This window comes from Felis catus, chromosome B2 (assembly GCF_018350175.1).
Source record: "Felis catus isolate Fca126 chromosome B2, F.catus_Fca126_mat1.0, whole genome shotgun sequence".
Taxonomy (NCBI): Eukaryota; Metazoa; Chordata; class Mammalia; order Carnivora; family Felidae; genus Felis; species Felis catus.
This window is the reverse complement of record NC_058372.1, coordinates 113,452,620-113,596,798: the sequence shown is the minus strand read 5'-3', so window position 1 is coordinate 113,596,798 and position 144,179 is coordinate 113,452,620. Positions and strand designations below refer to the sequence as shown.

The 144,179-nt window shown below is 35.1% G+C and overlaps 1 protein-coding gene, 2 long non-coding RNA genes and 2 other non-coding genes across 7 annotated transcripts; 1 reads left to right on the top strand and 4 right to left on the bottom strand.

Moving 5' to 3' along the window:
• Positions 1-23,826: 23,826 nt before the first annotated feature.
• LOC111560520 lies at positions 23,827-104,866 on the top strand. 3 transcript variants are annotated; one of them, XR_006598267.1, is made up of 8 exons: positions 23,827-24,066; positions 67,178-67,288; positions 71,779-71,894; positions 96,963-97,121; positions 98,504-98,602; positions 99,428-99,504; positions 102,849-102,942; positions 104,652-104,866. It is a non-coding gene; the product is annotated as an uncharacterized LOC111560520 (long non-coding RNA). The 3 variants fall into 3 exon arrangements; XR_002742439.2 differs by lacking the exon at positions 71,779-71,894; XR_006598268.1 differs by lacking the exon at positions 99,428-99,504.
• Positions 61,880-93,425, bottom strand: LOC109499885. The gene is made up of 4 exons (XR_006598269.1): positions 91,582-93,425; positions 88,990-91,170; positions 66,916-67,064; positions 61,880-65,927 (listed from the first exon to the last, which is right to left on the bottom strand). It is a non-coding gene; the product is annotated as an uncharacterized LOC109499885 (long non-coding RNA).
• An 11,376-nt stretch (positions 104,867-116,242) lies between the features above and the next one.
• On the bottom strand, positions 116,243-116,348 carry LOC111560633. Its single transcript, XR_002742636.2, has one exon. It is a non-coding gene; the product is annotated as a U6 spliceosomal RNA (small nuclear RNA).
• A 3,243-nt stretch (positions 116,349-119,591) lies between these two features.
• On the bottom strand, positions 119,592-119,698 carry LOC111560625. Its single transcript, XR_002742628.1, has one exon. It is a non-coding gene; the product is annotated as a U6 spliceosomal RNA (small nuclear RNA).
• Positions 119,699-122,259: 2,561 nt separating this feature from the next.
• Positions 122,260-130,543, bottom strand: CENPW (centromere protein W). The gene is made up of 3 exons (XM_003986533.5): positions 130,249-130,543; positions 124,412-124,525; positions 122,260-122,403 (listed from the first exon to the last, which is right to left on the bottom strand). The coding sequence occupies exons 1-3, from the start codon at positions 130,372-130,374 to the stop codon at positions 122,377-122,379; spliced, it is 267 nt and encodes an 88-aa protein (XP_003986582.1). The 5' UTR covers positions 130,375-130,543; the 3' UTR covers positions 122,260-122,376.
• Between the last annotated feature and the right edge of the window lie 13,636 nt (positions 130,544-144,179).

The following is a 144,179-nucleotide window of genomic DNA, read 5'->3' as shown; positions in this document are numbered from 1 at the left end:
TTATTATTTTATTGTTTATTATATTTTATTTTTTTATTTTATTATTTAAATGTTTTTATTTTTTATTTTTTTAACTTTTTTTCTTTCTCTTTTTTTTTCCTTTTCTATCTAGCTTCCCTCAACAAGCAGACTGAGCACACTTAGGATCTAGCTTGGTTTATTTGTTTTGTTTTGTTTTTAATTTTTTAATTTTAGTTTTTTATTTTATTAATTTTTTTCTTACTTTAAAAAAACAAGATGGAGGAATTCACCCCAAAAGAAAGAACAAGAAGTGTTGGCCAGGTTTTAATCCACACAGATATAAGTAAGGTGTCTGAACTTAAAAACCACAATTATAAGAACACTAGCTAGGGTTCAAATAAAGCACAAAGACACCAGAGAATCCCTTTCTTCAGAGATAGAAGAAATAAAATCTAGTCAGGCTGAAATTAAAAATGTTATAATCAAGATGCAATTGTGAATGGATGCCATGATGGCAAGGATAGATAAAGCAGAGCAGTGAATCAATGAGATAGAAGATAAAATAATAAAAAATAACGAAGCAGAAAAAGAGAGGGAAACAAAGGTAAAAGACCATAATATGAGACTTATAGAGCTCAGGTACTTATTAAAGAGGAATAACATTCATATCATAGGAGTCCCAGAAGATGGAGAGAAGAAGGGACAGAGGGTTTATATGAGCAAATTATAGTTGAAAAATTTCCCAATCTGGGGAAGGACATGGGCATAAGCACAGAAAACTCCCATTAGACTCAACAAAATCAACCATCACCAAGGCATATCATAGTCAAATTCACATAATACACAGGAGGAAAGAATCATGAAAGCAACAAGGGAAAAAACTCCTTAACCTACAAGGGGAGACAGATCAAATTCACAGCATATTTGTCCACAGAAACTTGGCAGGTCAGAAAGGAATGGCAGGATATATTCAATGTACTGAATTGGAAAAATATGCAGCCAAAATTTTTTTTTCCAGCAAGGCTGTCACTCAGAATAGAAGGTGAGATAAAGGGTTTCCCAGACAAACAAAAAATAAAGGAGTTCATGACCACTAAATAAGCCCTGAAAGACATTTTAAGGGAGATTCCTTGAGTGTTGAAAAAACAAAACAAAAAAGGCCAAAAGCAATGAAGTCTAGAAAGGACCAGAAAACATTACCAGAAACACCAACTCTACAGACAACACAATGGCATTAATTCATATCTTTAATTAATCATTTTAAATATAAATGGACTAAATGCTCCAATCAAAAGACATAGGGTATCAGAATGAATAAAAAAACAACACCCATCTATATGTTGCCTGCAAGAGGCTAAATTCTAGACTTAAAGAGACCTGCAAATTGAAAGTGAGGGGATGGAGAACCATCTGCCATGCTATGAACCTATATCAGAAAAACTAGATTTTAAAACAAATACTGTAACAACAGATGAAGAAGAGGTATATCCACCAAGAAGATCTAACAATTATATTTATGCCCCCAACATGAGAGCACCCAAATATATAAATCAATCACAAACATAAAGAAACTCATTGATAATAATACGTAACAGTAGGGAACTTTAACACCCTAATTACATTAATGGACAGATCGTCTAAGAAAAAAATCAACAAGGATACAATGGCTTTGAATGACACACAGGACCACATGGATGGACTTAACAGATATATTCAGAACATTTCATCCTAAAGGAGCAGAATACACATTCTTCTTGAATGCACATGGAACGTTTTCCAGAAAAGATCATTTACTGGGTCACAGATCAGCCTTCAACAAGTACAAAAAGATCAATATCATACTGTGCATATTTTCAGACCACAACGCTATGAAACTTGAAATCAACCACAAGAAAAAAGTTGGCAAGACCAAAAATACTTGGAAATTAAAGAACATCTTACTAAAGAATGAATGGGTAAACTAAGAAATTAAAAAGGCAATTAAAAAGTACATGGAAGCCAATGTAAATGAAAACAAGACAGTCCAAAACCTTTGGGATGTAGCAAAGTAAGTCATAATAGGGAAGTATATAGAAATCCAGGCCTTGCTAAAGAAGGAGAAAATGTCTCAAATACACAACCTAACATTACACCTAAAGGAACTGGGAAAAAAAGAGCAAATAAAGCCAAAAACAAGCAGATGAAGGGAACTAATAAAGATTAGAGCAGATACCAGTGATATTGAAATCAAAATACAGCAAAACAGATCAATGAAACCAGCAGCTGGTTATTTGAAAGAATTAACAAAATTGATAAACTCCTAGCCAGATTTATCAAAAAGAAAAAGGAAAGGGCACAAATAAATAAAATTACAAGTGAAGGAGGAAGGATCACAACCAACACCACAGAAATACAAACAATAATAAGAGAATCTTATGAGCAATTACATGCCAACAAATTGGGCAATCTGGAAGAAATGGACAAAATTCTTAGAAACATATAAACCACCAATACTGACACGGGAAGAAATAGAATATTTGAAGACAATCATAATCAGTAAAGAAATGGAATTAGTAATAAAAAAATTTCTGAACAAATAACAGTTAGGGCCAGATGACTTCCCAGCCAATGAATCCTATCAAACATTTAAAAAAGAGTTAACACCTATTCTTTTGAAGCTGTTCCAAAAAATATAAATGGAAGGAAAACTTCCAAACTCATTCCATGAGTCCAGCATTACCTTGATTCCAAAACCAAAGACCCCACGAAAATGGAGAATTACAGACCAATTTTCCTGATGGACATGGATGCAAATTTCTCAACAGGATACTAGCAAATCATATCCAACAATACATTAAAAGAATTATTCACCATAATCAAGTGGGACTTATTCCTGGGCTGTAGGGTGGTTCAATATTCAAAAATCAATCAACATGATACATTGCATTAACAAAAGAAAGGAAAAGAACCACATAATCATCTCAATAGATGCAGAAAAAGCATTTGACAAAATACAGCATCCTTTCTTGATAAAAACCCTCAAGAAAGTAGGGAGAGACAGAACATACCTCAATATCAGAAAGGCCATATATGAAAGACCCACAGTTAATATCATCCTCAATGGGGAAAAACTGAGTGAGAGCTTTCCCCTAAGGTCAGGAACATTATAGGGATGTCCACTCTCACCACTGTTGTTCAAACTAGTGTTGGAGGTTCTAGCCTCAGCAATCAGACAACAAAACAAAATAAAAGGTATCTAAATCAGCAAAGAAGAAGTCAAGCTTTCGCTCTTCACAGATGACATTGATACCCTACAGGGAAAACCCAAAAGACTCCAACAAAAAACTTCTAGAACTGATACATGAATTCAGCAAAGTTGCAAGATATAAAATCAATGTACAGAAATCAGTTTCATTTCTATACACCAATAATGAAACAGCAGAAAGAGAAATTAAGGAATCAATCCCATTTAAAATTGCACCAAAATACCTAGGAATAAATTTAACCAAAGTAAAAAAGATCTGTATGCTGAAAACTATAGGAAGCTTATGAAAGAAATTGAAGAAGACACAAAGAAATTAAAAGCATTCCATGCTCATAGATTAGAAGAACAAATATTGTTAAAATTTCGGTATCACCCAAAGCAGTCTACACATTCAATGCCATCCCTATCAAAATAACACCAGCATTCTTCATAGAGCTAGAACAAGCAATTCTAAAATTTGTATGGAACCAGAGAACACCTGAATAACCAAAGTAACTTTGAAATAAGAAAAACAAGCCTGGAGACATCACAATTCCAGATTTCAAGCTGCAAAGCTGTAACCATCAAGACAGTATGGTACTAGCACAAAAACAGACACATAGATCAATGGACCATAATAGAGAACCCAGAAATGGACACACAAATGTATGGCCAACTAATCTTTGACAAAGCAAGAAAGAATATCCAATGGAATAAAGACAGACTCTTCAGCAAATTGTGTTGGGAAAATTGGACAGTGACATGCAGAAGAATGAACCTGGACCATTTTCTTATGCCATACACAAAAATAAACTCAGAATGGATGAAAGGCCTAAATATAAAACAGGAAACCATCAACATACTAGTGGAGAAAGCAGACAGCAACTTCTTTAACCTCTGCCAGAGCAATTTCTTACTAGACATGTCTCCAGAGGCAAGAGAAACAAAAGCAAAAATGAACTATTGGGACCTCGTCAAGATAAAAAGCTGGTGCACAGTAAAGGAATATCAACAAAAAGGCAACCGATGGAATGGGAGAAGATATTTATAAATGACATATCACATAAAGGGTTAGTATCCAAAATCTATAAAGAACTTACCAAACTCAACACCCAAAAACAAATAATCCAATGAGGAAATGGGCAGAAGACATGAACGGACACTTTTCCAAAGAAGACATCCAGATGGCTAACAGACATATGAAAAGATGCTTAACATCACTCATGATCAGGGAAATAAAAATCAAAACCACAATGAAATACCACCTAACACCTGTCAGAATGGCTAAAGGTAACAACTGAGGACACAACAGGTGTTGGCAAGGATGTTGAGAAAGGGGAACTCTTTGGCACTGTTGGTGGGAATGGAAACTTGTGTAGGCACTCTGGAAAACAGTATGGAGTTTCCTCAAAAAATTAAAATAGAGCAACCCTATGACCCAGCAATTGTACTGCCAGGTATTTATCCAAAGGATACCAAAATGCTGATTCGAAGGGGTACATTCTCCCCAATGTTTATAGCAGCATTATCAACAATAGCCAAAGTATGGAAAGAGCCCAAATGTCCATCGACTGATGAATGGATAAAGAAGATGTGGTATATATTTACAATGGAATATTACTCAATGATCAAAAAGAATGAAATCTTGCCATTTTCAACAACGTGGATGGAGCTAGTGTATTATGCTAAATGATATAAGTCGGTCAGAGAAAGATAAATATCATATTATCTCACTCATATGTGGAATTTAAGAAACAAAACAAATGAACATAGGGTAAGGAAAGGAAAAATAAGATAAAAACAGAAAGGGAGGCAAACCATAAGAGACTCTTAAATACAGAAAACAAACTAAGAGTTGTTGGAGGGGTGTTGGGTGTGAAGATGGGCTGAATGGGTGATGGGTATTAAGGAGGGCACTTGCTGGGATGAACACTGGGTGTTATATGTAAGTGATGAATCACTAAATTTTACTCCTGAACCCATTATTACACTATATGTTAACTAAGTGGAATTTAAATTTAAAAAAAGAATAAAAAATGTTGACAAATTGTCTTTGGATGAAAATAGCATCACCCATAAACTACACAGTCTTGTATAATGATGTATGGTCCTCAATCAAAAACAAACCAGCATATAGGAAACAAGGCTGAGATTGATGAGTGGGAATAAGAGGACAGGATAGAATAAGAAATAAATGTGATTCAAATATTGGCTTTATCAACCATGGTTTTAAAAACAGTTGTGATGGGGATGTGTTCAAGAAAAATGTATAACTAGATGGAGTATCTCTCCAGAGAACTAGAATTTAAGAAGATTAGCAGGAAATAGCAGATTTAAAAAATACACTCACTGGGGTGCCTGGGTGACTCAGTTGGTTAAGCATCTGACTTAAGGTCAGGTCATGCATGATCTCACAGTTTGTGGGTTGGAGCCCCATATCAGGCTCTGTGCTGACATCTCAGAGCCTGGAGCCTGCTTCGGATTCTGTGTCTCCCTCTCTCTGTAAGATTAACCACAGGTAGGACACAGCTGAAGAGAAGGTGATAACTAAATTTAAATTATATAGACTGAATCACAAAGAAATAAAAAGATAGAAAAATACATATAAGAGCCTGAGAGACATATGTGACACAGGAAAAGATCTGATACATCCTTTTAGGACAGAGCATCCATCCCTCAGCTGCTGTGTTAGCTGCTAGTATATCACAACTGCTCTCTTCTGAGAATTGCCTTGGCTGATAAGAGCTTGTCTAGAATGGTAAGAGGATATATTCCCTGTGGAGGGGTGGACAAAAACCATAACCAGCTGAAAAATGGATACAAAAGACTGGGTCCATTGCTGTAAAATGAGATATCTCTCTTTTGGCATTAGATGTGCCATATACCCCATGGGGTCAGGAGGAAGTTAGCTTTCAGCAGAATCCACATCTTTGACTAACTTTCTTTCACTTCCCAGTTTTGTGTTCCTCACTCCCTTACAACTAACACTTGGAAGCACTTCCTCACTAAATCAAGCGGCTAAGAATGTCTGTCAGACTCCATTTATTGGAAAACAACCTAGACACAGATATGCTTTAAAAATATAGGAAAAGGTATACAATATACATAAAAATAAAACATTATAGCTGAATGTTGTTCTATAAGAAATCAATGGAAAATGGGGGACAGTGGAATGAAATTGTTAAAGCATTAAAAGAAATTAAAACTTCCCAAAGAAGTCCATGTTCAACAAAAATATCCTTTAAAAATGAAGGTGAATACAATTCAAAACAATAAAATTCCTGAAATAAAAGACAGGGAAAATGTATGTGACCCTCAAGTTTGGTTATGAGATTTTAGATATGATACCAGAAGTATAATCCATAGAAAAAACCCAAAAAGTTGGACTATTTTTAAAATTTAAAATTTCTCTGTGAAAGACACTGTTAAAATAATTTAAACAAATAAATTACAGATTGGGAGAAAATATTTATTGCATGACTTGCATGCAAAATAAACAAAGAACCTAACAATATAAAAATAAGCAAAGTAATTAAAAATGTGCAAAAGATTTGAATCCTTCACCAGAGAAGAAATACAGAAAGCAAATAAGTATATGAAAAAATGGACATTATTTGCCACTAGAGAATTGCAAATTCAAACAATAAGATGCGAGTATACATGTACTAGAATAAAGTCCAAAACACTGACAATACCAATTGTTGGAATTACTGACAAATACTACCTCATATAATCAAGGTTAACAACATCAGTAAGAAGTCATGTTAACAGCATGTTAATGAGTCATGTTACTAGCACATTAATAGTCATGTTACTGAAATGATGTGATGAGAATGGCATTTTACCTCTATGGGTCTTCTTACCTAAAGCTCATAGTCTCTAACCGTGAGGGAAATATCAGACAAACCCCAATTTAAAGGACATTTTACAAAATAACTGATTAGCACTCCTTAAAACTATCAAGGTCATCAAAAATATGGAAAGACTGGGGCACCTGGGTGGTTCAGTAGGTTGAGCATCTGACTTCGGCTCAGGTCATGATCTTATGGTTTGTGAGCTCAAGCCCAGCATTGGGCTTGCTGCAATCAGCACAGAGCCTGTTTTAGATTCTCAGTCCCCCTCTCTCTGCCCCTCCCCTGCTCACGCTCTCTCTCTCTCAAAAATAAATAAACATTAAAAAAATGTGGAAAGTCTAGGGGTAGCTGGGTGGCCCAATTGGTTAAGTGTCTGACTTCGGCTCAGGTCATGATCTCACAGTTCATGGGTTCAAGCCCCACATCGGGCTCTGTGCTGACAGCTCAGAGCCTGGAGCCTGCTTCAGATTCTGTGCTCCTCTCTCTCTGCCCCTCTCCTATTTGCTCTCTCTCTCTCTCTCTCTCTCTCTCTCTCTCAAAAATAAGTAAACGTTAAAAAAAATTATACAAAAATTTTCAAAGAATGTGGAAAGTCTGAAAAACTTTCACAGTCTAGAGAAATCGAAGGAGAAATAACAACTAAATGTAATTTGATATCCTGGATGGGACCCTAGGACAGAAAAGGGACATTAGATAAAAACTAAGGAAAATGAATAAAATACAGACATCAGTAAACAAACAAAAATTAATATGAATAGAAACAAAGGCTGGCTGAAAAATTCTTTACTGCAGACCTAGGCTAAAGAAATAAAAACTAGGTCTTTCTTGTAAAAGGAAATTATTCCACATAAAAAAAAAAACCAAGAAACTACAGGAAGAATTGAAGTAAATAGTTTAATCGGGAAAAAATATTAAAAATTACTGATCTAATCTTCTGTCTTAAGAAGCTAAAGAACAGCTAATTAAACTCAAAAAAAGAAAGGGAAAAGAAATAACTATATAGTAGAAGTCAATTAACTAGAAAATAAGCATACGACAGAAAATAAATCAAAAAAACTGAAACCTTTAAAATATTAATATAATATTGACATTATATGTAGTTATATATTTTATATATAATAAAATAATATAAACCAATAAAATAATATAATTGATTAAAAACCTAGAATGGCTGATAAAGAGTAAATAAAAAACAGAAATCATCAATGTTAACAGTAAGAAGGGAGTCTTCACTGCAGATTTTATACACATTAAAAAGAAAATAAAAGATGTTATGAATAATTTTATGCTGATAATTTGAAAAAATCAACAAATTCCTTAAAAAACATAAGCAATTAAAACCTATATATAGAATATATGAATAATCCAATATCTACTATAGAAGTCTTCCATTTTATAATTTTCCCACAGAATAATCTTCAGGCCTTGATGGCAATGCTAGCAAATACTTTCAAATATTTAAGAAAAGATAAAACCATTCTAATATAAAATTTTCAGGAAATAGAAAACAAAGAGAAAACTTTCCAATTGATTTTATGGGGCCATAATAACCCTGATATGTAAACATAACAAGAACTTTACAGGACAATAAAAGTATAGCCCAATATATTTCATGAATATATATGGAAAAATCCTATCCAAAATATTATCAAATTTTACCTAGTATTATATAAAAAGAAAACATAAAATGACCAATGGGAATTTGTGCCGGGACTGACTGCAAGATTGGTTTAATACTTTAAAAATCAATCCTACTCATTGTTGCCCAAACTTGGAACCAAGATGTTCTTTAGTAGGTGAATATATAAATAAGCTGTGATACATCCAGATAATAGAATATTATTCAGTGCTAAACAGAGATGAATTATCAAATCATGAAAGGACATGAAAAAACCTTAAATGCATATTTACTAAGTGAAAGAAGTGAATCTGAAAAGGCTACATGCTACATACGATCCCAACTCTATGACATCCTAGAAAAGGCAAAATTATAAAGACAAGATAAAACATCAGTGGTTACCAGGGGTGAAGGGGAGGCTGGTGGGGGGGGGGGGGCAGGGCAGGGAGTAGGATAAATAGGAAAAGCATAGAGGATTTTTACGGCACTGAAAATATTCTATGTAGTATTATAGTAATGGATATATGTCATCATATATTTATCTAAACCCACAGAATGTACAACACCAAGAGCAAATGCTAAGGTAAACTGAAATTTCGGTGACTATGATGTGTCAGTGTAGATATGTCCTTGATAAAATATGTGCCACTGTGGTAAGTAATGTTGGTTATGGGGAAGGCTCTGCAAATGTTGGGGCAGGAAATATAAAGAAATCTCTGGGGGTGCCTATGTGGCTGTCCTACTTTGGCTCAGGTTATGATCTCATGCTTCCTGAGTTTGAGCCTCACATCAGTCTCTGTGCTGACAGTGCAGAGCCTGCTTTGGATCCCGTCTCCCTCTTTCTCTGCCCCTTCCCTGCTCACAGGCACATGTTTGCATTTTCTCTCTCTCTCTCTCTCTCTCAAAAATAAACATTAAAAAAAAAGAAATCTCTGTATCTCCCTCTTAATTTTGTTGTAAACCTAAAACTGCTGTAAGAAAATAAAGTCATAATAAACAATCAGTGTTATTCATCAAAAAATAAATAAAACAGAAAAACCTTGTAACAATCTCATAGATGTAGAAAAGAGCATTTGATAAAATTCTACACCTATTAATAAAAGAAGAAATACATGATCACCTCAATAGATTTAGTAAAAAGCATTCAATAAAATTCTATACCTATTTATGATTTTAAAACTCAGCAATTAAAAATAAAAGAGTAGTTTTTTAATCTGATAAAGGGATCCATTTATCCAGTTTGGGGCACCTGGGTGGCTTAACTGGTTGAGCACCTGACACTTGATTTTGGTTCAGGTCATGATCCCAGGATCGTAGGATTGAGCCCCACGTCAGGACCCACGCTGAGCATGGAGCCTACTTAACATTCTCTCTCTCTCTCTCTCTCTCTCTCTCTCTCTCTCTCTCTCCTTCTGCCCCTCCCCCTTGCTCAAAAAAAAAAAAAACAAAACAAATACAGTTACTAGTAAATTTTGAAGACAACAAGAATAAGAAAACAATATCAATTACCAGTACTTCTATTCAACATTTTACTAGAGGTTCTCACTAGTTCAGTAAGGTAGGAAAAAAATACAAAAATGGAAACATAGATATGGAAGCTGCTACTCAGAGATGACTTGATTGTTTCTGTAGAAAATCTAAAAGAATCTACAAACTATTAAAAATAAGTGAATTTAATAAGGTCACTAGAAACAAGGCCAAAATATGGCAAAATGACATTTTATATGGGAAATAATTGGAAAATGAAATTTAATTTAAAAATACCACTAAAATAACATCAAATAAAACATCCACTACTTAGGAATACATAAAAACAGTGCAAACCTTCCTCCTTGAGAAAAACAAACCATTGATGAGAGAAAATAAAGAAGACAACAATAACTGGAGAGATATACCATTTGCATTGACTAGACAACTCAATACTGACTAAATGTCATTCCTCCCCCAAATCAATGCATTCCCTATCATAATTCCAAGCATGCTACTTTGTGCAAATTAACAACTTTATTCTAAAATGGAAATGGAAACTCAAGAACTTAATGTAGCCAAGATAATATTGAGGGAAAAAAGCTAAACTGGAAGATTTATATTACCAAATATCAAAAGTTATTGTGGGGGCACCAGAGTGCTCAGCTGGTTATGCGTCTGACTCTTGATTTCAGCTTACGTCATGATCTCACAGTTTGTGGGTTTGAGCCCCATGTGAGGCTGTGCACTGATAGTGTAGATCCTGCTTAGAATTTTCTCTTTCCCTCTCTCTCTCTGCCCCTCCCGTCCTTGCATTCTCTCTCAAAATAAATAAATAAACTTAAAAACATATATTACAAAAATTATTGAGAAGCTAAAAATAATTAAGATAGTGAGGAATTATCATGACAATAGATAAGTACACCAGTGGAACAAATTAGAGTCCAGAAATAGACCCACTCAAAATACTAACCTAGTATTGAAAAAAAAAGCTACTGTAATTCAAAGTATAAAGGATGATCTTTCCAATAAGTGATTCTAGGTCCACATGAAAAGAAAATAATCTTAATCCCTATATATTGTCATGTATAAAAATCTATTCAAGAGCCATCAAAATTAGGGGCACCCGGGTAGCTCAATCGGTTACTTTGGCTCAAGTCATGAAATGTACAGCACGGAGCCTGCATGGGAGTCTCTGTCTCCCTCTCTCTCCCATTCCCCTGCTTGCTCTCTCTCTCAAAAATAAATAAACACTTTTTATTTTTTATTTTTTTATTTTTTAAAAATTTTTTTTAACATTCATTTATTTTGAGACAGAGAGAGAGAGAGCATGAACAGGGGAGGGTCAGAGAGAGAGGGAGACACAGAATCCGAAGCAGGCTCCAGGCTCTGAGCTGTCAGCACATAGCCTGATGCGGGGCTCGAACCCACGGACTGCGAGATCATGACCTGAGCCGAAGTCGGACGCTCAACCGTCTGAGCCACCCAGGCACCCCAAATAAACATTTTTTAAAAGAAAAGAACTATCACAATTAAATGTGAAAAATAAAAAAAAAAATAAAGTTTCTAGGAGAAAACATAGAAGACTATTATCACAACCTTAGAGTGGGCAACAATTTCTTAAACAGGTTATAAATAAGCACTCCTCATAAGAGAAAAGATTGAGGTATTAAGCCTACCTTAATAAAATCTTCTATTCTTTAAAAGTCACCAATGATACGGTAGAACCACAAGACACACTAGAAAAAAATGTTTGCGATATATGTCTGACAAAATAATCATAATGGTGTACATATAGAATGTCTACAAATCAGTAAGTAAAAGACTAACAAGACAATAGAAAAGTAGGTGAGAGGTTTCAACAAGAACTTCACAAAGTAGTATATCTAAATAATCAATAAGGGTATGAAAATGTGTTCAATGTCAATATCATTAGTCATTTAGGAAATCAACATTAATAACAAAAATTAATATCACAGTACTAAAATTAAAATAATTAACTATACTTATTGTAACGATGATATGAAGCAATTGAAAGTCTCAAATGCTGCTGGTGGGAGTTTAAAATTGGTTCGTCTACCTGAAAAACTGTTTAGCAGTCTTACAGCAAACATATGCTTAACATAAGAAACAGCAATTCCATTTCTATATATTCATCCAATAAAAACAAATGCTTATTTTTATCAACTACAAAACCCTAAACACTAAAAGTACAGAATTCCACATTTGAGGTCAGATCGTCTGAAACAAGACACTTGGATAAAATATATCTCTCCAAATATTAGAAAAGTATAAGAAGAGGTAGAGGGAAAATAAATGCAATACTGAAGTGATAAAGTAAATAAGTTAGGCATAATCATAAAGGGAGAAGTCCACTAGACATACCCTTTACATGTGTATATGCAGTAGTGCAAACTGAGGCTGGCTCCATTGGACCCCATGATCTTAGTGCCAAGCTATGTGTGGTGGTTGATATTTTTAGCATTCTCTTGTCCCTGGGGCAAAAGATTTTATAGTATAAATATTTCACCTCTGGTAAAATATAACACATTAAATGTTAATATACTTGCTGGAAGGAATTCATCTGGCTTTATAAGATATACTTACTTTATTGAGTAGATCATATTTTGCCCTCAGAAATGTTGGACTGAGAAAATCAAGCTTGATCAAATAGCCCAAGAGAACTATGTAATCCAATAAAATGCAAGTTTATGTCTATTCTCTGAAATAAAAGGTTTCTGCCACAAAAAAGAAGCCATTTAACACTAGAGAGTTTCCTCTAGAATTCTGGGATGTTTTTAACACAATGTTCATCTTCCCATTCATTTTGTGGTATTTGAAGTGACCTATCAATAACAAATTAAATATATTATATGATTCTAAAGAAATCAGCATTTCTTAAGATTCCCAACTAAACCTTAAGGCATTATTTATTTAGTTGAATTGTCACTCAAATTAACAATCTCCTTGTTGACTAGAAATCATGAGAAGTGAAATGGAGGCATCAGGCAATTTGTCTATGGCCACCCACAGAGTTCGTTTTCAGAGCAGTATTAGTTAGAATTCTGATTCCCTGCCCTATGTTCATAGACCACAAGACTATGCCTCATAACCCAAATGATTACATTAAGTGTCCTAAACTAAGAGAATATTTTTATTTCCTCTAACCTTTTCCTTGCCATTCTGAAATGTCTTATATTATTCTTATTTTGGTTTTTTGTCTGTCTCTGTATTTAAAGACTTTTAAAATAATAAAGCAAAGTTAAATAACCTGAGTCTTCTCTGCTGTATCTTTTTATCCTGTAAAAATGAAGGTGGAGGAGGAAGTGGGAGCATAGAAAAGAAGTATAACCATCACTGACTCTTCGTTGCTGGGATGGGCCTCTGGTTCACACCCATGTCCTCCATGCATGGTGGGAGGTCAGTTTGGTCAGAAGAGTACTTATTTTTAAGACATTGAAAGCCATATATTAAGTGGTTGTGTAAGCAGTTAGGAAATGCATTGGGAAAATTTTCCCAGGATGTTAAGAAAAAAAAGGGTAAAAATAAAATAAAATGATGGAATCTGGAAGACATGTCTTAAAATTATAGTGTTCTCATGTAACAAGTGGAAGATTATGTATTATAGAAAAAACCTGAAAGGAATTAAAGATCCAAATATAAACCCATGCTTGCTAAAAAGAAAACCAATCCAGAAAATGGGAATTAAAAATGTAAGGGAAAGAGGTCTGTGTTCCCTTCCTCCACACCACCCGCCTTTCTTAATATGCTAAAGAATATCTAGGATATACAGGGACACATTTTATATACTGAGAAACTATGAATCTGGAAAGAAAAAGGAAATATAGGATGTATCCCCTAATGTTTTGGGGAGGGGCCACCAGAGGAATGGTAATGTTTATGGGTGGGAGAGGAACTTAAAGGAAAGAAGATAAAGGTGATGAAATGTGTAGATGGGATGTGTGTTTAATGGTGTGTAGAAGATACAAGACATTCATGGAATATCTAGGAGTTGATGTGTATGTAGCAGGCAGGTAAACGTGAGGGTCTAGTGCTCAGGACAGATAGCTGGGTTGTAGATAAAAAACTAAAAGTTACTTGTTTAGTATCTGATGACATGGTGGTTTCTTGGATAAGAGGCCAAGTAGAAATAGAAATGATTAAAGACACGGAGCCCTGGAACAACAACCTTTATAAGAAAAGCAGAGGAAGATTGGCCTAAGGTGAAGACTGAGGAGAACCAGAAGAGCTGAGATAAAACCAAGTATGTGTGACACATAAACCAAGGGATGACTGTTCAAGAAGGAGGAAAGAGCAAACCGTGTTAGCAGGCCTAGGACTCAGATGTGTATAGGATTTTCTGAGGAACTGGTAGTGAGGCTCATGAGAAGGTTTATCCAAGGGCTTTTGGTTAAAGAAGAGAGGCCTTTCTTTGCCTATGCACCCTATAAAGACAGAGGCAGCTGCAGAAGCCAAAGAAGTTTTTTTATAAGGAGCTCTGAAACATGGAGGCCCAGCTGTGTTGCTTTTCACATCCGGACAACAAAGTGAGAAAGAGCCAAGAAGATTCTCCTACTTCTTCACATGTCAGAGTATGTCTGTGGGACACCATTTTTAGCGGCTGTAGTGTGCTCTGGGACATTTGGGGGATATCATCTTCACACAGGTCTCAAGGGTCTAAGGAGGACACCAGTGGCAATGAGCAGTTAAGTAGATCAGTCAAGCCTCTTTAAAAATGGAAATGACAGAAACCCAACTGTAGCAGGCGTAAGCAAATGTGGGCATTGTGGCTCACAAACATGGAATGGACAGAAAAGGATTCAGGGACTCAAAAACCGCCTTTAGGGCACCTCTTTCTCTCCAGCTGTAGGTTGAGCTTTCTCTGTATTTTGGCTCCACTCTCTTTATTCTCAATGGCTTCCTCCACACACAGAGTATGCACATGTGTTTAGGTGCATGTGTGTGTGTGTGTGTGTGTGTGTGTGTGTGTGTGTGTTCTATTTGGGAGGGAGTGGGGAACAATGGCTTCTAGCAGACCAAAGCTTCCAGCTTAGTGATGTGGAAGAAAAATGAGGTATATCTCTTCCTACTTCATTATTTAACAATCCGAAGAAAATCACCAATTTACTCATGCTGGCCACTTATACTAAACACTGTGATTGTTTAACTGGGTAAAGTCCCCTTTCCAAATCCATAGAGTCATGGAGAAGCTGTTTTTCCAAAGGAATATGTTTGCTGTTATCAGAATAAGAGGGAAGGATGCATAAGTATGAAATATAGGTTATTCCTATGAATGTGACCAATTGGCATCCACAGCCTGATGGAAGCTTGAAGCCAGAGGAAGTTTGGATGATAAGGGTTAAGTGCAGCCTAGGTCAAGTAAGGTAAGAATTGAAAAGAGCCTGTACAATAAAGCAATTAACAACAATGGCTCAACTGTTGGCAAAATAGTTTCAAGCAATGGTGAAAGCAAAAGCCAGAGGCCAGTGAGCTGAGAATCCAGAAGTTTAGCTATGAAAGAAAAGAAAGAAAAAGGCATACAGGATCAAAAGATGATTTGGGAGAATTAATCTTTAAGCATCTTGTAAATGTTATCATTTAAAATTTTCTTAAAATACTTAAAATTCCTCCTACTATCACAATTATTTTCTTCATGCATACAAATTCAGACCTTCACACTTCAGGTTATCAACACAAAATTGAGCACATCATTTAACTTTTTTGAGTCTCTCTTTCTTTGGAAAATGGAATAATAGTACTTACCACAGAGTAGTATGTAAGAATTTAATGTAATTAATATATTATTTCTCAGCAGAGAGTTCTTAATAATAGTTTAATAATCTATCACAAATTTGCACATATTAATGGAATGTCACCACTTCAGGGACTAAAAATCGAGCACAAAAAAATTAATGAGTTTCTTCATTTAATCAGGCTCCTTTTGGATTGGTTCTCATGGAAACCTATTTTGGTTGTAATGATTTGCAGTTTTGCCATTTATTCATGTTCTTAATAGTTACCAGTAAGCTAGTTTTAAATTATATCAATGATTTATTAGGGAAGTAAGAAAATTTTATATTAACATTGTGCCCTCAAGGGACAACTTGTGTTTGTTCAATAATACTTCAGAGACATAGGATGTTAGCAAAAGCAAGTTGGTAAAATGTGATCGAGACTTTTGAAGGTAGGTTTGAAATTTCTCTAAGTATTAGTTATCCTCATTGAATCTGGTAATACTATTTCTTTAGCTTTTATTTCCCTAAAAACTTGCTTGTTTTTTAATTTAGAATAGTTCCTTTTCTCATTTACTGTATATAGAGAATTGAGTTAGAAGAGCCACCCATTTAAACTGGAAGGCTTAGTTTAAGTTCTTTCACTTATCTGGTTTTAGACACTTCCAGAATTCTGGCTCTAATTAATAATCACACAAATAGATATATAAAGACAGCTACAATCCATCAAAGCATCTGTCTCTCTGAATGAGAAAAGACTGTCTAACTGATAAAACATCTCTTTCAGAAGAGATTCACATGCACTGACCATTTCTCAAACTTAGATAATAGATATGCTGCAAAATGTTAGAAAACACAGATTGGAAGTCTTACACATAATCCCAAATCAGAATTGCAAGGTCTTTAGGAATCAGAAATGGGGTTTTAGTAAAAGCCATTTTGCAATCTTCAAAGTAACATAATGTGATTCTCCTAATACAAAGATGTTCAAACTCTATTTTCAATGCAGGATTAACTTGATGAAACCAAATACACAGTGATAAAAAATGTTACCTCCAGATGAGCCACACTAAATGTTTTGAACAAAAGCCCTGATACTCTCAAGATTTTGAGTCAAATGAAGTTTAAAAAAAAATTAGTTATCACTGATGTTAATAGAAAAACCTTTAGAATCTTTCAGTAGAAAACTGAAGGATATGTTGATCAGTTTAAATTCATCAAAAGTAATATTTTTAAAAAAAGTAACACTATAATCATAAAATGCAACTGCTCACTGCAACTGACCATAATGCACAAGACATTTGAAAAAACCAACCTGACTCTGTCCTTCAGTTAATACCCAACTCGCCTTCTGGGCTTCTACCTAAGAAGAGGATAGGACCTGATAGGAAAAAGTTAATGACATGACTTTTTTTTTTTTTGCTTTTATATGTAAAGGATAAAAATGTATTGTCAGCAAGGTAGGAAAAAATGTAGAAATTAAAGCCAGGAATTTAAGTTCTAATACTAGCGGGGCTATTAATTCACTGTGTGACCTTGGATAACTCTTAACATGATGGTGACAGTTTTCTTAGCTGTAAAATAAAAAAGTTTAGTGACAACTTAGATAATCTCCATGGTCTTTTTTAGCTCTGGCATTCCATGTATAAAGATGCCAAATGTATTGGAGGTATGAAGAATACATAAGCAACCTCAGATACTGTAGACACATATAAACAATATGTTTATTCTTATTATTACCAAAAAGGCATGTTTCAGTGCCTTAAAAGGCCCTATGTCAATGGCATTATATATATTATTATAATTTTTTAAAACTTTCTTGCTGGGTAAATATTATCATCAACATTTACAAAGGAGGGAGCTTAAGCATGAGAAAGATTAAGTGATATACCAGAAATTGCTGGTAAAAAAGAAGAAGAAGAAGAAGAAGAAGAAGAAGAAGAAGAAGAAGAAGAAGAAAGAGAGAAAAAAGGAAAGAAAGAAAGAAAGAAAGAAAGAAAGAAAGAAAGAAAGAAAGAAGAGAAAAAAGGAAAGAAAGAAAGAAAGAAAGAAAGAAAGAAAGAAAGAAAGAAAGAAAGAAAGAAAGGAGAAAGAAGGAAAGAGGAGAAAGAAAGAAAGAAAGAAAGAAAGAAAGAAAGAAAGAAAGAGGAGAAAGAAAGAGGAGAAAGAAAGAAAGAAAGAGGAGAAAGAAAAGAAAGAAAGAAAGAAAGAAAGAAAGAAAGAAAGAAAGAAAGAAAGAAAGAAAGAAAGAAAGAAAGAAAGAAAGAAAGAGGAGAAAGAAAGAAAGAAAGTTGAAAACCAGGCTTTAAATTCCAAACCGCAAGATATAAAGCCATTGTTCTTTCCAACACACCACGTATTTTGGCCAGGTTATGGAGATTGCTGACAAGGTCTGAATAAAAATGACTCTTTGCATTCCAGCCGTTATATTTGAGAAAATGAAATTGAACTGCAACTCATAATTCATGAAGCCTTTCATTTCTTGATGTAAAATCTCCTGGTAATTATGACTAATACAGAGGTGGGTGTCACTCATCACTTGTATTACTGAGGGGACACTCTCAAGTTTAAAATTTTTGAAACAAATATTATTAAAATAAAATCCAGTTACAAATAAAAATAAGGAATTTTAGACATCTTTAATTTCAAATTTTAAAGTTACTGTGTTTTCAGCTTTCAGAAACAGATGTTCAAAAGCACTGGTTGCTGCTGCAAAGTATTTCCCTTCCACATGCCACATATAATGTGATTATGAGCCTTGTAAGATAGACAGGCTGGAGTAATACAACCTCTCCCTTAATAACATGCACCTAAAATTTGCTTTTGTGTGTAGGAAAGTAAAATTTATGAAACCGGATAATGTAGCTGTTTTATTTAAAACCACTTTATTTTTACTAGCTAGAACTAATAAAATCTTCAATGGATTCCACGTTTACTTTTAGAAATCTTACATGCCACCCTAGTTAGAGATCACAGGTGAATAGAGAACAAAACAAGTGAGTCAGAGAAAATAGATGCCTGGGGTGCTGAAAAGTAATGACACTTTTTGCATATGATTTAAATTATAAAGTATTTGTTTCAGAGCGTGATAAAATATTCTGGCCAACTTTAAAATGATAGTGATTTCCTAGTTGGGAAAGTAGAATCTTGGAGAGATGACTATCATAGGAGATAAAAGATGAGAACTCTTTCTATTGGCTGTAATAGTGTTTGGGGGAACCACATGTTATGAAATTCATCTAATTTTTTTGTTTGCTCTGGGCCAAATACAAGAAGCCTCTACGCTCTTAGTGAGAAATATGAAGGCTAGGTTGCAGTGTGGGATCTTAGTAATTGGTTCAAGCCCTCTTCAGAATTTCAGAGCTTCTAAATGCACAAGACTTTCATGTGGAAAATTATGTTATTCTGGATCCTTAGCAAGGAGTGTGAAAACATTTAAGAATCTAATTGCTCTCACTAGGACTTGCAATACTATGTTGAAAAGAAGTGGCTAGAGGGAGTACCCTTGCCTTGTTTTCCATTTCAAAGGAAAAGTTTTTAATTTCTCACTAAAATGTTAGCTGTGGGCTTTATATATTTAGCCTTTATTATACTGAGATAATTTCCTTCTACTCCTAGTTTATTGAGACGGGTTTTTGGGGGGGATGGTTGGTTTGTTTTGTTTAGTAATAAAAGGGTGTTAAATTTTGTCAAATGCTTTTCTGCATCTATTGAGATGATCATGTGTTTTTTATCCTTCATTCTGTTAATGTGGTATATCACATTAATTGATTTGTATATGTGGAACCAGACTTTTATCCCAGGGATAAACCCCATTTGATCATGATGTATTACCCTTTTTATGTGGGGCTGAATTCAGTATTTTATTGAAGATTTTTGCATCTATGACCATCAGGGATATAGGAATGTAGTGTGGGTTTTTTTTTTTTGTTTTTGTTGTTGTTGTTGTTGTTGTTTTCTTATAATGTCTGTCTGGCTTTGCTATCAGAGTAGTGTTGGTGGCCTCATAAAATGAGTTTAGAAATATTCCTTCCTCCTCAGTTTCTTAAGAAGAGTTTGAGAAGGTTTGACATTAATTATTCTTTAAATGTTTAATAGGATTCATCATCTGTTCCTGGATGCATAAAGAAAATGTGGAATATACACACAATGGGATATTATTCAGCCTTTAAAAAGAAGGAAATTCTGCAATATGTGACAACATGGACAAATCTGGAGGGTATTATACAAAGTGAAATAAGTCAGGCACAGAAGGACAAATGCTGTATTCTTCTACTCAGATAAGGTGTTTAAAAGAGTCAAATTTGGCCATAAAAAAGAATAAAATCTTGCCATTTGCAACAACATGGATGGACCTAGAGGGTATGTGCTAAGTGAAATAAGTCCTACAGAGGAAGACAAATATCATATTATTTCACTCATGTGTAGAATTAAGAACTAAAACAAATAAAAAAGAGACCAACAAAAACAGATTCTTAAATACACAGAATAAGCTGGTGGTTGCCAGAGGTGAGGGTGGAGGGATAGGTGAAAAAGATGGTGAAAGATAGGTGAAAAAAGGGACTTATGAGTATACTTACCCAGATGAGCACTGAGTAATGTATAGAATTGTTGAATCATTAAACTGTACACCTGAAACTAATATAATACTGTGTGTTAATTATACAATCAACCAATCAATATTTTTAAAGGAAATTTGACCATTTGGGCTCCTGAATGGCTCAGTCAGTTAAGCATCTAACTCTTGATTTCAGTTTAGGTCATGATCTCATGGTTCATGGGATAGAGACCTGTATCTGGCTCTGCACTGGACATGGAAACTGCTTCAGGTTCCAGATTCTCTCTCTTTCTCTCTCTCCCTTTGCCCCTACCCAACTTGCTCACTTTTTCTCCCCCCCCAAAAAAATAAATAAATAAACCTTAAAAATTTTTTTGACCATAGATGTATGAGTTTATTTCCAGATGCTTAATTAAAACAAAATTGTCAAACTCATAGAAGCAAAGAGTGCAAGGTGAGTTACTTCTAGAGACTGCATAATACTATGTCTACAGATGACAGTATTGTATTGTACACTTAATATTTTATTAAAAGGGTAGATCATGCTAAATGTCCTTACCACAATAGTAAATGAATGAATGAATGTTATAAAAAAATAGCCAAGGTTCATAGGAATAGATGTCAAGAATAGATCTTTGGCTTACAAACTAATAAATATTTTACACAGGTATATAATTTCTAACCAAAAACCAATACTATGTTTATCAGTGATAATCCTAGAAGCAGTTTTGTTAGAATCATGAACAAGTCAAAGATGTTCATGATCACTGTAATTATGTAACATTGTTTTGGGAATATTAACCCATATAAATACACAAGAGAATATGAATTTACATTATGAACTTTAACAGTAAAAAATTCAAGGAGTTTGGTAGCTAAGTTCTCTTCCCTCAAGAATGTTTATCCTGAATTGACTGAAAGAGGCAATAAAACTATATACCAATTGCTTACACCTCTGGTAGCATGTGGTGGCTTGCCCGAGAACCAGTCCCTAATAAAACTACCTGTAGCAGATGAACATTACAGAATGCACAACTATGTCTTTTTTCTAAGCTAAGCTGGTTAATTTTTCATTTGTGTCAGAGTAAATGTTTTTCTTAATGGTGTCAAATATTTAAGGAGAATTGGTAAGATCCTACATTCACTTTCATAAGATATTTCCACACAATTTAAAAAAAGAAACCTATGCATATTATGTGGCATTACTAGAAAATGCAAGCTCTCTACAGTGATACAAAACAGATCAGTTGTAGCTAGGGTGGCTGGGCAGGAACATGAGGAAAATTTGGGGGTGGGGAATATGTACATATTTCTTGATTATGGGTGTTGGTTTCCATGGATGTATACCTATGTCAAAATTTATCAAATTTTATACTATAAATATGTGCAGTTTCTATTGTATACCAGCTATAATACAATAAAGCTATTAAAAGTACACCAGAAAAAAAAAAGGTAAGGTAAAGGAGACGGGTTAAATAAGATTGCCAAAGTTTGTAGTTGTTGAAGCTGGATGGTAGGTTCACAGGGTTCATGAACATTTGCTCTTTTCCTTTGTGCATGTTTGAAAATTTTCTATTACTAAAAGTTATTTTTAAATGAACTTCTGTTAAAAAAAAATAACATGAAGAAACTGAAAACACAGTCAACAAACCTAGAAGAGATTTGTAATCTACATAATAGATAATGGATTATTATGCAAAATTTATTTATATCCCAATTCATATAGGTAATAATTTTCTCAAACTGAATACATCCATGTGATGAGCACCCAGATCAAGCAATAGAACCTTATCAAGTTTTCATAAGTCCTCCCTTGCTTTCTTCTAGCCACTCTACCCTTTCCCCAAGGTAAACCCTCTTGTGCCCCATCACCATACATTACTCTTGGCTGTTGTATAATATATAAATAAGTCACAAAATTATATATACTTTGTACACCGAATACTTTACATCAATTTTGTGAGGTTCTTGGTATTTTTGTGAGTAGTTTCAGGCTGTCTATTCTCATTTCCCTGTAATATTTTGTTGTGAAAATATATAGTTATTTCAGTGTTGCTGAAGATTTGGGTTATTTTCTATTTGGGGACTTTTCAAGCAGTATTGCTAGGTGAATTCTGGTGCATGTCTTTTGATGAATATATGTATGTATTTGAGTATATGCAGGAGTGGAACTGGTAGGTCACAAGATATGCAAATCCTTTTCATTGTAGATTAACTGCTTGTTTATCTCCAGAAACAATTTTTCAAAGTATTTGGATGAATTTACACTTCATCAACAGTGTATGAGTGTTTCAGTTGTTCTAAATCTTCGCCAACAGTTTGTACATTCTGTCTCTACATTACAGTTGTTTTGATAGATATTTGATGGTATCTCACTGTATTTTCATAAATAAATATTATTTTTAGAACAGTTTTAGATTTAGAACAGTTTTAAATTTACAGAAAAATTGCAAATAGTACAGAGAGTTCCCATATACCCTGCATCCAGTTCCCCTCTTATTAATATCTTATATTAGCATGGAACATTTGTTAAGATTTATAAACCAATATTGACACATTATTATTAACTAAAATCCACCATCCTGTCCCAAATCCCTGACAGTTACTTAAATCTTTTTGCTGTCACTATTGTTTTGCATCTTAGGTTTGTAATTCACTTTGAGGTAATTTTTGTATAAGGTATGAAGTACAAAACCTTATTGTCATACAATATAGATAATCATGCTGTCTGTGAACAAAAATTTTACTTCTTTTTTCTAATCTGGAATCAATTGACACATTAATATGCAATATTTCCAGCATTATTTGTTGAAAGAGCTACTCTCTCTTCACTGCATTGCCTTTATACAATCAAAATCAATTTTCCATGTATGTGTGGGTTTATTTCTGTTGATTTATATATTTTTTGCCAGTAACATGCTGTTTTGATTTCTGTAGCTTTGTAATAATTCTTAAGATCAGGTAGCTTTAGCCCTCCAATATCCAAAGTTGTTTTGGCCATTCTAGATATTTTGAATATCCATATAAATTTAAGAATCAGCTTGTCAATTTCTACACACGGGTAAACTGGCCACAAGACAGAGTTGACAAGTTGGAGAGGAGCAAATGACTCATTTTATATAACATATATATTTGATTTGGGTTCACATGTTTTATGAGGTTAACCTGTGGAGTGCCAGTCGTGATTCTGGCCTCTGGGATTGTTCTACAGGCTATTATATTCATTCCATGAAGCAGGGTATGGGCCTGTCTATTGTTTCCCTGTTATTATGAATTGAATCATAACCCCCCAACACACTATTCATATACTGAGGTTCTAACCCTCAGTACCTTAAAATGTGATCTTATTCAGAAATAGGGTTGCTGCAGATGTAATTAGTTAAGATGATGTCATATTGGAGAAGAGTTAGACCTTTATTACAGCATGACTAGAGTCCTTATGAAAACAGGAAATTTGGCCTCAGACATGCATATAGACAACACCATCTGAAGATAAAGGCAGAGATCAGGGCAATTCTCTATAAGCTAAGGAACACCAAAGATGTCAGCAAATCACCAGAAGATATTTAAAGGCATGGAACTGATTCCTTCTCACAGTCCTCAGAAGGAAGCAACTCTGCAGACACCTTGGTTTTTGTCTAGTCTCCAGAATGGTGAGACAATAAATTTCTGTTTTGTTTTTTTTTTAATTTCTACACACACAGAAAAGCCTATTTTGTTTTTGACTGATATTATACTGACTCTATAGATCAATTGGCAGATTATTGTCATTTTAACATTGTTTCTGTCTCATGCAAAAGGAATATTAATCCATTTATTAAGATATTTTAATATCTCTGAACAATCTTTTGTTGTTTTAAAGATATAAATAATTCATATCTTTTTTAGGCTTATCCCTAGGCATACCTTTTGATTCTATTATAAGTTGTATTAATTTTAATTTCAGTTTTTAATGAAATTAAATTTTAGTTAAATTTTAAAATAATTTTGATAGTATATAATCGTATATTTTTGTATATTGATTTTATATCTTATGACTTGATAAATTTACTTATTAGTTCTTATAGTTTTTTAAATATAGATAAATAATTTTCTACATAGATAATCATATTGTCTATGAATAAAATAGTTTACATCTTTTCTTTCCAATCTGGATATCTTTTTTTTTTTCCTTGCCTAATTCCATGCACTAAAACTTCCAGTACAATATTGAATAAAAGCAGTGAGTATGGACATGTCTTGTTCATGATCTTAGAAAGAAAGCATTCACTAGAAGTCCTTCACTATTAAGTACAGGATTTCCATTGGTATCCTTTATCAATTATTGCATTGATTGTTTTCAAATGTTAAACTAGCCATGTATTCTTGGGGTAAACCCCACCTGATCATAATGGATTATCTTTTAGCATAGTATTCTATTTGATTTGCTCAAATTTTTGTTCAGAATTTTTGCATCTATGTACATAGATTTATTGATCCATGCTTTTCCTCTTTTGTAATATCTTTGTCTGATTTAGGTATCATGGTAATTCTGGCCTCATGGAAAGAGGTCAAAAGTAATCCCTCCTCTTAAGTTTTTGTAGGTATTTGTGAGTGATTGGTATTATTTCTTCCTTAAATGTTCAGTAGAATATAGTAGTGAAACAATCTGGACCTGAAGTTTCTTCATGAAAAAGTTTTTAACTAAAATTTCAATTTGTATAATTGACATAGGGCTATTCAGGTTATCTATTTTATCTTCAGTGATCTTTCATAATTTGTACCTTTTACAAAAGTCCATTTTACTGAAGTTGCCTAATTTATTAGTACAAAGTTGTTCATCTATTATCCTATTCATATGTGTAGAATCACAATGATATCTCTCTTTTCACTAATATTGGTAGTTTTTTTTTTACCTCCTCAATGAACAAACTTTTGGTTTCAATGATTTTCTCTATTATTTTCATGTTTTCTATTTCATTGATTTCTAGTTTGATTATTATTTTTTTTTCCTTTCTTCTACTTAATTTGATCTTATCTTTTCATTTTCTTACTTCATAAGCTGGAAACTAATGTCTTTTAAAGGAGATAATACATATTTTTCTTATTTTCTAAACCATAATCTAAAAGTTATATTTTTGTGTGTGCTAATGAGAAGATTTTTTTATGTTTTTTAATTTTTTTAATGTTTATTTATATTTGAGAGACAAAGAGAGACCGAGTGTGAGTGGGGGAGGGGCAGAGAGAGAGGAAAACACAGAATCTGAAGCAGGCTCCAGCCTCTGAGCTGTCAGCACAAAGCCCGATTGGGGGCTTGAACCCATGAACCGTGAGATCATGACCTGAGCCAAAGTCAGACCCTCAACCAGTTGAGCCACTCAGGTGCCCCAATGAAAAGATATTTATATTTAAGTCACACTTCATAGATAACCTACCTAACTCTAGGAACAGCCCAAACTCTCAGAACATCCAGGACTTTGGTCTTCTTATTAATGTGCTCTGGTCAGATGTCTATACAGGAGGGAACTTAAAATCATGTAATTTAACATAAACAAGGAATGTCTGTATAATGTCACACAGTAAATTGGAAACAGAGCCACAGCTAAAACTCACAGCTCCAGGCTTTATATCTAATCTTCTTATCATTTATTGTACTATCTCCTAACCTTGTCCCATTAAACTGTCATAGTATTAACTAGATTTAGTATCCTACTATAAAATGACACCTTTTAGATAAAATAAAATCCTAATTCATGATATAACAAAAATTTATCATATTTAAAAAGTTGGACTTTGTACCTTTAGTGTGTATGCCCTCTACTTAAAAACATGCCAGTAGATTAATCCAGCAGTTGATTTTATAAGCCTTGTCCTTTCCAGTCGGTCACATCACTGAGCTCATTACAACAGTTACAGGCAAAGCTACCAAAACTTTAATATATCGCAGTGGAAAAGTAGATACTTTTTTGTTTTGGGTTTTTTTAGTAATTTTGAAGGAGTAGAATATTTTGTATATCAATCTCAATCTGGTACAGTTTTATTTTGTGACTAGTAGTGCTCAAGGGAACCTACTAGTTATTTAAGTTAAAGGAACAGAAAGATAAAGAGCAAGAATGGGGGAGTGGGGGGGTGGAGGGAGAAAAAGGAGAGGGAAAGAAAGAGGGAAAGATTGAGAAACAGTTTTCTTGTTTCTTCAACTTTCAACTAAACATGAACATATTGAACAACGTTCTGGAATGTCCTAAAGGATATAAACCAGATCAAGAAATGCTTCTTCAGAGAACCTAAAAAGCCTTAGGTGGTATTTTTTTTTTTTTTCAGTTTAATGTCTAACAAGTTATAGAGGTAAAATGGTATGATAGGAACACTAGAAAGATGTCCTTACTGTTCAGAATTGGTTCCCTTACTGGTATCTGAAACTCTATTAACAATCCACTCGTTAGCAAGCTTTTCAACATCCCATCTCTCTTCTTTTTTAAATGGAAAATTCTCTCAGAAGAAATAGTATACAAAGTTCCTAATATTTTAGTAAGAAAGAAACTAATGGTCAGTTTATCCACCTAACAGCATTGTTAGAAAGGAACTTGCTTCTGGTTCCTAAGGTGTATAACTCAAAAATCTTACCAATAGATGGGCACCTGTGGCTCAGTCTGTTAAGTTTCCAACTTCAGCTCAGGTCATGATCTCATTGTTCGTGGGTTCAAGCCCCTCATCGGGCTCTTGCTGACAGCTCACAGCTTGGAGCTTGCTGTGGATTCTCTCTCTCTTGCTGTTTCCCTCTCTCTCTGCCCCTCCCCTACTTGTGCTCTGACTCTCTCACTCAAAAAAATAAATAAATAAACATTAAAAAAATTTTTAATGTTACCAATAGAAATCTTAGAGATCATCTAGTTGAGTCTTCTTATTTTATAACTGAGAAAAGTACATATTAAGTATATATTAATATTATATATTAAAGATTATATATTAAGTATATATTAATATTATATATTAAAGTATATATTAAGAGACTGGTTTAAAGCTACATAGTTAGTGAAAACTTTTCATTTCATTACAGTTCTCTATTATTATGTAAAATATGAGTTAAAACTATATAACCCCCATAATTCTATGTGGGAAGAAGCCCGACATAGTGCAAAGTATGCTAAGAGATAACGTAGCAAAGTGGTTACCACATAGCTGCTTGACAATATTATTTACATTTAATTCTCATATGAAAAATTTAGCTAAGTATATTAACCCATCAAAGATGAGGAAACTAAACCTCAGAAACTACATAAATTGCACATAGTCATACAGCTAGTGTTAAATTCAGTATTTAAACCCATGTTTGTCTGACTCGAAAGCCAGCACTGTTTCTTGGAAAACTCAGTATCTGTAGCACTCTTAGCACTCAGCAAATGCCAATACCCTATTCCTAATTTATTCCTTCAAGACAATGAACATCCACTGTGTGCCACGTACTCTGTTTAGAACTAGAAATACAGACAACTGATTTACTCAGAGCCTTTAAGGGATCCCCTAATGACAAAGATTCTCTCTTCGACAAAACTTTAGTCACTCTCCAGTAAGCCCTCTAGGTCTTGACCTTGGAGTCTGTCCTTGTTGTCCTTGGCAAGTCTATATCCCCTAACTGTAGCAAGAATCTTGCTAAGTCAGGTCAGAGAGAATCCCCCACCCTTGAAATCTGATCACCTTTGTTCTGATCAAACTCCTTACCCTCCACCCCTGCTATGTGATCACCCTGGCCTGCTTTCAGCATGAATCCTGTCAAGTTGGTTGGACCAGAACCCCCCTTTACCCTTGATATTTCCTCTTCGCAATTTTCCATCCACTGACCCCATCCTGCTCCTTGGCCATAAATCCCCACCTGCCCCTGCTCAATTAGGAATTGAGACCAGTTCTCTATTGAGGTCTCTTTTCCCTTAAGGCAATACTTCAGGAATAAAATCTGCTTTTACTGCTTTAACTACTATCCACCTCTGGTTTTCTTTAACACTAGTAAGGAGATAAACATAGAAACAAGACATAACAATATAATAATTTATGTGCTGAGAGGGAAAAATGGCATTTTTAAGGATAATGTAATAGTGAGGGGGGTAAGATGTTAGGGCAGAGTATTAACACTCTAGACTGCAAATGTAGAGAAGTCTCCCCTTGCATTGCACAGGAAAACAATTGAAGAAATATGGATAATAAAGTCAAATTCCCATAATTTCAAGCCAAATCATTATGACTATTAAAATGCGTTAGAAAATAATGTTGGTTACACTGGTACTAACCAGGAAAGACTTTAAAGTCTTAAATTAAGGGTCTCAAGTGTAATTCAGAATTCCTTTTTTAAGTAAATTTAAAACAAATCCCCCACCCTCTGATCCAAATTGTCTCCCCATTAACACATGTGGATGCCAGTTTAGATACTCTCATGATAACTTACCAAAAGTAAACCAAGTTACCAAAATTTGGTTTAAGTTTTAAGCTCAGAATTGTCATCACTTGAATATAATTTTTATCCAGATTATTTTTTAATGTTTATTTATTTTTGAGAGAGAGACAGACAGACAGACAGAGCACAAGTAGGGGAGGGGTAGAGAGAGGGAGATACAGAATCTGAAGCAGTCTCCAGACTCTGAGCTGTCAGCACAGAACCTGACACAGGACTCAAATCCACGAACTGCGAGATCGTGACCTGAGCCAAAGTCGGACACTTAACCGAATAAGCCACCCAGGTGTCCCAATTTTTATCCAGCTTAAATATGAACAGCAATTTTGCATCTTGGTTATTGAAAACACAACAATTATCTACAAGGATAATTACTTGTTCAAAAACAAATAATTAAAATTCAACTACCAAAGAATAAAGCTTTCCTTAAAAAAGAAAAAATGGTAGGAAAAAAAGGACATGTCAATGTTGACAGGAAATTATTTCGAGGCATCTAACAGTTGTTAATGCTTATAGTTTTTCAGTATGAAGAGGTAACCAAACTAAATCCCAATATTTTAAGGGAGTAAGTGAGCATAAAATTAGGGAGAAGCAGAAACTGTTTCATGACCTACTGAGCAATCTCATCTAATACTATGGTTGTTATATGACTTGAATTTGCTTATAATGCAGCTAATTCACTGACTTGCTCTTGAATTCCTCATCCACAAACATATCTACATTAGATACCTCTAACATGAAATGTTGCAAGGTAGTTGAAAATATATAAAATGTTTACAGCATACCTTATTTTATCCAATTGGTATGTTCTTTGGAAATAATTTTCATTTTTGCTTAGTTTTCTTCTTGATAATTCAATTCACAAATTGCTATGTGAATTCTATATTCAGAATTCTTTTGTAAGGTAATAATTGCTTAGCCTGCCTTAAACAGAGTAACTTAATGATTAAATACATTAACTTAAATACATTAAATATATTAACTATAAGTATTTTCTGATTCTTATTTGTAGATCACCTTATAAGGTAAATTATACCTTCATGCCAAATTACTGCCAACTTTTAATCTTTACTTCCGACCATCCTGGAGTTTATTGGTTATTTATCATTTCACTTTACATTGCTATTGGTTAATTTTATTGTTAGTTGGTTCTTTATCACTTCACTTTACATTGCTAATTAATAGACTCGATAGCAAAGTTTCTTCATGTAAAGGTTAGAAATCATAGCAGGTCACAGAGAAGTTAAGAAATCCATTGGTTTAGATCAGTATAAATCAGAACAGATATCAGAGTCTGGGGGAAGATATGAAATAATTAAATGTCCATCAAAGATATTTTAGGAATAAATGACCAAAAACATGTAGTACACATAATAAATGTTATAAAAATTTAGACATAATGGACATCACTATGTACAGAGAAAACATCCTAGAGCAGGTAGTTTCAGTAGTCAGTGAAGGAATCCTAGATAGATCTTCATCAAATATGGAAAATAGATTATTCATCACCTGCTACCTAGACCAAGAGGGAATTTGGAAATGTAAAATTAAGTAAGTTGCATAATGTATATTTAATTATTCCAATTCCTGGGATAAACTCCTAGTAATTTGTATCTTATTTAAGTGTGGAATCATGGCATTGGTAGACATAGGAAGAGTTCATAAATCTTGCCTTTACCACTTTTGAGAACATGATCTTTCTAGACTGCAGTGTCTTTTTCTTAAAACTCATCAAACATTACATTATTACATGTAAATATCTTTAGTTATATTTCCAAACTGATTACTACTCCTCTCTGTAGGTGAACTTTGTTTCTATCAAGATTCAGGAAATAACATTAATGAACTATTCATTTTATGCAACTTTATGCTCTCATTCAAACTTAGCTGTCCTCATTAGGCTAATTCAACTAGGATTCTCATTGTCACCATGAAAATTCTTTACTTCAGCGAAATGGATCCAGTGCACAAATACAGAGATGACACTTAGATAGAAGCATGGAAAACTCATCAATACTAATAGGCTGGTAGACAGAGTAGGTACAAATGCTGGTAAATGGCAGATATGGTGACAGGAACCTGGAGAAGTTCTCTTGTGGTTGCTTCCATTTTCTCAGTGAATTTGGAAGTTGAGTGAAGACTGGAGGAAGAGGAGTTGTACTTTAAGCAGAAAGGAGAAGATAGGAAATATTTTTGAGAAGAGTGAGAGTGAAATTGAACTAGGGACATCACCATAACTTGCTTTCACTTGGCAACTTCTAACATATCCCATGCTTTGCTTATTTATTCTCTTTATTTTTATCTCTACCCAATCATAAGGGCAGGATTGTTCTGTTTTATTCATTGCTTTTTCTCAGTGCCCTAGATTAGTCAGGTGCCAAATGTTGGATGCTTAATTAATTTAATTTGTTGAATAATGAATGAATGAATTCTACATAAACTGTATCTATTCAGTGAGAAATAAGCATATATCCCCAACTCAGAAAACAAAAGAGACAGTACCTACCTCTGCCTGCACACATACAGCAATACACATATATACCCTATCACCTTTCCCTCAGTTTCTTGCCCAGATTTTGGTTATCAATTGTCTTTTCCCAGCAATCATGGTTATTTGGTGACTAAGTTATTAGCTCTCAAATTTGACTATGCATCAGTATCACCTGGAAATCATTTTCAGGATATAGTTTCCTAAGCACCAAACACAAATTTTCTGAATCAAAGTCTCCAGGTGTGAAACCTCAAATGTATATTTTTAAAACTTCATGCAGAGCTGATACCCAACCAGATTTGAGAACCCCTGGATTAAATTATTCACATTGTGATGTTAGCTACTCAGATACAGAGGCAACATATGAAAGACACCAATTACAGTTCTACTTGCCTTAGTGTAATGTACACAATGCTGAGAATGGTATCCATTCTTTGACTATCACCTCCTGGAAGCATAAAGTCTAATGTGCTGTTTACAGTGCTTACTCAATAGTATTAATTTAACACAGTTACCTAGACCTTCTAGGAAATGAAAATGGTTGAGGTTCAGATGAAAGTGTAACCCGGATGCCTGGGTAGCTCAGTCAGGCCATCCAGCTTTGGCTCAGGTCATGATCTTGCAATTCAGTTTGTGAGTGGTTGAGTTCCAAAGGGCTATCAGCACAGTCTGCTTCGGCTCCTGTCTCCATCTCTCTCTGCCCCTCACCACCTCTGTCCCTCTCTCTCTTTCTCAAAAGTAAAAAAAAAAAAGTGTCAAAGTGTAACACACATTGAATGAATAAGAATGAGATGAGAAAAAAAGGAACAGTATAAGAAAAAGAAAAAAGTAACGCTAATATTGGCTGTAGACATATTTTTCTATTCTATAAATTCAGAGTAGTACCCTCAGAGAATAGTTTAAAAGGGTGGTTAATTCTATCTAGTCTGATATGCCTATGGGAATCATAATAATAAATAATAATAGTAATAATAATAATAATAAAACCTTGACAAAATCATTTTAAATTCCCCTTTCAAGCTCTATCAAGTTTTTAACTTAAATATTTTCTAGTTTTACTTTCCTAATATTTTTATATCATTGATTCTAAAATATCTAAAGTCAAGTCAACAGTCTTTTTCACCTGAAATTAATCTTAATCTTCCCATGTGCATGTACAAATATAGAGAATTTCTTTTTACTTTTATTTTCTCAAAAAAAAGATTATACTATATATATTTTGTACCTTATTGTTCCTGTTGCCACATTAAAAACCATCCCAAACTACAGTAGCCCCAAACAAAAACAGTTATTTAGTTTGCTCACAAGTCTCACAAAGCTGCACCTTAGATGAGGTTCAGGGTCAGTCTCTGGCACACACAATGTCAGAGTGACTCAGCAAGGAGTGGAGGATCCTCTTTCATTTTTGTTTTGTTTTGTTTTGTTGTTTTTTAAGTAGACTCCATGCCCAGTGTGGGGCTTAAACTCACAACCCCAAGATCAAGAGTCCTGTACTCCACCTACTGAGCCAGCAAGGCACCCCTGGAGGATCCACTTTCAGTGACTCACATTCATGGCTGGCAACTTGGTTTTGGCTGATCACGGGGAACTAAGCTCAAGTTGTGGCCCTAAAGTCCCCATTCCTCTTCAACTGCACTCCCCAAGCTGGCCTCTCCCCAAGCTGCTTGCACTTTTTCATGGCATAGTGGTTGAGTTCCAAAGGTTAGCATCTCAAAGAACAAGAAATGGCAGTTGTTCAATTCTTAAAGACTGGTAACAAAAAAATGGCACCTTCCACTTGTTCCATATTCTATTGGCCAAGTAGTCACAGAACCCGGATTCAAGGGAAGAATATAGATTCCACTTCTTAGTGGGAAGAGTGTCAAAGAATTTGGGGGCCATGTTTTTGAAACCACCATATTTGCTATATTACTTAACAAAATAACATGAACATCATTCCAATATATATATACACATTCCAAATAGATATAGATATAGATATAGATAGATATAGATATAGATATAGATATAGATATAGATAGATAAGATATATATATATATATATATATAGACACATATAGACATTCCTTGGTGGTAGAATATTCTACAGCATATGCAGTAATTTATTCAGTTATTCCGCTAAGCATTTAAGTAGATTCCTGTTTTTTTATATTTGCAAACACGGATATAGTAAATATTTTTGTATATGTATATTTATGCTCTTATTTTTATGCCACAAATGGGATAGCTGAGTCAAAACTGCACATTCAAAATATTAATATTAGCAAGTTATTTTCCAAAAAAAACACTGTAATAATTTATAGTCCTAACAGTGTAGAGTATGCTTTTACCAACAGCCTTCTCAGTACTAAATATCACATTAAAAAAAAAAAATTACAATCTGATGAGAAAGCAAAATTGTATCTCATTTTACTTCCTGTTTTCCAGGATATAAATGAGACATTTATTTTTATATGTTTGTTGGTAATATATCTTCCCTCTTTTATTCTTTTTCAGCCTTGCTGGAAGTTTGTTAATTTTTTGATCTTTTCAAAATGTAGTTTTTGGTTTCTTTGATTTTTCTCTATTTTTCTGTTTTATTATTTCTTTGATTTCTACTCATCTTTTTTTTTAATTTCTGCTTGTTTTGGGCTTAGTTTGCTCTTCTTATTCTAGCTTCTAATAAAGAAGTTTGATACTGATTTGAGACCTTAACTTCTTTTCTAATGAACACAGTAATGCTGTAAACTTTTCCTCTAAGTATTAATTAGCTACATTCCAAACTTTTTCATATGTTGCATTTTCATTTTTATTCCATTAAGAATATTTTTAATATACCTTTAGATTTACTCTTTGACCAATGATGACCTTGAAGGGTGTTGTTTAATTTACAAGTGTTTGGGGACTTTCTTATAAACTTTCTGTTACTGATTTCTACTTTTAAATTCTGCTATGGTCTGGGAACACAGTCTCATATGTTGTTGTTGCTGCTGCTGTTGTTTTTACTTGGTTAAGGTTTTATGACCAAAGATATGATCTTGGTAAATGTCTTATGTGTACTTGAAAAGAATGTGCATTCTGCTGGTTTTGGAAGGAGTGTCCTAAAATATCAATTAGATCCATTAGGGTGGTGGTATTATTCATTCTCTTTATTTTCTGATTTTCTGTATATTTCTATTAATTATAGAGAAAGGAAGATTGTAGGCTCCAACCATTATTGTGAATTTGTCTTTTTCTTCTTTTAGTACTATCCAATTTGGCTGTTTAGGGGTACATACACATTTAGAATCATTATGCCTTCTTGGTATATTGACCTTTTTATCATTATGTAATGTCTCTTTTAATTCCTTGTAATTTTCTTTTCTCTGAAGTCTACTTTTGTAATATTAAAACAAAAAAAAACCCTCTTCAGCTTTCATTTATGAGTGTGTCATTGTGTGAAAGTCCACTTCTAAAGTGGCACCGAATGACCCTGTCATGTGATATATGTCCTGTGTACTTCCCTCCATTTGTGGGTGGGTGAGACATAGTAATTTTGATTAAGGAATAGAATATGACAACAGACTTTGTCACTTATGAGATTAGATTACAAAAGACTGACTTTTATGTTTGTTGCTTTTTCTTCATTTCTACAGTTCCAAGTTCCATTCTGTGTGATTTCCCCTCTGTCCGAAGAATTGACTTTCACTGTCTTTTTAAAGCAGGTTTGCTGGCTGCTGTTAGTTATATCATCTACCTGAGAATGTCTTCATTTCTGAAAAAAAGTTTTTGCTGAATGTATAAGGCTAGGTTGACACTAACTTTCTTTCAGCATTTTTTAAATGTCTGTTTCCTTCTGGCCTCCCAGGCTTCTGATGAGAAATTCACAGCTATTAAAATCATTCTTCCTCTATAGGTAATGCATCATTTTTCTCTGGCTGCTTTCAGTAATTTTTTGTCTTTGGCTTTCATCAGTTTGATGTAAGGTGTCTGGGCATAATTTTTTTGTTTGATTTTTGTTTATCATGCTTGAAGTTTGCTGGCCTTCTTAAATCTCTAGGTTTACATCATTCGACAAATTTGACAATCTTTCAGTCATTTTTCTTCAAACTGTTTTTACAACATTTCACTCTTTCTCTTTTTGGGACTCCAATGGCTTGGATGTTTGACATTTTATCATTGTTCTACAGGTCCCTGCAGCTCTTTTCATTATTTAAAAACTTTTTTTTTCTGTTCTGATTATATAATTTCTATTGATCTGTCTCCAAGTTCACTGACTCTTCCATATGTCATTTCCATCCCTATTCTGCTTTTGAGCCCATTCAAAGAGAATGGGGGGGGGGGGCTACTCTATTTTTCAGTTCTCAGATTCCAATTATTTCTTCTATATATCTTCTATTTCCTTGCTAAGCTTTCTATTTCTTTCCATTGCAAAAATGTTTACAGTTGCTTGCTATAACATTTCTATAATAAGATGTTTAAAGTCTTAAAGATTCCAACACCAGTGTTATCTCAGTTTTTATATCTGTTGATTATCATCAGAGAGTATTAAATCTTATTTTAAATCTGTTTAAATCTTATTGGGAATGTTGGTATTCTTGTTCTAGCAGGCAACTGATCTGGTTAAATTCAGGCTATCAGTTCTATCCCATCTTCTGTGCTCAGTAGTTCCAAAGTCAATTCAGTTTTCAAAGCCTTAGCAGTTCTGTTTATATCTATCCCACCTGTGCACCAGCCAGTGGTCACTCTGTGACATGGATTGTAGTCTGTTGGTTACTTCTCATCTCAAAGTCTTTAATGTAGTAATTAGGCTCAAATCTATGCATGCACTCATTTTCTAGACCCTTTCTCTCTCCATGGTCCACCCATACTTACCAATTCTCTTGGACTCCTCTTTTCATACTTGTCAGCAGAAAGCGGAGATTTTTAGTTACTCCACCCTGTCACACCCTGTCACACACTTCTATGACTTCTATGTTATTCAAGTAGCAAAAAGACAGGAGGAAAAACAATCTGACAGGGGAGAGCCACAGTAGAGAGGAAGTTTATCCCATCTTCTTGGATTAGAGAACCAACTATACTACTTACTAGTTGTATGACATTAAGAAACATCACTTCATGTCTTTAGACTTCAGTTATCTCACCCACAGAAAGGAGTGTATTACCAGATCTGGTATAAGATGCATCTTGAATTAGTGGTAAATATGCTGACCTCAGAGACTTCACCCTAAGATTCTAAGTCAGTCATTCGGGCCTACAAAATTACATCTTAACAAATACCCAAAGTGATCTAGTGAATGTTGTTTAGCAACTACAATTTAGAAAATATAATCAAATGTTCCAATTTCCTTCTATCTTGAGACTTATTAGGAAACAAATAAAAGCAAAGTTCAAATTAAAAAAAAAATAGAAGCACAGAGCTTCTAACCATAAGTGTTATTGGAACCTTGATTTACAAAATTTATGACTCTCCTGAACTCAACTTTTGGAAGTAATAGAAATTATTATATTGTTTAAAGGCTTTTACTTGAAAGACAACACTAAGCATTGTGGAGATTTCAGATATAATAGCTTGGGAATTGCAAGAAGACATTAGTTTGAACAATGGGAAACTGTTAATATTCAATTATTTTTCACCTACAAAAAGAGAAATATCCTATTATTCAATTTAGGTCATTTTCTCTTAGCTGGTCATTTCCCATAATTTAGTATGCACAATTTCTTTTAATATTTCCGTCTTTTTTCCCTACATTACTGAGCAAGGCTATTTATAAGATGGCTTCATGGATAGGATACTATTCTGAGAGTTTTAGGTCATTACTTTTAAGAGTTGAGAAGGGTATGTTTGTACTGAGGGTAAGATTAACTTTAGTTATTTTCTTTGTGAAGTTATTTACTAGTTTTATCTAATCTACAGTCCCTTCTGATAGAGCAGAGAAAAATGGATAAATATGCAGGAATTAATTGGTCCCTCCAATATCACTCAGGTAGCTTCTTAAGGGTTTGAGCTATTTTTTTTAAATTTTTTATGTTTATTGATTTTTGAGAGACAGAGTGTGAGCAAGGGAGGGGCGGATAGAGAGGGAGAACAGAATCTGAAGCAGCTGTGCTGACAGATCAGAGCCTAATGCAAGGCTCGAACTCACAAACCATGAGATCATGACCTGAGCCAAAGTCGGATGCCCAACTGACTGAACCACTCATGGGCCCTATGGTTTGAGATTTAAGTTATCTTATTGGTTATCCAGAAGTTTGGTTAACAATACACTAAAGAGAATGAACAAAGTTCCAATATTTGAAAGGAACAAAAAGATCATCCATTTTTTCATTCTATAAATATTTACTGAGGTTTTGCAAGGCACCACTAGACACTTGGGGAATTCGAATATAAATAAGATCCAGTCTTTTTTCTCTAAAGACTAACAACTTAGTAGGAAGACAGACACATGTACAAGTAATTACATTACAAGGTAGATTGTGCGACAAAGGGTTATAGTTTTAGTAGTATCTCTAATGAAATAAGTATGTATTCAAATGGCACCCAGTGGGGTTGGTGAATGTTTGTTCTCATTTCTCTTTTTAAGAAAACTCAACAAATCTTTAAATATTTTTTAATGTTTATTTATTTTTTTTTTTTGAGAGAGAGAGAGAGAGCACAAGTGGGGAGAGGCAGAGAGAGAGGAGGACACAGAATATGAACCAGGCTCCAGGCTCTGAGCTGTCAGCACAGAGCCTGAAGTGGGGCTCAAACTCATGAACCGTGAGATCATGACCTGAGCCAAAGTCGGATGCTTAACCAACTGAGCCACCCAGGCACCCCAGAGTCATGATATCTTTAAAAGAGATCAAAACAGGCTTATTTTTTATACATATGGTGAAGTAAATATTTGCAACTTACCTCTAAAGATGGCACTGCATCAGTTTGACTCATTCAGAAACTGTAGTACATCCTTTGGAACTTACAACAAAATAAGACATCACAAACTTTCTCAGCAGAGCTTCTGGTTACCAGCAAGATAGTTTTGACAGAATATTGTTTCAACATTCAATAAATGAACAATGAAAGATTGTATATGGATACTCTGTTGCCTCTTAACCATCTTACTTTTGGGGCAGAGGGGTAGATTTGTGTGTGTGGGGGGGTGGTTATTCTATTGTTTGGTTTATTTCTTTTTGCCATAGCACCTGGTTTGAGGATACAGCCATCATTTGCAGAGAGTTATATGAATGTCATGTTAAAATCTATTATAGTCACAGTGACAGCAAAGCCCAAATATATGGCTGCTTTTTTGATCCTGGGATTCACCAGAGGATCTCAGCAGATTTTATAGGTGTTGAGTAGTAAAGCCTCAAATCAGCTCTGAAAACATGGATATTACACTGGGTTGGTGTTATGAACCATATAGGCACTAGCAGAAGCATATTTAAACAGAAAATCTTTGAGGAAGCGTCAAGCTGAGACTGAACAGTACTGTCCCTCTCCTGAATACAGGGCATGTATTAAAGTAGATGTTCTCTAACATTGTTATACCTAAAAACCACTGTGGCAATTTGTTAAAAGAAAAGTTATCAGATCAGGACTTCTAAAACCTGAATGTTTTTTGTTTTGTTTTGTTTTGTTTTTTAATACAGATTCTGCTTCAGCAGATCTGGAATCAGATCATACTTTTAAGTACCAAAAGCCAGCACTAACATTACCCTAAGTCAGTAAATCAGGGTGGAACCTTCCTTGTTAAAACACAGATTGTTAGGCTCCACCCACAGAAAGCCTGATTCAGAAGGTTTAGTGGTGGAACCCAAGAATTTACATTCCTAACAAGCTCCCAGGTGATTGCTGGTGCAATCTGTCTGAGGATCACAATTTGGGTAACATTGACCTGTATTGCTCCTCAGAGCTACTAGGCCCTGAGCACTTTTATTTTTAACATACCTCCCTGTTAATTATAGTGAACATAACAATTTGAGAAGCATAAAGCAATGCAGCCTAACCTGTGTATAGGATGCTGACCCCATTATGGCAGCAAATGGTACATATCCCCAAAAGCCAAGTGTCACTTCAGTCAAAGCCAGAAGGAACAATACAAGAAGTGGAACGGTGAGTGGGGATAACAGGTGGGTGTGAACACAAAGGAGCCACGGCAAACTTGACTCAGGTTCTTGAGTCCTCACACTTCAAGACAAAAGCTGGCTCAGTAAGTAGTAGTGGGTAGAGGAAGCAGGATCTGACCAAGGCAGTGGGTGGTAATGTAGCCAGAGCAGTCTAAATACACAGTGGTTAAAGAAGGGAAGCCAAAGGTCAAAGCCCGTTCTGAGGACATATGAGCAGAAAAATGAGTCGTGGGGTGACACGCTAGGAAATCAGGAACAGGTCAGGACATATTAAGCATAAAGTGGTTCAGAGTAAGCTGCTCAAGAGAGGCTCAATATTAACTCGTGTTGGCTGGCCTGACACCTCATCTGAAAGAGCTGAGAGATTTGACATGGACATTCAAAACATCATATCTATTTATTTGGACATTAATACCTGCCCAGCACTCATCCTGCCTTCACTTCAAAGTAGTTTCTTATAGTTTACAAAACATACTTCCATTCTCCATTTAATGAGTCTTGTTTTTCTTCATCTATCAAGCTACCTGTCATTTTGATAATTTTTAATCCTATTTGTCCCATTTGTTTTCTCTGTTGCTATTTAAAGCACAATTGCTAAATATCTTTTTCAAAAAACAATTCTGTCCTGGACACCAAAGTTCCCAAATTGTTCTCAGATTTTTTACCTGGATAAAGTTCTAACAAAGTTATTTCTCTAACTAAGGTCTAAAGAGAACCTGCAGCTTCATGTTTCAAATGCATATTCTTGGGCATCACCTACTCAATTTGAATCTCTGGAGCTGAGCCCCTTGAACATGCATCTTTAAGGAGTTTCCCTAGAATTTTTTATGCACACAAAAGATTGAGAATTACTGCAATTATTACTCTTTCTACTCTTTCTCCACTCTGGGTAGGCCTCAGCTGTTATAAATTTAGTAACTTGTGTTCCTCCTTCCAGGTGAATGATTCAAAATAGCTTTTTAAAGACACAAGATCCATATCATTCCTGAATATCCAAAAAGTAGCAAAACAAAACAAAACAAAACAAAAAACATTAGAAAACATTTAAATAGTTTTTTTTTTTCCATGTTAAAGGTATGCAATGTAAAGATTAGTGAAGACCAGATCCCCATAATATCAAACCAAATAAATATACACTCGGGTGCATGAAGTGAAAAACTACCTCCAGTGTTAATTTTAGGTAACCTTATCAACACTGATATCTAAGAACATAGAAAAGAAATGAAATCAGATACAGGCTGAGTAACACTGTTCTCTACTTCATAGACCACAACATCATGTTCATTTATTTGTTTATTTATTTTTGGTTAGGTTGGAAGGATAAACCATCACAGTAGCCTCTGGGCACATTTACAAGCATTTTAGAAGAGACATTCTACAGTTTCTGTGTAAATTCTGAGCAGCTTAAAGAGAATACTAGCTCTGCTATTTAGAACGATTTCTGGTTTGTTTCAACTTGAAAGTGATTTAATAGGAGGCCCACAGAGAAAATCTGTGTTAGTAATCAAATTATAACAAGTAAGGATTAAAAGTATTAAGAAGTTTAAGCAAACTTTTCAGCTGCCCTGTTTTTTTTTACTAGTTGAGGGGATAGAGGGTCATTTGAAGTTGGCGGTGAGAATAAGTACAACAAAATTATAAGAATGAAAAACAAAAACTACAAAAAAATTTGGTTCATTATACATCTCCAGCAACAGTGTTTTTCAAACACTTGGGTTTGGCCAAACCCTAGCCTTTTTCCCAAGGACATTCTGTCTCAGCCTACCATTCCCTTTCGGAATTATAGAGCCAACTGTATTTTACAGGTAAATTTAATTTACATTTTAAGATTCATTTGTACTTAATTCATCAAAGTGTTTTGTCATGTGAGCCACTGGGTCTTGCAGAAGGCTTGTGATCTTTTTAATAGACTTTTATAGCCTATTTTTTTTCCTTTCTTAGAAACAGGAAGTCACTTTAGCCAAAAGCAAACAAGGTTAAACTCCAGAGTGTTCAGTTTGGGCCTGACATTTAGAAACCACAGATCCAATGGGTCTTGAGCTTGGCAAAACATTCCTTCCCTTCTTTATTAGGTGAAAAGAAAACATTTAGGGTAAAAACAAAAATGATTAAAGTGGGAATGCATTGTTTTTGTCTTTTATAAGCAAAAATAAAACCACATATTCTATTTCTAAAAAAAATCTCTAAAATATGTATAAGCCAAATTTATTTCTGATAGTTTTTTTCTTTATACACTGCATAAATGCATATTACATATAGTAAACTTACATATAAACACATATGTTTATAAAATTATAAATACATAAAGCTATATGCATATATATATAATTATAAATACATTTACAAAGTTTCTACTAGTTAAGAATTTATTTAGCTACTGCTTTTCTAAAGTGACTAAATTGTATTATGTAGGATATAATAATGGCAAAAAATCTCAAAAGATTTTTTGAAGATCACTGCCCCAAATGTCCCAAATGATTGTTAATTAACCTTCAAGGAAAAAGAGGTCAAATTCTTATGTAGTTATAAGAAAAGATTAAGGACAAACTGATTACTGGCTTCCAGCAGGAGTATAGGCAATACTGGCCTACTTTTTTTCAACTTTCCAAACCTCCAGTAAAAAGACAGAGATCCTAGAATAACAAAACAAAATTTCATGACAACATCTACAGCAAAATTCAGGAAAAAGGCATTCCTACACACCCCACACTTGGACCTGCCATCAGGCCCACGTGATATCAGCAACTGTATAGGAAAACAGGGAGAGAAGACAAAAGCACTTTGAATGATGTTGAGATCCAGAAAACAAATTCCTAACAGGCATTTCCCTCAAAATGAGATGTTCCTACTAGTGTGAAAAGCTCAGTGAGCCTGTCTGAAAACTGCAGACACATGTGGGAGGGACCTTCGGAGGCTATAATTCATGAGTGAGTTCAAGGGACTGCACAACAGACTGTGCAGGAGAGTCTCGACACCAAGAACTCAACAATTGACCAGCCGAAGGCCCCTTTCAAAACACATGCTCAACCCAAGGGGAATGGCTGGGAGAAGAAGCTAAACACAGCAGAGTAGAAACACCAGGACAAAGTATGGAGAAGTTCCAGAATAAAATTACTGGTGAGAAGGCTAGAGGCAGGAAGCTAAGGAAAGCTTGCTTGGTCCTTCCTTTCTTTGAATACAGGAAAACCCTTCTCATTTAAAATAAGCAAGAGGAATGCAATGAAGACACATCCTATGTAAGGTTTTTATAAGGAAAAAGAATAGTGAGCAAAATAATATTCATGTAGGGGATAAGGGCATGCCAGAAAACATCCCACAAAATGAGATTAAAAATATCTAAAATACTAGAAAAATAGCTAAAACAATTTAAGAAAATAGTAGAAACAGTGAAAGAATGCCGAAAGAATTACAAACATTCAGAAATGAGCTGATGGGGAAAATAAGGACTTTTTGAAAAGGAAGAGGACAGAACTCAGGAAAGACTTGGAAATAAAAATATAAACCCTTTCAGAGATGATATCTAAACTAGAAGGAACACAGGAACAAATAAATGGTTTTGGAGAAAGGATAATGCCTTTGGATACACAATTAATGCCTTACAGAAAACAGAATATGGCAAAGAAGAAATTTAAAAATATATATGAAAGAGTAAAAAAAGAAATGAAACAATTTAAAAGAAAGTGAGAAAAGGCAAATAAAATCCACCACCTATGCCATGGAAGTCTCCATAAAAGATACGTAAAGTAATAGAATAGACTCAATATAAAATGTGTAATCCAGGAAAATTTTCCTGAAATAAATAAAAACGTTAAACTGTATACATATTGAAAGAGCAAACCATAGACCTAAAATTTTTTAACCAAAAGAGAACACACATTGTTATAGTAAAACTAACTTTTAAGGGGGGAAAAAAGTCCTTTGACTTTCTAGAGTATCTAGTCAAAAGGCAAAATGACTTGTAAGGAAAGGAAACCTCATTTTCATCATGCTTCTTAACAGGAACACTTTATGACAGAAGATTGAACTATCTCAACTTAGTTGAGATACTCAAGGAAATAAAGCATAAGCCAAGGCTTTTATACGCAAAGTGACCTTCAAGTAAAAATGTTGAACTTTTTATGAACATAAAAGAATTCAGGTAATATTGCCCCATGGAGTCATTCTTGGGTAATCTCCTAGAGAACAGACTTTGGACAACCAAAATGATTAGAGTCAATGACACAAGGGCCGGGGGGTTGAATTTAATACATATTTATTTGTAGAACTAAGATTAAATAATGGATACAAAGAAAACATAATACACAATGGCTATGCTATATATTCTGATGACATAGACACAGCACAATTACTGAGTGCAGGAAGAAGGAAGAGAGAATATAGAAAATATAATAAACCTGCTAATTACCTTAAAGATGTTCCTAGATAATAAATGAAGGTATCGTAAAGTTAGAATATCATTAACCCTTAATTAAATAACACACCTACACAATTTTTAATGGTAGTTAATACCATAAAAACAATAACAGCAGCAACAACAACAACAACAATCAAGGACGCCTGGGTAGCTCAGTGGGTTAAACATTGGACTCTTGATTTCAGCTCAGGTCATGATCTGATGGTTCATGAGTTCAAGTCCTCCATTGGGTTCTGCACTAATAGTTCAGAGCCTGCTTGGGATTCCTTCTCTCTCCTCCTCCCATGCTCACTATCTCTCTCAAAATAAATAAATAAACTTAGAAAAATGTAAAAAAAAAACCCAAAAAACAGCCAGACAACATGTGCACCCTGATAAAAGTACACATCACCATCTATGAAGTAATTTTGTTATTAAAAAAAAAATCAAACCTGAGTTTGAAAGTCTCTAAATACCAGTAACTCACAGAAAACACAGGGGAAAGAAGAACATGTTAAATAAGCCCACAGGTATACATCCCAGACTGGGAAATTTTCCTGGACTAAGTATAGTCTTTTCTACAAACTAATTGCAGGGATAAAGGAGTGAAGTGGGCTAATAAGTCCAAATAGACGTAAGATACCTGTCACACAATTGCAATGTATAAACATTATTTCAATCCTGATTAGAACAATTAAAAAAAAATAATTATAAAGCAATTGGGGAAATTTGAATACTTTTTTTGATATATGATGATATTAAGGAAATAATGGGGGATTTTAAGTAGACACTAATTCCGTTTCTTAGAAGAATAAGCTGACTATACAAATCTTACATTAAAAAAATTTTTATCTTTTAGGCACCTAGGTGGCTCAGTCAGTTGAGCATCCAACTCTTGGTTTTGGCTCAGGTCAGGATCTCAGAGTTTGTAGGTTTGAGCCCCACATTGGGCTCCATGCTGACAGCACAGAGCCTCTCTTTCTCTCCCTCTCTCTCCACTCCTTTCTCTGTCTGTCTGTCTCTCTCTCAAAATAAATAAACTTTAAAAAATATCTAATCTTTAGTACTATGTAGTCACATTATTTAACTTATGAATATGGTAGCATGAAATTATAGTATAGAATCATGGTAACATTATATTACATTGATCAAAAAGAAATTTAGAAGCTCTATGGATGAAAATAAACAATTGAAATGCTAGAAAGTGTATCAAATGAGTTCTAGTCTAATAAATGATTGTTTGGCCCAAAACCTGTCATTTTGGGAATGTTCAGTCATGAAACTTTGAGTTCACTAATTAATCTATTCCATAAACATAACTAATCTTCTATTAAACTATTTTTATGTTTAAAGTAAGCTCTCTTTAGCTTGCATTTGAACCCATTTCCTTTATTTGGCCTTCTTAGAAATGGCCATTTCAAGACAGACTTGCTCTTTTTTATCATTGACCACCTGGTGGTTTTGAGAAATAGCTTCAGGGAACAGATATAAAGATTAAATGAGATAGTATTTAAAATGCTGGCAAGTGAAAAGTATGCACTAGTTATTATTTTCACATAAGAATTTTCATTGATAGCTGTATCATGCAGGACCCTTACTCATATGAAAAGTAATCCACTATAGCTAGCTTTAGAAGAAGGGTATTATTGAAAATAATAAAAGAGGTAGTTTATAGAATTTCTGAAAGAACAAAAATTGAGTTTAAATACTACAGAGCATCAAAGAGAAATGCTCAAAACTCTATCCTTGTGTACTCGTGACTGAAGGCCAAATTTCATCTTGCTATATAACAACTAAGACATGGGGACAGGTTGCCAGAAACTCCAGAAACTTGGATTCCAGTTTGCCTAAAATGAATCAAGTGCCTCCACTATCCGGATTGCCAACTGATCTAAACTCTTCAGCATAATCACCACCACTCACTTCTGCTTCCAGTTTTCAATGGCTGTATCTGCTTGGTGGAACCTAGGTCACAAGAACGCTTGCTGCAAAGGGATCTGAGAAATACTTAGCTTTAGCCTAGACTCTACCGCACAAAAGTTATGCTACATGGGAGTTATGCTGACTAGGTGAACCAAAATAAGTGTCTTCCATCACGTTCTAAAATACTTAAATTCAATCTATGTTTTCCCTCTTTAATAAAAGTCCTGCTGACTCCTCAAAGGGACATTTTTTTTTCCTGAATATCTTTATCTTTCCTGGGCTTCTCCAGTATTTCCAAATCCTCTCTTAAAATGTTATTAAGCTTGTCCTTTTCTACTATGTATAGTTAATGTCAAGTAGAGCAGAAGGATGACTTTTTTTTTTTTTTTCCAACGTTTATTTATTTTTGGGACAGAGAGAGACAGAGCATGAACGGGGGAGGGGCAGAGAGAGAGGGAGACACAGAATCGGAAACAGTCTCCAGGCTCTGAGCCATCAGCCCAGAGCCCGACGCGGGGCTCGAACTCCCGGACCACGAGATCGTGACCTGGCTGAAGTCGGACGCTCAACCGACTGCGCCACCCAGGCGCCCCAAGGATGACTTTTTAAAAAGGCATACATCTGCTACCTTTATGAAAATAAATTGATTTTGCAGATACATGTTTTAATTGTTTGATTTGATCTATTTTTTGTGTAGCCATCTATAGCATATTATATAAATATAAGTATGTATTTATTTAATTCATTTGGCTTTAGATTATCTTTTAAGCTCATTAAGAATGATAATTATCAGGGCGCCTGGGTGGCTCAGTCGGTTAAGCGGCCGACTTCGCTCAGGTCATGATATCGCGGTCCGTGAGTTTGAGCCCCGTGTCGGGCTTTGTGCTGACAGCTCAGAGCCTGGAGCCTGTTTCAGATTCTGTGGCTCCCTCTCTCTGACCCTCCCCCGTTCATGCTCTGTTTCTCTCTGTCTCAAAAATAAATAAACATTTAAAATAATTTTTTTTTTAAAGAAAGATAATTATCTTTTGAAAAGTATTTAGCATATGTTAGAAGCTACTTTTAAAAAGCGTAAAATAGCATATATATTACCAAATCATGTTTGGTAATAATAACCCCCAGGGGTGCCTGCATGGCTCAGTGGGTTAAGCATCTGACTCTTGATTTCAGCTCAGGTCACAATCTCACGGTTCATGAGTTCAAGCTCTGCATTGGGCTTTGCTCTTACAGTGCAGAGACTGCTTCTGTCTAAGATTCTCTGTCTCCCTCTCTCTGCCCCTCTCCCACTCTCTCTCAAAACAAACAAACATTAAAAAAATAATAGTAATAACCCCCCAATGACACTTTTGCTACAAAACAGGACAAGTTCCAAAATTCATAGTCTTTAAAATGGAAGGGTCACCATCTCTTCTCTTCTCAACACAGCGTTCATTGTTTATGGCTACTTCTGGAACTTAATGATTTATAACAAACTATATTTATTCATGTTCTCACCTCTAGATAGCATCCCTTTACTGAAGACCTTTTTCCTTTTTTCCAATAGCCATACATACACATGAAATCATTTAAATATAAGTAAACTCAATGAAGGGTGAAGGACTTTTGTCTTCTAGGGGAAGTGGGTTAAAAGTACATCAGCTCATCTAAGCTTGCCTACCAGATGTGACTTGACTTAAATATTTCATAATTCTGTTTGCAATCAAAATGGAAAAGGAAACAAATGGGCAAATATAATTTGTTGAGGCCTGTGAATTGAATAGAGAAGTGTGGAGAGATGAAGGTAGGGGTAAAGGAATTACTTGAAGGCAAAGATGAATCATTAGAATATGATTCAGAAGGTAATAAAGAGCAAATGGTTTAATGAAGCCAGAGGACCACCATGATCTTGGCTGTTGAATAAGAGGGAAGAAACAGAATGGTTAGAAATCTTTGGTTCATTGACCTAAAATGGATATATTTCAAAGTCCTTGTTTTTGATAAACTATAGGCTATCTTCAAATAGCTAAAATAACCAATCAATCTAGTACAAATATTCATGCACAGATCTTAGAGGTCAGATGTTACAAAAATAGTAATTGGTTGATGGGCTGAAATTTTTTTAACTAACATAATAAAGAAATAATAATTAAAACCAAGGGAGAGGGGGTGCCTGGGTGGCTCAGTCGGTTAAGTTTCTGACTTCAGCTCAGGTCATGATCTCACCCATTCATGGGTACAAGCCCCACGTTGGGCTCTGTGCTGACAGCTCAGAGCCTGGAGCCTGCTTCAGATTCTGTGTCTCCCTCTCTCTCTGCTCCTTCCCTGCTCGTGCTGTCTCTGTCTCTCAAAAATAAAATAAATGTTAAAAAAAAAAAATTTAAACCAAGGGAGAGAAGAAAACTACAAAACTATGAAGGTAGTCTTTGCCCCTAAGACCTCGCAGAGCCACCTAACAGATGATAACCAAGTTTGACAGACAGAGAGAGATTGGCAGTTTTCACGCTTACTTCTTGCTCAAGATTATTGGACCAATGTCAGAGACAATGACCAATCTCTTTCAAGTTGGCCCAGAGGGATCTGGCAAACAAAGTTCAAATCTCTGGAGACTATTTCCATCCTTACAATGAACTACAGGCCCTGCTTGTGTTTACCATATGGGTTTATTCTTAAGTCAATTAAAAGATAAGCAGTCTCAGAAAACATATGGTACATATTCCACAATACTTTAGAGAAACTATATGATGTATCTTCCATAGAATCTATAACTTAACAGAGAATTAAAATGTGCCTTAGAATCACACAAAACTTGCTAGTATCAGATTGTCCTTAAGCACAAATAGATATATTTATTTTGCCATTATTAACAGGAGAAAAATTGCAGACCATCCACTACAGTTGGAATTCTGCAATTTTTGTCCTTTTAAGACTAGCAAAGGGGCACCTGGGTGGCTCAGTCGGTTGAGCGTCTGACTTCGGCTCAGGTCATGATCTCACGGCTCATGAGTTCGAGCCCCGCATCGGGCTCTGTGCTGACAGCTCAGAGCCTAGAGCCTGCTTCTGCTTCTGTGTCTCCCTCTCTCTCTCTGCCCCTAACCCACTCGCATTCTGTCTCTGTCTCTCTCAAAAATAAATAAACATTAAAAAAAAAGACTAGCAAAAATATATTCTTTTGCTAGCCATAATATACTAAACGATGCACACTATTTTATACATAGTGTATAAGCCATATTCTCAATAGCATGCAATGCACTTTAACTACTTTTTGTCTATTATGCCCTAAAGAAACATATGAGATAATGATTCTATCAGTTTATATTGATACATTCTGTTTATTTGAAAGTATATCAGCATGAAAATCCTTTAATAATATTTCAATCATTCTTTAAATCCTAAATCACTTAAGCATGATTTAAAATTGTAATGTTTTCTTCTGAATATAATAAAACATCAGTTTATAACGTATATCTAGGTAGTATCTGGGGTATATCTATTGGAGAAAGTGTGTTTTGGCATCCAAAGAGGGTGACAAGATCCCTTTAATTTACATTGTAGAGCAACCATGCTATTTTACAGCAGGCAATTTTTTACTTTTCTCCTTGTCTTTATTTTTAGTCCCTGTGATGTTTTGTTCCCAGATGTAGGAATGTAACTGAACAGGGGCTGCTGCTAATTATTGAGCAAATATCCACATGACGTCCAGATGTTAATCTGTGATCATTTTTTTCTATCAGTAAATACATTTCTTTTTAGTCATGTTGAGATCAGATAAGACTCTTCCTACACTTTACCTTATTCATTTGGAGCCCTTACTTTATTTAGTCTTCAATCAGTTACATATCATTTACCTACACTCTTATGTGAATTTTATATCCAAATGAATTAACTTCATTTGTATTTCTTATTTTGTTAAAATAGCACAATCTGACTTAGATTTCCATAAGAGGAAACCTCTTAAGAAAGACATTTTATTTTCAGTTTATAAAATATATTGTTGAAGCTAAGCACAAAGAAAATGTCTGTAAAGAAAAAAATAAAGACTATATTTTGCTAGATGCTAACATCACATGTTTTCTTCCAGAGAAATGGTTATTAATAATAGAAGAACAATATAAAACCCTAAGTTAATTTTGGGAATTTTGAAAGTTTCTCTGGGTTGGAAGAAGGAAAAAAAAAACAGTCAATCTCTCAAAATGGATCAATATATATTCATTATATTTAAAAAATTTGCATATTTTAATTGAAAGTTATTTACTGAGTCTGTACTTCAGAGCAAGATAGCTGCCTAGGTAGATAAAATTACCACAATGTTTTCTAACACTAACTTTATATGGTAAAGTAACTTCACATGGTTCTGAATCCTCTAGAAATATTAGCATTACAAACTGAACACTCAGAACTAGAAAAATTGCATTTCAGTCTGTAACTCTCATATAGGAATAAAATGAGATTACAACAAAACCAAAATTGACAATTTTTAAAAGTCAATAAGCTTAAAACTGTTATTGTAACCACTATACAATTCCTTTTTTGATTTTTGGAAACACTGAAAACACTTTATTAAAGTATATTTCAGTTACTCAGTAAATACATAGTTCTTTTGTAGACAAAACTGGGTGAAAAAATCCAAGAGATACTGTAATTTCAAACCGTATGTTTGCTCAAACTGAGGTTATAATATTACAAAGTCTTCTCACCAACTAAGGAGCCAAAGAGGCTGCTCATTGTCTGATTTGGCTCAAGGGATGGGAGCCATGGCATTGGCCTTCAGCAGAGTTGGTGGGAAACCAATTTCAACTGGGTCATACTCAAAGTTTGAGCGTGATACTGATACATCTGATTGTTTTGTGTAAGACTTAATGGTATGGTAAGATTTATTTTGAGAGATATTTAAATTTAAACTAGCTTTACATTATTTAATTCTTTAACAACTTCTCTTGATTTTTCCATGCCAGGCAATTTTCAACATATTTGTACATGAAATTTTGATTAAAGGAAATGATCCATTCAGTGACCCAGAGAAAACTTTGGACATTAAAGAAAAAAGTCACTATCTACAGGTTTACCTATGGTGTCCCTAACGAATTAAAACCTTTCAATAACTCATATACAGGTTAACTGAATGTAGTTTACTAATTAGCAAGCCAAACACTATGAGCAAAAAAAGTTCAATATCCATTATAGACTTTTACATCATGTAACATTAGAACACACTAAATCTCCAATTATAAACTGTCATTTCATACATCTTAATGAATAACAATTATATGAATTAATCCATTAACCTGGGACTAGAAAGAAAGCAGGCCATGTGCCTAAAAGAAACTGGATGATATATCTACAAGTTCTATTTCTCTTTTTTTTCCTATTAATAAACTGGTATGTTTAATGGCAAGAAAAATCAATGGCAGCACATATCTAAGATGGCTTTTTTTTTTCATTTAGCCTAAAGGCATATGGAGAAAAGAGAAGTTATGATAAGATTTGACTAACCATGATGAGGTTTTAAACATTTTAAAGGAAAGTGAATTTTTATGAGGTCATAGATCTTTTGAAATATTTTCCAAAGTTGTCATCTTTGGTTCTGTGCTTCGTGTATCAGGAGCTCAAGTACCAATTTGCATCCCAATGTTATGGAAGTATTTGAAACATTCGATTTCCTTACAATGCCAAACAATGTCTAAATTTAGGGGGAAGCAGCATATCTGGGAGATGCTAGTAAGTAAAGCTGTGTTCACAGTCCTCACTGAAGATGGACCTCTAAAAGACACTATAATGTAGATTTCAATTATGTTTCAGTTAACAGAATCATAATCATTTGTTATTTTTTCTAGCTAGCACTAACAATCTGGAAACAAATTAACTTTGAGGGACTGAAACAAATCTTAGTAAAATTACCATTTCCCTGATTACTCAGTTTCACAGAACCATTGACTAAAAAGTCTTTTAAAAGTGATTAGTACACTTACCTGATTCCAGGCAGGATTATACCTAGATTACCTAGTAAATGTAGCTGGTAGGGGGGAAAAATACATAAAATACATCACATCAGTTATGATCATTTCTAGTTCCAAAGATTTTATTGTGGGGAAATACTTTGTATATAACATTATAGGCCTCCTTACCCATACTAACCCCAGAGCACTAAACTTTGGACAATAAGATTGGTTCTAAGATGAATCACTTGGTATACAGTCAATTACAGACCAAGCTTTTAATGACAGCACAATAACACTGAAACATTATTTTTATGGCAGAAAAAAAATGTAGTATTTATTTCCCCAAATTTTCTAGTATATTTGTTAGTACACTTTTTCAAGAACAGAAAACGAAGCACTTAAAGTATAAAGATTTATCTACACAAAGTGAAATATGAGCAACGTGGCCTTGTAGGAAGAGCACTGGTCCAAAGGTTTCCAGATGACTCTGACTAATGAGCCACAACACTTTAGGCAAGTGACTTGGCCTCTCGCTTACTATTTTTAAACAGAAACTTGGAATAATAATGTTCATCTGAGAAAATTAATTACATAAGTAATATGGATTGCAGGATTCATAAAAATGTCAAATCCACCTTTATATTTAATAGCAAAACATGGGCCTTAAATTAACTATCCAATTTCAACAACAGATATGGTATACTGAGAACTCACCAAGTCCTACTAATGCATCTAGAATTTTTCTCTCCAAATAAACAGATAAAAGATGGATGAACCCTAATGGAGCACCAGAAGGCAGGAAAACAAAAGGTATAAAAATCACAATGGCTGAGAGGTTAAACATTCTATTAGTAAAAAATGTTAGCTTAATATGAAAATATATAGATTTACGTTAAGAAGGTAAGAAAAATAACATACTTGTCACCTTTTACACTTTCATTAAAAAGTTTTATCAAATTTTTCCCTCTTCTGAAAGAGGTATTAAAAATAACATTTCCTGAGGTCAAATGAAAACCATTCAAAGGAGAGAAACTGATTCTTACTACACAGAAGTAAAGAAGTTAGGATGGCTTAAGACAAAAATGAAAGGACATTATGAAGAGGATGTTAACCAGTCATTCCACACCATGACAAGATGAAAGAATTTTAAAACATTAGCAGAAATACTTGTAAAACTTAGCAGGATAGGCCACAATTGGGATTATTGAGAATGTTTTATTATGTGGGCAGGCACTGAAACAGACTGAGAAGAGAGGGCATGCAATAAAGATCTTTAATAATGGAAAAGATAATTCATTCTGAATGGCTGGCCTCACCTTGCTTAAAGTCTAAGTACTTGACAATTGACCTTTGAGATCACTCCCAGCCCTTGTATTTTATAGTTTATTCTCAGGAAAAGAAAAGGACACTCTTAGATTGACTGTGATTTATGATTTCTTAATTTTAACATATCACATTTTGCCAACTTAATGGCAATATTTTAGAGGAAGATGAGAATTCTGTACTCAATAATGAGTTTAATGGCAGTCTACTCACTTTAGCCAGGGCCGTTTTGATACAGATTAGCTATAAAATGACTGAGTTTCTAAGTTAGTTTAATGTACACAATGAATACTAGTGGGTTTTCATTTCTAAAGGTAAGCATACTTGCAAATGTCTGGCCAGATATAATTAAGTCTGAAAAGCTGAAACATTTTAGCCAGTATTCAGAAGAAAAAATGTAATAGTATATTTCATTATTAAATGTTACATGCCCTATAAAATGCCACAAAAGAGACATTTCATTTTTGAAAGATTATTGGTTATATTTAAAATGACCTTCTAGACCATTAGGTAAATTTGTTTCCTTGGAGCACTGAAAGGGATACAGCCCTCATCATTTAACTGCTGATCTCTTGGTTCCCACATATTCCAGAACTAGAATTTGGCCTGCTGAGTTCTGGCAAGCCTTGTGTTGGTATCAAGCAAACTCCTTTCCAAAAAAGCGTTGGATAGCACTACCATAACTCCAGTTGTACTGAAATCCAAATGTGAATTTCCTGGAACACATATGGGAACACGCAGTCAACAGATTTCTGAAACTGCATTCCAGCACTTCGCTTTGCCTCTACAAGTGCTTGCCTATCTTGGAAGAGAATCTATTAAAATCTTTTTCAATGGGTTCAGAGAGAAAATATTGAAACTAAAATGGCCACTTCGCTAGTCAGCGTCAAAGTTTCATATCCTAAATTCCGTTTGAGGCTGGATGAATACACTATGATTATTCTGTGTATATGAGAGCGTACTCCCCAAATAACAAAAGATTAGAGTGGAATTGATAGAATTACAATCATCATCATTATCTTCTATGAAATTTTTTTTTAGTTCAGCCTTTTTGTCTTTCATAATCAGGACAAAGTTGAGTCTTAACACCCAAATTTGCTGTTTTGTGCTTTTGCTCAATAAGAGGTTTTGGTAAAGGCTGTTTTACATTGCATTTTCTTAAACTAACTGGTTAAAACATTGTTTTCCATATGTCTTAAACATTATTTTTACTTATTCATTTCCACCACCTTCTACCCCTTATTTCCAAAGCAATTCTCTTGTTCCCCATCTGAACAGGTTCTATACTCTTCAGATTTCAGGTGCTTAAAAAGAAATGATAAAGTTGAGGGAAAAATTCAGCTTCTTTCGGATGCATCATACCAATAGTCTGAGAAAGACTAACTTGTGAAATGCTTAGTCTGTTCTCCATAATTAACCACTGTGTTTCTGATGGGTGCAGAGAGTTTTCTAATCTGGATTTACTCAGCCCCTCGGGTAATCCTGGGCTTTTAAATTATAACAAATTGATTCTAGCACATATAGTAGGAAGAACAGAAGACAAGGGGAGTTAAATATGGAAATACCTTCTCTAAAATCTGAGGAACTACTTAATTTAGTAGAAATATTACCTTTTCCCAGAATATAACTTATATTAAAAGTAGGATCACATATTTTCCTAAATGGAAATTTTCATACATAATCTAAAAAATATAAATGAATTTTTAAAGACAATAGACTAGTATATAGGGTTGGTATTGATAGGGATGAGTTTCAAAGCAAAATTCAGAACTGATAGGCCTCTTCTGAGCAAGCTAGCCACATTTACACTAATCCAGGTCAGTGGGGACAAAGTCACCGTTTTCTCTCACCACTCCTAATCTCAAAGTTTTGTTTTGTTTTCTTTTGTTTAAAGTGTTTTACTCACAAGATGACCATCTGATAAAATGCCTCCTGGTCTGAAGTTGTAGGGAAAACTGTTCTTTTGATAGGAGGTTTGAACCATGTTTATGGCTGTGTAATGGAGAAAGAACCTGTCCCAGGTAGAGGCTTGCGGTGTGCACAGCTCGGATTCAGACAGCCCTGTGTCTAGATATGGAAGACATCAGGCAAGATGTTTATGTGAGAGGTAAAGGACCTCCTTGAACAGAGTCCATCCTAATGGATAAGAGCCAATTTTACAGACATGGCCCAATTAAAACAACTGAGTTAATCGGTGAGGTTGGTAGTTAAGTGTGATAGTGAATACAATAAGGAGTTAACTACTAGTCAAATTTATCTAACGTATGAGTTTTAGGGAACTAGAGACTACGAGACTATAAACTAGAAAATAAAACAAAACTAAAAAAGCTGTTTCTTAAAAAAAAGAAAACACTTCATAAAATGTTGAGGTTCAAGCCAATCCTTGAAGACATACTCATTGGAAACAAAATACTAAGACAACAGAAAGGCATACTCCCCAGTGACCTGGTAGCACTGTGGGGTACAGGATATCAGCTATCCCCCAGAAGTGTGGGAAATGGGATACATTGCATAGCTAACAGTGCCTGCAGTGGCAGCATACTCCAAGAACAATGGTGCTGGGGATGCAGGGGCTAGAGGCCACGGCTACCTGTGTGTAGGTTGAGAATGTGTTAAAGAACACACATATATTACCTAGCATAATTCCTAGCTTTCTAAGTAAGAAAGACGTTTAGTAGAGTCAGGTCTCAAAATAGCAGATGAAAGTGAAAGCCAAGGAAATATTGCTTCTTTCTAATAATCTATCTCCATACACCCTCCTCCAAGTTGCCTTGGGACAACATGGGTTATGTATTTATCATATATGTCAATTAGGATTAGAAAAAGTTCAGATTACAAGAACTCAGGAAAAATCTGATTCTTCGGCATTTCCAAGCAGAGCAAACATTTTTCTTAGACTCATAAAGATACGTTGATAAACTCACTAGCTTCATTTTGAAGCAAGGGATAAATCAGAAAATCGACTAAAATGCTATTAGCAGTAATCACTACTTTCTTCTTATTAAAATTCTTCCCAGGGGCGCCTGGGTGGCTCAGTCGGTTAAGCGTCCGACTTCAGCTCAGGTCACAATCTCGCGGTCCGTGAGTTCGAGCCCCGCATCCGGCTCTGGGCAGATGGCTCAGAGCCTGGAGCCTGTTTCCGATTCTGTGTCTCCCTCTCTCTCTGCCCCTCGCCCGTTCATGCTCTGTCTCTCTCTGTCTCAAAAATAAATAAACGTTAAAAAATAAATAAAATAAAATAACATTCTTCCCTTATTTCTATAAACCTGATTTTAGTCCTAAGTCTCCAGCCACCCCACGTTTTTCAACTTTTCCTGTTTCTGTTCACCTCTTAAGTGTCCATGTGCTCCAAAGCTTCATCTTTTATTCTCAGATCTTTCTCTATACTTTTTTGCTGGAAGATCTCACTCCAAGCAGTTTCACTTACAACTTGTATGATAGCAATTTTCTTACATAGTTGACACAGTTAAGAAACAAATCACTAAAAGTTTTCAAATCTCAGAGAAAAGGTGAGAATCGGAGATCTGGTGAGTAGAAGTAAAAGCAAAAGAAAGTTTATGTAGGGGAAAAAAGTATGTTTATAGCATAGCATCTACAATACCATTCAGATAACTGGGCTACTCAGAAGACACTTTACTTGAAAGTGTTAACAATCTTAACCCAGGAGAAGCATTTGTAGTCTTTTCACCAATATCATCCAGCCCAGGGTGTGTTTGGAGAAACGATCCCCAAATCTCATACATTTTGTTTAGCCAGGAAAAATCCTTGAAGGATGAGGGAATCTCAGCCATTGCTCTGTTTTATTTCACTGCTTCAATTGCACATCTTTTAAAAATGTGATCCAACATTAGCAGATTCATGAAAAAACAAAACAAAACACTGGGGTCAGAATATGTGGGAAATAAAAGAGAAAGTTAGTGTTCAATATGCCAAACCCAGGCCTCAGAGGAAGGTCCTCCTTCTAATCATCTGATGGGTTAGAAGATTATGTACTTTTAAGTTAACAGGTGTTTGTCTCATAAAATCCAAATATTATACTATTTAACAACCTCCTTGGCTATACTAAGGGTTCTTAGGATAAAATAGCAGAAAAACTCTCCTGTCCCTGAGGCAATGATTTCAGCTGGCTTGACTATGTCTGTGTGCATGTGTGTAGTCGGATAGTGGTAAGGGAGATACAGTGATGGCCTTTCTTGTTTTGTAAAACATTCACTAGATGAATGGAAAACATCAACTACACAGATCGCAGTACCTGGCCTCTCTCAGTACTCACTGTTCTGAAGATAGTTCAAACCCTTCCTAAAGCAGTAAGTATCACTGCCTCACCAGGACCTACAGTAAAGGAATCATAGACCAGTGTGCAAAACAACCTTCTGCCTACTCCATGTATTGTCTAGTAAAGATACTTGCAATAAACAGTGTAAATGTGTAAATTACACTGACATATGTCTTTTATATTTTATTTGACTGGGTCATTTTTTTTTGACTGGGTCATTTTTTAAGTAGTATTGTACTAAATTAACAGTTGAAATATATTCTAGACAAATCATCCTTTTCTATATTGAGCACAGGCTCTTCTCACTTAAGAGAGTTATAAAATGCCAAATTAATTTTTATTTATATCTCCCTCCATCATTTATTATAAATATAACTTTTTTTAAGATTTTTTAAAAATAATCTCTACACTCAACATGGGGCTTGAACTCACAAGCCCAAGATCAAGAGTCGCATGTTCTACTGGCTGAGCCACCCAGGTGCCCCTATAAATATAAATTTGATATGCACTGCACACTCGATATATTCAAGATATTGGGCTAACAAATCAACGATGGGAGGGGCACAGAGAGGAATAAGATGTGGCTTCTGCATGAAACAGCTCACAATCTATTCCAGATACAGACAGAAGATCACTAACCCTAAAACCAGGCATTCCATGACAACAGAAGCCACAGCATATGGTGAGAGAACAGACAATTGAGCTGATCTTAGAGTGCAAGAGTAAGTTTCTCTCATGGAAGGAAGGATATCGTAGGCAGAAGGGTAGGCATAGACAAAGTCATGCAGGTGTGAAGAAAACGTATCGAAATTAAAATGCTTCTGGTTTTCTTTCGCAGGACAAGCTGGGGGAATCAGTAGAGTGGCATTTTCAGGATTATTTGTTCTCCATGTACTCTTGGGGATTCTTAGGTCCTTATAGAAATTGTCTGACATGCAATAAACCCACAAAAGAAGAAATATAAATGATGACTAAATATATTTTAAATTCAACTTAATTGGATGATAAAGAAACACAAAATATTTATTTTTCACTTACCAAATTAAAAAAATAAATAATAATAATACTCTACCTGAATGGGTCAGTCAGTTGAACGTCTGACTCTTGGCTTCAGCTCAGGTCATGATCTCACTCACAGTTTGTGGAATCAAGCCCAGCAGCAGGGCAAGCTCATGCTTGCTCTCTCTCTCTCTCTCTCTCTCTCTCTCTCTCAAAATAAATAAACTTAAAAAAATAATAATAATACTTTGATTTGACAAGGATGTGCAGAAAGGACATTTTTATATATTTCTTGAGATATATGCTAAGGAAATCATCATTAACCTGCAAGAAATTATATTAACAAAGAGAGTCATCAGGATATTATTTAGTAAAGAAAAGTTTAGGGAAAAATTAAATGTCCAATAATGAGAAAAAGGTTAAATAAATTAGGACACAAAAAATAAAATATTGCGTAGTCATTAAATTTATTGAAGAATAGTTAACGAGAAGGATTTACTTGCATGCTTTATGTTAACTGAAAAAAATTATGTCTATGCATATAGAGACATAAATCTATGAGAATGCATACAAAAATAGTGCCATGCTATATCAGCGGTAGAAGATATAATAATGGTTTTTGTTTTCTTTTTCTGTCCATCTGCATTTTCAAAAATTTCTAAGATGAATATGCAATGATTTAATATAAAGAAAAATTATTTACCCAACTTTACAAAAAAACAGAAGCATAGTTGTTGGCTCTCTGAATGGAGAAAGAGCAAATTACCTTATGGTAGTGAGCATAATTGTCCTTCTGCCACTGAAATGAAACATTGGAAGAAGAGGGTTTTAGACTCTATTTTCATGAATAATAATCATTTCTTATAGTGTGAAGTTATTTCCCTCCCTCATGTTCCTAATTGCTCCGCTCAGCCATACATAACATACAGAATCTGCCCTTGGTCCTCCCTCAGAATTGAATAGACAACAAAGGAGTACTCCTTTCCAGTATTGCCTTCAACTAGACCATTCTGTTAGTGATATAAGGAAACATATTAACTCCTTAAAGTTGCTAGATGTGTATACTTAATACCATGAAAAAATACAGAATTATGTGTAACCAAATTAGGAAAAAATACTCAGTTCTATGACATTATTTATAAAATAGATTCAAACTCTTTGCATTTTTCCTCAGCATTTAACAAGCCTTGTAGTTTACTGATTACACAGGAGGTGTGGTCTCTTCCAGTGGGTTTAGCACTTAATTAGGAAATAAATGTCATGACATGTATGTGTCATTATGTAGGTATGTGAGAAAGCAAGTTTAACTCTGATAATCAAGGCCTTGTGGCCTTGATTATATTATTATAGAAATTATGCCTGGTTTTATAGTTTTGGTAAAACTTGATTTTCCTGAAGAATCTGAGGTTGACAAAAGATAAGCTTTTCTTTTGAGGTAAAACATTCATTTTGCTAGTTCAAAGCATTTGGTAAGTTTGTTAGGACAAAGGTGAGATATTGCTCATATGGTTATTTAAAAATTTCTATGCCCTTCCTTTCCTTAACATGATAGGGAATACAATAAAAAAAAAGTTTTCTTTTTGACTTTCAACAGTAAAAATATAAAGATAGTTTCATGGAAAATGAGCTTATAGATTAAAAAAAATCCATATATCATATGTACAGTCAGTTCTGCTGTAACACATACATATTCCTAAACATCCTCACTATGCAAAATTGTTGAACAAAAACACCGGGTTTATGGGGAAAATGGGCACATTAGTGGCACATTACTGAAAACTTTGTTAGTTACATACTTTAAAAAAGATGGAAGACACTTATATAGATTCTATGACAATGACAAGCAAAATCCCAGCAAGATTTTTTTGGATATCTACAAACTGATTCTAAAGTTTACATGGAGACACAAAAGTCTCAGTAGAGCCAACACAATATCAAAAGGGAGAAGAACAAAATTGGAGGATGGATACTACCCAATTTCCAAATTTATTATAAAGCTACAGTAACTAAGACTGTGGTGTTGGTGAAAGAATAGACAGATCAATGGGACAGAAAAGGCAAACCAGAAACAAACCTCCATATATAGAGTCAATTGATTAAAAAAATAAATAAATAACAACAACAACAACAACAACAACAATAATAATAATAATAATAATAAATAAAGGCAACAAAATGGAGCAAAAATAGCCTCTTCAACAAATGATATTGTTACCACTGGGCAACCACATGCAAAAAATGAATCTAGACACAGAGTTTAGACCCTTCACAAAAATTAGCCCAAAATGGATCATAGGCCTAAATATAAAATACAAAACTATAAAATTTCTAGAAGATAACATCGAAGAAAATCTAGATGACCTTGGGTTTAGTGATGCCTTTTAGATTTAGATACAAAATCAAAAACACAATACATAAAAGAAATAGTTGACAAACTGGGCCTCATTAAAATTAAAAACCTCTGTTCTGTGAAAGACAGTATCGAGAGAATTAGAAGATAAGCCACAGACTAGGAGAAAATACTTGCAAAAGACACATCTGATAAAGGACTTAGCCAAAATATAAAAAGAATTTTTTAAATTCAGCAATAAGAAAACAAACAACTGGATTTAAAAATGGGCCAAAATTTTAACAGTCACCTCTCCAAAGAAGATATATAGATAACAAATAAGAATTTAAAAAGATGCTCCCACGTGGTATTTCACAGGGAAATGAAAATTAAAACAGCAATGAGATACCATTATAAATCTATTAAAATGTCCTGAATCCGGGACACTGGCAATACCAAATGCCATCGAGGATGTGCAACAGCAGGAACTCTCATTCATTGCTAGTGGGAACACAAAATGGTACAGTCACTTTAGAAGACTAAAGAGTTTTGGTTTCTTGCAAAATTAAATACATTTATCATATGATCCAGCAATCACACTCCTTGGTATCTACCCAAAGGAGTAGAAAACTTGTGCCCACACAAAAACCTGCACACAGATGTTTAGAGGAGCTTTATTCATATTGCCAAAACATGGAAACAACCAAGATATCTTTCAGGAGGTGAGAGGATAGATACATACATACATACATACATACATACATACATACATACATTTTGTCTTGTACACCCAGACAATGGAATAATTATCTAGCTCTGAAAAGAAATAAGCTATCAAGCCATGAAAAGGCATGGAGGAAGTTGCATAATACAAATTGAAAGAGCCCAATCTGGGAAGGATAAATACTGTATGATTCCAACTATATCGCATTCTGGAAAAGACAAAACTATGGATACAATAAAAATATCAGTTTTGTTGGAGGGAGAGGAGGGAAAGATGAATAGGAAAAGTACAGAGGATTTTTAAGGCAGTAAAAATAGTAAAATATTATAATGATGGATATATGTCATTATACATTTGTCCAAACCCATTGAATGTGCAACACTAACAGCAAACCTTTAGGTAAGCTACAGACTTTTGGTGATTGTAATGTGTCAACATAGGTGCATGCTTGGTCAAAAAATGTACCATTTTGGGGGCACCTGGGTGGCTCAGACAGTTAAGCACCCAACTTTAGCTCAGGTCATGATCTCATGGTTTGTGAATTTGAGACTTGTTTCCCGTGAGCTTGAGCCCTGCTCTGGTGAGCTCGAGCCCAGCTCCAGGCTCTTTATTCTCTCTCCCTCTCTGTCTACCCCTCACTCACTTGTGCTCTTTCTCTTTCTCATAGAAAATCTTTGTACTGTCCTTTCAATTTTATTGTAAATAAAATTATTCTTAAAAATGAAGTAATTAAAAAAATAGAAACTTAATAAAAATAATAGCACTTGTTAAATGGTTAAAAATACACAATAATACAATTAATATGGAACTTTACTTTGAAAAAAATGAAGATTTCTTGTGGATGTGGACATATGAAAGATTGCACCTTGTGAGTTACTGTGGGGGAATGGTATGAAAATTATCCTGAATTGGACTTAAAATTATAAAAATAGATGTGGATGAATGTGGCTTATAACACACAGTAAACTGAGGTAGTTGGTAGATGTTTGAAATATCCACACGTGTACATTTTGTGTATTCCTATGTAGTTTTATTTGGTACCGTGCAATTTTCTGCATTCAAATAGTGTTTTTTGTAGACAAAATTGTGCATTAGCCAATGTCAAATTTACATTATGTTCAAATTGTCCCCTAATACATCAATCATTTTACAATAAATTCACACTCTCAAAACATTTGTGTATGGTTAATAAGATTGTGTGACAGATACTAGGTTGATTAAACTACCATGTAATTCCAACCTCCTATTTTTGCTTAACTATATTATAGAGGGTAAAAAATTAAAATGCAATTGAAGCTATAGGTGGCCATGTGACACAGTTCTTATTAATTACATACAAGCAAGAAGACAGTCTGATCACTGAGGCATAAACACTTGGGAGGTGGGCATAATGCCCCAGTTGATGATTACTCAGACAGAAGCCCTTACTAAAATCTTCCTCTCCTATGAAATCCCAACAGACCAAACCATTGGAAATGTGCACAGACGATAGATAGTACAGAATGCTGATGAATGGCTTTATCATCAGAAAAAGATATATTGAAATAAATCTGGTTGCAAATTATGTGACTTGTATATGAATGCTCAAAGAAGCTTTATCCACAATAATCAAACATGGAAACAATCCAAACATCCATCAATAGCTGAGTAGATAAACAAATTATGGTTTATCCAAACAATGGAAGACCACTCAGCAATTAAAAGGAATGGAAAATGATATCTGGAACAGCACAGACAAATCCCAGAAGCATGATTCTGAGTGAAAGGAATCAGACACGATATTTTGTTCTATATTAGTTCACTTATATGAAATTCTAGGAAACACAATCTCCTCTATAGAGATAAACTAGATCAGTGCCTACCTAGGGCTTGGGGAGAAGATGAATATGAGCTGAAAGGGGCAAAGGAGAACTTTTTTTGGTTAATGGAAATCTTCTAATTATTTGATTGTATCTTTTAAAAAAGCTCATCAAACTATACAATTAAAATATATGCTGTTAATTGCAAGTACATTTACTTCATTAAAGTTGATTTTTAAAAATATCAAACTATAGCCAAACTAACTGATATTCTTGGAACTCTTTGGCCAATGAGTCAAGCTCTGATTCTCATGATCCTATGTTCACAGTCTCCAGTGTTGCCAAAAAGGCAAAAAGTATGGATTATGTTCATATAAAGTTATTACAGCTCACCTTATGAATGTTTCTCCCCTAATTTTAGACACTATCTCACTTCAGTTCAACATGTCAAAGCACTACAAAGAACTCATAAATATACTCAGTCTTACTTCCCACAGGTTTAAGCTGTCTTTCTTTGACATTCTCCCAAGAAATTCCTAAGTGACCCCAAACTGGAGACTTCATTTTTTTGGAAAAGAAAAATGCTTTAAAGTTATATTTGAAAGGGCCTTGTCAGATATTTTTTACCTCATGCAAATCTGGTGTATAGGTTTTTGATTCATGTCTGCCTGCTAAAAAAAGACAACATACAGAATTATATGATGTACTCTCCCATTGTGAGATTTCAAACTGAGAATTTTTAGGAATCTTACAAAAACAAATAACTTTCAGGAGGGTGTAGTACCCACCAAAGGCCTAGGACCAAGTAGACATCTGCAGGAAAGAACAGCTTCCGTCCAAGACCCACCAATTAAGATTCAAGTGATCACAACCACAGATCATCATATTTAATTTGTTTGTTTTTTCCCACCACCATTTTTCTTGTTTGTTGTTTATTCTTCCCTTTTTGCCAGTTTAAAGTTCTGAAATGTTAACGGAACTAACATCTAATCATGATATCTGTAATAGATTAACATGTAACTATGATATTTATGAAGTCCCTATCTTTAATGTTGATTTTTGCATCCTTAGCCACTCCTTGGTTTCATTATATGTTTTACCCATATCAGTAGCAAATTGTAGACAGGTTATGAACTTATACTAAGGAGTGATTAAGGATACAAATTTATTCATGTATTATAATAAACTAATATTGAAGCTGGATGGCACTCCTTTATTACCAATTCCTTGTAATACATAAGATAATTTCTTGGGAATTTGTACTAAGTTACACTGTAGAGAAAAAAACCCACATCAGTAAAATAATATTAATAATAATAATAATAATAAATATTAAAAATAATTATTAAAAATAATAATGAGGAGGAGAAGGGGAAGAAGGGGAAGGAGTAGGGGTAGGAGAAGGGGAAGAAGAAAAGAAAAAATATAAATCTAAAGCCTTCTTTCATATTAGACCTTTATATAGGGGGGCTTTGTCACCAACAAAATTTGATAATTTTTTTGAGAACTGCTTTGGTAACCAAACTCTCACAGAAACAAGACTGGGAAATAACTAAGGAAGATTGGGTACATATGTGGTGGCTATCTCACTTTTACAGACTTTACAAATAAGGTCATTATTTAGACTCAACATCAAGCTCTTTTGCTTTACATCTACTTGATAATCTCACTAATGAAAAAGGGATGGTCTGGTGCAGTACTACTGTTATTATATGGTAATAAAACATTACAATATTCTGAAAATTTCACAAAGGTATTTTGGCTAAAAGGAGATCATGGCCCTTAATGACTAATGATAAAAAAATATCCAGTCAAAAGCCTATTGGCTACTGCTCTTAAATCAGGTAAGGATTTGTTGTATCAGTAAACTGATGCTTGACTTCAGGATAAAGCCCAGTTTGGCTCCTGGGTCTTCTCAAGAGAGAGTAAAAGGGGAAAAAAGAGAAGGGAGAGAGAGAACATTAAAAAATTTAACTATGGATGGAAAAGGTGTGCCTCAATTGTAATCCAAAATGTTAGGACTGCTCTCTTCCATCCCACATCTCTTATTTTCATTCTGTGTGGAAAACTCCAAGAGCGAGGAGAATTCTACATGCTACGAGAACTGCAGAAGAACTATACAATGTTTATAAGTCATAAAACGCTTTGCCCAAGATGTTCATGAAGTTGAACAAGCAGTAGTTCAAAATACAGCTAATTTAGTTATAATACTGACCATTCAAGGGTGGACATCTATTGTCATATCCCAAAAGTCTCTCTGCAATCTTTAATATTACTAAGCAGACCCAGGAAGTAAACAAGAAATTTATGAAATTAAGTAATTTGGCCATTCTTTTATATCAGGTGTTGCTGGCACTAGGAATTAGGAATGAGATCTACTCTCTTGATGTAATTAGGGTTCTAGGGTCCAGGCTTAAAACAGGTCTACACACTTGATCATGATCTTTCTTTAAGTATTTGCTCTTTTTACAGACCTCAAATAAACTTTAGAGTCATAAATATTGTTGTACCGCCACCATCTAGTCAAATGATCCAATAAATGATCACCCAACAAAAGAATAAGAAAACAACTCCCCTGAAAATTCAATACATAAACCAACGCCTCAAACAGTATTCTAAATTTGGATCAGTCATGTCTTCAGATGGCAGTGGTCTATCTTCCAGCTCAAGCTGAAGAATTACCACAACGTGAGGAACTAAGAATCGAGCCTACCTGTGTGGTCTTAGTTCCCTTCCCACAAATTATTTTATGTTCTCATAGGTACATATACTCACGTGTCCTAGTCAATCCTTCAAACATGTTTGAGAATTGTGGGAAAGGATCCCATACTTGTTCTATGAAGCTCTGAATGCCTAGGTCAAGTGGAGAAAAAATGAGAAGTAATCTAGTATATTCTACTAGCTGAATAAAAAGTCTAACTGGTCCAAAATATCACACAGACTTTTACAGCCACATATTCAAATATATCATGATTGACTCAGTCCCCTTGCCCTTCTAAAATTATTAATTAAATGAAACTCAGTTTATTTCTGTGGAGTCATCAGCATCAATTTCACAAAACAGCGTATTTATTTTGAAAGGGTATCAAAATTTGTACAATATTTTTCATAGCCTTTTGGTGAAAGTTTTTGAGACTGAACAGATGTTGTAGGCTAAGAACGTAGGTTCTATATATTATTCACCATACTGTAAAAAGTTTGAAAAAAAAAACACAAAGAACCCAAAGGAATTTTCTTACGATACAATTTCTTCCAAAAGTTAGGCAAAAACTTTAATGTAATATTATTTTATAGAACCTAATTTATCATTTAAGATAAACAACTTAAAATACATACTTCTTCAAGGTTATAAAAAATACACTTGCCTTTTACTCATAGCAATGTTTTATCAATATCTACCATGTTTCCTTACTTGGAAAATGCTACATTCCTAACAGATAGTATTTCATGTTCCACATCATCACCACCCACCACCCACCCCATCCTTTACCATTGCAGACATTTTCCTATTGTTAATTTTTATGTAAAGCACAGATTTATGTAAATAAAAGATGACTTTGATATGGTTCTCTCATTAAAATTATCTAGAACAGGGGCGCCTGGGTGGCTCAGTCGGTTAAGCGTCCGACTTCGGCTCAGGTCATGATCTCGCAGTCTGTGAGTTCGAGCCCCACGTTGGGCTCTGTGCTGACAGCTCAGAGCCTGGAGCCTGCTTCGGATTCTGTGTCTTCCTCTCTCTCTGACCCTCCCCTGTTCATGCTCTGTCTCTCTCTGTCTCAAAAATAAATAAACGTTTAAAAAAATTATCTAGAACATTTGTCTGTGGATCTTAGGGTCTTACCTGAAAGTCTTTCTATAGGATATTTATTAACACATTTGTATCAAGCTGCTCATTCCTGCACACCCAAGAAGGATTCCACGAAGGGTCACACTGGACATTAATATGGCACTTTTTATCAGGTATCAAATTTTCCCATATCCTTTCCGTTTCTGTATAGAATGGAATAAATGTAGAAGAGGTGGGAAAAAGGTCATTTTCAAAAACAAAACAGATTGGAAAGATAATGATTATATTATAATGACTCATTTTCCTTTATTTCCAGCTTAGAGAGATCTTCCTATACTTAAAGATGTACTCAGAGATGAAAGAAATTTCTACAGCCACTAGATGTCATTATGATGTCTCTCAAATATTGGTGGACAACATATATCTGGTAAAGTTAAAAAGAAAGTTTCATACATTTTTTTCTGAAGGAGAAAACATATGAAATGTTGTCATTATCTTGGAAATAATGATAAAATACTACCTTCATCAGGGAAAGGCTAAAGGTCCTACTATCTGCTGAGAAGGATTCTCCAAACCTTGGAGAAACAATAGTGGTTATTTGACATCATTCTAGTTTTGCTACTTGAGAAGATGCTGTTCATTCTACATATATGTTTTAATTCTGAAATATTCAGCTGCTACTATTGTTACTTACCCAACTTTAATTGGGAGGAAACAACAGGTGTGTAAAAGCTGAGGATAAATTCAGGTGAGGAGGAAAAGGGAGAAAGATAAAGAGGTTCTTATCTCATAGTCCCTAGTTTCTCTGTGAGTTACAGAGAAGGCAAGGTATATTTTTTAGAGTGATGGAAGAAATGGCGTGTAGTTGATTGCTGAAGAGAGATGAAGTTCTGACATATCTTTTGTAGGTAATAGAAGAGTATTATGGACTATATTACATGTAAGGAGATGCCTAAAATTCATACATTGAAGCCCTAACCTCCAGTGTGACTGTATTTGGAGATGGGGCCCTTGAAGAGGTAAATGAAAATAAATGAGGTCATATGGGTGGGGCCCTAATCCAATAGGACTAGTGTCCTTAAAAGAAGAGGGAGAAACACCAGGGACATGTGTGCATAGGGAAAAGGGCATATAAGGACCCCATGAGAAAGTGGCCCTCAGCAAGCCAAGGAGAGAGGCCTCAGAAGAAAACAAATCAGCCTTCAGATTGTGAGAAAACAAATTTCTGTTGTTTAAGCCACCCAGTCTGGTATTTTATCACCACAGCCCCAGAAGACTAATACAAAGAGGTATATAGCTAGATAAAAATAGTAGGATTACTTGTGGAGTTAACATTAGAAAACATAATTTGTAATAATGCTATGGCAGTGACCTTCTCAATATTTATTCTCCTCTTCCTTACTAGCAAAATATGAGTTCATTGAGAGCAACAGTGTGCTGGATAATACATATGCTGGATACATACATATATATATGCTGGATACATATTGCTTTCCTAATATAGGCACGGCTACTTTTCTCTTTGGTACTTCCTTTCTTTTGTCCTGCCTGATTTTTGAATGTGAGGCTGAAGAAGACAAAATGCTTTTGGACTTGAAGCAATAATGAGATAATGATGGGAAGTAAAGCCAAATTATAAGGATAGCAGAGCAGAAAGATAGAAGGAGCTCAGAATACTAATGACATAGCAGAACTACTCTACCAGCCCTGGACTGTCAACCTCTGAATTTATTGCTCTTATTAAAACAATAAATACCTTATTCAATTAGCTGCTGTACTTAAGTATCTGTTAAATGCATTCAAGTGCTATCTTAGACAGACAGAGATGCCAATTTTGTAAACAGATTTACCCAAGACTAAAGTTTTGCTAGGTGTTATAATGCAGTAAATCTAAGGAATAAATAAGTTGAATCAATCGACCAGACTGATAGAAGTTCAATCTAGATTATATGGCATAGAGACATAGAGAAGAAAGTGTATAAGAAAGGCCTAGTTTAATTGGGAAAATTAGAAAGAAAAAGGCGGTCTTTAAAAAGTTGGGGAATGGATGTGGAGAGAATAAGTAAATGAAATGACCAGAAAAATAAAAGTGGTGATCAGAGTGATATTGGTGGTTGCCAGAGGAGAAGTGGGTGGGGACTGGGTGAAAATGGGTGAAATAGATAAAGGGGATTAAGAGTCCACTTATCTTGATGAGCACTGAGAAATGTATAGAATTATTAAATCATTATATTGTATATCTGAAACTAATATAACACTGTACATTAATTATACTTGAGAAAGATTTCATAATAGAATAGTTGCAGAAAGCAAAAATTTTCACAATCTAGCCGTTGGTACTAGTGGCTGAAATAGAAGAAAGTAAAGCTCTCTAGTAGTGAAATCAAGGATGTTGTCATCCACACAATGATGACAGGCAGGAAAAATAGCTGGATATGAATTAAAAAGGAAGATTACAAGCTTCTGAAATCCGTAATGTTATCTGTAATGAAATCTGTAAATGTTATCAATAGATGACAATGTAGAAGCATAGAAGTCAGTATACCTGTATCACATGAATTTTAAGAAGATGAACTTTTATAGGATAAAAGAGCAACAAGTAGCTAAGAATATATATTTTCTTCCCAATCTCTTGGTATTTGGAAGTAGCTTCCACTTATCTTCACAATTCTCTTTTAAGCAGATACTTGTTAAGTGTTTGTTAAATGAATAAAGAACCATTACCTTCTCAATCCTAACCTCTTCCAGTCCCCCACACAGAAGTCCTCTGGATAATAGGAAGTAGCTAATGATACATTCCTAAATTCCTATTTTCTTAAGAAAGAGAGGAGCCTACCATTTTAGAAGGACTTAAGACTGAAAAAAATGAATCTGGGCTTCAGCCATGGTGATGTGACCCTATTTTAATGCATTTTTCACTGATTAAGCATCTTTACCTTTGAAGGACCTATTTGACTGGGGTGTTCTTTCCTTCAATAGAAATAATTGTACTTCCCAGTTAGGCCTTGAAATGGAATTTCCTTCAAAGCTCCTTCCTGATGAGGACCTAGGTTTCCAGGGTGACCATTTCTCTCTCTCTCCCTCCCTCTCTCTCTCTCTCTCTCTCTCTCTCTCTCTTTAAAGAGAGAGAGTGAGTGGGGTGCTTGAGTGGCTCAGTAGGTTGAGTGTCCAACTTCGGCTCAGGTCATGATCTCAGGGTCTGTGAGTTCAAGCCCCGCGTCGGGCTCTGTGCCGACAGCTCAGAGCCTGGAGCCTGTTTCGGATTCTGTGTCTCCCTCTCTCTCTGCCCCTCCCCGCTCATTCTCTCTCTCTCTCTCTCTCTCTCTCTCTCTCTCTCTGTCAAAAATAAATAAACATTTTTAAAAATTTAAAAAAGAGAGAGAGAGAGAGAGAGAGTGAGTATGAGACGGGGGATGGGGCAGAGGGAGAGAGAGAATGTCAAGCAGGCTCCATGCTCAGGGGCTCAATCCCACAACCCTGGGGTCATGACCTGAGCTGAAATCAAGAGTCAGACATTCAACCAACTGAGCCACTCAAGCACCTCCAGGGTGACCATTTCTAAAGTCAATTTCCTCTTTTTTAACTGACCCTTCAGTGAATCTTTGCAGATGATTTGGTCTACATTTTGCAACCCTACCACCAACCAACAGTTTTAATTTTCAGTCGCTATGCTACATGGGGCTACCTAACACATCCTTTTAACCCTATATATAAAGTTTATCTTTAGTAACTACTATTTCTCCCTTGAAATGTTGCTAAAGTACCAGATGCAAAGATCTGTACTATTTGCTTACTGTTTGCTTATCTGTCTGCTTATCCTACTTTACTGAATCCTACATAATCAAGTTTCAACCTACCTCTCCCATCTCTATTCATACCACTTTCCTAGTAGGTAACTAAGGCCCAGCACACTGGCCTTCTTTATTTTCTTTGACAGCCAAACTTGCTTCTAGCTCTTTTACCTAGTCTAGGCTAGTGTTCTATGACTTGATCTTCCCAGGTTTGATTCCTTTTTATCACGAGGATCTCAGCTCAACTAACCCTGTTCAGAGACTTTCCTGATCACCTAAAGGAGCAAGTCAGCCACTTTTTAATAGCACCATGAGGTTTAGATCTCTGTATCTCATTTATCACTACCTGTGGTGGGCTATGATTACCCTTCAAAAATGTTACCATCCTCATCCCCAAACCTGTGAATATGTTACCTTACAAGGCAAAAGAGACTCTACCTATGATTAAGAATAAGATGAGATTAAATTAAGAGATAGGGAGATTACCCTGGACTAAACAGGTGGGCCCAACACAATCACAAGAATCCTACAAGAGAGAAGCAGGAAGTTTAGGGTAAGAGATAGGAGATATTATGATGGGAGCAGAAGTTAAAGTGTTACATTTTTGAAGATGGAGAAGGAGTCACAAGCCAAAGAATACAGGAGATATAGAGAAGCAGGAAAGGCTAAGGTATAGATTCTTTCCTAGATACCCCAGAGGAAACACAACATAGCTGGTACCTTGATTTCAGCTCAAGGAAATCCATTTCAGACTTCTGACTTCTATAACTACAAGACAGTAAGTTTGTGTTGTTCTAAGTCACTAAGTTTGTGGTCATTTGATATACTGGCAATTGAAAACTAATACCCTGGGTTTTTTCTTGTTTTATTCCTTTGTTATTTGTTTATCATCTGTCTCCACTTTTTAGAATGTAAACCCTATAAGGACAAGAGCCCCATTATATATATATATATATATATATATATATATATATATATATATATATATATATATATATATTCCTGATCTGAGAGCAGTGTCTGGAATACAGGAAGAATTCATTAAAATTGAATTGAGTGAATAGTTGCTTTTTTGGTATACAAAAACTTGCAATTTGTGTACAAAAAAAATTTTTTCTTTCTCTAGATGTAAAAACTATGCTTTCTAACTGTGAAAGGAAAAAAAAATCTTTAGCAGAGGTAAAAGTGCATTGGCCATTCTAATCTCAATACCAGAGGACTCATACTTAAGAGCTTCCTATGGTAAGAATATGTTCCTTCTCATCCTGATTCAGCTTTCTTATAAAAAGGATGTCATCTACCTTGATATTTGTAATCCTTTGAAGGCACATGCTGTTGGATTTTGATTCAAGTCTTCAGATCTCCATGTAATTTATTAACTAAAGAGTTGACATATTTATCTTTAGAGCTATGAAGAGTGGTGGAACTACCATCATCTTAACTGGAATTGAAAACATTTTTCCCCATACGTGATTTTTCTAAGGATATATCTATATGTGAAAATTTCCTGGAAATACTGATTTTAAAATATGTTTCAACATTTCTGTTTCAGCATATATGTATAGGGACAATTTTGCTTCTATATTTGGGCTAATAGATTTATAGACTAACACACCACTTATGAACACCATTTATGGATTCATGAAATGAATCCTATTTATGAGATGGATTCATTAGACCATGTCAAAAACAATATTTCCAAGTATTCTTAACCACTGACATAATTTCCTCTAGGCCATATGTATCCAGAGCTTGGGCTGGTGGGTTACAGTGTTGAGAAGGCAGATATGACGTGAAGGACTCTAAGTTTAAAGGCTATCTTTTTTCATCTAGAAGATTTTCACTAGTTCTGTTCTCGTAGATTCCTCTTATTTCTCACCAAAATCTTATTGTCATCAACTGATCTCAGTCTTGCCTATATGCAATGTTTATAACCTTCCCAATCCTGGTCAAGTAAGGATTATTGAGAAACAAAAACCTAATCTTAATTAGACTCTCAATGAGATATTCAAAATAGAACATAAAAAGGGCTATTTGGAAACTTATCAAACTTAAATATTATTAGAAACTGCATTCTGTTCCAAAAGCCTAAGTATAAGCAATACCTTTGGTAGACTTTGGGCTTAACTATAAAGAATCAATAACAAAGACATATTTGGGGGATACAATCATAATGTTATAGCTGTATTTTAAAAAAATGATTGTGAAACAGGGACACCCGACTCTTGATTTCAGCTTAGGTCATGATCCTATGGTAGGGGGATTGAGCCCCCTGTCGGGTCTGGGCTGAGTGTGGACCCTGTTTGGGATTCTCTCTCTCTGTCTCTGTCTCTCTCTTTCTGTTTCTCTTTCTCTCTCTCTCGCTCTCTCTCTCTCTCTCTCTCTCTCTCTCTCTCTCTCTCTCTCTCTCTCTCCTGCTGCCCCTCTCCCATGCTTGCATGCTCTCTCTCTTCAAAATAAAATTAATTTAAAAAAAGATTGTGAAACACAAATTTCAATCAATGACTATAAATACTAATTCTCTCTGATTTATCATTTCAGTCTATTATTTCATATTTGGTTAACTCGTCTATGGTCAAGATCTAGTTATTTACCCTTTTTTTTTCTACTTCTTACAGTTTAACTGAATAAAATCATAAGTAAAAAGAGAAGATATTTTGCACCACATTTGCTCAAAATCTATTCTAATTCATTAACTCCAATTTATCCTGGGGTAACACCTTTAATTTATCCCCTTAAGCCCAGGCCCATAAGCATCCTAACCTTTTACTCTCACAATCTCTGATCTTTATTGCTTTGGCTTCATACTAGGACTTTTTCCCTCTTTCTAGCCACTTCCCTTATGAACTCTGCCTGGCTCCCCCTCCTGCCTCTACTTCTCTCTCTTTCTCCTTTTATTAATACCAGCTAAATCTCAATAAAGCAGTTACCAAAACAAACAAACAAAAACACAGTACTAGACAATTGTTTTCTTTCTTCTCAGGATCCAAATCTCAATAATTCAGCAGGCAAAAACTACAGTTGAATTCTCAGGATGATCCCAAAAGATGCTCCTCTTCAAGTCTCCCCATCTATTTTCACTGTGATGCTGGCTCTTTCCTTTCAAAGAATGGTCAATTTATGACTTAAACTATCATAGTCACTCTCTTATGATTCAGAAACTTCTTGGCACATTATTTGATAACGTTTAATTCAAAATGCTTTCAGAGCACCTAAAAGGATTATTCACTTGCAAGTGGATGTATTAATTGGATTGTTTTAAAAAGAAAGTAAAGGGAAAAAGAGTGGAGCATGCACAGGCTTTGCTGGAATTTATGCTGGATTTTCAGGTAGTGTAAGGACTAAAAATGCCTGACAGAAATCTTTAGCTTTGTTGCATTCATACAGACAAAAGAATTATTGCAGACAGTTAACTAATTAATTACTGTTACACTTTTTAATGGATTTATTAAGATAGAATTCATATACCATAAAACTTAACATTTTAAAGTGTATCAATGTTTTTTAGTATATACAGAATTGTGCAATCATCACCACAATCAAATTTAGAACATTTTTGTCACTCCAAAAAGAAACCCCATGCCCATTAACAATCATTCCCTATTTCCTCCCAACCACCCACCTCTCCTCCAAGTCTTGGCAACAACCAATTTAGTTCCTAGGCCTCTAGATTTGCCTATTCTAGACATTTCATACAAATGAACATATAATATGTGGTAGCCTTTATGACTGGCTCTTTTAACGGAGAATAATGTTTTCAAGGCTCATTCATATTATAGCATGTATCATTTCTTCATTCCTTTTCTTACAATTTATATTCTCATACTAATTTTAGTTTCATAGAAAAATTGAATGGAAAGTACAGTGAGTTACCATACACTGCCTCTCTCACTCTCCACAGTTTTCTCTATTACTAACAACTTGCATTAGTGTGGTACATTTGTTAAAATTCATACATCATTATTGATACTTTTTTATTAACTAAAGTCCATAATTTACATTAGAGTTCACTCTTTGTAGTGTACATTCTATAAGTCTTGACAGATGTATAATGACATATATCCACCATTACATTATAATTCAGAAGTTTCATTGCCCTAAAAATTCACTGTGCTATACTTGTTCATACTTCCTTTGTTGTCACAAACCTTTGCCAACCTCTGATCTTTTTGTTCCCATAGTTTTGTCTCTTCCAGCAAAATATAAAAGTATTTGGCTGAAAATATTCCATGGGGTGATGGATATTTTCCATTGGTATGATATACTGCATTTCATTAATTAATTCATCAGTTGATTTATGTTTCCACTTTTTGGCTATTACAAATAATACCACTGTGAATAGTCATGTACAAGTATTTGTTTGAATGTATGCTTCTATTTGTCTTGACTGGAATGTTGGTTACATGGCAACTCTTTAATATTTTCAAAAACTGATAGATAATTTTTCAAAGCAAATGTACCATTTTACAGTCCCACCAACAGTATACAAGAATCTTACTTTCTTCACATTCTCTCCAACACTTGATATTATTTTTTTTATTTAGCTATCTTAGTGGGTATGAAGTGATATTTCATTGTAGTTTTCATTTGCATTTTTCTAGTGGATAATAATGTTGAGCATCTTTTCATGAGCTTCTAGGTCACTGTATATCTTCTTTAGAGAAATGTCAATTTGGATCCTTTGTTCATTGTTTACTTGGGTTATCCAACTTTATGTCATTGAACTGTAAGTATTATTTATGTATTCTTGATAAAAGCCTTATCAGATATATGATTTGCAAATATTTTTTCCCATTCTGTAGGTTGTCACTTCACTTTCTTGATGGCGTCCCTTGAGGCATAAATGTTTTTATTTTAATGATATCCGATTCATCTACTTATTATTATTATTATTATTATTATTATTATTATTATTGGTTGTGCTTTGGTAGTTAAAAGCCCAAAATTTGGAGTTAGACAAGTGTATTTCTCAATGTCAGGAACTTCACTTATTAGCTCTGTGAATTTGGGCATTTTACTTAACTTCCATAAGCCCCAATGTAATCCCCATCAAAATCCTGCCTAGTTTGTTGGGAAATAATCTGTCAGTGTAAGAGACAATATCTATGGTTAATATGTGTGCTTAATGCTTCATGTTTTTGCTATTTGAAATGAGAAGCAATTTTTTCTTTTTTCATTGTTACATTGTAGAACACTTTGTTGATCTACATTTGGCACTAATAGAAGAATGTAGAGGTCATACTGATAGAACAAGATGGAAGGAGGAAAGAGGATAAGGAGATAAATGAAGCAAAGGCCCTCAGATATAAATACTGTCGTCCTTTTTTTTTTTTTTACCCTATAAAGTACTGGACAATATATTTTTAGGTTAATTTATGGCAATCTCCTTAAGCATGGCAAACTGGAGATGATTATATAGTTGTAGAGGAAGCGGGAAGTTTATTATATGACAGACTAGAATATTTTGTTTAGTTAGGGACAAGGAGGATTAGTAAAGACCTTATTAGTCACTTTTAGACATCTCTGACTATTGACTGCCTTCATATATTAAACAAAAGATAATAACCAGTGTGTTTCATTTCCACTGAGGAAAAAAGCGGCAACAAGAATAGTATATTTCAAGAAAAAAAATTATTTTACATATTAAAAATATTGATTATAAAATGATTAGAAATTAGAATAAATAATATAAAAGTTTTAAAATATTCTCTAGTGAGGACTAAGATACCACAGTACGTAGAATCAGCTGCCTTTGTGGGTGGCTTAGGTACGGTGATAAGGCTGTGGCACCTTTTTCCATTGCTAAGGTTCCCCAACTCATTCACATTATAGTCAATGAAACTTCCGATAGTGGTTATATCTTTGAAGTGCAATAGTAACCCCAATTCAGTGACCAGAGCTGTTATCGCTAAATAAAAACAAAAGCAACTATACACACAAAAGCCTATATGCATGTCATCTTATTTTCCATATTCTGTAATCCATTTACTTATAAAATATTCCTCATTGGAAAGCAGGTAAGAATAATTTTTTCATAATATATTTGTTAGGATCCCAAAAATATTTTTAATATAGAAATTCCTCCTGTGTCTAATGTATTTTGTTACAGTAGCCATGGAAAAACCTCCAAAAAGCATTAGATTTTGTAGATTCAGCACATTTTAATTTTAGAATAAAAAAGACAGCCAAGAACTTAATTTTTATCCATAGAACTTGGAGCTGAACATAGCATTTGGAGTTAAACAGCAGAAAAATCACTTCTCTAGAGTATGACTTCATAGCATTACTGTTTTTTTTTTTTTTTTAAATTTTTTTTTTTTTTTCAACGTTTATTTATTTTTGGGACAGAGAGAGACAGAGCATGAACGGGGGAGGGGCAGAGAGAGAGGGAGACACAGAATCGGAAACAGGCTCCAGGCTCCGAGCCATCAGCCCAGAGCCCGACGCGGGGCTCGAACTCCCGGACCGCGAGATCGTGACCTGGCTGAAGTCGGACGCTTAACCGACTGCGCCACCCAGGCGCCCCCATAGCATTACTGTTTTATCCAGAAGAAGATAAATCATCTGTGTTATCTGATATTAACTGAATAGATGATTATTTTCGCTGCATAATTATACAAAGTAAAAGCACAAGTTTATAGCCACTGAATCTTTGTTGAGCTATTAGCCATTTTAGTGTATATGACTATTTAAGATGGCCATTATTGGGCAAAGCCATAATCTGTCTTCATTGCATAATAATCAGAATAATTAATTAAGTTAAAATTTCAAACATAAAATATTTGACCTGAAACATTTAGGTGATTGATGAATGACATTTTTTTTCTCTTTAGATGAATTATCAGAATGTTCTTATATGTTTCTCATCTCATTAGCATTAATTTCATTTCTCACTGGCTTTCAGCATTCTTTTAAAAAAATGATGACACCTTTCATTTACAGTTACTTTTTTCCAGTAAAACTAGCATACTCAGGACCTGTGGATTATAAATAATAGAAATAGGAACTTGTAGAACACTGTCTTCCCTTTCAATCTACATTATCTCCCTGGGAAAGGCAGGCCACCTGTATTTCTCAATCTCCTGCCTCCATGTTGCAGAGGCTAACTGCCAAGCAAATGCAGCTGAAAGGACAAGGACTCCCTTCTACACAACCCCAATTCATAGAGTGAAGATTCCACTCCAGGCATGGCAGACTAATAATAGTTTTCAATAGCTTTCATCCAGATCACTCACTGGGTAAAGGTTCCATGCCAGCAGATGCAAGTCCAAAAAACCAGAAGGTATCACTCTTTTCCAGAAAAGTGCTCTTAAATCTGGGGTGTTACTATGAAGATCTCCACTCCTACCTCCCCCACCTAACTTTCAGTGGTGCAGAAATTTTGCCTAGAGATATAGGCAATCCACAAGAACAGAGAATTCTAAAGATCTGACCAAAGAACTAATTTTATTTGAAACATAGTATAAGGAAGTTCAAGCTTAATGGCACTCTCAAAAATAATGGTGATTCTGGTGATAAGCAATTAAACAGAAGCTGAAAACTTCATGAAAACAAGATAAACTATGATCCAGATACTTTTCTCACACTAACATATCATATTCAAACTGTCAAAAATGAAAAAAACAGAGTATTTTGAAAATGTCAACAGAGAAGCAATAGATCATATACAAGGGATCTTTAATGAAATTATCAACCTATGTCTCATCAAAAACCTTAGATGAGCAGGCAATGGGTTGATATATTCAAAGAGTTGAAAGAAAATCAACTCAGAATAAAATCTGTCCTTACAAATAAGGGAGAAATTAAGATATCCTCAGATAAACAAAAGTTGAGGGAGTTTGCTACCACTACACATGTTAAAGAACATGAAGATTAAAATGAAAGGAAAGTAATCAATTACTCAGAGCTATATAAAGAAATAAAATTTTTCAGTTAGGATAAATACATGCCTAATTATAAAAGCTAATATTATTGTACTTTATTTTGTAACTCTACTTTTAATTTTCTACATGAGTTAAAAGGTAAATTCACTAAAAAAATATGAATCTATGTTTTAAGGCCTACAGATATAACCTGTGGCATCAGTAATAAAAAGGGAAAACATGGAGCTATATAGAAACAGAGTATTTATATGCCCTTGAAGTTAAGTTGGTATAAATTCAAATTACAGTGTTATAACTAGGATGTTACATGTAATCTTCATGATAATGACAAAGAAAATATTTGTAGAATATACACAAAATGAAATAAAGGACTAGAAATATTTCAGCACCCAAAAAATGAAGTAAACACAAAAGAAGTCAGTAATAGAGGAAATGACAGACCAAAAAAAAGCAATATGGCATATAGAACACAAATCGTAAAATGGCAGAAGTCCCTTCTTAGAACTGAGACCGCTATACTAATATCAGACAAATTAGACCTTTAAAAAAAGTTAAATAACAAAAAGAACATTATATACTAGCCTTTTAATAAAAGTTTTAATACAACAAGATATAACATAACTAATTAACATAACTCAAAATACACAAAGCAAAATTAACAGAATCAAAGGCAGAAATACTTCTACAATAATAGTTGAATACCTTAATACTCCACTTTCAATAATGAATAGATCAACCAGACAGAAAATAAGTAAGGGAATAGAGAGTTTGAAAAACACAATAAGCCACATAGACCAAACATACATATAGAGAACACCCCATCCACCTCCCACAAAATACACATACTTCTCAAGTGTACATGTGTATATTCTCCTGGATAGACTATATATTAGGCAAAAACAAAAACAAAACCCAAGTTTCAATAGATTTTAAAAGGTAAATATTATACAAAGTATTTTCTCTGCCCAAAAAAAGGATAAAGTTAGAAATAATAACAGAAGGAAAACTGAAAAAGTCACAAAAATTAAGGAATACACACTTAAACAACTGGTCAAAGAAGAAATCACAAGGGAATCAGAAAATACTTATAGATGAATAAAAACAAAAATACAATATACTAAAACTTATGAGATATAGTAAAAGCAGTACCAGAGTAAAATTCCTAGCTGTAAATGCCTATGTTATAAAATAAGAAAGAAAGATGTCAAATTAGAAACCTAACTTTGCAACTTAAGGAACTAGGGAGGAAAAAAAAAAGAGAGAGAGCAAACTGAGCCCAAAGATATCACAAGAAAGGAAATAAAGAATAGAAAAACTATAAAGAAAAATAATTAAAATAAAAAATTTGGTTCTTAAAAAAGATTAACAAAACTGACAAACCTTTAACTAGATAGACTAAAAGAAGAAGAGTCAAATTACAAAAATCAGAAATAAAATTCAGGACATTGTTATGAATTCTATAAACATAAAAATGTTTATAAGAGAGTACTATGAATAACTGAAACAAAAAAAAAAACTTGGCTAACCCAGATGAAATGAAGAAATTCCTACACACACAAAACATGCCAAGACTAAATCACAAAAAGTTAGAAAACCTAAATGGACCTATAACTAGTAAGAGGGTCGAATAAGTAATCAAAATTTTCCAAAAAATCCAATCCCTGGACTTGATGGCTTCACTGGTGAGTTCTACCTAACATTTAAAGAAGTACTAACACCAATAATCCTCAAACTTTTTCAAAATATTAAAGAAGACAGAATACTTCCTAACTCATTCTATGAGATCAACATCACCCTGATACCAAAACCAGACAAAGACACCACAAGAAAACTGCAGATCAGTACCCCCAAAATCCTCAACATCATATTAGAAAACCAAATTCAGCAATATTAAAAGCATTATTCACTAGGGGCACCTGGGTGGCTCAGTTGGGTAATCATCCCACTCTTGATTTTGGCTCAGGTCACGATCTCATCGTTTGTAGGATCAAGCCCTGCATCGGGCTCTGCACTCACAGTGCGAATGACAGAAAGAAAGGAAAAAAAAAAGGGATGATCTTAATTGATGATGAAAAAGTATGTGATACAATTCAACAACTTTTCATGATAAAACATTCAACAAACTAGGAATAGAAGGGAAATACCTTAACATAATAAAAGCCATAAATGAACATTATACTCAGTGGTGAAAGATCAGGAATAAGACAAGGATGGAAAAAAAAGACAAGATGCCTGCACCTGCTTTTGCTACTTCTTTTCAACATAGTACTAGATGTTCTAGCCAAAGAAATTAGGCAAGAAATAGAATTAAAAGGCACACAAATTGAAAAAGAAAAAATAAAATTATCTTTACAGATATGATCTTATATCTAAAAAATCCCTAAAGATGCCACCTCAAACCTGTTAGAACTAATAAATGAATTCAGAAAAATAGCAGGATACAAAGTCACATACAAAAATCAGTTACAATTCTATACGCTATCAATGAATAATCTGAAAAAGAAATTACAAAAACAATCATATTTATAATTGTATCAAAAAGAAAACAATTGAACTTGACAAAGGAGGTGAAAAACTTGTGCACTGAAAACTGCAAAGCATTGCTGAAGGAAATTAAAGAAAACATAAATAAATGGAAACACACCCCATGTTCATGGATTAAAATATTTAACATTGTTACGATGTCAATACTACCCAAAGCAATCTACAGATTCAGTGCAATCTCTATCAAAATCCCAATGATGTTTTTTGCAGGAATAGAAAAACCCATCCTTAAATTCATATAGACTCTCAAGTGGCCCCAAGTAGCCAAAATAATATTGAAAAAGAACAAAGCTGGAAAACTCACAGTAATTCAAAACTTAACACAAAACTGCAGTAAATAAAACAGTGTGGTACTAGCCTAAAGATAGACATATATATTAATAAAATAGAATACAGCCCAGGAATAAACTCATATATGGTCAAATGATTTTCTTTTATGTTTAGTATTTTCACTAGTATTTTTCTTCTTTCAATTCCAGTCTAGTTAACGTACAGTGTTATATTAGTTTCAATTTTACAGTATAGAGATTTAACAATTTTGTACATTATTCAGTGCTTATTATGATAAGTATACTCTTAATCCCCTTCACCTATTTCACCATCCCTCCACCCACCTCCTGTCTGGTAATCATCAGTTTGTTCTCTATAGTTAAGAATCTGTTCTTTGGTGTATCTTACTAACTTACTTAGTGTTATACCCTCTAGATCCATCCATGTTGTTGCAAACGGCAAGATTTCATTCTCTTTTATAGGCTGAATATAATAATATTCCATTATTATATATATATATATTCCATTAAATATATAATCACTTCATCTTCCTTATCAGTTCATCTATCAATAAATCTTTGGGCTGCTTCCAAAATTTGGCTATTGTAAATAATGCTGCAATAAACATACGGGTGCATATAACTTTTAGAATTAGTGTTTTCGTATTCGTAAATACACAGTAGTGGAATTACTGGATCATATGGTAACTTTATTTTTTAATTTTTTGAGGAATCTCCATGCTGTTTTTCCATAGTGGCTGCATCAGTTTTCATTCCCACCAACAGCACACAAGTGTTCTTTTTGCTCCATATCCTCATCAACACTTATTTTTTGTTTTTGATTTTAGCCATTCTGATAGATGTGAGACGATATCTCATTGTGTTTTTTTTTTTTTTTTCATTTCCCTGATGATTAGTGATGTTGAACATCTTTTTACATATCTGTTAGTCATCTGCCTGTCTTCTTTGGACAAATGCCTGTTCATGTTTTCTGCCCATTTTTAATTGGATTATTTGGATTTATTTATTTAATTTATTTTTTGTGTTGTGTTCTTTATATATTTTGGATGCTAACCTTTTATTGGATATGTTATTTCCAAATAACTTCTCCCATATAGTTGGTTGTCTTTTAGTTTTGTTGTTTCCTTTGCTATGCAGAAGCTTTTTATTTTGATGTAGTCCCAATAGCTTATTTTTGCTTTTGTTTCCCTTGCCTCAGGAGACATCTAGACACATGTTTCCATGGCCAATGACAGAGATATTACTTCCTGTGCTTTCATCTAGGATTTTTATGGTTTTAGGTCTCACACTTAGGTCTTTAATCCATTTCACGTTCATTTTTGTGTACATTGTAAGAAAGTGGCCCAGTTTCATTCTTTTGCATGTACCTGTCTAGTTTTCCCAACACTACTTGTTGAAGAGACTGTCTTTTTCTATTGCATATTCTTGCCTCCTTTGTCACAGATTGACCATATTATTGTGGGTTCATTTCTGGGTTCTCTATTCTGTTCCATCGATCTATGTATTCATTTTTGGACCAGTACCATACTATTTTGACACTATACTTTGCAGTATATCTTGCATTTGGAATTGTGATACCTCCAGTTTTGTTCTTTCTCAAGATTTCTTTGGCTATTAGGTGTCTTTTGTGATTCCATACAGATTTTAGGATTATTTGTTCTAGTTCTGTGAAAAAAGGTGTTGGCATTTTGATAGGGATTGCATTAAATCTGTAGCTAGCTATGGTTAGTACAAACATCTTAACAATATTTATTCTCCCAATCCAGGAACATGGAGTATATTTCCATTTGTGTCATCTTCAATTTCTTTCATCTGTGTTTTATAGTTTTCAGATTATAGATCTTTCACTTCTATGGTTAAGTTTATTCCCAGGCATTTTATTCTTTTTTGGTACAATTATAAATGGGACTGTTTTCTTACCTTTGCTTTCTGCTATGTCTTGATTTATAGAAATGCAATGGATTTCTGTATATTGATTTTGTATCCTGTAATGTGATTGAATTCATTTATAAATTCTAGTCGTTTTTTGAGGTCGTCTTCAGGGTTTTCTGTATATAGTATCATGTCACCTACAAATAGTGAAAATTTTACTTCTTCAATACTTATTTAAATAGTTTTTTATCTCTTTTTGTCTGAATGCTATGGCTTGGATTTTCAGTACTGTTTATGTTGAATAAAAATGATGAGAGTGGACATCCTTGTCTTGCTCCTGATTTTACGAGAAAAGTTCTCAGTTTCTCATAATTGAGTATGATGTTAGCTGTGGGTTTTTCATTTATGGTCTTTATTATGTTGAGATATGCTCCCTCTAAATCTAGTTTGTTGAGGGTTATTATCATAAGTGATGTTACACTTTGTCAAATGCTTTTTCTGCATCTATTGAGGTGATCATATGGCTTTTATCATTGTCTTGATGTGAATGTATCATGTTAATTGATTTGTGAATCTTGAACCACACTTGCATCCCATGAATAAATTCCACTTGATCCTGGTGAATGATTTTTTAAAAATATTTTTGGATTCAATTTGTTAATATTTTCTTGAGAACTTTAGCATCTACCTTTATCAGAGAGATTGGCCTGTAGTTATTTTTTTGTTTTGTCTTTATCTGGTTTTGGTATTATGGTAATGCTGGTCTCATAAATGAATTTGGAAGCATTCCTTCCTCTTTTATTTTTTGAATAGTTTGAGAAGAATAGGTATTAACTCTTCTTAAACTGTTTGGTAAAATTCACCTGTGAAGTCGTCAGGTCCTGGACTTTTGTTGTTTAGAGTTTTTTTGGTTATGGATTCAATTTTATTGCTGGTAAGTGATCTGTTCATAATTTCAATTTATTCCCATTGCAGTTTTGAGAGATTATATATTTCTAGAAATTTATCCATTTCTTCTAGGTTGTCCAATTTGTTGAAATATAGTTTTTCATAACATTCTTTTATAATCCTTTGTTATCTCTGTGGTATCAGTTTTTATTTATCTTTTCATTTTAGATTTTGAGTTCTCCTTCTCTCTCTCCCCAACCCTCTCTTTTGATGAGTTTGTCTAAAGGTCTATCAAATTTGTTGATCTTTACAAAAAGACAGCTTCTGAGGTGCCTGGGTAGCTGAGTTGGTTAAGTGTCTGACTCTTCGTTTCAGCTCAGGTCATGATCTCATGGTTTGTGATTTTGAGCCCCATGTTAGGTTCTGCACTGATAGTGCAGAGCCTGCTTGGGATTCTCTCTCTCCCCGCCCTCTCTGCTCCTCCTGCTGTCTCTCTCTCTCTCAAAATAAGTAAATGAACTTAAAAAAAAAAAAAAAAAAAAACCTCCTGATTTCATTGATCTGTTCTATTGTGGGGTTTTTACTGTTGTTGTTTAGTTTCTATTTCATTTCTTTCTGTTCTAATTGTTATTATTTCCTTCCTTAACTGGTTTTGGGTTTTGTTTGTTTTTCTTTTTCTAGCTTCTGTAGGTGTAAGGTTAGGTTGTTTATTTGAGATTTTTCTTGCTTCTTGAGGCAGGACTGTAAACTTCCTTTAGTGTAAACTTGCCTCTCAGAACAGTTTTTATTGCATACCTAAGATTTTGGACTATTGTGTTTTCATTTTCATTTGTCTCCATGTATTTTTTTTTCATTTCTTCTTTGGTTTCTTTGTTGACCCATTCACTCATTGTTTAGTAGCATGTTATTTAACCTCCATGTATTTGTTTTTTTTCCAGATTTTTTTCTTTTGGTTGATTTCTAGTTTATAGCACTGTGGTTGGAAAAGATGCATGGTATGACTTCAATCTTTTTAAATTCATTCATATTTGTTTTGTGGCATAACATATGATCTATTCTGGAAAATGTTCCATGTGCACTTGAAAAGAATGTATATTTTGCTGTTTGGGGATGGAATGTTCTGAATATATCTGCTAGATCCATCTGGTCCAATGTGTCACTCAAAGCCACTGTTTCCTTGTTGATTTTCTATTTGGATGATCTATCTATTGATGTAAGTGGAGAGTTAAAGTCCCCTACTATTATTGTATTACTATTAATTACTTCTTTAATGTTTGTTATTAGCTGCTTTACATATTTGGGTGCTTTCATGTTGGGTTCATAAATATTTATAATTGTTGCATTATCTCGTTGGTTTATTCTTCTTTGTCTCTTGTTACTCTTTGCTTTACAGTCTATTTTGCCCAATATAAATATTGACCCCCTAGCTTTCTTTCCACTGCCATTTGCATGATAAATTATTTTCCATCCTTTCAATCTGCATGTGTCTTTAGGTGTGAAATGAGTTTCTTGTAGGCAACATACAGATGGATCCTGCTTTTCTAATGGTTGTTTTCATAGTTCTCTTTCTTTTCTTGCTCTCTTCTCTCATGGCTTTCTGGCTTTCTTTACTGATATACTTGGGTTTCTTTCTCTTTATTTTTTGATATTACTTGTTTTTGACTTGTGGTTACTATTAGATTTATGTATAACATCTTGTGCATAACCAATCTATACTAAATTGATGGGCATTAAGTTTGAACTGATTCTTTTCTCCTCTTCCCCAACCCCCACGTTTTAGGTTTATGGTGTCATAATTTACATCCTTTTATTTTGTAAATACCTTGACTCATCTTTATAGATATGCTTCATTTTACTGTTTTTGTGCTTCCAACTTTTCTTACTCCTACTTACAGTCTTTCCATTCCATTGAAAGAATCCCTTTTAACATTTCTTGTAGAGCTGGTTTAGTGGTCATGAATTCCTTTACCTTTTGTTTTTTCTGGGCAATTCTTTATCTCTCCTTCTATTCTGAAAAATAGCCTTGCTGAATAGAGTATTCCTGACTGAGCGTTTTTTTTTTTTTTTTCCTTCAGCACTTTGAATACATCATATGACTCCTTTCTGGCATGAAAAATTTCTGCTGAAAAATCAGCTGATAGCCTTATGGGGTTTCCCTTGTATGTAACTGCTTTATTTTCTCTTGATGCTTTAAAAATTCTCTTTCTCACTACTTTTTCCCATTTGAATTACTATGTGTCTTGGTGTGGACCCCCTTGTTGGGGGCTCTCTTTGCCTGCTGGATCTGGATTTCTGTTTCATCCCCAGATTCAGAAAGTTTTTAGGTATTATTTCTTCAAATAAAATTTTTGCCCCCCTTTCTCTTTTTTCCTTTTGGGATCCCTATAATGTAAATGCTATAACTCTTTACGATGTCACTGTGTTTCCTATGTTCGTTACTTATTATTTTTCCTATTGAGCTTGATTGCTTTCCATTACTCTGTCCTCTAGGTCGTTAAGCCATTCTTCTTCCTCTAGTCTACTATTTATTACCTCCAGTGTATATTTATTACACTAGTTATTGAGTTCTTCAAGTCTGATTGGTTCTTTTTCACGTTTTCTCGTTATTGAGGGTCTTACTGAGGTCCTGCACTCTTTTCTCAAGTTAAGTATCTTTATGACCATTACTTAAAATTCTCCATGAGGCATAGTATTTATCTTTCTTTTATTTAGCTCTCTTCTATGAGTTTGTCCTGTTCTTTCATTTGGGACATACTCCTCTGTCTCATTTTGTGTAATTTTCTGTGTCTGTTACTATGTTTCCACATTTCTTTCTTAGGAAAGTCAGGTCTCTTGCTCTCGAAAGTAGTGGCTCTATGAACAAGAGATCCTGTGCTACCCTGAAGTGCAATGTCCCCTGTTCACCAGAAACTGGCACTTCAAGAGTGTCTCCTATGTGTCACCCTACTGTTGTGGCTGAAGCACATATGTCTTTAGTCCGGCTGTGTGCAATGATTCTCTTTGCCTCTTTTGTCCCTGTGTTGTTAATGGGCCAGTCCGGGGTCACTTTGGGCTTGAGGTGAGATCAGGCATTTGCCAGAGATGCAGTAGCACTGAACTACATGGCACTTTCTCTGTGTTGTCTCCTCAGAAGTTTTCACTGCTGGGTGGGGCTGCAGTCAGAACAGATGACTGCCCCCAGCTCACTGCTGGGGCCACAGTTGGTCTGGTGTGTGTGGTTATTTTCCCTTCTTCCTGGGGCAGGGGTCACTTTGGAGTGGTGCTGGCTCTTTTTAGGGTGCTGGCACACTGCCAGGCTTGTGGGACTTTGGATGAGCTCTAGCCAGGGGAGTATTAGAAGGAGCAGGTCTGTAGGGGAATGTGGAAGTAGGATGTGCATTGCTAGCAAGGTCAGAGCTGATCCTCTGTGTGAGGGAGCCTGTAGCTGCCTGGTAAAACTGTAGAGGTGGCTGGGTTGGAGGGGGTGGATCTGCAGAAGCACATGGGGGCAGAGCATGTTGTTAGCAAGCTAGGTGGAGAGTGTTCAAGTCATCCTGGGTCTCACAGGTGTCTGTGTATGTAGGTGAGAGGTGGCAGAGGGAAATGTCTCCTGCCAGCTCTTTTGTTCTTGAAGAAGTCTCCCAAGACTTTCTGCCCCTCCAGCACAAGCTCTGAGGTTAGTAAATAAATGTCCTTCCTATATACTCCAGGTGTTTTCCAAATTGCTGACTCTATGCTGTATCCTAGCAGGGCTGTTGTTGTGCCATCTCTTTGTGCCTTGGTGCCTGGTGTGGGGGTCTGGTCCTTTCCCTTCTCCAACACCTTTCACGTACCTCCCTCTCATGGACTACCCCGTGGGTTCATTTGGCTCCCGACTGCAACTCTGCCCTTCCTATCCTCTTCAGTGTGGACTTTTCTCTACATCTACCTGTGAAGAATATGCTCTGCCAGTCTTCAGGTAATTTTCTGCATTATTTAACTGATGTGGGTGTTAACTAGTTGTATGCATGGGACAGGGGAGCTTGGGATCCTCCTACTCTGTTATCTTCTCTTGGTCAAATGATTTTTTACAGTGGTGCAAAAAGCATTCATTAGATAAAGGACAGTCTTTTCAACAAATGGTGTTTAGAAAACTGGATATCTACAGATAAAAGAATGAAGTTGAACCCTTAGCTAACACTATATACAAAAATTATTTTAAAATGATCAAGAACCTAAATGTAAGACCTAAACTATAAAACTCTTAGAAGAAAACATAGGGTATGGAGTTTTAGTTTTACAAGATGAAATTGTTATGAAGATGGATGGTGGTGATGGTTGTAGAACATTATGAATGTATTTAATACCACTGAACTATCCACTTTAAGTGTTAAGATGGCAAGTTTTGTGTTATGTGTAGTTTGTAAAGACAAATTGAAAAAAATAATAAGTCCTTAATTTTTTTTTTAAAGAACAACTAGCTACATTGTAGATAATGGATCATAAGAAGGCAAGAACAGATATGGGAAACCAGTTTTTATTTACTAGATGGGTGTTACAGCACTCAAAAGGCTAAGCCATGAAGATGACTGTCCTATACACACAGAACTGTAATATATAGTTTTCATTGCCTGACAATGTAAACTAGTTTGAATATGTTGGATATGGCTGGGTTTCAGAGAGCAAAAAGAAATGTACTCTCCTCTTAGTGGACTTAACTGGAGAAGGCAGTGGTGGACAAGAGAATCCCTATAGGTGGTTTTGGAAAATCTGTGCCTGGTTTCCTAAATGAAGCCCAAGGAGGTAGAAACCTCATGGAAAAGTCTCCCATTAAAAAAAGGGGGTGGGGGAGGGGGCAGAAACTATGGTTTCAGTAACATTTTAAAACATAACCAGCCCCACCTGCAAGTGTGGATAGCAATTGTTTCCCATATGGTCCCACATCATAATATCATGGCGCAGTAGAGATGCCTGGAAATTATCCCGTGTTGGAAGGAAGATGGAGTCAGTCTTTGTGTTGAAAAGGATATGGAGTTAGTCTTAGCATCCATCAGTTAGGGAGTGATAGGTAAAATGTAGCAAATGTACATACAAAGAAACAGATCCTATAACAAGCAGAAACAAAGATGGATCTTAAAAAGAGAGGGCTTAGAGAAAAATTAGGAAACACAGATCTACAATCTTACCATTCATATTCTACTCATCCTCTTCCTCCATAATTATCTACAGAAACTCTTTGAATGCTTGCTCTTTCGTCTATTCATTCAAAAAATACTTAAGTCCCTACTGTGTACAGCCCTTGGGCTAATGTGCAGACTATTAAATGTTGAACAAGACATATTTTATTCCCGCAAGAAGCTTAAAATCTAGTAGGAGAGACAGAAAAGTATATAGACAATCACAATTAAATTGAGTAATTATTAGCATTTATTCTTTCTTCTTCTTATCCTTTTCATCATCTCTCCAGGTGATATGTCAGCTTAGTAACTGATACAAAGAAAAGACACACTTGGGAGGAACCATATTAGTGCCTAAGAACCCAGATGACTATAATGGCCTCTAAGTATGTCAACCAAGTGAGCAATGTCTTATACATTATCTCTTAGACAGCTGAAACTCATTAAATTTCTTGGGCAGTCCCATGAAATACGTCCTCCACCCAAACATGAACAACAGTAGGTCCTGACCTTAGTCAGAAAGCAGACAACCAAATGTCCTGTGTGCTATCCATCTGTGGTATTCACTAGGACAACAAGAACCACTTCAAAAAAACAATATGTGGCATTTGATAAAATAGAAGGTGCTGGAGGGAGAGGCGATCAGTTCGGTGAAATTAGATCCAGCTGTAAGCCACTCAGGCCAGGGCTATCTGTAAATCGGTTTTTTTTCCCTGCCCTGTACATTATAGCAATCTACTACAGATCACAAGAGCACAGGCAAAAGCCATATGTTTGGCATCATGTGAACAGCATCTGGTATTTTTTAAGATACAACTAAAAACGTTGAAAATACAATAAAACAACTGTCATTCACTTAATGCTTATGCTTATATCTTAGCTCACGGATAGTTTTATGACAAATAAACAGTTGTATGAAGTCTCAGTTTAGTCACCTTCCTTTATACATTTCTTTCCTGGGTGAATTACATTTTTGTCTCTTCTTTTGGCTTGGCCCAAGTGTAATTTGTATATGTGCATGTGTGCTACTGTAGATGGTGAAACATTGCTGTATAAGCAGAATGAAACTGTCTTTTAAGGTGGATTCAGCCAAGTAGTCTACAAAGTCATAAATATTATTTACACTCAATTCTGTTTACTAAAAGCCTGTAGGGGTCTGGCTAACATGTTTCATAATGTCTAGAATTCAGGCTTACATTGGAGTAGTAAGGGAAAAACACATGTGGTTGGCACTTGGGAAAGTGGACACGGGAAGTTTTGCTGGTCCTACTGAATTATATATGAACTATCATTCCAGATCAAATCTACTCATCTAGGCATTTCAACAAGTATACCTATTAAAAACTGATAGCCCCCAAAGCAGTTAATGTAAACCTCAAGAGTAGTTGGAAATCTCTTAATTATTGGTTTGGGAAGACTCTTAACCCTTTGCTAAAACAAATTAATGAAACTGACTAATTCACATCATCTTTGCAGTTGTCCATACAATAGTGTTGTTAGTCTTAAAATTCTCAGATAGAGACATGTTAACTTTTTAGATGCTGATTTAGAGAAGGATAAGTATACTAATCGTCTTTGAAAGCACTTAATATATTATTTTATATGGTGAAGATAGAAAAGTTGTAATAGGTTCTTTGGTGAGAAAACCAAGGTATAAAAAAATTAATTAAATAAATAAATAGCTAGCAACTCTCCTATGTAGAATTTTCATATATTTTCCAAAATCAAGGCTACACTGAATATAAAACACCAAATTTGTATTTATTTGATTCCTCCAACTAGTTTTGCATACTTCAGAGTTCACTTTTTTTCACTGTGATTTACTTGGGAGAGTAGCCAGGATGTGGCCTGGTCTGGGAAACATTGATTTCATATCTAAAAAAAGATGGGTACAGTTCACCAGGAGCTAGTACAAAAAAAAAAAAAAAAAAAAAAAAACACGAAGAAAGAAAGAAATTAGTTAGAATAGGTTCTCAATGGAAAGTAGAAAGAATTTATTTGTAAAGAAGAAAAAAATCAGAAAATCATTTTCTTAGTTTGTCTACTTTATAAGTAAAATTAAGGATAGTCTGGACTTAATCTTTCACTGGATACTAAATTCAGTTTATTTCTAAATAAATCACTTAGTCATTTGAAAAGATATAAATTATCTGTAGCAAATTATAAATAATTATTTTAAAAATAATGATTATAGTTAATATTACTAAATAGACTAATTCCAAAAGGCCTATTCCATTCAAGTAGAGAATGTCATTTTTAATCTTGTTGGTTCCCACTTTTGTGCTCCATTTTATTTATACATAGCCATAATACTTACCGAGATGAAGTATAATTATTTCTAGACTATGAATTCTTTCAGTATCAAGGCCATGTTTTCTTCATGTTTGTACTCCTAGTATCTACCTGGAAGAAGCCAAGGGTGGGGGAGGAAGGGGGGTATTGAAAGAATAAATTATTTTAAAACAAAAGGAAAAGCCAATTTGGAGACTTTTCTCTATGTAAACTATCCAATTGATTTAAAAATATAAATACTAGCCTGATTAAAAAAGTCTTGCCTATCTGGGAAGCATAAGCCCATTAAAACATCAGAAGCACAGTGTACAGGAATGTGCATACACTGACACAGTATACAGTATATAGTAATGGATCCAAAAAAACAGTGGAAATTGACTAATGGAATTGATGACCATTATGTTCTGAGGACACAGTCTTATACGGTCATATAGTACAAGGTCTATGCTGCTTTAACTCAAACATCCTCTGCTAGTCTGAGGAGAGGATTGAGGTATTGCAATAGATTGACAACACTGACATCATTAACTTCAAGGAGATTTTCTCCTTCCATTGATATATACTGGATATTTATTTTATAGCTGGGAAAGAGTGAAACAACCTGATGGAAGCAGATACCACAAGTAAGAAGGAAAATTTTTGTTTCTTATCCAGCCACACAAACTGAATTTGAGTGAGCTCTTATTATTAAAGGGTGTAAGACCAATCAAAAATAATTGAACTTAATGCAGATCATGTGTGTAGTAAAAAAAAAAAAAAATCAAATTGTATAGAATGGTTTAAAATTATAAATTACTCCTTCTAGTATTGAATCTCACTCTCCAGGTACAATCACTTTTATATTACTAAAACCCTGTATTTCGAAGAAATGCATTTATAAGGATTTTAGGAATTATCAATTGAATTTTGGTTATATGAAAGTTTAGCTTATTTACAAAACTATCTCTTCTCGTCATTCCCAGTATGGGAAGTGTGTGGGATGGCCACTGCGGAGCTAAGAAGGTTGGGGTGGGAAGGTGCCATGAGTGGAGTATGAAGGAGATGGCAGCAAATGCAACATTTTGAGGTGATGCCAAATTAGAAACTTGGCCAACTGCCCAAAGATATCAATACAAAGGGCAAATCAGAGGAAAAGATCTTGGAGCAAAATCAACAGAATGGAGGCAGTCAAGAGAAAAGATTAGATGCAATGGTGGGGAAGGGCAGAGAAGGATGCAGTTTTTGCACCCACTATATCTCCCTGGCAACTCTTAAAGAGCTCGTGCCACACAAGAAGCCTGCAGAGATGGTCTCCTGAATGGTGGCCATCAGAACTGGCATTTAGAAAACCAGCTAAAAAAACTAAAGTAAGCCCTTAAAAGATATTTGTTTAAATCATTTCAATTTTGCAATAATCTGTAAAAAGCAAAATGTTGAAACATTGTGAAGTCTATACCAATTAATAAGCCATCCCAATGAAACTTAACATTTGAAAGCCCAGGGGCATGAATGCAGATGGAGGCAAACATACTAAATTCTGTATATTCACAAGTTACAAATCAAGGCAACTTTTAAATAAAATATATTCTATCTTCCTACTTTGACAAATATAACTTTGTAACAGAAAGATAAACGGATAAAGTTATGATTTTTTATATATGATTGAAATTCAGCAAAATAACAGAATTAAATTTAGTATTATGTTGTGTCAGTGATCTGTAAATGTACTAATAAAACTATATTTCATAAACTATTTTTTTAAATCATTTTTTACCGTCATTTCAGCAAAATGCTACATTACTCTATTTGAGAATTTTAGTCTGTATTATTTTGAAAGTAATCACTTAAGAATTAAAAATAAGGTGCACCTGGGTCACTCAGTTATTTAAGCATCTGACTTCCACTCAGGGAGTTCGAGCCCTGCATTGGGCTTTGCATCTACAGCACAGAGCCTGCTTCAGATCCTCTGTCTTCCTCTTTTTCTGCCTCTCTCTCTCTCAAAACAAAACAAATATTTTTTTAAATAAAATAAATTTTTAAATTTTTAAAAAGAATTAAAAATAAAATGCAATCATAAATGTGTACGAAATATGAATATTTTTAATAAAAATGTTAATCAAGGTAATTTAAAAAATAAAAATATTAAAATTATCATCCATGCACATTTTCAAAAAATATTCTTCTAAAGTATTCAACATCTACTGAATGTGAAGGGCAAGGTACAAATTATATTTCATATGAAAATTTTAAATATATTTAAATTATGCTGAAATTTTACTTTGGGAAATTATAATTAAATGTATTAAATATTTTAATAAAAATGAAACTATTAGCGATTCTAACACTCAGCATTAATCTAATTATATCTGACATCATGCTTTAGGGATATTACATGTATACCTACATGTATAGAAATTTAAGTGAAATATGAATTGTTAAATATTACATACTTCTGTTGCCTCATGCAAATGTTGTAAAATACCATGCTAATTTGTAAGTACCCCAGAATCAAACTGAAACACAAAAACAGCTAAAAGAAAAAATATATATATATATAATTTTACAACTGGTAAATATATATATGTTTTGACAGCTAAAACAGCTAAAAGAAAAAAAATATATATATATAATTTTACAACTGGTAAATATATATATGTTTTGTACTACTGGCTAACAAGAATTGATTTCATTCATGCCTTCTAAGAAAAGACTTAAGAAGTTAATTTATCTAATTACCTAAATGCTTTTTCCACTTGTATATGAGATAGAGGTATTAGCTAATGCTACTGTGATAATCATAATGCAATATATAAGTTCATCACTTATGGTATACACTGTATACCTTATAAATATTATATGTCAGTTATAGCTCAATAAAGCTGGAGAAAAAACCTTTCCCACACAAGTGAAGCCATATCCATCTCCAAAGAATAGAAGTACAATCCACAAACTCACCACATTTAGATTCAGTCACCTTTTGTTTCAGGAACACAGGGGATGGGGGGGAGTGGAAAAGCTCTTCCCTGTGGCCTGAAAGATAGTCTGGACAGTGGATGTTCTGGATGTTCAAAGTTCGTAAGGTTTCAGGTGCAGGATATTTAAGCTCTATCAGAGCTGGACACTGAATCATGAGTAACAGTGGTGCTCACATGTACTTTAATAAATTGTACCTGTGTGTTTGGGATATCTAGTCATCAACCAGATCTCTAAGGAAGTGTGAGACCCCTAAGGGTGGTGCTGCCAGCAACAGAAGTGACTTAAATGCTACTAAAAAGTCCTAAGAGAACATATAGAGAATTAATATCTAGATCTACTAACAGTGACTCTTAAAGGTTTCCATGTTATTGTTATCATTATGTCAGAACAAACTAAAAAAACAAAAGTAAGTTTAGGAAATTAATAAATCCAACAAACCCTATACTTCAAATTCATGATACAGGCATCATGTCTGTGGAGGCCACTACTATATATATACCTGTATACAAAGTGCACCATACTTGGTGCATAACAGGAGCTTAATAAATATTTATTAACAAAATATTTTGTACCTAGTATGCATTATGTGATCAGGTAGATTTAAGACAGTGGGTGCCCACTGCTCATGTCCTCAAGGGGACACCTGAGACAAGATTCACATGCCAGAGTAGAATTTGCCAACTTTTTCATCAGTTCTTTCCATGACCTTTGTGACAGCCCAATCTAAAGCAACCTGCTGCCATGACCAACATTAGAGACAACAGCAGGGCCATTGCTCATCACCAAGATCATAAGTATGTTTCAGCATTAAATAAGTACCAGATCTGAGGTCTCATTACTTTTGAATTCAATACACAATTTGAGGACAGCCGGTGAATCTGGAGGATGTGTTTCAGTACTAGAACAGCCTTATTCCAGCTTCAGCTTAAACTTTGGCTCCTTCTCTGCCTCTATTCTCAAGCTTAAATCAACTGCCAGTCTCTGTTCCAAAATGGAGTTGTGCCATAGCCTTTCCCCTGATGATGAGTCACTTCACCAGTTACTTTAGGGGTTGGTGGCATAACCCATGAACTCAATCTAAAGGGTGGGTCATTTGGAATGGGTAATAAAACTAGGTTTAGTTCATCAGCTGCCAAGCTTTGACTAAAATATTTAAATACATCCATCCAAACTTTGGACAATTTATAAGGACTTTATAAAAAGAAAGTGAAATTTTTTTTAAGTTACAGTAAAATGAAACACATTTTTGAAAAATGTCTACTTTTATAACTGTCAAAGATGATAGTCTTCACAGAATTATACTTTAATTCTTTTGATTTTTCTTTCTCCAGAATAATCACACTTAAACAGATTCCCAGCCTAGGTAATTACACGAATATGTCGACTCAATGACAGCATGGAGTTTTTACCAATTATGAGTAAATAACGTATTTATACAACTGGAAGTGATTTACAACAAATTTGACTTATCAAGCAATACTGAGTTTAACGCTGATAAATATTACTAAAATGTTGGATGGAATTCAGACCACATTGGTTGGAATAAACCAGTGTAGGTTTCAGAGGAAGCAGAGCAGCATAATAAAAATCAAGAGCATTAAATTCACCTAAAAGGCCAACCTGACGGCACTTGGGGCCAGTCTCTTTCTTTTAATTCCAAAGCATGTATTATGTGGATCTCAGTCTCAAGTATTAGCAAAATCCCCTCTAGTGTTCTTCCAATAAACTTACTCATTTTCCATGAAGGACCACACTGTAAGAGAAAGGTAAGGTCTCCACCTCATAGTTTAAGATTTAATCTTAGGAGCACCTGGGTGGCTCAGTTGGTTAAGCGTCTGACTTTGGCTCAGGTCATGATCTTGCAGTCTGTGAGTCCGAGCCCTGCATCAGGCTCTGTGCTGGCAGCTCAGAACCTGTAACCTGCTTCAGATTGTGTCTCCCTCTCTCTCTGCCCCTCCCCTGCTCACACTCTCTCTCAAAAATAAATAAATATTTTTTTAAAAAAAGATTTAATCTTAAAGTTTTCCAACAAAAAAAAACTGTTTCCTGAAATTATGGGAACCTGCACTGTGAGTTTCATGCATTTGGGGCTCCTCGGAGACAGAGGCTTTTACTTGTATAATCCATGTTCCGCACAGAGAGGAGTTGGTACAAAACTGGTGCTCTTGAGCTTGAGTGGATTTGTTACTATAACAGATTCATTTTCAGCATTAATTTTATTTTTTTTATATCAGTAAGAGTTAACATGGGATGTGTAACCAGCATAAAAAGCCAAACACTTAAGTGCTAATTATTTTTCAAAGAAAAAATTTTTTTCATTGAGAAACAACAAAATAATGTAAGATGTTTCTTCTGCACTTAATATAAAACCAACTTCTTTAAGTTTCTGTATACAATGTGTGTCCATTTATAATGTTAGTAGCTAACCTCTCCTGTTGTTTCTTTATTCAGACTTATACAGATGCCCTTTTCCTCTGAGGAGTGTAATTATGAGAATCAGGAATAATATTTTCAAATTGTCACATAAATATTTCTGACATTCCACACTCTATGGATTTTGTACACACACAACTCTGACCTTCTTCTGGACTTTAGGATCATACTTCCAAGGTAAAATTAATTACTATTCCCTGTTTTATGCACCCAATGTGCATTGTGCAATATATCACGGCAAGGAATCCTTAAACACTATGATAAAATATCTCATCATTATAGCTTTATTTTATTCAAGGATAGTGTTTAAGACCAGTACATTTTTGTTGCTTTGTTTTCATCTATAGCAATTGAAATAAATTTAATGTTAGAAAGAAACTCAAGGGACATTTTAACTTTAATGGTCCTTGCATGTGGGGTTATAGCTAAGTGTAAAACCACTAAAGTGAAGTTTGTGTACGATGGTTTTATGGCACCATAACAATTACTGTGAACTGTATCCATGCTGGAAAACTCCACAAGTGATCATTCATCTTGTGCTCTTCAGCAGGAAAGTACTAAATGGATACATAAGAGTTGTATCTAGGTATAGAATCACTAGCAACCAGCTGACAAATGCTTACACACCAAGAAATACAAAAGAACCAGAAACAAGCACCTATCATCTATGCATACCTATTCCTACCTTTTTTCCAACAGGTTAACAATTAGATGCATTTTGGTAGAAAAGTTAAATTTCTGTTTTCTTTGAACCAAAAGATGATACAATTTGCAGTGCTCAGAACTAAGGGTGCTGGGTACAGCCAAGACTATAGCTAATTTGGGGTTTCAAAGATGGGAGAGTATCCCTTGGTTTTCATACCACTTCCCCCTTTGAAAGAGTTGTTAAGCAAATGTTTACCTTGTCATCATGTATAACTTGGGCAATATGTTCTGAGTATTATGGGATTGTGTGCTCCCCACTGTGGGTTATTCACAAAATTTCCTGAAGTTATTGTGCAAAGCAAGTTACTGTGAAGGTTCTCCAAGGTTCTGGCTGACTTATGTTTGGAATAAGTCTTTTGTTGTTATTTGCTTTCTGACAGAGGGACTGGAAATTGTCTGGACTTTGGAACTGACTTTGTGATGTTTGGATAGTGCTCTAAAAGTGAGTGGTGTGTTAGCATGTGGTTTACTTATGCAAAACAAATCAAAACTTAAAGTACATTTCTTAAAATTATAAGTGTTTTTGAGAAGAATTCCTAGCAATCCCAATTTTGTGGTACAACAGACTCACTGGCTAAAATATCTGGCAAGGTACTTAACTGTAACCTTCTTCAACCTGAGTTTAGCAATGCTGCAGAAGCTCTTACTAGGTTTGTTTGTCCCTCCCTCCCTATCTCCACATATTACAAAAGAATGGTTTATTAAGAGCCACATCTTAAAACTTAAGTAGACAGTGATACCAATTGCCTACTAACAATGTTTTACCAAGGTTTAAAAAAGGTTTTTTAAAAGCTGCAACTCAAAACTAGTTCAATTCCATAGCAACTAACTCTGGACATTTTCTTTTACAATAGGAGGCTAGGGAGAAGATGAATTGATGAATATGTAAAGCAGTGAACAGTTCATTGGGGATGCACGTTTTCATAAAAGGACACATCCCTTCTCCTTACATTGTGAGTATTTCTGTAGCCATCTATATAACGTTAGTTGAAAAATAGCAATATAAATGGGAAACTATTTATTAATAGAAGTCTGGGTCAAAGGCTCTCCTCTCCCCAAGTCACATGTCCCCTCTTTCTGCACAGACCCTGCATCGTTTTTTTTTTTATCTTAGATGTCTCTTCAAATCCTAGAATCTAAAGATAAAATAAAATTTAATTAATTTAATCGATATACTGCTGAGTTCCTTCACCTACAAAAACAGATCACCCTTACCTATGTGTGCACATAGGTTAAACTGTACATTTTGATTAATTAATCTCATGGGGGCTTTGTCAAAATAAGAACCAGTGCATCAAACCACAGCCCCATCCTAGACACACAGAAGTATCAGGGTGCTCCCATCAGCACGAGGCACTCTGTACTCTTCTATCAATCAGTGGCATTTTACTCATCATGTAAAATACTTCCCTACTGCCAATTCCTCTGATTAAGTATTATGTGCCTTTAAAGTATTTTAATGAAGCTAAAAACATGATTTGTATGACAGAATTAGCCACAGAAATTTGGACAATGGACATTCCCAAGAAATGCCCAGTTCCAAGACCTCAACTGCAGTATTTACTCTGGTTCTGCTCTCTTAGCGGGTCTCCAACTTCTGCTATCAACTCTATTACTATTAGTGGGAGATCTGACTGGCTCCTGAGTCACTACCTCCGAACATCAAGAACAGGAATAACAAGAGTGGTCGACTATTATAGCAATAAATACAAACATAGAGATAGTTGGAAACCAAGTCTGGAATATGTTGACCTTGAAAGAACATCATTTTGTTTCAGGAGCAAGGTACAATGCCTAGCACACTTATCTACCAAGGTCCCAAGCATTGATCCAGGATATGAAAGCCACTATTAAGGTATAATTTTTTTCAGCTATATATGCAGGGATAGACAGCTATCAGCTTGTGTGGACCAGAAAACCTCTCTTCTGCACCAAGTTTCTATTTTCATTCATTCATTCACTGGTTCACTCACTCATTCCCAGCATCATGCCAGACTCTTAAGCACAACCAAATCAAAACTAAGTTAACATTGCAGATACTTCCAGTTTCAAGACATGCATGTTTATTGATAGCTTCTTCTGATGAGCCACAACAGTTTGAGACTTTTCCAGTGCCAGTCAAGGATACAATGAGACCTAATTCTATAGGCTCCTGTATAAGATATACCTGATCAGGATATTTTAAATTTCCTAAGCTGGGTAAATTAGAAAAAACTGGCCCCTTCATGTGCCTCCTCAAGGGAGTGAAGGATAATCTATCAATGAATGGGAATAAGAAGGCCCTTTATAAAGCCTATAAATAGAAAAACGAAGAGTGAGAGAAAAAAGGGAAAAATCAGAAAGCAGTGGGATGGAAAAAAACAAGAGATCGGAGAGGTAAATGGGCTAGAAACAAGAGAAGTAAAGTAGAAAAGAAAAGAGGGCTTGAGGCAAAAGAAGTGAAGAGCTACGAGGTCCAAGATAGGCACTCGCCAACAGTTGCACTGAAATGAGAAGAAAGGAGGAATATGTGGGACAGCAAGGATGGGATTGACAAAAGAGTGAGGGGCAGAGAGCATCTAATTTCTCAGCAATTACACCAGTAGTACCTAATCCAGATTGCCCTCATCATTGTGGACTATTGTAATAACTTCCAGGTATCTTGTTGACCCATGTTCCCGTTAGTTTCTCCTCTACCCAGAATCAGAAAGATCCCTATAAAAGGTAAATTGTGATCACATCACTTCCCTGCTCAGATCAATCCAATGTACCCTCTCTTCCCACTCAGAAAGAATAAATTTCAAAAAAAAAAAAATCAGAATCCTTGCTATAGCTTCAGAGGGCACACATTATGTGACCTAACTCACATCTCCTTCGGCATGCTGTAAGGCTTTCTTTCTGTTCCTTGTATACATTAGGTTTATTTCTTCTTTGAGGCCTTTGTGCTTTGTGTTGGAACTCTCTCTTACCAGCTCAGCTCAAGACTGACTCCTTTTCATACTATAGGTCACAGTTCAAAAGTCACTTTCGCTGGGTCTAACTCATAGATAAAACTCAATGAATGTCTGCTAAATGAATGAATGAGGATAATGAAAACTTCAGCATAACATTAATAATCAAAGAATCTGGGGAGCAAAAAAAGGACTTGGTCAGTGGAAATGCCTGTTTCTCCAGATGATATTAGGAATATCTTGTAGAAGACATTTATATTCATCTAGAGCACAGAAATAGTGCCAATGCATGGAATAAACAGGAATATAAGTTCCAGATTAATAACTTCCTAAAAATTAGGACAGTTTATACATCATTTGTAATGAGCTATTCACACAGCAGCTAATCTATAAAGGTGTTAAAGAAATAGATGAATTATATATTATATACATGGAGTTGACTTTGTTATTTAAATTTCCAAGTGGGGTCAGTTATAATGATTTGACTTATTAAGAATTTACAGTAGACTCTTATCTCACAGCATACATAGCTATCCTAAGGTTGAGACTTATTTGTTCTCAGGACATTTGTACTGTTCTCTCTCTGAGCTATCAGTTTTCACCTAGTGCTGACGAATATAAGCTGAGTTGCTATGAAGCTGCAAACTGGACTTTCCAGGAAGCAAAACTCCCAAGCCATGTCCACACCTGTCTTTTCTTACTTGACCTATATTCAAGTAGCTTGCTTTACTACTCTGACATTGCCCAGCTACCTGAATAGAATCTCAGATATGATGGAAACCAAAAGAAAATTCTTCCAAATAAATTTCACCGTCTTATATCTAAGCCCATTACTGGTTCAGTTTTAAAGAGTCTGCTGTTAGTAAATGATATGCTCCCTATTTAGAATTGCATCAGCCTTTTAAAAACATCTACTTCCTATGCATTTTTACTAGTTCTTTCTACAGTAATTGAAATAGTATTGATCCAGAATATGAAAGCCACTATTGATGGCTTTATGATGACCATTATTTTGGATCATATTTTTTATTAAACTCTTATTAATCTAATGACTTTGTTTTCTCACCTGTGTGCTTTTGCATATGCTATTCTTCCATATGGAGAATCCCATAATCCACCCCACTGTCCCCCACCCTACTATCTTTTACTGTTTCCTCTGTGCTCAGCCTTTTTGACTCAGGAAAAAGTTTTAGCTAATATTTGAAAATTTCCTCAGTCACCTAAATCAGAGAGTCATCTATCCTTTAGATCCCACAGCAATTAAGGCCAAGACCACTAATCAGCAAGTGAGGTAGCTAATCTCCAAAGATGACCTCTAAAAATGCCTCCACTACCTACCTGCTGCTCCTCACATAAAGAGGTGGAATTTATTCTCCCCACTTCATCCTACTATCACAGGCTGGTCTTAAAACTGCCTAGATCATGGGGCGCCTGGGTGGCGCAGTCGGTTGAGCGTCCGACTTCAGCCAGGTCAAGATCTCACGGTCCGTGGGTTCGAGCCCCCCGTCAGGCTCTGGGCTGATGGCTCAGAGCCTGGAGCCTGTTTCCGATTCTGTGTCTCCCTCTCTCTCTGCCCCTCCCCCGTTCATGCTCTGTCTCTCTCTGTCCCAAAAATAAATAAACGTTGAAAAACAAAAAACAAAAAACAAAAAACTGCCTAGATCAGGGGCGCCTGGGTGGCTCAGTCGGTTAAGCGGCCGACTTCGGCTCAGGTCATGATCTCTCTGTCCGTGAGTTCGAGCCCCGCGTCGGGCTCTGTGCTGACAGCTCAGAGCCTGGAGCCTATTTCAGATTCTGTGTCTCCCTCTCTCTCTGCCCCTCCCCCGTTCATGCTCTATCTTTCTCTGTCTCAAAAATAAATAAACGTTTAAAAAAAAAAAAACTGCCTAGATCAATAGAATGGGGTGAAAATGGATATGCTGGTACTTCTGATCCCAGGACGTAAGAGTACTAAAAATGTCTACTTCTTGATACTTGGAGACCTAATGCATGATGTGAGGAAATCACACGGGGAAAAAGAGACCACATAAAGATGTTCTGGAGTTCGGGACGCCTGGGTGGCGCAGTCAGTTAAGCATCGACTTCAGCCAGGTCACGATCTCGCGGTCCGTGAGTTCGAGCCCCGCGTCAGGCTCTGGGCTGATGGCTCAGAGCCTGGAGCCTGTTTCCGATTCTGTGTCTCCCTCTCTCTCTGCCCCTCCCCCGTTCATGCTCTGTCTCTCTCTGTCCCAAAAATAAATAAACGTTGAAAAAAAAATTTTTTAAAAAGATGTTCTGGAGGATGAGACATGGGAACATCCTAGCCCAGCTATCACCTGACTGCAATGGTATGACAGACTTCAAGTGAAACCAGAACTGCCCAGGTGAGCCCCAGTCAATCCATAGAATCATGAGAAATAATAAAATTAATAGCTATTGTCTTATATCATTTTAGGGTGATTTGTTATGTAGCAATAACCAAAATAGTCAATCATGTTAGCAGCACAGATTTTTATGACTGAAATGGCTTCAAATATTAGTAAATTGTCCTGTGTCATGAGTTATTCTCTGTTATTTGCTCAAGCCATAATCTTCTTAAGGGTAAGGAATGTGTTTTAATGCTTTTTATGTCCCTCACTCTCCAGCACAGTGCCCTAAAAATTGTATGTACTGATTATTATCTTGTTCACAGACTAAGTACTTTAGAAGCCCATCTCATTTCTTTTGGCTCTTGGAAGTTTTAGAATAAAGCTAATTTTATTGTGAAATCATTTCCATATATATATACACACACACACACACACACACACACACACACACACACACACACCTTTGAGGACTATATTATTAACAAATTTTCAGAATCTAAAACATGATTTTGATATTATTTATATCTTGCACCTTTATTATTTTTCATATGTGAAGAAGCACTGTTACATAATTATTCAACTATAATAATATAAGAACAAAATTATTTTAAGGCCTCCCTTAGAAACCAAGAAAAATTACTCAGCTGAATCTAAAATAGAGTAACATCTAAAATTCCAAATGATTAAGAGTAACATTTTATTTTATTACGCAGGGGCATAGAATCTATATTACCAGTAATATCCCAAAGCACTTTAGAAGACTTATGTGAGTAACAATGAAATGATTGCATTTCCAGAAAAGACACGTAGCAATCGTACTGCTGGTTCTTTCTGCACTTCAGTGATTCAATCTCTTGGCTAGATGTTTTAACTTTTGCATCACTGGACGTTTGTCCAAAATATATTTTAAATAACCACATACCTTCAGAGCCTCATTCTTAAAGCTTTCGAGAATATTTGGCCAGTTCAATGATCTCAGTGGCTAAATATCTTTAGCTATACAGTTTTGCACCTACATCACATATCATTTGGGGGAACAAGTACTATGTATACCTGATAATCTGACCACATTTATTTCCTATTTTAAAATTGTTGGGGCACCTGGGTGGCTCAGTCAGTTGAGCATCCGACTTCGGTGCAGGTCATGATCTCACAGCTCGTGAGTTCGAGCCCTACATCGGACTCTGTGCGGACAGCTCAGAGCCTGGAGCCTGCTTTAGATTCTGTGTCTCCCTCTCTCTCTGCCCCTAACCCGCTCGCATTCTGTCTCTGTCTCTCTCAAAAATAAATAAACATTAAAAAAAGATTTTTTTAATTGTTACAAGTATACTGGTCATTTAATTTAAAGGCTTACCTTCATCTAGGATCACAGATGGTGTTAGAAGGAGCATAAAAAACACAATTTTGAAAATATAATTTGAGATGTTAAGTGTCAAAACTATAAACATGGAATATAAATTAAAATTAAATTTAAAGACATTTGAAACCACATATTTATGTAATAGTCTTCATATTTATAAGCTGGTCCTCAGAGTACATGAATTTTCTACACTTCCTCCTGGACATAATCTAGGTTTCCTCTGGCCACACAGTCTGAGAAAGCCAATAGGATCAAAAACAGTAACAAATGTCCTGAGTCAGTATTCAGACAACTGAAAGAGCTCCAGCCCAACATGTTAAGGTTTTAAACTTTATGGTTTAATACATTTTTTTTTTTTTTGTAGAATCAATGGGTTATACAAAACACCTCTTCTGCCAGACACCTACCTAATATATGCTTCTCCTTCCTTGACGGTGCTCAGAGAGACAAAGTGCCAAAAACAATAAAATACTTAGGAATAAAATTAGCCACGGAAGTGAAAGACCTGAATACTGAAAACAATAAAACATTGATGAAATACACTGAAGGCACAAATAAAAACATATCCCATGTTCTTGGATTGGAAGAATATTGTCAAAATGTCCATACTATCCAATGTGATCTATAGATTCAACATGATATCTATCAAAATCTCAATGGCACTTTCCACAGAAATACAATACACTATCCTAAAATTTGTATGGAACCACAAGAAATCCCAAAGAGCCAAAGCAATCCTGAGGATGAAGAACAAAGCTGGAGGCATCACACTTCCCGATTTCAAGCTATATTAATCAAAACAGTATAGTACGGGCATAAAAAGAGGCACACAGACCAGTAAAACAGAAGAGAGAGCCCAGATGTATGGCCAACTAAGTTTGACAAGAGCACCAAGAACACACAAGCGGAAAAAAAGCTCTCTCTTCAATAAATGGTGCTGGGAAAATTGGATATCCACATGTAAAAGAATGAAACTGGATCTCTATCTTACATCATACAAAAATTAACTTGAAATGGCTTAAAGACATAAATGTGAGACCCGAAACCATAAAACTCCTAGAAGAAAACATAGGGGAAAAGAACCTTGGCATTGGTGGTCTTGGCAATGATTTCTTAGATAAAACACCAAAAGTACAGACAACAAAAAGCTAAAATAAACAAGTATAACTCCACCAAACTAAAGAGCTTCTGCATGGCAATAAAACCTTCAATAAAAAGCAACCTATAGGATGGGAGAACATATTTGAAAATCATATATCTGATATATCCAAAATATATTAAGCTCATACAACTCAATAGCAAAAAAAAAAAAAAACCAAAAAAAACACAAAAAACAAATAAAACATTTAAAAAATGGGCAAAGGACTTACACAGACATTTTTCCAAAGACATACAAATGACCAGTAGAAAGAGTCCAAATGTCCATCGACTGATAAATGGATAAAGAAAATGTGGCATATATATATATACAATAGAATATTACTCAGTGATCAAAAAGAACAAAATCTTGCCATTTGCAACAACGTGGATGGAACTGGGGTGTATTATGCTAAGTGAAATAAGTTAGAGAAAGACAAGTATCATGATTTGACTCATATGTAGAATTTAAGAAACGAAACAGATGAGTATGGGGGAAGGGAAGGGAAAATAAGACAAAAACAGAGGAGTCAAACCATAAGAGACTCAAATACAGAGAACAAACAGTATTACTGGAGGGGAGATGAGTGGGGGATGGACTAAATGGGTAATGGACATTAAGGAGGGGACTTGTTGAGAGTAGCACTGGGTATTATATGTAAGTGATGAATCACTAAATTCTACTCCTGAAACCATTACTACACAATGTTAACTAACTTGGATTTAAATTAAAAAAAAAAAAAAAAGTTACCAAAAGGTATATGAAAAGATGCTTAACATCATTAGTCATCAGGAAAACATGAAACAAAGGCACAATGAGATAGCACCTGAAATCTGTTAGGATTGCTATTATCAACATGACAAGAAATAACAAATGTTGGGGAAGATGTGGATAAAAGGGAACCTTTATATACTGTTGGTGGAAACATAAATTGATTCAACCATTAAGGACCCTCCAAAAAATGAAAATTGAACTACCATATAAGGATCCAGCATTCCCATTCCTAAGTATATATCTGAAAGGAACTGAAATCAGTATCTCAAACAGATATCTGCACACACATGCTCATTGCAACATTATTCACAATGGCCAAAGTACAGAATCAACCTAAATGTCCTTCAATGGATGAATGGATAAAGAAAAGGAAAAGGAAAAAAAGCCAACCCAATTAATAGAAACAGAAATATAATGGCGGCTACTGGGGAATGCTGAGGGGAGGGGGAAATAGGGTGATGCAGATCAAGAGTACAAATTTTCAGTTATAAGAATAAGTTCTGGAGTAGCTTGGTTGCTCAGTCGGTTGAGCATCCAACTCTTGATTTTGGCTCAGGTCATGATCCCAGGGTTGTGGGATCGAGCCCTGCATCAGGCTACATGCTGAGAGTGGAGGTGGAGCCTGCTGAAGATTCTGTATGTCTTTCTCTCTCTGGCCCTCTCCCCTGCTCATGCACATTCTTTCTTAAAAAAAAAAAAAAAATAATAATAATAATAATAATAATAATAAGTTCTAAAGATCTAATGTACAGCTTATGACTATGGTTAATAATATGGTTATTAATGACTATGGTTAATAATACAGTATTATATACTTGAAAGTTGCTGAAAGTAGATCTTACACATTCTCACCTAAAGGAAAACAAAGTTAACTATGTGTGGTGTTGTAGGACAAGTTTCAAGTAAATAGGATGAAAAGCTTCTCTGCTGATAAAAGTTCCACCCTTTCTGTTTCTTCTTTGTTCCTCTAGTATGGAACACAAAGGTGATATATGGAGATGCAGCAGCTATTTTTAAACTATGAAGATATACATAAAGAAAGGCCTTCACCCCAAAGATCAAAAGATACAATCCAAGACCCTGATGAAACATTTAAGCCACTGCAGGAGTCCTAAACTGCCACTTCCCCTTTTTGCCTAGGCTGTTGTATTTGGGATTTCCATAACCTGTATCTTAACTTCCCCCAAAGTTCTCTAGACCATGGTTTAAATCATCAGTATCTACTCCTAATTAAAACTAAAAGTTGAAATGACTTAGACACTAGAGATTTTATATAATTTATTTTCCTTTCGTTAGTTCTCTCGGATCTAGTATCTCCTGTTTATTTCAAAACTGTGAAAGTTGTATGTAATTACTTCATATTTGAACACTGCAACAGCTTTCAAAGTAGTTTCACTGTATCTATTTTCTCTTAACCCACTCATGGTTACTAAAATAATCTTAAAAAAAAACCCACAACATTTCTTTTCTTTACTTATAACCCCACACAAAGAACCTCACTACCTCCTGTCCCCTGCACTGACTCTAAATTCCTGATGGTTCACTTCTCCCACGATTTGGAAGTCTTTCAAACAATCTTTTCAATCTCAACATACATGCCCCTGCACTCTAATCGTGAGCTCATGTTATGGTTTATTTCTTCCTCCTTGTCCATACCATTCTCTACGTGTTTTCTGCCAACTTTCAACCTTCCATTATCCTTTTCCACCAAGTCTGAATTTGGTGTCCCCTACCAAAAAAACAAAAATTAAAACAAAAACAAAAAAACTCACAGGAAGTTTTTCTGATTCAAATCCTTTACATTACCTCTGTGATTACTATGACCTTGGTTTACAAAAAAAAAAAAAAAAAAAAAAAAAAAAAAAAAAAGCAAATATTTAAGCAAACTCTATAGTAAAAACCCTCATATAGATAGTTATAGGGTATTCTTGAATGCAGGGATATTGTTTCTCTTTCATTCTACTTGAGTGCTTAGCACACAGCAAGTACTAAAATAAATGAACATGCCCAACATGATTATTTGAGTACATGGTATACATTTACAAATTCAGAAACTATTCATAAGATGACACTCAAAGTTATTTGATTTCAAAAATAACCTACATAGGCATAATACTTAATTTAATGCACTTAAAATCTAAACTGACCAAAAATGTACATATATCACTGAAAATAAGTTAAGAGTTTATTACAATTAGCTATGTTCTTTCCTTCTGGAAAACCTAAGCAGTCTAGTTACAAAAATCTAAGAACATCTAATTTTCATAGCAGAGGGTACTCTGCACAAAATTACAGGGTTAGGAGCATTTAATCAATTTACTGATCTGATTGTCTCACCAACCTACCCCTTTGATCCCCCAAGTGCTCTATACTGGGATTTGTAGCTAAGTATATTGCACTTACAAGTACATGATATTTATAGGTGTAATATACTTAAATACCATATGACAATTTTGAAAATAGATACTTTAACAGTTTTAAAAATTTTTTTTTCAACGTTTATTTATTTTGGGGACAGAGAGAGACAGAGCATGAACGGGGGAGGGGCAGAGAGAGAGGGAGACACAGAATCGGAAACAGGCTCCAGGCTCTGAGCTGTCAGCACAGAGCCTGACGCGGGGCTCGAACTCACGGACCGCGAGATCGTGACCTGGCTGAAGTCGGACGCTTAACCGACTGCACCGCCCAGGCGCCCCTTAACAGTTTAACATAACTAAAACTTCAGTAAGTTTTCTAAAATAATTAAAAATCTTGTATAGTCTTGAAAATTGCCATCATTTCATTAGCCAAACTATTCATGCAAAGAAATTACTGAAAATTTTTTTTAATTTTTAATTTTTAAATTTTTTTTTAATCTTAGTAAAGATTAAAATAGCACACTCAATCCCAACTTTATTTTCAAATTTGAATTTTTAGTATTTGCTTTACAACTGCAAAGTCTTAAAATTTAATGTTATTAGGAATCAAAATGAATGTTTTCCTTATTTAAGTCTTGGCAGCCTTAACTCTCAAGGCCTGGAGATAAAATTTGATTTAAAAGCTCACTAAGGACAAACTGCTTAATCAGAAATCTGGACTTCACAATTAAGGAATTTCATCACTCACAAAATATGAGGGGGAAAAGCTCATATGGCCACAAAACATAAAAATACTCATTTTCATTTAATGTTTTGTGGATCAGAGTGAAGGAGAAAACAGGGATTTTTTTTTCCTGCTTTACTAGTTATTAAAATCCCTAAATGGTAGCTTTAGAATATCTGTTCATCATAAACACTTATTTTTAAACACAGGTTAACATTATTTTTCTTCACACTGTGGTATCCTAGTGTGGTTTAACCCCAACTCATATAAATTTCTGAAAATGTACAATTAGGTCACTATTCCATTTTAATCATCTCTAGCCCTTAAGTTTATAGTATTTAAAGTACAATTAGGCCAGTCGATTGGAATTCATTATAATGCTACCATCCCCAATAGTCTGTGGTTCTACTTGAAAATTAAGAAATATAAAAATTCCAGTCACTTCACAACCAGGTCTTAGACTTACTGAGACCTTTTCCTTCAGTCTTTTTGTTTACATGAAAATTGCCCACCACAGGCAATTTTGAGCATGATTATAAGCATCAAGTCACTTCTCTCTGTTTTCTGATTTGTGATTTACGAGAATAATTTTAAATAACATCTATTTTACAGGCTTTTAGTGAGGACTAAATACCTTCACCATAATGCAGATGGGTTGTCTTCTGACCTGTTTTTATTCAGTCATGATTTGTCTAGGTATTAAACTTATATATCCCATACTATTTCAATACTTCTCCTCCTTCATGCTTCTCCAACCTGGTTGGGTGGGTGAAAAATATATGGAGGGGAACAAGAAACAAATTTCCTTCATTCAAGTTTTCTTTGACATATAAAAAAGTGAATAATTTTAACGTGGAGCCTGCTTGGGATTCTGTCTCCCTCTCTTTCTGCTCCTTGCCTTCTTGCTCTCCCTTTCTCAAAAATAAATAAATATTTAAAAAAATAAACAATTTTATTCACCCATTCACAAGAGCCGATTTTGAAGAGAAAAGCAACCTTGATAGAAAAATTAAATTTAGAATCAATGAAGGGTAAGAACAGCTCCAAACAGAGAGGGGTCAATGTGGTCATAAGAATTAGGATGCCTAAAAGCTCCACCCAGGAAAAGAAGAGCTATTAAACACTGAAAGAAAAAAAAAATGGTGGTGACACTACTCTGGAAAGTGAAAGCAGCAGAAATTTTAACCAATTTCATAAATAAGAAAAAGAAAACCTGAAGAAAAACTTTAGAAGCTTTCTGAGTGAAATGCTTAGAAAACCCTGCGCTGTGCCTTCAAGAAAGACTAGAGTTACCATCTGCATTATTCTTCAAAACCTTTGCAAACAGATATCTATTCCTTTGAATGTGACACAGCAAAGACTAGGCTAAGTGGTCAATTTTAAGTGACTTCCATTACTCATCCATTCATCAAATGTGTAACTGAGTGCCCAATTGATGCAGTCACCACAATAGTACATTTTGCACGGCTACCATCTAGAATTCTAGATCTCAGATTTAATACCAGGTGACTCTAGGAAGCACCACAGAACTACATATAGAATGGATTTTCACCATGCCTGTCAAATACTTGGGGGTCAGTATGCAATGGATTGAATGCAAGACAAATAACTGTGTACTATTACAGTTCCTGGTACAGCATCATAAAGGAAAGAGACATTATTAAAATAAGTATAATTTCAGAACGTTCTTTTTAGTGATGAATATAGAAAAGCAAATCAACACTATTATCTGTGTATTATCTGTTTATTATCTGTGTATCAAGAAACTCCCTTGAGAAATTGCAAATTAGACATGAATTTTAATCCAATTTGCATAGATACAAGAAATCTTAAACTTGAGTTACTTTTGGATGGGTGAGACAAGGTTGATGAGAGATATACTTGGATGAGTTCAAACACTTTGCCCTAATCTGTTGCCAGAGGCCAGATTCTTTAAGGATCTGGCTGCTACTATTGGACTTAGAACAAGCTTTGGAGCCAATGGTACAAGCTAATTGCTACCAGAAACTTGACGATATGTTGGAAAATATCATGCTGAGGAAGAGAACACAACTGAGTCACAGCTAGCTCATGCCACTAAAATTGGCCAGGGAGGTCAAGAAAAATACCAATTTTTAAGTTTTCAAATGGGTTGTAAACTCAAATGTTTACAGAGGTGCAGTAGTTAACATAAATAAGTAAAGAAGGCCTGATTAACTGGGGTGAACAAACAAAAGAATGTTGTCATCTAAGAGAAGCTACTATTTAGGTCCTACTGACTGTGGATGTATTATTGTCATACTGCACAATTTTTCAAAGAAAAAAAAAGCCAGAAGTTTAATTTGCATGTGAAATTTAATTTTTAAATATTATTAATTCAATTAAAAAAAAACAAAACTATGTGTGTCAAACAAAACTTCTGTGCAAGCCAAATACAGTACCTGAACCACCAGTTTATGGTCTCTGGTTATTCCACCCCATTATATAATGGTGGTCAGCTGACGAAATCCCTCCACCGTGAACATAATCACTTCCCTGGCTGGTCTAGTTGATATGAACTCAACAATCAAATACCAGATACTCTCCATTTGGCCGTATACTGTCTTTAGGCAGTGCTGCTGTTCATTAAAGAAAGAGATCTCAGTGCCTATGCACCCACAAAGAATCCTCAAGTTGAGACTTAACAGACATAAGCCATTTTTCTTTTAAAATACATTTCTTTAAAAAAATTTTTTTTTTTTTATGTTTATTTGTTTCTGAGACAGAAAGAGACAGAGCATTAGCTGGGGAGGGGCAGAGAGAGAGGGAGACACAGAACTCGAACCAGGCTCCAGGCTCTGAGCTGTCAGCACAGAGCCCGACGCGGGGCTCGAACTACAAACCGTGAGATCATGACCTGAGCCGAAGTCCGTCCTCAACCAACTGAGCCTCCTAGGCGCCCCTAAAATACATTTCTATGTTAACTAGAAGGATTTTTAAAATAAAATTTAAGTATGCAGGCCAAAACTATCCCAATTTCACCAAGATATACCTTTGAAACAACATCTATCTTCTAACAGTTTTCCTCTCCTTATTATGTGTAGCTTTAGATAAATGAAGAAGAGTGTGAATCTTAACTCTGAAAAGCTTGTTTTCAGCACAATACTAAAGAAAATCAGGGGAAAAAATAGAAATGAAGAGAACATAAGAAAAAACAACTAAATGCAACAGATCTAAGAAAAGTTATCAATAACTTTTATGGTCTTTTATGGTAACAAAATAAAAGATATTAGGGAGCTCAGAAATGCTATAATCACAGCAGTTCATGGACTTCAGACAACACAGGTTAAGGCTCTGATACGTCCAAATAGAACATTCTCCATATTAGCTCTCTCAGAAACCAGTCTATTTTTTTTATTTTTATTTTTGAAGAGTTAGAAGGAATGTCAGAAACTATTGTCTTCAAATCCTTAATTTTACAGAGAGAGAAACTGAAACTACTTTGCTTAAGTGTAGTTAATGGCAGAATCCAGATGATCATCTAGATTTCTTAAAACATGTGGCAATGTTCTTTCTTTTGGATTATTTTTGGAGTTCGGTAAGGTCATGATATATATAAAGATGCATTATCTGGCCATAAGTAACTGCTCATTGAAAACCCAGTACTCTTGGAAATTAAATAAAAATCTGTACATCGGCTTTGAGGAATCAAATAATGAGAAGCTCTTGCCCTAGAAGACCTTATATTCTACTTGGCAAAATCAGAAATGAATATAAAATGACAATTAAAAATATAAACTGAAATACAATTTAAGACAGCATGACACTATCACAAGGCAAGTATTTCCCAAATCACATACAAAATATTGAATCTAGCCTTTTAAAAATTATATCTCCATTAATAAAAACATCTGCTCTTGTAGCACTTTTTACTGGACAAATTTTATTTTTTTTGTTTCAAACTTTAAATATGATAAAATATAAACAAGATACAGTATCTACAAATGAAAGAATTTCTTGAGCTTAATGAGTAAAGCTTTGTCATCCAAGAGCCGTGTTCCTCTGCCTCACTTTTCTATGGTGCATATTAGCTATGAAGCCACAGAGCACTGAGTTCACTGCCTTCACACAGGATAGACCAGCCAGCATGAATTTTTACTTAGACACAAAAGTATCTGATCAAAAACATCTTAGAGCCAAAAAAATGCATTTTAAAAAGAGATAAATGAAAGTCAGAATTTGTACAAACACTTAAAACGATTTCAAAGACAAACCGATGATTTTGCCAACTTTCTTAGAACAATTAACACAATAATGATTAGACAGTCTTTTAAAATTTCTAAACAATAGATATTTGCATTTCCTTAAGCACTCTTACTCATGAAAATATTGGCTTAACAATTATGAGCTAAGTAATTTAACATACAACCTCAGTATGAAAAGTAGTCTTTCTCACATGAGTTTTGTTAAAAATATCTTCCTACATTAGTTTCATATTAATTTGAATTTACTAACTACCATTTCTGGATGGCTTATAATTACAATGACCAACTGTGTCAGTGTGCCTGTGGATGAAGAGTTTCCTGGGATTGGCGATCTACAGTGCTGAACTGGAACAGCTTGGCAAACTGGGACAGGTGGTCACACTCACTTAAGTTTATGGCCAACCAGTGTTCCTTCTGAGAACAAAAAACCACTAGATAAAATACAAAAGCCATTTATATGAAGACAAATAAGATCTGCTCAGAAGAAATAGAAGGACTAAGACTGCAGAAGGGAGAACATTAAGAAAAGTGAGCTAGTATTTGCAGCCAATTTTACCCTATAGCCATCTGCCAACTCTAACAAAGAAAGCAGGCTAAGACTCCAGGCTGCAATAGCAGAGCTTTTGATGGAGACCTAGAACCTTTAATCAGAAGGTCAGTTTTTCCTTCAGAGCATTTATAGAATTCTGGTGCCTATGTGGAAAAGACTCTGAAAAGTAAAGCAGAGTTTTTGGCATTCTGACATGTCAAAGTCTTAGCATTCAGTACATGCAGGAAGAGGAGCTACTAAAAAACATATCAAGTTCCCAGTAAAAATACCTGGAAGGCCACGGGCAAACAAGAGGTGACCGAATCTCTTCTGAACAACAACACAGCCATGGATTAGCATAGTCACTGATTAGATTAAGGTGATCAGCCATCACTCTGTCTGCACGGTGCAGGAGAGAATGACCCTTCTGTGGAGAATAACTTATTTTTTCAAACTAAATATCCAGCATTTGGGCCAAATTTATTAGGCATGCCAAAAGACAAAACTACGTGAACAAAACCCAAGAGAAAAAACAAAGAAAAAAAGAGGAAAAAAATTCAGATAACCCAAATATTGGAATTCACTGACAATTACCTTAAAATACAATTAATATGTCGGGGAGCCTGGATGGCTCAGCTCAGTCAGTGAAGCATCTGACTCTGGCTCAGGTCATGATCTCACAGTTTGTGAGTTCAAGTCCCTCATCAGGCTCACTGCTGTCAGTGAGGAGTCTGCTTGGGATCCTGTCCTCTCTGCTCTTCCCCCACTGCCTCTCTCTCTCCCTCTCTGAGTAAAATAAACTTCTATATATATACTATATAGTGTATATATATATAATTAATATGTCCAAGACAACAGAGGAAAGAATGGATAAAAAATATTAAAAGTTTCAATAGATGAACCAAATGCATTTAAGAGAGAAAAAAGGTCTGTAATATAGACCTCATCTGATGTGTGTGTGAGCAGATGAAATAGAGAAGACAAAATTAGTAAACCTGGGACAAGTGAACAGAAATATCCAAACTAAAGGACAGAGAAAAAAAAATAATGTAAAAAACACAGGAGTCTAAGAGAGACAAGTGGCATAGTCAGAAGTCTAATAAGACATAATTGGAATCCCAGAAGAGGAAAAAGAAAATGGACAGAACCAATATCAGAAAAGATAATGACTAAGAATCTTCCAAAACTGATGAAAGACACCACGTATTTTCAGAAACATCAAGCAAGATAAAAAGGAAAGCAAATGAACAAAGAAAACAAACCTAGGGAAAGTAATCACAGTAACATTGCTGAAAACCAGAAAGGAAACCCTTTGCTAACAGAAAGAAAGAAAGACATATTAAGTCTTCTGAATTTCTCAAAACAAAACAAAATGATGGAAGCCTGAAAATATCAAATAATTTTTAAAGTGCTATAACAGCTAATCTAGAATTCTATATCTAATGAAAATATCTTTCAAATTTAAAGTTGAAATTTTTTTCACAGACAAAAACAAGGAATTTATTACTAAGACACTAAAGAAAATATTAAAGAAAGTTTTTCAGGGAGTTCTTATATTCTAGATTATCTTCATCTTTTCTTATTCAGGTGTGAGGGATGGGTGGCATATAAGACACAGAAGACAAACCAATGAATTTCTCCCACTCTTCTATCTTCATTATGTCTTGCTTCTGGCTTACTTCAGTCTCTAACTCTCATGAAATGTTGGGAGTTATAATTGTTACCAAGATAGTAAAATTTCTACCTATAACAAAAAACCTCCCAGAAGAGGTGCCAAACCCACATTACACTCACGCGCCTCTACTCACTCTTACCTCTACCAATTCCCTTCATCCCATCCTACTCCCCAGGTTGTGTGCACAGCACACAAGCACATACCTCTTTTGGTCTTGTATTTTCCTGCAGGTTAGCAATATCATGGTCTGTAACGATGGAGCAAAAACCTCCAGGCCTCTCCAAATACTCGATTAGAATCCTATTTTGCCCTTCAATTGGAGAAGTTTAATCTTAGCCCACTCTCCTAGAAGTTTTCATGACTTAAAAGTTGGGGTGAGGTAGAAAATTTGTATATAGAAACCTAATATAGACACTGTAAGAATAAGTCCAGACTATTTGAAAGTCTTCTCAGGAAGTGGTAGTGGGCCTAACTGCAATATTATGCTCATCTGTCATCATATAAGAAACAGAAAAGATGAGAAAATCTCATTTTTTTTAAATATGAATGCTTCATGAATTTGCATGTCACCCTTGAGTAGGGCCATGCTAATCTTCTCTGTATTATTCCAATTTTAATACAGGTGCTGCCAAAGCAAGCACAAGGGAAAACCTCATTTTTAAAAAATCTTAAATATTAACTCCAAATACATTAGTTCTAGTTGTCCTGGATCCAATGTTCCCTAATCTAGCTCTTAAAGACAAGTGACAAATGAGATTTTGATATTACATACATTTACAGAACTCTTCAGCATGAATTATTCTAGTTGTATGTTTTTTCAATTTTATACATTCTTATGAAAAATCTTAATATTGATCTATAATTTATCCTCATATTTAACATAGTTTTATGTTAAAAATGCGTATTTATATTGCAAATAATATGTTGAAACCTTGGCACATTAATGCTTTAGAAGTATTAACTTATTAAATTTTATTTATGTTGAACTAAGAATTCACAAGGCTTTCTGTTCAAGACCGACCACACACACACACAATCTTTCCCTCCTTAGACTCCATTAAAATAAGAAAATATAAAAAGGTATAAACCAAAATTGAAGAGATAAGATACAGCCATTCAAAAGTTCAGGAAACTTCTAGATGCAAAGAGTGCTGAGGCAGAGCCTAAGAAGTTACAGGTAACAATAAAAGATGCTGCAGCAGAAGCAGCTGACCTGCTGAGGCAGAACTTGGGCCTCTCCTGAGTGCAGACAGCCATGTACAATGGAGGAAGAGACTTAAGGGCAATAACAAAATGATTTAACTGGTGATCTGTATGTGGGACAGTCCATTCCCCGAAGTTTATCCCAGGGGGAGAAAAAGTGTGGAAGGGATTTTTCTCTAAAGAAATTAAATAAATTACACAGAAGATTAGGCCACTAGGATGGCTGTACACACCTCATCCATATATAAGGAGACTCTGAAAAATATAAAGAAAACACCAGACTAGCTAGAAACTTGGGACAAAAAAAAATAATAATAATAATACAGTGATGAGTACACTGGGTTTTCTTTTTCCCATTTCTACCCTAGACTGGATATTAGAGAAGCTGGCTACTCAGAAAACACCAATAAGCACAAACAAAAGAGGGAAAACTGAAAAGCCCTCTAAAAAGCTACTCTCTCTAACCAAAAGACAAGAAAAGGGGTATCCAAGCAAGACAAAAATTGAAGACAATAACCAATCTATTCCAGCCAAATACAACAGATAAAAACTGTAGCCTCCACTTCTCACTCCCTTCAGCAACAGTCAAGTAGACAGCCTAGACTTCTACTCTTGCCAGAATATAACGTAGCATTCCAAACCCTGCTACCAGGGTGATGTCAGAGAAGACCAAGTGAGAAGCTAGTAATTTCAGTTCATCTTGAGCCCAAAATTTCATCTACGACTAGCACTAACAAGGAACCCCATCCTCTCCTTGTTGGTGAGGTATCAGAAACCTACTGGAGAGGCAGGACCCTTACCACTCATCATGGAAGCACACCCTCACAGTCAGCGAAGACCAGAAGTCTGGTATTTCATTCTCATGCTGTAGGAAAAAAAAAAAACTCTATCCCTTCCCCATTGGGTGGTCAGAGACTAGTAAAGTTGGAACTTTTCATCACTGCTCAAGGGTAACACGGCTACCGTCCCACCAGAGGAATACAAGTGAATAGCAATAATAAAATACCTCTCCCCCTCCCAATCAGGATGGTATCAGCAAAGACCCAGTGGGGAGCCTAAACTCCCACCTCTACCCAGCAGTAACAACAGACAGCTCCTTCCTTCACCATCATGGGCTATCAACAGTGGCTAAGTGAAGAACCTGGACTTTTACTTCCACCAGCAGTAACAAGGCAGTATCAGGTTTTATCCACCAGAAGGGTGCCAAAAAAGTCCTGTTTTGAATAAGATCCAGTCTTGTAACATAATACCCCAAATGTCCAAGTTTCAATTAAAAAAACACACAGAATACCAAGAATCAGCAGATCACAAACTGAATGATAGAAAACAAATGTCAACACCAAGATGGCACAGATGTTAGAATTATCAAACAAGAATTTCAAAGCAGCCATCATAAAAATTCTTGAATAATTACAAACATACTTAAATGAAAAAAAAATATGAAGTCTCAGGAAAGATATATAAGATAAAGAAGAAACAAGTGAAACTTTGAGAACTATAAAGTTTAATAACCAAAAAAAACCCTCAATGAGTCAACAGTAGAATGGGGAAACAGAAGAAATAAGCAGTGAATTTGAAGACAGAACATAGAAATTACCCAATCTGAACAGAGAAACAGACATTCCCCCCTTCCCAAGAAAAGGCCTCAGGAATTTATGGAACTTAAAAAAAAATCTTACATTTGTGTCATTAGACACCCACAAAATAAGATGGGGCTAAAAAGTATTCAAAAACATAATGGCTGAAAATTTCCCAAATTTGGCAGAAAAACATTCCCAGAGTAACCTCCAGATAGGATATATGCAAAGGCATCCATGCCAAAGCACATGGTATCAAACTTCTAAAATATGACAAGAAAACTCTTAAAAGTAGCCAAAGATACAAAGCATTAATTACAGATTTCTTTCATCAAAGAGTATATAAGCCAAAAGGAAATGATACAGTATTTTTCAAGTACAAAAGAACAGTCAAACCAGAATTCTCTATCCAGTGAAAATATGCTTCAAGAATGATGGGAAAATCACATCCTAAGACATTCGAACAGGGGGGTGCCTGGGTGGCTCAGTCAGTTAAGAGTCTGACTTTGGCTCAAGTCATGATCTCCTGGTTTGTGAGTTCCAGCCCTGTGTTGGGTTCTGTGCTGGCAGCTCAGAGCCTGGAGCCGGGAGCCTGCTTCAGATTCTGCGTCTCCCTCTCTCTCCGCCCCTTTCCACTCATTCTCTCTCTCTCTCTCTCTCTCTCTCCCAAAAATAAAATATTTTAAAAAATTGAAAAAAAAGACATTCAAAGAAAATTTGTCACCAGAGACCTACCCTAAAAGAATGACAAAAGGAAGTTCTCTAAACACAAAGAAAATGATAAAAAAAGTGAAATCTACAAGACAATGATGAAGAAATCAAAGATGTAAATAAACATAGAGACTTTCCATACCATATCAATGGGTTGGAACATTTAACATAGTTAAGATGCCAAGTCTTCCCCAGACTGATTCACAGGTTTAATCCAATTCCTATCAAAATTCTGGCAAGATTTTTTTTTTTTTTTTTTTTTGTAGATACAAACGAAATCATTCTAAAATTTATATGGAAAGGCAAAGGAACAGAAGAGCCAAAAAAAAAATTTTTTTTTTTTTTTTGCCAGTTTTCAACAAGCATTCAAGTCTTTATTTCAGATAGCCATTTAAAAACACGGACAGCTTCACGAATCTGCATGTCACCCCTGTGCAGTGGCCATGCTAATCTTCTCTGTATCGTTCCAATTTTAGTATGTGTGCTGCCAAAGTGAGCATGAGCCAAAACAATTCTGACCAAAAATCATGTGAGAGCAATCACTCCAGATGATTTCAAGACTGATTATATGGCCACAGTAATAAAGACTATGTGTTATTGGTGGAACAACTGAGACAAATTAATGGAATAGAGAACTCAGGACCAGCCCACACAAGTATGGCCAACAGATCTGTGACAAAACTGCAAAAGAATGGACGAAATACAGTATTTTCAAAATAATGGTGCTGAAATAATATCTACAGACAAAAAATTAAATCTTGCCCTAAACCTCACACCTCATACAAAAATTAACTCAAAATACATCAGAAATTAAAACATAAACTATAAAACTTGTAATAAAAAAATTAATATAGGATAAAATCTTTAGGACCAAGGTCTTGGGAAAGACTCCTTCAACATTACACCAATACCATGAAAAGGCAGAGGGTGAGAGGGTGAGGGGAACCCAATTAAGTTGGAATTCATCAAAATCAAAAACTGTTAGGGCACCTGGGTGGCTCAGTCAGTTAAGAATTTGACTCTTGATTTCAGCTCAGGTCATGATCTCACAGGTCTGTGAGAATAAGCCCAGCATTGGGCTCTGCTAGGTTTATTCCACAAAGAGCCTGCTTGGGATTCTCTCTCTCCTTCTCTCTCTGCCCCTCCCCGGTTCAAACTCTCAAAATAAATGGATAAACATTAAAAAAAAAAAAAAAAAAAAAAAGCTGTTGATCTATAAAAGACCCTGTTAAGAGGGTAAAAAGCAACAGAAAATATTGCAAACCACATTTCTGACAAATGACCCATACCTACAAAAAGTTCTCTCAGAATTCAACGTTGAAAAAAAATCCAAGTAGAAAGTAGCCAAAAGAAATGAAGAAACATTTTACCAAAGAAAAAAAATGGATGAGAAAGAAACATATGAAAATATGTGCAATATCATTAGCCATTAGGGAAATGGAAAAAACCATGAGACACACTCTCATCAAAACAACTTAAAATAAAAAATAACAATACAAATATTTATGAGAATGTGAAGAAACTGGACCTCTCATAAACTGATGAGAATATAAAATGGTACAGCCATTCTGGAAAATAGTTTGGCCATTTCTTTTTTAAAAAATAAACAAACGTACCATTCAACCTAACAATCACACTCCTGGGCATTTATCCCAAAGAAATGAAAACTTCTATCTGTATAAAAACTTGTACACATTGGTTCATAGCAGCTTTACTTGTAATAGCCAAAACCTGGAAATAATCAAAATGCCCTACAATGGGTGAATAGCTGCACAAACTGTGGTACATAAATACCATAGAATACGACTAAGTAACAAAAATGAACTGATATATGCAGCAACTTGAATGGATCTCAAGGAAGTTATGCTGAGTGAAAAAAATAAATAAATACCCAAAAGTCATAGCCTGTATGATTCCATCAAAATGACAAAATTATAGAAACAGAGAAGAGATTGGTGACTGTCAGGGCTTAGGGACTGGAGGGGAGGAGTGTCCATAGAAGGCTAGGCGTAAGTATAAAAGGACATCATGGGGGTGCCTGGGTGGTTCAGTCGGTTGAGCATCTGTGACTGCGGCTCAGGTCATGATCTCACTTTTGTGAGTTCAAGCCCCGCGTCAAGCTCTGTGCTGATGGCTTAGAGCCTAGAGCCTGCTTTGGATTCTGTGTCTCCCTCTCTCTCTGGCCCTCCCCTGCTTGCACTCTGTCTCTGTCTCTCAAAAAGTTAAACATTAAAAAAAACTTTTAAATGAAGAAAAAAAAAAGGATAGCATGAAGGAGAACTTTCTGGTAATGAAACAGTTCTGTATCTTGACTGCAGCAGCAGTTACACAAATCTACATATGATAAAATGGTACAGAATCACACCCACACTATGCTAGTATCAAATTCCTGGTTTTGATTGTCATACTTCAATATTTAAGATATAACCATTGGCAAAAACCTGGATGTAGAGTACATGGGGACCTCTCTGTACTATCTTTGCAACTTCATATTGCAATCCATAATTATTCCAAAATAAAAAGTTAAAAATAACTATCAGGTGATACACAAGAACTTCTAACAGATTCCTTCGAGGAAATAAAACACCTATCTATTAAATCTACTTAAAGAAAATAAGTTTGCTCTGTTATTTTTTTGGCTCAGGAAGAGAGACAGGTTTTGAAAACACCTCACTGATATTTTCAGTTGAGAAATGTCATTAATAGTGTAAAGTAAAAATTGCATTGCTTATATGAAGGCATTAAAAAGTTAAAAATTAGTGTTAAAATGTACTCAGATTCACTGCACATTGTCTTTAGAAATGAAATTGATTCCATAGTTAATTGTAACAAAATCTAAATCCATATAAATTTAATTCTAAAATCACATCTCTTCAAACTACTTTATATAGTAAAATATTATTTTTGTTATGTAAAACATTTGCAATACCAATAAAGTGGAAGTAAAATGAGGCCACTTAAAGTGAATGAAATGATTCCTCAAAAAAAAAAAAAAAAAGTTATACAGTCCTAGGTGTTAGAGATATTCCAATATCAGTAAAAAATATACAAATACACACAGTCCACAACTAGCCAATATTTTAATATACAATTTAGCTGATATATAAAAAGTGCTTTCAAGATCTGTTACCACCTAAAATAATACATCATATAATTTTCAAAAATGGTTCTTTGACTTCTAACCTCTGCTCTTCTTTAGAATTACCTGTGAGGGGGAAAAAATGAAGATTCATATTATACACAAGGCAAATAAAACAGAATTCCTCAACAAAATGTTAAATCATCCTATGTGTATAATATGCAAGATTCTGAATTTGTAAAATACAATTTAGAAGGTGATTAGGGAATTTTTTGCCTTATAATGGTCCTAGACTTCCCTAAAATAGTCTACTTCTCTCAAAAAATGTGAAACATGCAATTCTCAAAATTTGGTTTTATAGTCACTTCTGAATGTCAATTTCTTCAAACGTAAGCCAAAAGTACCCAGATTAATGGCTCCCAACTTGATGAGGTTTGTAGACAATTTAGTAATCCAGGGAGTTAAAGAATGTTCCAAAAGTCGAAAATCCTATTATAAATCAAGCATTTAACAACTATAAAACAATGCAAATCCACTGTAACACCAAATTTCTTACATTTGAGCTGGAATCATATCAATTTAGAGACCAAGACTAGTCATCTTATGCTAAAAAGCTCATTAGATAGACAATTTTCAAAATATATAGCCCATGAGAAAATAAAATTAGATCTCTAGCTGTAAAAGACAGGAAGCATTAGACCAAAATATATCCAAAAATTTTTTTAAAGAATATACCTACTTATAGGTAAGTACACCTATAGTTAATAAAAACAAACTATAAATTTTAAATGTGCACATACACTCTTCAAGCCCTTAAGCTTTGCTTTTCACCTGTAGAAAAAGACTTATATTCACTTTAATAGTCTAGAAACTTATTGGAATATAAGATAATTGAAAGCCCATAAAAAAGTATCAGGGCATGTACATTTCTAAGCTTCCACAGACGCCACCAAGTAGGTCTATATCCCAGGCCAGTAACTTCTCTGGTTCTACACGTTAGTACCACAAAAGAAAGTACAACATACTCAAATTTACAAAATGCTGAGTATATTATACACTCAAATCTTTAAAATACTAAGTTAAATAGAGTTCAACAAGTTTCTTTACTGCTGCATCTCATAAGCTCTTATAACTTTACATAAATACAGTTACATAAAGATGATAACACTGTGGGAAACTGGATAAAAGGTACATGGGAACTCTATTATTTTTGCATCTGTGAGTCTATAATAATTTCAAAATTAAAAAAACATTAAACAAGTCTACCAAGAGGTAGACTGTCAAAAATAAGTCTTTCTCCCACATCATCCCCCAGTCAATCATGGTTGTCAATTTCTTGCGTAGTATTACAGAAACAACCTTTATATAAAATATTGTGACTATTCAAAGAGATATAGTATGTCATCTAAATTTATCTGACCCCCAAAGCATTTTATGATGGGGCATCTACTAACATCAAATGAAAATAGTGATCTTGGGATATATTTGGGAAAAAACTACCCTAGGCATCATACTCTTACATTGTATAGAAATGCCAGTAAGACACAATCCTCTCTGTTTATATTAGTGATTTGATTCATAAGTCATTTGAATGCCAAAGTTAGAAAAACAAATAATTAGGAAAATTTTAAGTGATCATGAAGTTCTCATAAATTTTGAGGTGATAAACCCTGTCAACTATATACGGCCTACTATTAAATCATACAGATTAGCAGCCAAACATTTATCTTCCCCTAAGTAATGATAAAGCAGTGGCCACGAATCTTTCCATCAGAAATCCACAATATAAACATATAGAAAAAGAAAATCTAACTCCATAATTAAAACCCATTAACATAAAAAGCCAAACATCCCTCTGCGGTAGGCAGCTGCCTAGGCTGCCATGTACCTAGGCAAGTGTCACACCACTAGGAGAAGTGGTGACATAACCGGTTGGCATTCTGGGCCTGGTTCATGCCAACTCTGTTGTTAACTATACCAGGATGCCAGCATAATCGAAAAAAAAAAAAAAAAAAAAGTCAAGCATCAACTCAGTCAACAAAGCTGAATAAGGAATCCAAATCAGACAGAAGGGATACACTAGAGGATATTTTTTAAGTTAATTCTTGCTCAAGTAAAGCAAGTCAGATTTTACCTTTGCTGCAGCCTGTACATGCTCCTTTTTAATGACTCCACACTTATTCTCAAAAGCACTCATCCTGGACTCTTCTGCTAAACGCTGAACAAACAGTAAACAATTCAGGTGCACCTTGAAAGAGAAAATTCAAAAGGGCTTTTAAACTCAAACACTGATACTCTGAAATAATGGTTTTTAAAAATAAGATTCCAGGGGTGCCTGGGTGGCGCAGTCGGTTAAGCGTCCGACTTCAGCCAGGTCACGATCTCACGGTCTGTGAGTTCGAGCCCCGCATCGGGCTCTGGGCTGATGGCTCGGAGCCTGGAGCCTGCTTCCGATTCTGTGTCTCCCTCTCTCTCTGCCCCTCCCCCATTCATGCTCTGTCTCTCTCTGTCCCAAAAATAAATAAAAAACGTTGAAAAAAAAAAATTAAAAAAAAATAAATAAATAAGATTCCAAAATTTAATGTTGTAATATTTACTAGTATAAGTTAATTCACTAACACAAAATTCAATTTAATATAAGTCCAACTTAAATTCAACACAAAAGAGACTTAGTCATTGCAATACATGAAACAAGGCTATATAAGGCTGACCAAAGGCCAGAGATGATACCATTTATTGTAAAGCATAATTACAAAGTTTATGTAGGACTCTATTAAGTAGCAAATATTCTTCCTTCCAGTTCCAAATAAATTTGAATTGATAATGGAATTTCCCAAAAATTTAAAATCAAAAGGTATCAACAATTATATTTAAAGCTAATCATCTCTCATGCTATAATCCAAGGGCCTAAGATATTTTAATCAGATATTTAATTTGAAATATCTATTCAAAAACATGTTAGAGGCACCTGGGTAGCTCAATTGGTTAAGAGTCCAACTCTTATTTCAGCTTAGTTCATGATCTCATGGTTCTTGAGTTCAAGCCCCACATCCAGCTCTGCACTGACAGCATGGAACCTGCTTGGGATTCTGTCTCCCTCTCTCTCTCTGCCCCTCCCCTACTTGTTCTCTACCTCTCTCTCTCAAAAACAAGTAAACATTTTTTTAAAAGGTTAATAATTGAAATATTAAAAGTTTACTGAAAAGTATATATATAAAGGTCAAGTTACTTGTCATCCAACATATCAAAATAATCATATCTACTACTACTAATCTTTAAGGCTCTTTTTAAGACATTAAAATAGATAACATAAGCAGATAAATATTAATCATTTAGGTACAGCTAGATAATATCTTTAATATATTGGTCATTTATATAATATTATATGATCTTTGCAGTAGAACAATACTCATCTAATATTTACTATCTTGTTTACTGCACACAACCACTCCTCCACAGTTCACTAAACATTAAATAACTAGATAATGTGGTGTTTTAAATTTAAATATTATACAGAAATCTTTAGTAGCTGGTTTTAGACATTTAAGAATGTGTTAGTGATATTTGGAAAAAATAGAGGAGATTGGGAATTTAAATTTAATGAGATAAAGAACCTATGGAAAGAGATAGTCCTTTGGTACTTTTTTTTGATGTGCTGTCTTAATTCTCACAAGAACTCTAGGGTAAAGCACCCAATTCTGATTCTTTACGTAATGCCCTGTCATTCAGTTCTTTTTTAAACTTCTAATGATAGCCCATTTCCTTCTGCAGCAAAAACATTCCATAATACGGCACAATTTCCTGTTAATCTAGATTTCCTACTTCTAAAGATATAATAGCTTCCAGATATGCCCAGGATAAATTCCTTAATACTAACCCCATTTGACGAGGTTTTCCAGTTTCATCTCTCGACATTCTCAGCTCACAGTTCTATAGTAAGTCTTTTGAACTTCTTTTGGTATTCAAATACAACCTTGCCTACCGGCATCCTACTAGTTTGTAGACTTCTCTGAAAAGTCCAACTACCCCCAATTTGTAAGGTTATGCACCCTGAACTTCTCACAACTGTACACACTACATACATTATGCAGCAATTTCTCACCTGTCTTCCTCAATGTACTATATAAGGGGAAGAACTATGTCTAATTTCCCCAACATTGTATCCTCAGTGATCTTTAGCCATTTACACACACACACACACACACACACACACACACACACACACACACACACAAGGTAGTCAACAATTAGATCTGTCCATCTCTCCACAAATTAGGCAAAAAAATTTTTTTAGTCAATCTGCAATGAACCACGCTCTGTTTTGGAGAACTGATGGGTGTCAGAGAGAAGGGGAATGGGGGGATTGGAAAATGGGTGAAGAAGTATAGGAGATACAGGATTCCAGTTATGGAATGAATAAGTCACTGGAATGAATAAGTCACTGGAATAAGTCACTGGAATGAACAAGTCATGGGAATAAAAGGTACAGCTCAAGAAATATAGTCAATGTATTGTAACAGCATTGTATGGTGACAGATGGTAGCTACATCTGTGGTGAGCAGAGCATACACACTTGTTGAATCACTATGTTGTGCATCAACTATACTTCACTTTTGAAAAAATGAAAAGGCAAAAAACAAAAATTCCCAAACTGCTTTGAGATTTAGTTCACCCTATTAACCTATGTGGAAAGACCTGCCTTATAAACATGAGCCACAGGTACTGAGACAAATTAATATTACTTTTTTTAATGTCACAGAATTTTTTTTTTAAGCAACCTAATCCTCTGTCATAAAACAGTTAACTGAGTGGTGCCACTCAAATGCACTAAGGTTTAAATTAAAATGGTCCTAACAAAAACAAATTTTAAGGTATCCCACAAGGCACTCAAACTTCAAAATGACCATTCTATCAAAAATTTACTTGGGAAAAAAAGTCAGTTTGCTTGAAAGATAAAGCGAAAGATAATTTACAAAGAAATATCCATTCCTTTACAGTGTCAATTGGCCAAAAGACTGGGCCAGCCTGATTTCCTCCTCCCTTCATCATAGAACTTTTCAATTTTACACAAACCATAAGCATCCAGATATTTGCACAGCATTACTAGTGAGAAATCTGAAAAACAACTAATCCATGAGAAAGCTGAACAATTTATTCAGATTAATAGATGTACTCACCAGTACTGGACATGGGGATATCCAATCAAGTCATAAATTAAAACAACAAAAAGCCAGTGCAGAAGCACTATGAAATAACACAAAGACTTTATGAGTAAAATGTTATAAATAATAATCAACCCACATTAATTACCATGCATTCCCAACACTAGTTGTATACTCATAATACTCAAAGTATTATACCAAAGAGTAGGAATACAAAAAGTTCCCACTTCAAAGTCCCCATCCAATGAGAGAACCAAACCTATACGAAATTAAAGAGAAACATTTGTCCATAGATGATACAGAAAGATAAAGTTGGTCCTAAGATTAAGGAGGACTCAGGAAGTGGCTGGCATTTGAACTAGATTTTGAAACTGGGAGTTTACCAAGTAGAGTGAGGACATCTTCAGGTAGAAGAAATACTATATACAAAAGACAACCTTACAAAAGACAACAATACTATATACAAAAGACAAACCTATATACAAAGTAGATTGGTTTTGAGGCTCCTGGCTGTGCTCAGTTGGTGGAGTGTGTAACTCTTGATCTTGGGGTTGTAAATTTGAGCTCCACGTTGAATGTAGAGATTATTTAAAAATAAATTCTTTAAAAAAAAGTGGATTAGTTTTCTTTTAAAGATAATGGGAGACAAAAAGGATATGTATGGTTCCTTATTCTCAAGAAGATGCATACCACACTGGGAGTCAAAACTGACATATGAAACTTAGAGAACAGTGCCAGAGTCTCAATAGCTAAACTGTAATCACTGCTATCAAAGTTCAGAAAAAACAGATCAAAACTGACCACCATAATTGTAGAAAAGTTTATGGATGACGGGGGACACTTGCTGGATAAGATTACAAAGTGTCAAAAGCAAGCAGAAAACCATAAGCAAAGAAACCAAGGTGATGGATGGCATATACAAGACAGTGAAGGAGAACCAACACAAGCCAAAGACAAGCATACAACCTAGGAATAGATGCCAACAGAAGCCTCCTTTCCTCTACCACTGCAACTGCTTGACATTTCCCTTGTCTCCTACAGCACCTGGATCCCAATCCACAATAGAGCCCACCTGTCCATGGATCACTTTGAGGCAGGCAGCTCAGGAAGGGATATGGGAGGACTCTGACTACTTGAGAAATTTCTGCCAAATAATCTGCTCCAGTTTGTAATCTCATAGATATTCTGGAGCAGGTACATTTCTTCCCCCTCCAATTAGAAACCCAGCACCAATGAAAACTCCAGAATAAATTCCTTAAAATGTTCTGCAGATCACTTTATTTAATCCAGCTCATTATGCTATTTTACCATTGGGGGAGAGGGGCATTCAAAATTGTATACATAAGATGACTCTTGAAAAACATATTTTTTTTTTAATACAGTAGTGTAAATGCATTTTCTCTTATGACTTTCTTAACATTTTCTTTTCTCTATCTTACTTTATTGTAAGCATACAGTATGTAATACATATACAAAAAATGTGTTAATCAACTGTTTTATGTTACCAGTAAGGCTCTGGTCAACAAGAGACTATTAGTAGTTAAGTTCTTGCAGAGTCAAAGTTATACATGGATTTTCAACTTTGGGGGGGTGGAAGGGGTCATTCAAGGGTCAACTGTATTGTCTTTTCTTACAGGGTCTCAAAAGGGATAAAAAAGAAGGGCAGGAGATATCAGAAGGGCTACTTTTCCCAGAAGAAAAAAAAAAAAAAGCTATTTTGGCTTCAGAAACCAAATAATGGAAAAGTGAAGACAATTCTATAGTACTCTAGCAAATACAGAAACGCTGCACTTGCAGGCAACAGATGGGAAGGCAGTTAGTGAATTTGGGAAGGCTACAGAGAAGAGTTGAAAACACCCAAGGTAGCTTAAGAACAGATAGATGACACATTCTGAAGACATTCTCCAAGCCATATATCCTGGCTACCCACAATTCTTTACCTTGACTTCCTGGAAATTAGGTGCCCACTTACAATGGCTCCTTTACTCAAAAAGCTCGTGACAAAAGGGAGGAAGTGCCTCTTTTGGTTTAAACCTAGGGAAAGAGTGTTTATTCTGCTAGAAAACAATATGCTCCAGGCATACAACATAAAAACTCTCAATTTATTTCAAGATAGAAATATTACACAGTGGTTTTGGTTATGGTGAGCATTATGCTGCAGGATTATGAGTAAGATAAACAAGTTTTACTGGTTTGCCTTGAAAACTCAACTAACAGGTGCTCTGTTTGTCTAGGAAAATAAAGTCACAGTTGAAAGCACACTGCTTACAAGTAAACTTAGATCAGTGTTCTTTAATAAGTAAGCTAAAGTAGAGGAAATAGGGAAATATGTTTGGTTAACTAAGTAAAAATGGAGGCAAGGGAGAAAAGCAAGGAAGGAGGTACACATTTAAAAGCCATGTCAGTAATACCCTTTACAAGAGATAAATATAACCCAGCCTGAATTCCAGATTTTTTTTTAACTGTATCTTTCATACCTTTCTTAAGTACACTTAAGCGCAGTACCAGACTGTGCTCTGGAAAAGTGATATGTAAAAGCCAAAAGCAGAAATTAACGTTAGTTTCCGTAAGATGATGTGGCTAATAGCCTCCCGTAAAAAAGGTCCGGATATTTATACTTCAGCGGGCCCCGGGACAACTAAGCGTCATACGAACTGACCAGCCAAACCGGAGCAAACCTGCCCTAGTCATTGCTGAAAACGCCTTAAACGGAGGCCTGAAAGAGCTGGGGTGGCGAAATAAAACCTGGGGTTTATTTACTTTACCTTTCCTTGCCCCACTCCCACCCAAAAAAGGGACAGAATCTCACCAGTAAGTCGCCACTTGTCTCTAGACGAAGGTGAGGCTTCTGTCGCTTGAAGACGCGCTTAAGAAAGCCCCGGGGAGCCTTCCGTTTTATCTTCTTTCTCTGGGAGACTGTGGTCGAGGGCGCCATTCTCTCCCTCAGGCACTAGCCGCCTCCGCTACCAAGATCCTCCTGGCACCGCACTGAAATTCACACCCGAACGGACAGCAGGAAGCACCCAGCCGCTGGGACACTCCTTCAGGCCCTATACCCAAGCCCGAACGTTTGAATCCGCCGCCAAAAGAGTGCGCCCGGCGCTCGGTAGTGACGTAGGCTTGGCGCAAGCCCCGCCCCCGGAGGCGCCAGGGTAGAAAACACACTCCTCGGTGGGGGCCCAGGGATGTCATTAAAGGGCCAGGCTTCCGTACTTCGATTTTTGTGTAATATCAGCGCTTTAGAACTATTTCTCCTGTGTTTCACAGAAGTGTTGAGAAATTATGGAAAATGATTGTATGCCAAGGCAGTTACACTTACTGAACCTAATACCAGCGGACTGAGAAGTAGATGAATAAATGTTTGTGATGTTTTATCAGGATTCCTGAAGAAACAATGCTTTCCTAACAAGACATGATTTTCTGATATTAATGCCTAACAATTTACACATTTACATAATTTCATTTGATCTTACTTGAGGTCTTTTATGACTCTAGCTTTTCTTTACAAATGCTGCTCCTTTTCATTTTAAGGCCCCTGCACTTAACCTTGCAATAAATTCAGGTGTAGTTTAAGTGCTACCTCATTGAAATCCTTGCTATTTCTCCCAATTAACTTTTTTATCTTCTGTGCTACGGGACACTAGTCCCTAAACTTTATTGTGCATCAGTGAAGCACCACTCTCAGGGGTTCTGATTCAATAGATCTGGATGGGACTTAAGAATTTGCATTTCTAACTAATCAGGCCATGTTGGCACTGCTAGTCTGAGGACCACACTGAGAACACTGTGATTTTCATTGTAATTACCTCTAATACTATACCTGTAGTAATTATTGTGATTTCCGTATCCACACAGTTGATCGTTCCACTATCTGGCCTCCCATTTCCAAGGTCTTCTCTCTGCCGATGATGCTATCTTTCACCCTATCATCCAGTCACACCTACAGTCATACATTAGGCCATGTCATCACCAAATACTATACCTTTCCATATTCACAATTCAGTTGTCTCACTCTTCAACCTCATCTATCTTTTCAACTCATTCCTGCCAGTATCCCAACTCCAACAATTCTTAGACGACACTGGGATAGTAGTCCTCTTTCTTTCTATTCCTACCAGACCCCAAACCCTACTCTTCTCCTTATCCTCCCTCCTACAGTCCGTTGTGCATTATTATAATATTCCCTTAAACTTTGCCTTAGCTCTGTAGCCATTCTTTTTCCCTTTATACTCACCTGACAAACCTCCATCCCTGCTTAAATTACAATCTCAATCTATTCTGTGCTTGCATCTGTGAATTGATATTGGCTTAATTAAAATACACAAGACAGGTCTGTGTTGGGTCTTAATTTAAATTAATGACCATTCAAGTGGGTTTTAAGTATTTCCGGGAGTCTTTTGCTCTTTCTGAAGTCTTTTCATTCACCCATTCTTTTCCTCAAACCTCCCTTCACTCCTATCCCATCCTCACCCTCAGTTGATAACATTGCTTCACTCACAAAACAGAACCATCCCATAGAGACTTTCCACATAATCCCACCACCATATCTATCCATCAATCTCCACTTTCTCCCACTGATGAACTATCTATGACCACTCCACTTAGGCCCTAGATCCCTGTCCTCTCCCTTTCTTAAGGACATTCTCTGGCAATTCTCCCTTCTTCTACTTCATGAATTTTCCTTCTTTGTTGATTTTTTTTCCATCTGTACACACACATTCTGTAATATCTCTAGCCTTTTAATATCCCTTTTTAGATCCTATTTTTAGCTACTGTCCTTTCACAGAAAAACTAGAAAGCATTGGCTACATTTGATGTCTCCAGTTCCCTTTCCTCCATTCTCTCTTGAAGCCACTGCAAGTTGAAGTTTTATACCCATCTCTGTAGCAAATTTGTTTTGGTCAACATAATTAATAACACTTTAAATTCAATGGTAAAATTCTGAAACTTCAGTTTATTTGACAAACAAGGAGTATTTGCTGGGTTTTATGATTCTTTCTTCCAGGAAACATTTTCTTTAATTTGATGCTATTCTCTTTTGGTTTTCCTCCTACCTCATGGCCCTTCATTCTCCATTTCTGGTTTCTCCTTGTGTACTTTATCTCAAAATACTGAAGCACAGGGCTCAGTCCTTAAATTTCTCTATCTACACTCTCCCTATGTGATCTTATCCAGTATTTTTACTTTAAATACCAAATTTACATCTCCAGCTAATTCTCTTTCCCAGACATGTATATCCAATTCTCCACCAGACTGGAATTTTAGTAATCTTAATTTAACATACCCAAAATTAGCTCTTGATATGCCCGTATATTCCAAATATCCTCACACTAACTTACCTATCACAGCTGATGACACTTTCATTTTTCCAATTACTAAAGCCAAAATCTTGGAATCATCCTTAGCTCCTCTCTTTCTCTCACCCCACATTCAATCTTTCATCAAATTTCATCAGCTCTATTTGCAATATCTGATAACTTTTGGCCAAGTCACCATGATCTATCACTTGGATTATTGCAACACCCTCCTGACTGTGTCTCAGGCTGCTGTTTTCCTTAACAGAAGAGCCAGATTTAACTCAGATTATGTTACTCTTTTCAAACCCCTTCCATTTCCATCAAAATAAAAGTTTCTACAATGACTTATGAGGTCTTACCTGCCTTTCAAGTATAAATACACTTACAAATGCACAACTAACTCTGACTTTACTTACCACAATTAAGCAACTCAAGCTTCTCTAACTGTATTCGCATTCTTGATAGCCTTCAGGCACACCTGAAATCCATCAAATATACCAAACACTCCTCCATCAAGTATTCGCATTTACTATTCCCTCTGCCAAGGATACTTTTTCCTCATTTATCTGCAGAAGTGTCTCCATCACTTCCTTCAAGAGTCTGCTCTGACAAGTATCAGAGACACCTCCTATTTAAAATAGAAACTCCAGGGTTGCCTGGGTGTCTCCGTCTGTTGAGCATCCAACTCTTGATTTTGGCTCAGGGCATGATCCCAGGGTCTTGGGATCAGGCTTCACGTTGGGTTCCAAACTAAGCATACAGCCTACTTAAGATTGTCTCTCTCTCTCCCTCTGTCCCTCTCCCCTGTGTGTGCACGCTCTTGCGCTTTCTCTCTCACACACGTGTGTGCGCTCAAATAAAAAAAAAATAGAACCCCCCCACATGTAAACACATAAAAATCTAGACACACCCATACACATATGCACAGACACAAATCCAACAGTGTGCAAAAGCTGACTTATCCTCCCAGAACTTTGTTCAATGACATGATGTTGGTAGCCAAAAGTATTTACACCGTGGGAATTGGCAAATGCACAAATCAGGGTTTTGGGTTTTTTTTTTTTAGTTTTTGTTTTTCTGGAAAGGAAGTTGTTAAACGTTTACCAACATAACACTGCTGATCTAAATATACTAACACTGTCTGTGGTTTATTTTTGTCAACAGCACTTTCCACTATCTAATATTTGCTTCTGTGTAGAAAAAAATGTTATAGTAGCTTTATTTATGATAGAAATAATTGGAGACAGTTAGTATTCATAAAGAGAGGAATGGAAATATCTATTGTCATATGTATTAGTTTCCTAGCATTACTGTAACAAATTACCACAAATTTAATGCTTCAAAAAATACAACTTTCCATCTTTCAGTACTGCAGGTCAGAAGTCCTAAAATCAGTGTCAGAGTGCTTTCTTCTTTCAGGAGGCTCTAGGGGAGGGTCTGTTTCCTTGCCTTTTCTAACTTGTAGAGGCCATTTCTGTTCTGCCCAAGGCCCCTTCCTCCACCATTAAAGCACATCACTCTACCTTCTGTTTTGATAAGCACATCTTTTTCAGACTCTAATCTGCCTGACTCCTTCTAAGAACCCTTGTTATCACAATTGGTCTACCCAGATAATCCTGGATAATCTTCTCATCTCAAGATCCTTAACTATGATCACATCTGTAAAGTCTCTTTTGCCAAGTAAGGTAACATTTTCAGATTCTGGAGATTAGGACATAGATATCTTTCGGGGTGGCATTATTCTGCCTACTACATGATCTCTTCCTGGACTTGATTCTACAGAACTGTTCAACAGAACTTTCTTCAGTGACAGATATGGTCTATATCTGCTCTGTCCAACACAATAGCAATATGTGGCTATTGAGCATTTGAAATACGGCTACTATGATTAACAATATTAATTTTATTTAAATATAATTTACATTTACATTTACTAGCCACATGTCACTAGTAGCTACCATTTTGGACAGTGCAGTTAGGGCAAACTAACAAGTAATTTTCTGTGATACTTTGGTAGGTGAGTGGAAGCCAAGAAACAGGATTCAAAAAGGACTTTCAATTTATCTGCATTTTTCATACTTTCTACAACGAAAACACTTTGTTATTAAATGTTTACACATTTTAAGAATATTGAAGTAGAGGGGCGCCTGGGTGGCGCAGTCGGTTAAGCGTCCAACTTCAGCCAGGTCACGATCTCGCGGTCCGTGAGTTCGAGCCCCACGTCGGGCTCTGGGCTGATGGCTCAGAGCCTGGAGTCTGCTTCCAATTCTGTGTCTCCCTCTCTCTCTGCCCCTCCCCCGTTCTTGCTCTGTCTCTCTCTGTCCCAAAAATAAATAAACGTTGAAAAAAAAAAAAAGAATATTGAAGTAGAGTATAAGGGTAATAATTTATGTATTTATCCCTGTAATGAAACATAGGGCTCAATTAATTAGATAGGTTTCAATTAATTAGAACTCTAGCCCATACAGCTAGAATCTTCCCCCAAAACTGAAAATGTCTTGAGTGATGACAGCCCTAAGTCCAAATTCAGGGAAAGTAAAAGGGAATCTAGATAGAAAGACCAAGATCTGGACAGGAGTAGCATTGACGCCAGAAGGATAGATACATCACCTTCTTTATCCCAACCAGTCCTTCTAATGTAAACTTTGCCTTCATTTGAAAACCACAGACCTCTTTGACACTGCTGTTTACTTTGATGTTTACAATAATAAAATTTGTTCGAAGAAAATTATTTAGAGATCCCCCACCATGCTACTCTAAGGCATTGGTATATATGAAAAACAATTAAAAATTTTGAGAATTTTTACCTTTTTTTGATGATGACAACTGTTGATGTCTGCTAAGGTCATTTTTAAATAGGGATGCATTTTTTTTTCAGAATCTACCCTAAGAAAATTATCCTAAATATAAAATCCATTTTATGCACAGAGATTTTAAAAATATTTTTTAAAACATGTTTGATGTGTATACGTTTGGGCACATCCATCCAGCTGTGGCCATATTAGAAATGACATTTATGAAAGATTTAAGCCTAAAAGAAGGTGATTTTATTTTATTTTTTTAATGTTCATTTATTTTTGAGAGAGAGAGAGAGAGAGAGAGAGAGAGAGAGAGAGGACAGAGCCCGAGTGGGGGAGGGGCAGAGAGGGAGGGAGACACAGAATCCAAAGCAGGCTCCGGGCTCTGAGCTGTCAGCACAGAGCCCAACGTGGGGCTTGAACTCACGAGCTGTGAGACCATGACCTGAGTCGAAGTCAGACGCTTAACCGACTGAGCCACCCAGGTACCCCCAAGAAAGTGATTTTAATGGCAAGTGGGAGAAAAATACCTGTATACCAAGTTAAAAATAATATGACTCCAAGAATATTGAAAACATGTACACACACACACACACACACACACACACACACACACACACACACACACACACTACATTGGGAAGAAATATACCAAAAATGAACTTAGTTTTACATAATGGGAATATAGATAATATTTTTTATTATTTTAAATGTCCAATTTTCTACAATAAACTTACTTTAAAAAAGAAATGATGAGATATTTCATATTTTAGCTAATTGATTTTATATAGTTGAAAATGTTTACAGAATAAATTTCATTTAAATATTTCCCTAAGAAAACTATTTACATTAGAAAAACTTTAAAAAATAATTGATAATACTTTCTGATATTCAACAGAATCTTGGAAAATAATTTGATTTTGCTTTTCATATATTGTACTAATGCACACATATGAAGTCTGAAACTACATAATGTATTCCTCTGAATTAACATTTTTGAATATTTTTTAAGTTAATTTATTTTGAGAGAGAAGTTGTGAGCAGGGGAGGGGCAGAGAGAGAGAATCCGAAGCAGGCCCCACTCTGTCAGCATGGAGCCTGATGCAGGGCTCAAACTCATGAACCATGAGATCATGACCTGAGCTTTGAAATAGGATACCATATTCCAAAACAAATGGACTTTGCTAGGAAATATTAAGTGGAAATAAAAATCAAAACTTGGGGCAAAAACTACATTGCTAACATAATTTTTCTATGACCCCTGTTTTTACACTAAGAACAACTGCCACTAGCACATGATTTGGAATAGAACAGGGCAAAAGAGAAATACTTAAATTTAAAAATTTTACTCAGCTGGTAACATCAAATCATCAGGATTTTTTTTTCCTCTTAATTTAGTGACTTCAGGAAGTTTTCAAATTGACACTGCTGTCCACAGATAAATTATTAAGGATTCTGTGAGAAAATGATATACATCAATTGGCTAATTGTCAAGAAAAGAAGAATAAACTAAGTACTCTTTCCAGGTAAAAGTTTTTTGTCTTCTATCCCTAAAACAGTCACATTTTTCTGGTGGGAAAAAAAAAGAATTTTTAAGCAAATGTGAAAAATTCCAACATAATTTATTATTTAGCAATTTTTATTAGAAAGTAAGGGGAAAGGGTGCCTGTGCCTGGGTGGCTCAGTTGGTTAAGCATTCAACTCTTGATTTGAACTCAGGTCTTGATCTCAGGATCTGTGAGTTCAAGCCCCACATTGGGTTCTGCCCTGACAGCGCTGGGCCTCCTTGGGATTCTTTCTTTCCCTGCTCTCTCTGCCCCTGCCCTGTTCACGTTCTCTCTCTCTCTCTCAAAATGAGTAAACTTAAAAAAAGAAAGAAAGAAAGAAAGAGAGAAAGAAAGAAAGAAAGAAAGAAAGAAAGAAAGAAAGAAAGGAAGGAAGGAAGGAAAACTAGGATGAAGTGAAAGAAATAATACACCTCCCTTCTTCCACTTCAGGCTTCTCTGTTGGGATCAGGCATAGGACTGGGAGAAAGAAGCTTAATATTGGGTAAAAGTTTAAAATTTTTATTATTTCTCTGGACTGAATTGTAATGGTGGGTAATTATGAGACTAGGCTAGATTTTTTTCTGATCAAAATAGAGGGTTTTTGAGTTTATTACCAAAGAGAGGCAGTAAAATCCTGAGATTTCCACTTAAGAATAAAGGAACAGGTTTGGAGGGAAACAGGAGGAAGAATAAAGTTAGTTTCTGCTTACACTCCATCAAGTCTTTCTTGTTCAATAATCTTAAGTCATTTACCCCCAAAAAATGATAAAAATAACATAATTTGTGCTTACCATGTACTCAGAACTGCTCTCAATACCAAACACACGTGTGCTCATTTAATCTTCTCTAGAATTCTAGAGGTAATTACTATTGTTATCCTCACTTACAGAGAAGGAAAGAGAGACCCAGAAATAACTTTCTAAAATTTACACATTTAGTGGAGATAACATGTGATTTATCACAGCAAAAACCTGGGAACAACATAAAATGTCCAGTTAATTAAACATAGTCTGTCCATGGACAGCCATGCACTCACTTAAAGCAATGATTTTAAACACCAGGTAGAAATATGTAAAACTATATCTTAATATGGTCAAGGAAAACAGTTAAAATATTCTATTACTGGTGGTTTAGTTTATACATATTTTGTTAAAAATAAAGTTTACAAAAAATGGCTAGAACAAAAATCACAAAGTGTGGATGAAGGGTATTAATTTTGAGGGTGATTTTTTCCCTCTGTAATTCCCATTTATTTTAAGTGGTAACATTGCATCTCTATAGAAAGAATAAATTAATAAAATGGAAAAAGTAATCCACTTGAAACTTTTTATCAAAACTAGTCAAGTAGTTTATGTTTTAACATTTGACCTAAGCTAGGTTTTTAGTATTACGAGACTAGAAATGACAATAACAAAATTGTCTTATTCAATATTGAAAATTAATTTTTAGTATGGCCATATACTTAAAGTTGATCTTCTGTGAGCACATCTGTGTTTGAGCAAGAACAAAAGAGGAAGCAGAAGTGTGGTACATACCCCCTTTCCTTAATACACATACCACATCACATCTATTCCTTTGAAGAGAACTCTGATACGTGATGACACCAAAATGTACATTGAGGTAGAAAATGCTACCTGTATTTGGGCTACAGTGTGCCCAGCTAAAAATCAAGGAATGTATAATAACTGGAAACCTTTGACACAGAAGGTTTTAGTGAGAGCCAATATAATTTGAAATTAGAAGGGGTTTTGAAGTCAAATAAACTAGAATCTGAGTACAGGTCTATCTTAGCTTTGAGACCTTAAACAAGTGGCTTACTCTCTCTAACCATGATTTATACTATCTGAAAAGGGGGAAATACCTAATATTATGACTAGAGTATACATTTGTCCATATAATATATAACTGTATAGTATAGTTTTGGCTGCCTTCCTATTTTGGCAGGAAATAATTGTTGTGAGTGTTATAAAGCTGTCATCACACTATGTGACACATGTTTCTGTTTCCATCAAGCGCTCCTATTATAATTTGTTATTATGTTCTGCAAGTTATCTTCTGACCAAAAATTAATCATTCAATTCTACGATTAGTTCAATTATCATACACCAAACATAAAGATGTAGTTTTTGTGTTTTTTGTTTTTAAGTAGACTCTGCACCCAATGAGACGCTTGAACTCAGGACCCTGAGATCAAGAGTCACATGCTCTACTGACTGAGCCAGATAGGAGCCCCCATAAAGATGTATTTAAAAAAATTTTTTTTTGCATTTGACTACAAGCGGGTAATGAAAACAGTATCCTTGTAATATCCTCCAAAACCCAAGCTTCTATTCTTTCTACCCATCTACCTCTGTAGATAAATTTCTAATGAAAAATTAGGGAACATGTAAAGAAACTAAAAAGCAGCAGCAAGTACAAGAGAAGTAATAGATATCTGAAGTAGATCCTCAAAAACACCAGATAAAAAAATAATGGACGATAGAATATAAAATAAATACATTTAATTTTTTTCAATTAGAAACTAAGTTATTACAAAATATTAAGCCAGCCATATTTTTCAAAAATAATATGGACGATTAATAAATTTAAAGAGTATTATTTCAAATTAAATGATTCATTATACAAGGGATTAGAAACAGTAAAATAGGAAAGTAGTGACTTGTAAATTGAGGAAATTACAAAGTGATGGAAAATATGAAAGAGAATTTTTTAAATAAGGAGGAAAAAAAATTGGAGTTCAGGAGGAAAGCATAGACAGAATGGAAGAAAAGAAATATTCAACAAATAATGGCTAGTATTTTCCAGAACTGAATTTTTTTTTACTTTCAAGCAACATTATGCATCTCAAGCAGGATAAACAAAATAAAATCCATGCCTCAAAACAAGTTAGAAAAATTCCTGGATACCACTGACAAAGGAAATATGTTACATGCATCTAGAGATTCACCACAGCCTTCAAAAGATGAAAAACAAACTGAGGATATAAGTAACTATAGTTTGTTAGAGAAGTCAAAAGATAATGGAATAACAACTTCAAACTACTTAAGCTAATTAGACTTAACATATAATTTTATACCTCAACTATCATTCCAAAATGAGGGCAATATAAAAGACATTTTCAAACAAACAAAAAAATGATCGTTACCCTCAATAGGTTTTACAAAGACAATGTCTAAAGCATGCCTTTCAGGAAAAGAAATTCAAAACAGAAAAAAGAGATTGGATGATTACACAAGTGAGTAAATCTAAGCAAACACTGATTCTGTAAGATAATAATAATATTCAATTTGGGAGAATTTGAGGGAAGTTAAATCCTCAACAATGGTGACATGTGAGGTAGGAGGAAGAATGATCAGAATGAAAATAGTGTGATGGTCTTCTATTTGGGGGAAGGAAAGTAAAAATATATTAAGTATGTATATAAAATATTAAAGGATTAAAAAAGGAATAGAAGATACAACTTCCACTCAAAAAAAGAAAAAAGAAAAAAAAAACAGAGAATCTGGGAGGCAGGAGTCAAGATGTGGAACAGCATGGAAGCTTTTTGTGTGTCTTGCATCCATGAAATACAGCCAGACCAACACTAAACCATCCTACACACCTAGAAAACTGATTGGAGGATTAACACCAACCTGAACCACAGAATTCAGCAGGTACGCAGCGCAGAGAACTGAACTTGGGGAGCAAGAAGCCGCAAAAGGTAGGGAACTGCTTTTGCAGGCAGAGAGAGGACAGAGACTAGGGTGGGGGGGAACATATAGGAAAAGCACCCCTCCCCAAAAGCAGCTGGAGAGAAAGTGGAAAATTGGAAACAGCCACAGGGACTAAACTAAAAAGGGAGAAAGGAGAAAGGAGAGGGTTTAAATTCCATTAAGACTGTAAACAAGGGGAGCACAAAGGCTGCAACTCTGCAGCTCGATACCTGGAGGTGCTCTGGTGGGAAGAGCAAATCCCCAGGAACAGAGGGGTCAGAGAGGTTCTCAGGCCACACGGGGAAAAGCAGTTCCACTGCTGGAAGGACATTTGGTAGAGACTGTTGAAGCCACCTGGTCCCAGCAGACCCCGTAAGGCAGCCACATTCACTGGTTCCGGGGCAAGGTCATTAAGGGTGAAGCCTGGTGCCAGATGTGTGTTGTGATTTTCCATAATCCCTGAAATGCTGCGGCTACACTGTCTCGTGAACATTTTCTGGGACAGGCTGGCACCTGGCCACAGTCTGGGGGCACCAGGAACAACAGGGTCCAGTGGGCGTTCCTGGGTGCAGCCGATATTCAGCCATTGCTCATTCGGCCATTGCTCAGTGAGACCCTCCCACAGAGGGGTGGAACAGGTCACAGCCGCAGTCCATCAGAAATTAGGGGCCAGGAAAAACAGCCGCATCTGAGACAAAACTTGTGAGAGAGGTACTGCCTAGGGCCTGGTCACGGAGACTGAAAAAGCAGGGAGTAGACAAGAGCTGAAGACAGAGGACAGGTGCGCGATTGCTGATCCAGGAGAACAGACTGGGTAGCTGGGTGGCACCATTTTCACAGCTCCCGCGCATGCGCATACACACCTACAAGTTCCGCAACAATCCACCCCAGAGGGCTAGCAGTGCCGTCTAGTGGAGAGAGAGCTGTTACACCAAGCCTTGCCCAACTGGGCCAACTTCGCTTTTCAAGAACACAAGTTTCACCGTGGGCTTAGTTTATGGACTATAAAGAGATACATAGACTGACTTCTAGGGGAAAACAAAGCAATTTCAGTCCTACTTCAATCTGTTAGCAGGTTCATCTATTCAGTTTTCTTTCTTTTTTTTTTCTTTTTTCTTTTTTTTCTTTCACAATTCTTTTTCTTGAACACAAAAAGAAAAAATTCATTTTTATTTTCAACTTTTATTAAACATATCTTTAATTTTTATTACTATATTTTTTACTTTTGTGTAAATTTTTTTTCAAATTCTACTTTACTTCCATCATTTTATTTCAGTCTACTTCAGTGTATTCACCTTTTCAAATTTTCAAACAATTTCCTTTTTTTATTTTCTTTTTCTTTTTCTTTTTTCTTTTTTCTGTTTTACATTTTTCTTTTTCTTGAATGCAGAAAGAGAAAAATTTCATTTTTACTTTAAATTTCTATTAAAATTTTTCTTATTTGTTTTCATTACTATATTTTTTGCTTTTATGTAAATTTTTTCAAATTCTATTTTACTTCCAACATTTTATTTTAGTCTACTTCAGTGTATTCACCTTTCAAATTTTCAAACGATTTCTCTTTTCCTTTTTTTTCTTTTATTATCTTTTTTCTCTTCTTCATTTGTTTTCTTTTTTCTTAAATACAGAAAATGAAAAAATTCATATTTATTTTTAATTTTTATTAAAAATATGTTTCTTTAAATTTCTTCTACTATATTCTTTATTTTGTGTATATTTTTTCACATTCTATTTTACCCCTACCAATTCATTTTAGTCTACTTCAGTGTATTCATTTTTTTCAAATTCTCAAATGATTTCTTTTTTTTCTCCCCCCCACCTTTTTTTTTTTTCGAATCTGTCAAACCAGTTTCAACACCAATACCAAAACACACCTGGGATCTAGCATCATTTATTCGATTTGTGTGTGTGTGTGTGTGTGTGTGTATGTGTTCATGTGTGTGTGTGTTTAATTTTTAATTTTAATATTTCTTAATTTCAATTTTTTATTTCAATTTTTCTACCTCATTAATTCCTTTTCTCCCTTCGAAATGACAAAACGAAGGAATTCACCCCAAAAGAAAGAGCACAAAGAAATGACAGCCAGGGATTTGACCAACACAGATACAATAAGATGCTGGAACCGGAATTTATAATCATGAGAATAAGAACACTAGCTGGAGTCAAAAAGAGATTAGAATCCCTTCCTGCAGAGATAAAAGAAGTAAAAAATAGCCAGAATGAAATTAAAAACGCTATAACTGAGCTGCAATCACAGATGGATGCAGCAGCAGGAAGGATGGATGAGGCAGAACAGAGAATCAGCGATACAGAGGACAAACTTAAAGAGAATAACGAAGCAGGAAAAAGAGGGAGATGAAGGAAAAAGAGCATGATTTCAGAATTAGAGAAATCAGTGACTCATTAAAAAGGAACAACATCAGAATCATAGGGGTCCCAGAAGAGGAAGAGAGAGAAATAGGGGTAGAAGGGTTATGTGAGCAAATCATAGCAGAAAACTTTCCTAACCTGGGGAAAGACACAGACATCAAAACCCAGGAAGCACAGAGGACTCTCATTAGATTCAACAAAAACCGCCCATCAACAAGGCATATCATAGTCAACTTCACCAAATACTCAGGCAAGGAGAGAATCATGAAAGCAGCAAGGGGAAAAAAAAGTCCCCAACCTACAAGGGAAGACAGATCAGGTTTGCAGCAGACCTATCCACAGAAACTTGGCAGGCCAGATAGGAGTGGTGGGATATGTTCAATGTGCTGAATCAGAATAATATGCAGCCAAGAATTCTTTATCCAGCAAGGCTATCATTCAAAAAATAGAAGGAGAGATAAAAACTTTCCCAGTCAAACAAAAATTAAAGGAGTTTGTGACCACTAAACCACCCTGCAAGAAATTTTAAGGGGGATTTTCTGAGGGGAGAAAAGATGAAAAAATATATATATACATAAATACCAAAAGCAACAGAAGATTAGAAAGGACAAGAGAACACCACCAGAAACTCCCAACCCTACAAGCATCATAATGGCAATAAATTCATATCTTTCAGTACTCACTCTAAATGTCAATGGACTCAATGCTCCAATCAAAAGACATAGGGTAACAGAATGGATAAGAAAACAAGATCCATCTATATGCTGTTTATAAGAGACCCACTTTAGAACTAAAGGCACCTTCAGATTGAAAATAAGGGGATGGAGAACTATCTGTCATGCTAATGGTCATCAAAAGAAAGCTGGAGTAGCCATACTTATATCAGACAATCCAGACTTTAAAATAAAGACTGTATCAAGAGATGCAGAAGGGCATTATATCATAATCAAGGGGTCTATCCACCAAGAAGACCTAACAATTGTAAACATTTATGCACCAAATGTGAGAGCACCCAAATATAAAATCAATTAATCAC

What these genes read in the sequence shown, in the direction of transcription:
- CENPW (XM_003986533.5), bottom strand. Translation starts at nt 130,374, where the DNA reads ATGGCGCCCTCGACCACAGTCTCCCAGAGAAAGAAGATAAAACGGAAG. An exon ending in AGACAAGTGGCGACTTACTG is followed by an intron (nt 124,526 to 130,248) that starts GTGAGATTCTGT and finishes TTCTCTTTCAAG; the next exon opens with GTGCACCTGAATTGTTTACT. An exon ending in ATGTACAGGCTGCAGCAAAG is followed by an intron (nt 122,404 to 124,411) that starts GTAAAATCTGAC and finishes TCCCCCTCACAG; the next exon opens with GTAATTCTAAAGAAGAGCAG.